Source organism: Vespa mandarinia, chromosome 10 (genome assembly GCF_050613455.1).
Source record: "Vespa mandarinia isolate Hongniang chromosome 10, ASM5061345v1, whole genome shotgun sequence".
NCBI classification, from domain to species: Eukaryota; Metazoa; Arthropoda; class Insecta; order Hymenoptera; family Vespidae; genus Vespa; species Vespa mandarinia.
Window position 1 is genome coordinate 5,001 of NC_140819.1, and position 130,000 is coordinate 135,000.

At 31.8% G+C, this 130,000-nt stretch overlaps 9 protein-coding genes, 1 long non-coding RNA gene and 1 other non-coding gene across 28 annotated transcripts; 7 read left to right on the forward strand and 4 right to left on the reverse strand.

The window, feature by feature from the left end:
* Positions 1-29,360: 29,360 nt before the first annotated feature.
* TRNAD-GUC (transfer RNA aspartic acid (anticodon GUC)) lies at positions 29,361-29,432 on the forward strand. Its single transcript has one exon. It is a non-coding gene; the product is annotated as a tRNA-Asp (tRNA).
* A 3,770-nt stretch (positions 29,433-33,202) lies between these two features.
* Positions 33,203-36,606, forward strand: LOC118444745 (calcium and integrin-binding protein 1). Its single transcript, XM_035873305.2, has 5 exons — positions 33,203-33,349; positions 33,412-33,514; positions 34,209-34,356; positions 35,576-35,706; positions 35,813-36,606. The coding sequence occupies exons 1-5, from the start codon at positions 33,258-33,260 to the stop codon at positions 35,921-35,923; spliced, it is 585 nt and encodes a 194-aa protein (XP_035729198.1). The 5' UTR covers positions 33,203-33,257; the 3' UTR covers positions 35,924-36,606.
* A 437-nt stretch (positions 36,607-37,043) lies between these two features.
* nopo (TRAF interacting protein no poles) lies at positions 37,044-40,868 on the reverse strand. Of its 3 annotated transcripts, none has more exons than XM_035873302.2 (8): positions 39,437-40,868; positions 38,986-39,072; positions 38,516-38,890; positions 38,322-38,423; positions 38,125-38,247; positions 37,826-38,063; positions 37,579-37,719; positions 37,044-37,473 (listed from the first exon to the last, which is right to left on the reverse strand). In XM_035873302.2, the coding sequence occupies exons 1-8, from the start codon at positions 39,511-39,513 to the stop codon at positions 37,285-37,287; spliced, it is 1,332 nt and encodes a 443-aa protein (XP_035729195.2). In that variant the 5' UTR covers positions 39,514-40,868; the 3' UTR covers positions 37,044-37,284. The 3 variants fall into 3 exon arrangements, with proteins under 3 accessions (XP_035729195.2, XP_035729196.2, XP_035729197.2); XM_035873303.2 differs by having other exon boundaries at positions 37,045-37,473; positions 39,310-40,868; XM_035873304.2 differs by having other exon boundaries at positions 37,047-37,473; positions 38,986-40,867.
* Positions 40,869-41,955: 1,087 nt separating this feature from the next.
* LOC118444832 (bestrophin-4) lies at positions 41,956-50,791 on the reverse strand. Of its 7 annotated transcripts, XR_014982640.1 has the most exons (14): positions 50,121-50,789; positions 47,553-47,633; positions 47,323-47,474; positions 46,973-47,243; positions 46,776-46,910; positions 46,550-46,716; positions 46,330-46,487; positions 45,703-45,933; positions 45,565-45,645; positions 45,339-45,490; positions 45,116-45,244; positions 44,044-44,937; positions 43,889-43,925; positions 41,956-42,361 (listed from the first exon to the last, which is right to left on the reverse strand). XR_014982640.1 is itself a non-coding variant. In XM_035873517.2 (13 exons), the coding sequence occupies exons 4-13, from the start codon at positions 47,149-47,151 to the stop codon at positions 44,076-44,078; spliced, it is 2,016 nt and encodes a 671-aa protein (XP_035729410.1). In that variant the 5' UTR covers positions 47,152-47,243; positions 47,323-47,474; positions 47,553-47,633; positions 50,121-50,791; the 3' UTR covers positions 43,789-44,075. The 7 variants fall into 7 exon arrangements, 5 of the variants coding, with proteins under 5 accessions (XP_035729410.1, XP_035729408.1, XP_085515861.1 ...); XR_014982639.1 differs by having other exon boundaries at positions 43,889-44,937; positions 50,121-50,788; XM_035873517.2 differs by lacking the exon at positions 41,956-42,361 and having other exon boundaries at positions 43,789-44,713; positions 44,792-44,937; positions 50,121-50,791.
* spag (RNA polymerase II-associated protein spaghetti) lies at positions 49,223-53,724 on the forward strand. 7 transcript variants are annotated; one of them, XM_085659739.1, is made up of 9 exons: positions 49,223-49,241; positions 51,439-51,592; positions 51,709-51,837; positions 51,967-52,208; positions 52,295-52,502; positions 52,571-52,816; positions 52,903-53,181; positions 53,257-53,449; positions 53,509-53,724. In XM_085659739.1, the coding sequence occupies exons 2-9, from the start codon at positions 51,449-51,451 to the stop codon at positions 53,595-53,597; spliced, it is 1,530 nt and encodes a 509-aa protein (XP_085515865.1). In that variant the 5' UTR covers positions 49,223-49,241; positions 51,439-51,448; the 3' UTR covers positions 53,598-53,724. The 7 variants fall into 7 exon arrangements, with proteins under 7 accessions (XP_085515865.1, XP_085515863.1, XP_085515864.1 ...); XM_085659737.1 differs by lacking the exon at positions 49,223-49,241 and adding an exon at positions 49,531-49,675; XM_085659738.1 differs by lacking the exon at positions 49,223-49,241 and adding an exon at positions 50,796-50,817.
* Positions 53,725-54,034: 310 nt separating this feature from the next.
* IFT54 (intraflagellar transport 54) lies at positions 54,035-57,648 on the reverse strand. Of its 2 annotated transcripts, none has more exons than XM_035873518.2 (10): positions 57,493-57,648; positions 56,482-56,618; positions 56,242-56,359; positions 56,037-56,149; positions 55,632-55,952; positions 55,019-55,554; positions 54,687-54,930; positions 54,479-54,604; positions 54,292-54,377; positions 54,035-54,218 (listed from the first exon to the last, which is right to left on the reverse strand). In XM_035873518.2, the coding sequence occupies exons 2-10, from the start codon at positions 56,614-56,616 to the stop codon at positions 54,068-54,070; spliced, it is 1,830 nt and encodes a 609-aa protein (XP_035729411.1). In that variant the 5' UTR covers positions 56,617-56,618; positions 57,493-57,648; the 3' UTR covers positions 54,035-54,067. The 2 variants fall into 2 exon arrangements, with proteins under 2 accessions (XP_035729411.1, XP_035729412.1); XM_035873519.2 differs by lacking the exon at positions 57,493-57,648 and adding an exon at positions 57,332-57,350.
* On the forward strand, positions 57,512-59,093 carry LOC118444837 (mitochondrial inner membrane protease ATP23 homolog). Its single transcript, XM_085659725.1, has 5 exons — positions 57,512-57,926; positions 58,017-58,062; positions 58,198-58,279; positions 58,407-58,631; positions 58,730-59,093. Exons 1-5 carry the CDS (start codon positions 57,638-57,640, stop codon positions 58,931-58,933), a joined length of 846 nt encoding a protein of 281 aa, XP_085515851.1. The 5' UTR covers positions 57,512-57,637; the 3' UTR covers positions 58,934-59,093.
* A 140-nt stretch (positions 59,094-59,233) lies between these two features.
* Positions 59,234-61,676, reverse strand: LOC118444840 (uncharacterized). 2 transcript variants are annotated; one of them, XR_014982637.1, is made up of 4 exons: positions 61,235-61,676; positions 60,714-60,860; positions 60,304-60,568; positions 59,234-60,021 (listed from the first exon to the last, which is right to left on the reverse strand). It is a non-coding gene; the product is annotated as an uncharacterized LOC118444840 (long non-coding RNA). The 2 variants fall into 2 exon arrangements; XR_004839067.2 differs by having other exon boundaries at positions 59,235-60,021; positions 60,714-61,676.
* A 457-nt stretch (positions 61,677-62,133) lies between these two features.
* RpS15 (ribosomal protein S15) lies at positions 62,134-63,003 on the forward strand. The gene is made up of 3 exons (XM_035873531.2): positions 62,134-62,268; positions 62,449-62,534; positions 62,618-63,003. The coding sequence occupies exons 1-3, from the start codon at positions 62,260-62,262 to the stop codon at positions 62,964-62,966; spliced, it is 444 nt and encodes a 147-aa protein (XP_035729424.1). The 5' UTR covers positions 62,134-62,259; the 3' UTR covers positions 62,967-63,003.
* Positions 63,004-66,308: 3,305 nt separating this feature from the next.
* Positions 66,309-68,630, forward strand: Rpn3 (regulatory particle non-ATPase 3). The gene is made up of 2 exons (XM_035873525.2): positions 66,309-66,430; positions 66,807-68,630. Exon 2 carries the CDS (start codon positions 66,821-66,823, stop codon positions 68,318-68,320), a length of 1,500 nt encoding a protein of 499 aa, XP_035729418.1. The 5' UTR covers positions 66,309-66,430; positions 66,807-66,820; the 3' UTR covers positions 68,321-68,630.
* A 14,589-nt stretch (positions 68,631-83,219) lies between these two features.
* Positions 83,220-110,924, forward strand: LOC118444714 (uncharacterized). Of its 2 annotated transcripts, XM_035873253.2 has the most exons (4): positions 83,220-83,615; positions 83,789-84,984; positions 94,129-94,301; positions 106,331-110,924. In XM_035873253.2, exons 2-4 carry the CDS (start codon positions 83,964-83,966, stop codon positions 106,601-106,603), a joined length of 1,467 nt encoding a protein of 488 aa, XP_035729146.1. In that variant the 5' UTR covers positions 83,220-83,615; positions 83,789-83,963; the 3' UTR covers positions 106,604-110,924. The 2 variants fall into 2 exon arrangements, with proteins under 2 accessions (XP_035729146.1, XP_035729147.1); XM_035873254.2 differs by lacking the exon at positions 106,331-110,924 and adding an exon at positions 94,524-94,904 and having other exon boundaries at positions 83,220-84,984.
* The last annotated feature ends 19,076 nt before the right edge of the window (positions 110,925-130,000 follow it).

Below are 130,000 nucleotides of genomic sequence, written 5' to 3' on the forward strand. Positions count from 1 at the left end.
TAATAATAATAATAATAATAATAATAATAATAATAATAATAATAATAATAATAATAATAATAATAATAATAATAATAATAATAATAATAATAATAATAATAATAATAATAATAATAATAATAATAATAATAATAATAATAATAATAATAATAATAATAATAATAATAATGATAATAATAATGATAATGATGATAATAATGATAATAATAATAATAATAATTATAATACTAATAATAATAACAATAATAATAATAATAATAAGAATAATAATAATAATAATAATAATAATAATAATAATAATAATAATAATAATAATAATAATAATAATAATAATAATAATAATAATAATAATAATAATAATAATAATAATAATAATAATAATAATAATAATAATAATAATAAGAAGTTCATTTTTATTTGTTATTGTATCAGTTTTCTTTTGGATTTCGAAGAGTAAAGATCGATGCAGTCTCTTTTGAAACGGATAAGTTTAAATAAATCATATTTTCTATTATCTTAGAATTATTTAAATAAGTTGAAACGTGCGTGAAGTATAGTTAACTAATATTTCAACTGTAATAAATTTATGCATATTGTTCGTAACCCTATCTGAAAGATACAGACTAATTAACTCAGATCACTTACTCTTATATAATAAAAATTTCATTAATAAATATATTACAACTCTTTACTTTTTTGTCGTTCTACTCATGACCTTCCTCTTTACTCTGTGCTTCTCGTTACTCTTTTTCTGGTCTACTCAAGATTTTACTCTTTCTCTGGTATACTCATTACTTTCGCTTATTACCTATTTCAGTCATTCCTTCATACACATTCATCATACTCCATATTATAATAATAATCACAATGTTCACTCATCCCCACTTTCGCATTCACTCTACATACATTCACGTAGTCGACCCAAAGCTTCATGTGATCGGCTGAATCCGTTGTATTCATGCTCACCTATCTTACAGACTACATACTTATCTCCTCGCAGAACACAGATCACTCTATAGAGACCTAAGTACAAAATTGCTAATTTTAAACTTGGTCTTAACTGCGTCCTTTTTATGGCCACAAGATCGTTCTCTCCATACAGATGAAAACTCGTTCTCTTTCTGGCATATGCTTATTTTCTTGTAATTTTTTTGTTGCTGTTGTTTCCTCTTCTTTGATTCTTAAAATTACTTCTATGCTCAAAAATACATGAAGATATAAATTGTCTGATTTTATTTGTGGTTTCTCATTCGTAAATAATTTCTCTGGTAATTCAAAAACGTTATCGTCAACTTCATCGTCCTTTTCTTCGTTCATATTTTGATGACCATTTTGTTCATTAGTTCCCTCCGCCTGATCAATGATCTTACCTATGATAACTTCAGCATTTGCCGTATGACTTGTCTGTTAAAATTGTATTTACAATTACATCGGTGTTCAATATATCTCGTCTATGCAATAAATCCAAAACTTCTTCTAATGAAATAAGTTCTTTTTCGCCGTATAATCCATTCTCGTATTTCGGGAAATTTTTTCTATTTGACGATTTGGATATTTCCTTCGAATAGTCTCGTCTGTAATCTCTCGACAATCGGTTATCGTGTTATTTTCGACATCGAAATCAGTAACCAAACTATCTTCTCGATGTAAATCGTCTAATTCCAAGATATAGATAAGATTTAAATTGATTATCGGCATCTTCATCATTGTGTTTTTGTTTGCTGATTCCTTTTTCTCGTCAAACATCAATGAATGATCGGACATCTCGGACTCTGATTTCTTATTATCGATATCGTCCTTGGTATCGATCGAGTTTCTGTTCGACGATTAATAGCCCACTCCTCTTCCTCTAGCTTCTATTCCTCCTTCTCCTTCTCCTATTCCTGCCCTGCTTCGATATCTTAATCTCGATAACCGTAAAAATGATAATTTTCTTCGGTTCTCTCGATCTTATCAACCTCTTCTATCTCGGCATGTTTTTTAATATTCTTCTTGACTCGACGACGTCTTTTCAATCTTTAACTAACCTCGTTGTCCTACAATTCACTCTCGAATGACATTAAAGTTCAACGAATAGATTCTGCTTACTCTTAAAACATGTATGCTGACTCTTGAAAATGCCCACATCAACGTTCTTGGTTTTAATAGTCGTTCTATACCTGTCCGAACTGTCGCTTTCGTATCAAGCATTTCTTGGCTTTTTTTCTATTCTTTTATTAACGGATCATTGCTTAGGTTTCTGTTTTCTTGCCACAAACTTATCCATAGGTCCTATAATCCGTTAACGTTGTTGTTTTTGTTGTTATTGCTGCTACTGCTGCTGCTCCTACTGCTGATACCGCCGCTGATGATAATGATGATGATGATCCTCATTTTAGAACGCTTTCAATGCACTTTTCGTCTTTGGCGCGCGAATTTCTTCATTTCCTTAAATTTTCAATCGATTATAAATTCTAATTTCCTACCGAAAACGTCTCCAGTTTTGTAATTTTCCAAATTATCACCAATAATTTTCAACAAGGTCAGCCAGTGACTTCCTTCATTCTTAAACATCTTATCTCATAGCTGTTTTCAACTTTCAATTTATAAGATATTACACCGAAAACAAATTCCATTTGATTCTCATCTTCGTTGAAATCGTAGACGTTTTTAACTTTCTCTCCTATAACCAGATCGGAAATGTACGATAAATCTACTTCGTTCGATTGTATTAGGTGGACCGGAAAGTAATGTCGTTTCTGCGCATGTCGATATTTGATTGTGATTAAAAATAAAAACTTGTTAAAAATTTATTCGTTTGAATTTAATTTAAGAAAGCTTTCCGGTCCTCCTAATACATCGATTTTAAAGACTTCTGGGATTTAAAAACTTCTTTCGCGACATCTTCTTTTGGTTGAATGTAGACGCTATCATCTTTTATCTCTTATCGAACATAATAATAAATCATTCGCAGATAATTTATTTGATACAACGTGAATAGTCATCGAAAAAGCCTTGCCACCTATATCTGCCGCGGCGCGGAATTCTCCTAGCGTCGTATTCGCACCTACACCGAATCCTTTGATTGTGACCCTTCCATCCTTGAAGGTGGTAAATGAATTCTAGTATATTGCCTCTGACTCATGATGGTGATATTATTGGCTGTGTCCACTACGGCTGTTTTGAGATGACCCGCCATACTGAAGTGTTTCCTGATCTTCGATCCTTCTGTCGTCACATGCCTCGTTGCCATATCGTAAGTTCCCCTTCCTTCAATACTGAAATGCACGATGCACACATTTGTTGGAGCGAAAACAGTGCTTCTTCTTTCGAAGAACATTCAGTGCCAACGTAATTCTCCTTACTACAATTACGTGCATCGTCGCTTTGTCTTTGTTTTCTCTACGGTCACTCTTATTCAGCCATTGGATCCTCCTCAATGCTCCCCTTCGCCGTGCTTTCGAGAGCTTAGAGCAGTGGTTCTCTTTGAATATCTTCTTCATGGCTCCGCTGTCATTTCTTTCCACAGTGTAATGCTCACAAAGGCACGAAGAAGATCTTCTGACCGAGGCACTTGAACTCGAACAAGATCTCTGAATCGCTTATTCTTCTAATTACTCACTAATTCTTCTCTTATTGAAGTTTGGTTCCCCAAAGATAACTTTCTGATGCAGATATTCGGAAAACGATTCTATCATTTTCCACTTGCGCTCTTCGAAACGCATTGCCCTGCTAACACGTCCTCGAAGTCATGGAACATCCTTCTTAGTTAGCATAGTAAATTGTCTGCCGATAATGATACGTACTCTATAATAGAGTAATACCACTCTCGAGTGCTTTTCGTTAGTTGCGATGTAATGAGTAATCGGATTTCTGCATCGGTTAGATCGAAATCGAATAGCTTGAACGTTTCTTTCCCAGATCTTATACATTGTTATTCCATCGTAACAGCTTAGCGTCCTCTTTTATTGCTTTCATCTACAGTTAGTCCTCTTGGACTAACTGTTCTATACCACGACTCATTCTTCCCACCTTCTCTAAGAGTTACATGGCTCTCGTAATTCTTTCACTTGTGATTCGGTGTCGAAACGCTGAAACGTCGCTTCATCTCTTACTGCATGTGTTACCTGTATCATTGCTCTTTCGTCGGTCTGAGCGCGATCGTTGACGCTCACCATCGCTGTTGTCTAGTCGTGAAGTTCGGATTTCTTTCCTTGCATAGGCAAATTCCATCTCCTTAGAATTTCCTTTAGCTCTTCAATCTTTAACTCTTCTCGTCAACGGTTCATCTCGCTTTTGTGATACTCGATTCATCTTCTACACTTATCACTGCGCGGCACTTTATACCGAATTTCGTACATCCGTATCTGTTTCTATTCTGAGGGACCCCAAAGTATGTAAGATATTTTTCGTAATACTACCTGAAAGATATATTGAGTTAGTAACTAAGTGATTGCGTATTTTGTCAATAGATGGTTTTAGCATATTCTTTTGTTTTATCAACATGTTTAAAGCACCTACCCTATATTATTTTCTTGTTGTTTGGACTTCCGCTTTTAATTTAGCAAAAAATTGTATCGATTAGTTATTTAGTTTCATTTTTATCCCAATTTAAAAATGGAAAACAAGACGCACATTTCAGACATATTTTATTGTATTATTTCCGAAAAAGCAAGAACGCATCGCAAGCACATAAGAAGTTATGTGCCGTATATGGGAATGAAGCCTTGAAAGAAAGGCAGTGTCAAAATTGGTTTGCCAAATTTCGTTCTGGTGATTTTTCACTGAAAAATGCGCAACTATCTGGGTTAAAGTTGATGAGACTCATATCAAGGCCATTATCGATTTAGATCGTCATAGCACAACACATGAGATTGCAGAGAAACTCAATGTATCGCATACATGCGTCCAAAAAAAATTAAAACAGCTTGTCTATGTCAAGAAACTCGATTTATGGATCCCTCATCAGTTTAAGGAAATTCATTTGACGCAACGCATTAGTATCTGCTTACATTCACCAAAAAAGGATTATGCTATCAGTTTGGTGAGATTATAAAGGAATTTTGCACTTTGAACTTTTACCAAAAAACCAGACGATTAATTCAAACGTGTACGTTCAACAGTTCACCAAATTGAGCGATACAGTTCAAGAAAAGTGGCCAGAATTGGCAAATCATAAGGGTGTTGTTTTCTAGCATGATAATGCAAAGTCCCACACATATTTGGTAATTCGTCAAAAATTATTGGAACTAGGTTAGGATGTGCTGTCATATCCATCATATAGCCCTGACCTTGCGCCTTTAGATTACCATTTATTTCGTTCCATGCAGAACTCCTTAAATGGTAAAATTTTTAATGACGCTAGTGATGTAAAATCACATTTAATTCAGTTTTTTGCTGGCAAAAATCAGAAGTTTTATGAACATGGAATTATGACACTGCCTGAAAGATGGCAAAAAGTCATCGACAAAAATGAACAATATCTAATTGAATAAAATTATATTTTTAATCAAATATTTTGAATTTTTCTTCTTATTTAAAATCCGTAATCACTTAGTTGCCAACCCAATAAATTAACTTGGATTATTTACTCTTGGTTAATCAGGATTTTATTAGTGAACATATTACAATTCTTTATTCTGTGCTTCCCTTCTAGTTACTCATTCTCTGATCTACTCAAGACTGTATTTCCGTTCTTTTTACTCACGTATACCTCATAGCCTTTTTCATCCCCACTCAGATTCATGCATACGCATTCGATAATTCTTACCACTCTTTGCCTATTTGTTACTTACTTCACTCATACTGTACTTACATGTTATTTTCATTTTCAGTATATCAGCCTTCTCTCTTCCTTCCATAAGTAAACACATCTCACAAAGAACAGACCATACTTTGTTCGACTGTCGACCAATTTGTTTCAGACATACATTAACGTTAGAATAACGCTAACTAATGCTAGAATCTTCCATCATTTTATTTACGGATCGATTTATCTTATACTCATATACATGCAGTTAACTAACTCTAGAATCTTCCATCCATTGTTTAAGGCTGTTCACCATCTTTTGTTTAAAACATACATGACTTCAGTGACAGGTATGGACAAAATATGAAGTACAAAACAACTAAGGAACCCTATCCTCATCATGCGTCTATCGTATCGGTGTATAAGCTTGTGTTGGTTATTCCTGTCTCATGCGACCATAACAGTTTCGTGTGGGTTAAAGTAAGTAGTTTAGTAGACTGTGAATTTACACTTTACAGTCTCTCATGTGTATATCTTTCTTTGAGGGTCGCATTAATTCGTGTTAAACATTTGTTTGACGATAAATGTATAGAAAATAATAAATAAAATTGACACATAAGAATAAGTATATAAATCTGCGACAAAAAATAAGAATTTTTCCTCAAAAATAATTAATGAATAATTATATATTATATTATTTTAATACAAATTAAAACATGAGTTCATTTTCACATTAGCTATGAAATAGAATTACTAACGCTTTTTCTTACGTGGTTTCTCTACTCTACACTACTTAGATTATTACTATGACACTATACTACTAATGATGATGATGATGATGATGATATTGATGATGATAATAATGATAATAATGATAATAATGATAATAATAATAATAATAATAATAATAATAATAATAATAATAATAATGATAATAATAATGATAATAATAATGATAATAATAATAATAATAATGATAATAATAATGATAATAATAATGATAATAATAATGATAATAATAATGATAATAATAATAATAATAATGATAATAATAATGATAATAATAATGATAATAATAGTGATAATAATAATGATAATAATAATGATAATAATAATGATAATAATGATAATAATAATAATAATAATAATAATAATAATAATGATAATAAAAATGTACTTACATATTATTTACATACATCTAGATATTACTTAATACATTTTATATTATAATAGTAAAGACAATTAGCTTCGACTGATCGTGAGTAAGAAACTGTGTGGAAATAGATGCATAATGACCATAAGGTAGTAAGACAAAGAAAAACGATAACGGACGAAAAAAGAAACATTTCATACTTTTCTTCATATATCGTTTGTATTAGATAGGCAATCATGTGTCGAAATTGTCTAGGACACAATTTGTTGAGAATCGCGCGTCAAACCACCACGTAAAATGATACATTTTTTCTTCTTTTATTATCAAAAAATTACCATCATGATATGTCATGATGTATATAATATAAATATTCTTCTGTTTCTTCTAATTATTATTGTTATTATTACTATATTATTATATTACATATTATTATTATAGTAATAGTACTAGTAATAGTAATAATATGAAGTGAACTTCTACAGAGATAATCACGACAAAATAGTCCTAGAAGAAAAATCTGTAGATAATATGGAAACGAACTTGCGTTTTGATCTTTATCAAAAATAATATGTAATATATATGTTCACTAATAATTAATTTTGAACAAATTTATATATTTTATATGCATTTGTCATCGAACAAAATTATGCTGCTGTTTCCTATCTAACATACCTTATTCATTAAAATCGTTCAAGAATTACGCCTATTCTCATTGATGGGGTAAATCAATCAAAAACTATTCATTTACGTAAATATTCAGTTACATAAATTCCAAATTCGTTTTCGTGGCGCAAGAATGATACAAAAATTTGAATTAGAGCCCCAAGCACTTATAAATACATTGGCCTATATCATTTGGGATACCATTGAATTTGTCGAAATATCTACTGTTGGTAAATATTTTGGTTAACTGTGGTGAACAGATTTTCGTAGATTATTTCTCTCTTGATTCTTCATCGTTCATCGCGTTGTCCTCGATGATCTGATTTCCTTCTCCACTTTCGCCCAAAAACACAAGAAGCAAATGTGTTAGTGCTCTCCAAATGACTCCTATCAAATATAATATGTATTTATATATCCATGAATAGCATACAAAGAACTACGAATTTCTATTTCCCTTTCCTAATTCATTAATGCCTTTGTGGATAATTTGAGAGAAATCTACAAACAGTCGCATCAAAACATTCGCACTCATCAGTAAGACAGCCGAGTCTCATCAATATCACTGGCTATGCCTTAATCGAAAATATCCAGCACAATCTAAAACACAACACAATTAACTACACGTCATCCTACAAGAGCATCAACAATTGTATCTTATTTCAACAAATATATTGTGATAACTTCAATTCACACAATATTTATTTATATTACGGGAACGCGGCGAGTGGTATTTTGCTAACGTTCTTCGACGGTATTTTATCCTAGTGCCGCCGCCTTTATTCGTCGTGACCAATGGGTCTATAACTCTGATAATTAGGAAGAAATGAGATTTCTAGGGGTTTCTCCATGCAAATTGACTATCATCGCCGGCCCGATACGAAATGTATATCTGAAAACGCTCTCGTAGTTGCGCTTCTCCCGACGCAACAATAATATATAAATATTTTTAAGAAAATATTCGACAAATTCTTATTTTTTATCGCAGATTTATATACTAACGCTTATATGTGAATTATATTTATTATTTTATATGCATTTACCGTGAAACAAAAGCATATCGACATCGTACTTAGCACGGATCATTGCAAAACACATGCTACCATTAAAAAAAAATATACATATAAAAGACTAAAAAATGTGAGTTCACAGCCTACTAAACTACTTATCCTAACCTACACGAAACCAATTATTATGTACGCGTAAGAAAGGACTAACCAACAAGCTTATACAGCGATACGATAGATGCATGGTGGGGAGGACAGCGTTTTCCGCTTTTATTCATATTTTGTCCATACCTGTCGCTGAAGTCACACACGCTTTGAATAAAAGATAGTAAACAGCCTTAATCCTTTGGTTGCGAGAGCCATCTGAGCAATATATACGAAGACTACCGATTTGATATGCACGCTTCTTTAAATTGTTTTATAAATAAGAAAATGTCAATTTTTCTGGAGGAAAATTTTAGCATTTATTTTTTTCAAACTTAGAAAATATATAGAAGAATACATTTGAGATATAGAGGAGTAATAAACTGAATGTGAATATTAGCGATGCAGCTACCCATGGCAGTTTTCACTTAGGTACCGAGGACAGATCGGCCCGCTATCAGCCGAAAAGTTAAAGTATATATTCATAATTATATTATCTCAGTCGTTGTTTCTACGTTATCTCTATCGTATAGTATTATCGATCGTCGATCCTTTTTATATTTTACGCCTGAATACCTTTTAGTAGTAATGTGAGGTTTGGTAGTAATATATCACGCAAGACGTAATACGGGCCTCAAAAAATGTATAACTTCACGAGGAGATACTACCTTACGAAATTCGTACCTTTCGGCCTTTATCTGGTATGTACAGTTATGTCTCAGGACTGGTACTGGCAGAATGGCGAGCAAGTAGAACAGACCGAAGTATTAACTTCTTATCTTAATCCAATTAGATTACTTTCCTATTCTTCTGTCGCAGCCTCTATTTCCAAGATGTCATGAAGGATTTTATTCTGATCGTACAAAGTTGCAATAGTACGCTAAAATTGGATTTTCCAACCTGCACATCATAACTTTGGCATGGGATTAAAGGAGAAACATTGTCGTAAAAATTGAATGTCGAAAATATCGCTCGTGCGAAGTCCATACTGAAGCGATTTTCGAAGGAAAAGGGAGAAGGTCCGCTCGTCCGATACCTGCCATTAATTGACGTAAGTAATTGATATGTATCCCGTATGTACATATATCGTTGGTTTGATGACAGATAGTTGAACAACGCTTCGTTATGTTCTATATACATAGTATATAGTAATATTCTTAAAGTAAAATGTCTATTGTACATGCTCTTTATTAGTTACAATAATATTTATATGTGAATAATAAAAGATGACTCCCTATATATCGAGCACGATATGACAAGATAAATGATAACTTAATAAAATGACTCCCTGTATAACAGACACGAGGTAATTATTATATTGTAGCTTTATTTTAATTAGTGTAAGAATGATCATAATTTTACACCCACAATATAAGGAGTAATATTTATTTTAATTATGTATATTTAACTCCTACAATATATAAAGTAATATGTATTTTAATCGTGTATATTTCGTGCCCACCGTATAGAAAGTAATATCATATGCGTATTAAGTCATGCATATTAAGTCATATATAGGGAGTCTAAAAAAATTTAAGACGCTAAACATATTTAACGAATGCTTTCTAATTCTATTGACGTACACGTGCGTCTCACCACAGTACTTTTTCTGAAGAGTCATCATTGTATAACCATTGGAAATATTTACCCTTGGGAACCTATTAGATATTAACTAACAAAACGCATAGATAAAAAAACACATAGCCACCTTTGTCTTGGTATTCTTAGTAAAGAATCTGGATTTTGATAATATATCAATTCAGCCAATAAGTAAATAACGAAAGTAGACGCCTAGGCGCGATAAGCCAAGGGTTATCTGACTTCTAGCTTTGAAATATCCATTGGCATCCTCTAATCACACAATCATTAGAACAAAGAGGCACACATGAAATGTTTAAACATTCCAATGAACTATCCCCGACCAATGGGCATTTATTCTTTCCCTTTCCATATTTCAACTCCGTTCTTTTTATTCCCTTTCCCAATCTCAATTACATAAATAGTTCTAAAGACGCCAAAAAAGCAGTCAAGTTACATCTTTCAGACTCACAACATTTAAGCTCTCAAGTCTCCTTCAAATACAGCCAGTACCTCTAACTACACATCATTATACGAAACACATAAACAATTGTAACTTATTCCATCAAATATACGGTGATAATTTCATCGCGCGCAATTAATATCGCACATTTATTTCTCAAGTCTCATAGGATCCATCAAAGAATGCGCGTTCTCCCATTAATTTGCGGGAACGCGGCGAGCAGTATTTTGCTGACGGCCTACAACGGTATCCTAGTATCGCCGCCCTTATTCATCGTGACCAGTGGGTCTGCAGCTCGGACAACAAGGACGAGACAGTGGATATTTTTCGATTGTCGCTGATCCGATATAAGACGCACATACGACGCAACATAAAAAAACAAATTCTGTAACCGAAATATTTCAATAACAATTAATAGTTTTAAGTCAAATCATCATCCTATAGGGATCAATTTTTTTAATAAGCTGAATATTTTTTTAAATCCAAATAAGCAATTTTTGAAAAATAACAATATCAAATTTTGTATCAGGTTAACTTTTTAGTGTACAAAATTTTTAGATTATAAATTCCTTATAAAGATTAAAATTACTTCTTCGACACGCAAGAAAAATACTTTCGGTACAATATGAAAGTTCAAAAACGATCATTTTCACCTCAGAATATCTTAAAAGAACATAATCTACTCATTAACGAATTTTGTTAAATAATTTTTCAAATTACATGAATAATAAAAGACGATTCCTTATATAATGGGCACAAAGTAATGTATGATAGTGTAGAGTGGCAGTGGACGTCACACTTCCCTCCTTATTAAAAAATGTACTTATATGTACATATAATACGTACATATAGTATTATAAGTCCTTGTGCTGTTACGAATTCGCCCGATTCTCCTTTATCTTCGTGCGTTGTTGTTTTTTCTGATATTATTGGCGTTTCCTCGCGTTTTGGTCCTCTCGCAATATGAAGATGTGTGAGAGAACTCCATAGAGTTATAATGAGATGTAGATACTATGGAGTGCGTATGAATTAAAGTATCAGCAATATATTTTATCACAATTATAACATATAATAACAATTCCAAGTATTCCAGCAAAATATTCCAACACTCGCTAATCCGAACGTTACGAGTGCCCCCCATAACCTTTGTCCCGTGTTGGTTGCTATTTTTTCTAACGAATCTTCATCCATTAGCTTGTACAGGAGTATTTTGCCTGGAGGAATTCGTTTTCCTCTGGCGAGAGTATCAATAATAGTTAGTTTTTCTATAGATTCTATATGTGCGTGTAACTTATCCAGATCATAATTTGAATAAATCCCGCTGATCTCCAAGTATTCCGCATTGATGTTTTTCCAGACGAGTTTTGTTAGTGGTTATATTGTTGGAGGAGGTATTGATTTTATCAATTTCGGTGTTACCCGATATCAAACATCATAAAGGTGATACATGGTGGGAAGCAACTCGTTGCGATCCTTTAATGAGGCCTCCTTTAACAAAATACGAGTTTTTGGTACCAAAATATATAATTGATTTTGATACGTTACTGGTAGTTTTGCTAACATTCGTCTATTGGTCTTATCCTTACTTCTACAAATATGCACTTGATCAGATGGATCAGCTCGACTGCAATCATTGCCATGTACCCTGGTTGCTTCATAATCACAAAAGCCATTTCGTTGAGTGCAATGATGACTAGAAAAAATGCGTTTTTAAATATTTGTCTTTGTTTTGTAATGTCGATGTAGAGTAATCAATTGAGTTTTAAGATGTCTTTCTACTAAAATAAATTTTGAGTTCATGTAAGCGAAGATATCTAAATTTTCTACGCATGTTTTTGTATTTGCCTTAAATGTTTTACCCAGAAAATTTTTCATTATGAAGAGTTTTGGATATTCTGTTCTGATAAGAGTATATCTATAAAGAATAAATTCATTAATTCGTGTCAACACAAATGTGACATCTCTTGTTGTGACTGTAAAAAATGGGTCACTTAGTTATTTCACCTGATGTTAACTTTATCGTAGGTCTCTCATATAAGACGTCGTATTCATTGAATCCACAGCTATCACTCGGAATTGTTGACCAGTAATTTTCACTTCTATCTGAATCGAGGCAGCTTTCCTCGTTTAATGGGCAAATTGTTCCTGTTTTTTAAATGGATCTGGTGTGTTTGTGTTTTTACAAGCGCATAGTAATCGCATAATATGATCTGGACTGATACTACTATATCATTCCATGTCATAAAAGGGTCACTGTATTGCGATTCTTTACATGTTCCGTCTGTTGTAACAGTGCCACTAATAGTAAGTACTTCTAATGCTCGTACTATGTTTCCTGATTCCTAATAAGTAAGCATGGAGGCCTAAGGCAATTGATGTGTGAGTGCGAACAGATATTCTTTTCGCCCGTTATTGACGATGGAAGTATGAGAATGCATACCCCACAATAAAATATTGTTTGGTCAATTTCTATGCGGCATTGTAGCACCTTTACTGCATGATACTCTGATGATTGTAACAGCTGAACGTGTATGATGTAGCTGGTAGGTTGGAGGTTTGAATTCGGTATTTCGCAGACAACTATGTCTAAAAGCGAGAACATTTAACGATGTACCAGCACAGTTATATCCGATTATTGCCACTATCACTAAGATTAATAACATGATCTTCATTTTGAACAAAATTTTCGATCTGACTTCCTGAGCATCTACGAGCTCAGGATTGTGCTGCTTACAATGTATTTATTATTATAGAATAAAAAGGTATTATAATTAATACGTAATAAAATAGAAGAATTTCTTATATAACGGACATGAGGTAATGATTAATATAATAATAAGATAATCAGCTCAATAATAAAAACGATTCACTGTATAACAGGCATGAGGATTTTATATAGTATAAATAATTAATTATGGATCGGCCGGAAGATACAACAATTTGAAGAACTAGAAAAGTTGATTACTTTAAAACTATTAACTATCCGTACTTTTTTGTAATTTCTCATACCTTTCTGATTTTGTCATTTCACAAATTTTTTAAGACAAATGCATCTCATATGAAATGAGTTCTTTCCATATTACAGTAGCATTTAGTACTTACAAATAGAATAATCGTATGAGCTTTTAACACAACAAATAGATTCATTAGACCAAAATAACAGAACTTTCAACATAAAAGAGATATATTAGAGACATAATAAAGATATCATGCAATAATTTATATTTACATTTTCCTAATCTTTTTTTTCCATCAGAAATCAACAGTAATAATTTTCTTTTTTTTTTCTTTTCTCTTTCTTTTCCAAACTCCTTACTATCACTTGTGCTTTTTCATACAGATTAACGAGTTACATACATCTAAAAAGTTAAAAAAAAACAATTTTTACGATATTTTACATGCAATTTATTTTAGTAATAAAAAATCATTAAATACGTATATATATATGTGAGTGTGTGTATATATATAACTTCAAAAATCGACAATTATCTGGAAAATATTCTTTTCGGAAATTTTCAACGATCCATTTATTTAAAAAAGAAACGCCGAAACCGATATCAGTCTCTACAAAAGAGGGTCTAGCCGACTACCACACTTTAAAATTCTCTTTTTGGGATTCTTTGAAGCCATTCTCACTCTCACAAAACAACTTAATCATCTTGGTTATCAATCAGCCATTATTATAAATATAGGAAAGAAATAAAAACATCAAAGAAGACAATGAAAAATTTCATTTCTGATCTTGAATAAACAAAATCTGATTTCCGATTAAAATTGACGAACGCAAAATAATCCTAAACAGGTTAGGTAACAAACAAAATTTCGTTAATTTAGAATGTAATAGATCGTGCGATTTAGTCTGATTAGCATAAAATGTGATTGAAATTTAAATATTTAATAGACTTGTGAATTAAGGGAAATTGAAATGAATTCAAAAAAATTGAAATGAACTGAAGCAAGATATTCTTAGATTAAAAATCAATGGAAGCAGATTAAAACTAAGATTGGAAAAATTGGATTAAGGTATTTTCCAAAATTAGTAAAAATGAGACGAAGTCGCATTTCAAACTTATAAAAACAGAGACGTTCAGAGAAGTTCAGTAATGTACTTATAATATTGAAACGAAATCACGTATTGGACTTACAAGAACTGTGACGAACTAAGTAGAACCGAAACTAAGTAAAAGCGAAGAGTAACAAAGTCAGAAGTTTCAGGACTACACCAATTGAAAATCGAACAATAATTGCCGAATGGAACTGAACGGTTGGATGAAATGCATTTTTGTGAAGATGCGATGCTCCCTTTTTTATATGGCTTTAGTTAGCGTACACAAAACGAGCAAATATTTCTCTGATTACACAAGCAAAAAGGAAATAATCATAATCTTGGCCGAAAAATAAAATCTGGCTTATCCAGATTGCTGGGAAAAAATAACAGTGCGTATAATAGTGGTGATTAAAATTATTCCATTTTCGCTTCCAAGAAAAATATCCCTATTTAAATTTACTTTACTTAAACTCACTTTAAAAAAGATATGACCAGATAAATTTTAATTCTCAAAATTTTTGCAAATGAAATATAATTATTTAGAATTCAAAATACGTAATCGGAAAAGATTAGTAAACTATCGACTAATTCGTAAATATATATATGTACAATATATCTTCTAAAATTGAATTTTACTGCACATTGCTTGTAATTGAATTCTTCTTGAAGTAGTACAGATTCTTTCAGAGCTAGAATACAGGTCCGACCCAAAGTTTTACTTGATTTTTTAACAGCAATTAGAGTTAATACAGGTTGGTTCAACAGTTTTTGGTGATTTTTTATTGTGTACCCCCTAAAGTGTACTATAGTGTTACGTCCTCCGTTACTTTTCACTCACGAACTTGATACTTTATCTTGATCTTACATTACTTTATGCCCGTTAAGATGTTCTCTTTTATTATTCATACAAATGTTATTGTAACTAATAAAACATGTATATATAATGTATAGAATGTAATTAATGTAAATAATATAAGTTTTTCTATAAAAACACCGAGTATATAAAATATAACGAGGCTTCTTTCAACTATCTACCGCCAAAAAATAAGCGTACCACCGACAGATCTACATTCTCTACGATATTCACAGATTAAAAAAGAGTTACTGCATTTGTATTATATTAGGACGCATCGATAGTGAATGAAAAGATCGAAAAAAATTCAACTAGATTAAAGTAAGTAGGCTAACATCTTGGTTTGTTCTAACTGTTCGACATTCTGCCGGTATCAGTTCCATGCCATAACTCATAGCAGGTAAAAACCGAAATTGGTACGATTCCCGTAAGGCAGAAATTTCTTGCGAAATTATGATGGAAAAAGAAGATTAGGAAAATGTAAACATAAATTATTGCATGATATCTCTATTATGTCTCTAATATATCTCTATTATGTTGGAAGTTCTCTGTTATTTTGGTCTAATGAATCTATTGTGAAAATGAGCCTAAAAAAATATTTTTAGACCCGTACTACGCGGGACGTAACATAAAATTGGTGAAAGCGGTGAGATTCGCGAAATGTCGATAGATAAAGTAAATCAATCTAAATCCGACAAAAAATGGAAACGTGTAGTATTGTTAGGCGACCAATCAATATGTAGAAGAAATCAGCCAACAATTAAAAAAGAAAGAAAAAATGATGCAGGAATAAATATTCCAACTCCGAAAGCGCTCTTGCGCTTTTGTAAATTGCGATTTTGTAACACAACATAATTTATCGAGGCGAATTTTAACGACACTGATTCTGTGAGCAGCCTAAAGAAGAAGCTGAACGCAGCAGCCGAACCACGAAACTTAATCATATGTTAGAAACTTTAACTAATTTTACTGATATTGAAGATACATTGTTAAGCTCTCTCTCAAATGTGGAGGCGAGTGATCAAAATGAGGATCAAACAACATATCTACCGCGATCTTCCACTACCCACCTTCCGCAATCGACATCAAGAATGATTCCACGATTCAATACAAATCTTCCATTCACGACAATTGGTCTTTGGACGACTTAGGAGGTTAAATTATCTAAAATCGTGTCTACAACCACTCATCAATCACTATATCATCTATAACCATTTCCGCATCCAATTATGCACTCACTTAGCAATACTGGAAAATCTTTACAATAAGCCAAACTTAATAGTAAAAAAACATTTAAAAGTGATATATGTTGCGTCGTGAAGACCGCAACTACGAGAGCATTTCCAATATGCGTCTTGCATAGGACTAGCGATGATAGTCGATTTGCATGAAGGAAGTTCCCCCGTCTCTTCCTAATCATCAAAGTTATAAGCCCATTAATCACAATGAATAAGACATACGCGATACAAGGTTAGGATACCTTTAAAGGTCGTAAGCAAAATACCGTATTCTCGGAAATTAATGAGAAAACGCGAATTCTTTTCAAGAATCCCGTGAAACTTGTGAGATAGATTCAAGATAATAAATATACTGTGAATTATAGTTATCATAGTATATTTGTCGAAGTATAATACAATTGTTGATGTGTTCTTGTATAGTGACGTGTGGTTGTATTGTGTTGGCTATTTCTGAGGAGTGATAAGCAGTAATGTAATAAGATTCGAAAATCTGGATGTTTTGAGTCTGAAGGATGTAGGTTGGTTGTTACGATTTAGTTTGGATACTTCCGTTTGAGACATGGCCAGTGATATTGGTAAGACTCGGTTGTCTTACTAGTGAGTGCAAATGCTTAGATGCGACTGTGTGTAGATTTCTCTCAAATTATCGACAAAGGAATTAATGAATTAGGAAAGGGAAATAGAAAGGGAGAAATTTAAGTAAAAAGTACTTGCAACGGTAAAACAATATTCTTATTGTTTGTGGGCGTGTCGATATAGTTTATTCGAAATGTTTAACCATGCGTGGTCTTTTGTTTTGGTGACCGTGTGAATCCATAAGTGTTGCATTGATATTTGAAGGATAGATGCCCGGCATTATCAAAGACTAGGTACTTTACTAACAATGCCTAAACTCGGACAAAAATGGCAATGTGGTTTTTATCTACTCGTTTTTTAGCGATTATCCAAGGAATTCTCAGGGGCAGATATACCCAATAGGAATATGTGGCTCTTAGAACTGTAGATACCTTACAGACAGACTCAAGCTTACCTCCAGTTATCTCACATAAACAGAGTAACATAGCTACAAAAAATCATTCGACATAATAAACGAAGAGACTATTCCGCGCTTCGAAACCCATTATTGAGCTATCGACTCCGTGGAACACAACCTCAGCAAACCTTTTCAATAGCCATAAAGTTAGTTTGCGCCATCTGCGGGTCAAGCCACCATAAATTCCGGTACTCAAAGTTAAACGAGGCAACAATCGAAGAGCGTTGCGAAATTGTTGGAGGCCTAAAACTTTGTCGGAATTGTCTTCGCGCGGACCATGACGCGAGTAAATGCAAATTTGGATAAATGCAAGCTTCCGCATCATAGGTTGCTTCATGATGAACCACATTTATAGTCACTATATCATTAAATAATACGAGTCTTCCCGCGGCCGCACATTGTTGTGGACTGCTATCAACGGCTATAGTACAGCTTAGAAAAGGAAATCTTACCTGCAATTGTCGAATCTTATTAGATACCGGATCTCAATCGCACTTCATATTGGAGATGACTAACCAGTTAAATCTTCTGCATGAACGCGTTGACATACCGGTCAGCGAAGCACACAAGAACCAGTGGGAGACATATCCTGGGCCGACATTAGAGGAAAACTCCGTTCTATTTTTTCGGGTAAAGACACCAAAATAATTATACTAAAAATGAAATCATCATACCAAAGGAGTTCGACAGGACACACATAATAATCATGCAACTCCTATGGAAAGACATAAGGGAAAACTTATCCTAGGATCCAACAAAAATACTATTGGCCTATACTAAAAATAGATGTGCAAAATTATATACAAAACTCGCAGTTGTCAAACAAAAAAACTCGTAATACTAAAAACAAATCAACTGATGACTCCTATTGACACACCAGGAAAAGCGTTCGATAAAATCTCCATAAACATAGTAAGATCTAACTCTAATATACGAATAGGAAATAATTATATATTAACAGCACAAGACTAATTGACTAATTATCCGATACTTAAACCTCATCAACAAGCTTTTTCGGAAGAAATCGTGGACGCATTTATTAAAAACAATATATATTGTCTCAATTTCTTGTCTCAATTAATAAAAGTAATAGCAAAGAAATTTAGAATAAACCAATATCAGACCAGCACATATCACCCCAATCTAATGGGTCGATTGAACGATCACACCACGTAAAATTCTTAAAGCACTTCATAACAGATAATAATGATAAGGATAACTAGAGTTATGATTAGATATCGCGATATTCTCATACAACAGGAGCGTATATGAAGGCACATTATACACATTATACGAACTAATATTCGGACAGATAGCAAGAATCCCAAACGAAAGTATTATAAATGATCTTCATAATGAACTTTACGCGCATTATTTAGGAGAGCTAAATGAACAATTAAATAAGTCTCAAGAAGCTGCACGTCAAAATTTAGACAAAGCAAAAATTAAATCCAAAATTTATTACGATAGGAAACAACGAGTCGCAAATTTCAAGGTAGGCAATTAAATATATTTCCTAAAAGATACGCATAAAGGGAAATTCGACAATCAATATTCGGATCTATATGAAATAATCACGTTATTAGGTAAAAATAATGACGGTTACCGCCACCAAATCAATAGCTGATAAAATTAGGATATAAGGGTGATCTGAAAAGTTTCCAACTTCAACATGAAGAAAGCAACATTCGTCAATAAAAGTTAGAGAATATGTTTGCGCATTTTTTGAAAGGTACTTACCAAAATTTCAGCCATTTTGGACGCGCGTTATTTGACAATCATTTGAGTGAGTCGATGTGAATGTTTTTGTAAAAATGGAAAAAATTGAATGTCGAGCTGTCATAAAATATTTGTTTTTGAAAGGCATTATACCTATGCAAATCAAAGACGAGCTGGACACTGTGTACGGGGACTCTGCACCATCATTTACCACTGTGAAATTTTGAGCAGCTGAATTTAAAAGTGGCCGTATCATCTTGGGAGATAATGAACATTCGGGACGTCCAAAAACTGCAACCACTGAAGATAACATCGCTCAAGTTCACCAAACATTGCTAAACAACCGACGAATTAAAGTAAGAGAGATAGCAGAGGCTATGAATATGTCCAAAGAACGTATTTGTCACATATTGAATTAAGATTTAGGCAAGAGAAAATTATCCGCGTGTTGGGTTCCGCGGTTGCTCATGTTAGATCAAAAATGTGTTCGAATAAACATTTTCAACCCTTTCTTGGTGCATTTTAGGCGCAATAAATCAGAGTTTTGACGCCAATTAATTACTGTAGATGAAACTTGGATACACCATTATACCCCAGAAACAAAAATACAATCAAAACAATGGACTGCGAAGAGGGAATGGGCTCCAAAAAAAGCAAAAACTGTTTTTTCGGCTGGGAAAGTGATGGCAACTGTTTATCTTAATCGATTATCTTCAAAAAGGTAAAACTATTATAGGAGCATACTATGCATCATTACTTGACAAGCTGAAGGCAAAAATTGTGGAAAAACGGCCACATTTGTAGAAAAAAAAATTTTTGTTTCATCAAGACAATGCGCCCTCTCATACCTTAGCGTTTGCCATGGCGAAAATCCACGAATTACGGTTTGAACTGCTTAGCGACCCTCCTTACTCACCAGATTTAACCCCAAGCGACTTTTTTTTATTCCCTAAGTTAAAAATTGCGCTCGGAGAACGAAGATTTTCGTCAAATGAGAAGGCTATCGTAAACAATTATTTTACAGAAGAAGACGCCGAGTACTATTTGGATGTGTTAAACATATGGGAGCATCGATGGAAGAAATGTGTAGAGTTACAAGGAGATTATGTAGAAAAATAAAAATAAATTAGAAGAAAAAATATCTTATATCTTTGTTAGGTCGGAAACTTTTCAGGCCTCCCATGTATATATATATATTGGAAAATACTTTATTCTTTTATAATTATATTACACTTCATTTTTTTTATGTTATTCGCTGTAACCTTATTTATTGTACTCTTGGGTATTAAAAAAGAATCGTTTTTGATTTTATATATATTTATTATACTCTCTTACGTTAGAACAGACACAGAATAAGTACAAGAAAAAACATCTTTGCTAAATGAAAGTAAAAGGTAATCTTAATTAAAACGTCCAATCTTAAATTTGAAGTATTTATGGTTTAATACTATATTAAACTTCATAGATGTAAATATTCGGTAAAGACGAATCTGATTGTCGAATATAATTAGTATGGTTTGAGTATTTTTAATATTTGAGTAATTTCATATTTGCATCTTACTTACTCAAAAGTATATATAAATATATGTACATTACAATTATTTATTACAATTATTTGTTATCATCTCGTATTCTTTTTTAGGAGAATTGTAATACTGCGGCACGATTAAATTGAAATTTATGTTAATTATGTCGGAAGATATAAATAATATATTGTTTCAATGTTTAAATTTTATAATATGTATTGTAAAACTGAAATGTTATATCTGTAGAATATTTTTCGCAATCCTACTTGGAAGATACAGACTAGGAAAACTCATTTGAGTTTCTTACTCTTAATTAATAAGTACTCTTAGTTAATAAGGATTTTATTAGTTAATATGTTACAATGGTATAACTTTTTACTTTTAGATCATTTTATTCAAGATATGCCTATACTCAAGACTGCCCTTTGTTGTCATTTTTTTTTCACGTCTACCCTATAGTCTTTCTTATCCTTACTTACATTCTTGTTTCTTTTTCTTTATCCTATTCGTGACTTACCTCGCTCACGCTGCACTTCCTTTTCATTCTTACTTTTAATATCTTAGCCCCCTTTCTTCTTTTTATAAACAAACCCTCTCACTTTCGTTCAATCGTTGACCGATTTATCTCATGCACATACACACACACACCAAACTAACTCTAAAACCTTCCATTCCATAGATTTATATGTGTAATCATTTTGTAAACTACCCAGAATCAATATTAGAAGACTATCACCACAAGTTATTATGTCTTGTATACGTTTATTACTTTCTTCACTCAAGTTCGATATTTTCTTCGCTGAAGGTTAAGAATGTTTAACCTAAGGACTCACTTCGAACAGGAAGTAAACCGATGCCTTTTTAACATTTCTAAATCAAACTCTCACTATCTTATTACGTCGTTGTCAACACTTTATAATTCTTTGAATCTGAGGCTATCCATACGTTTAACACTTCTGAAAACAAACAGTTAAGAAAATCTCTTTATATATCTTAGTTTATGAAAATATATTTCCACAAATTTTTCGAATCTTACGTCAGCTAGACTTTGTCTCGTAATACAATAAGTTCCTTAATTTTTGGACCATTCAGAATCGTAGGAGTAATATTATTATCCAATAAAAAGCAAATCTTTTATCCTTGGCAAATATCTTAGATAATAAGCTAGATACGTTTGAATAGGATGAAATCAGAAAGTATCAATTAAAAAAATCTGTAAAGTCAATCTGTTGTTCTATAAAATCGGCCACTAATTAATTAATAAGCCCATGATTAGTTTTTAAGTCTGTAAAGTCGGTAAGTAAGTAACTAATAAGTCCGTATTCTGTATTCTGTAAAATCAGTAATTAAGTAATAAGTACGTATTCTGCATTTATATTATATAATCAATTACAGATAATCAATTAATAAGTCTATGTTTCACATTTTATATAGCCGGTAATAAATTTATTAAAAGATTGTATCCAAAAATCAGTAAGTTTGAAATCAATTGATTGATTTGTATTTTCTCACAATTACTGGATGTTGTCCGACTAACTCATTTAGATGAGAATTCACTCTTTTAGAAAAGATAAACAACTTTAAATCTTTATTTTAACCCTTTGAGGACGAATGTCGAAAAATAGCTGTCTGTCTTTTTCCCGTTGAGGATACGTGTCAGTAAGTCTGTTCATCTTTGCGGACGCGAATTATACTGCAGCTCACGTACGTCTACCTTTCTAAGCGATAAGATAAGCAACAATACAGTATACTAAACAGTATTATATTTCCTTTGAAAAAAAATTAGGGATTTTCAGCCTTGAAATCTTATATTCTAATACTCTAATACTCTGAATATTCAAGATTTTTCTATTTGGATAAAAAAGAGAGCTGCAAGATATCGATCTGTACCCATCATTGAAAGAGGATCAAATTAATTTTTTAAGGAATCGGATTATCTAAATCTGAGTTACATTTAGGTTGCGTCTATGGTGGCATTATTCTCTGCGATAAATGTTCGAATACGAAAATGTATTTATCAATTACATGTCTGGATATTTGAAAAACAACTCTAGGATCCGTTTGACAATCGATAATGATGTGGATATCGATTGTAATTGTTAAAGTATGAGTTGCGTCTATAATATAATGTTCAATCAATATTATTTATAATGTATATAATATACAACTCACAATATCTATTGATAGAAAATTACTCTCACCTATTTGCATTATATTGAAAGAAACAGGAGTAAAATTTGGACTAGTAGATCAAAAAACAATATTATAGGCAAAAAACATTTTTATTAGAATTTCAGAGTTCAAAAAGTTAACAGATGAAATATTTCAGAAAAAATTGATTTCTAAAACACGAGCAATAATCATTTTTATTGTTGAATTTCTTGAAATGGTCAATATAAAGTAACAGACGTAAACAAATGATATTAAAAGATAAAGCATTGAAAATAATCACTATTCTTAAAAGAATAAGAGACTATTCAGAATCAATATATCCGTTTTCATAAAAAAAAGATTCCATGCTGTCTTCTACATTATCTCAAATACCTGCGTTGACAACAACATTGGTAAAACCTAAAATAATTTCGTCAAAGAAGTAGCAATCGAGATAGAAAGGCAGGGAAAACTGCTATAATAATCGCTATAAAGGAGTCTTAAAATAAATCAATTAATTATCATCAAAAATCTGCAGCTTTCAATCCCGATCAAGATTCAAACACAGAAAAAAAAACTACAAGGACGAGGTTATTTTAGAATTTTATTTAATGTTTGCCAGCACATGAATTGGCATTGTAAAAAGTCGAGATAAGTTAAAATTAGTAAGAAAAACATACACTTTGAATGAATCTATTAGCTATTCTGAAAAAAATTTCATAGCTGATGATAAATTAAATAATTCACTATATAGTAGCAAAAATCATTAAAGGGGCAAAACACTACAGGGACAAAACATCGGACTATTAAGAAAACGGAGTTGCTTATTTTGCAATGAAAAGTTATTATATCAAAAAAATGAAAAACAATGAATAAAGTGTACGTTCTGAGACTCATAGCGTCATTTGTAATTTTTGAAATAGATACCTAAATACTAATTTTTTATAATAGCTGTTAGCACCAAAAGTATACTCTTCCATTATTTTTATTTATATTCTATATTGGTGATCCCATTTAAAAAGTGGAAAGATATTTTTTTCTTTTTTTCGTAACAACCAACAAAGTAGTATTTTTAAGAAAACTAAATTATTTTTCTTCAAATATATACTTTGATAAAGCATTTCGGTTTTCTTTTTGATGTCAGAAAAAAAATTTTTTTTGAAGTGAAACTTCTTAAGGCATGGCAGTACAAAATAACGTTATGAAAAAATAAAACGTGAAGCGGAGTCATTCTTCAATATAGTGAGTAAGTTTGCTTTTACAATTTTTTTTCATACGTTTTATTACCTGTGAATTGTGGTTTTGAACGAAGGTAAAGATTAGTCCCGGTTATTCTACCCTTCATTGTCTGAGACTTATTGTCAGTAAAGCGAGTTTTCCTTCATCTCTATTATGGCAGAGAGATAATAAGTGAAGTGAGTTACGTGTTTTTCATATAAACTCTTCTTTCTGGTATACTCTGTTTAGTGACGCATTATGCATTTTCGATTTGTTCTAATTGTATTGTGTCATTTTTCATTTAATATTATATTAATTTTAAGTAATATTAATTGATAGTATTAGCAATATCGAAAAAAATAAACATAGAATGAGCAATGATACTGATTTTTCTCACGCCACATATATTTATATTTATAATAAATAAATATATATATATATAATAAATATATATATATTTATTATAACATATATATATATATATATTTATTATAACATATATATATATATTTATTATAAATATATATATATATTTAATAATATATATGTATATATATTTAGATTGGGAAAAAAAAAACGTGGTTTCGAAGGTTTACATATTCAATAATAATTATTTATATTTAATTTTCCCACGGATTATATAGCGATAAATTTTATTTATTTCTGATTACAGAGCATCTTTTTTATCTATCCATAAATAGTGCGATGAATAGAATTCGAGTCATTTTACGTACACTTTGTCTCTTTTCTGCCGCAATACCTTCTCCATCAAGTAAATGTCCAGATTTTTCACACTATAATTCCAATTCATAGAATTCTTCTTCGATCTCGTTTCTCCATAAATCTTGAATTTAGTATGTTACGGGATTCGTACGCTTCACGAATTCGAGTCTAAATATCTAATTGGTAATCCAATTAGGAGTGTATCCTTTCACAAGCAATTGTTTGAACGATGATAACATCTTTGTTTAACAGAATCTTTTTATTATTAAGTAACTGTTATAGAGTTACGGTAATCGGTTTATAAGATTCTTACAAAATTTCTTTGGATTCTTTATTTTCTCATTTAAGTTCTTTGTACTTTTTCGTATTGCGTCATTCATTCTCCTTATTTTACTTAAAATTTGCTTTTTCTTTTTTTGACGTTTCGCTCTTCTTTCTTACTTCCATTCATTTTTCTTTTTTTCCTTTTATCTTTCATAAACATCATTACTCATTTTTCTAATAATAATGAGAAGAAAATCAAACTATCGACTCGACAAATATAAAATCATTAAGATTTGATGAGAAATTTCTCGAAATATATATTCATATGATGGCATGTTCATTGAAATGAGATCACTAACGTTCGATAAGAATTATATAGTCGTAGAAAGAAGTATATATTCGATAAGAAGTATAGTAAGACTATATCGTCTTCTTTATCTCAATATGTGAGACGATCATATTTTTTTGTCCAGCAATAATCAAAAATAATTAAATTATAATCCATATTAAAAACAATAAATTATAATCCATATCAATACTAAAGTATTCCTTATAAATATGTCATACATTAACATTATTTTGTTGGAAAATTATCAAAAAATTAACATTATCTTTTATTAAATGTTTTGGAATTTTCGCATAAATTTAATACAAATAAAAACTGTCTGTATTGAAATCTTTTCCCATCGAAAAATATTCTCTTATAATACATTGCTTAACGGAAGGTACGCCATCGAATATAGAAATAGAATCGTGTAATTCTTCGTTGATATAAATCATATCAATATTGTTTGAAAATGTAAAATATCCAATATCATCTATCGGTGACAAAATACTTTTGAAACATCAATATTTCAATTGTTGCAATGACTTCTAATATACGCAAACGTTTCCATAACGCAAACCGTTAGGATTTTCTATTAAATTTATTATTAAATTGATTTTTCCATAATTAGATGGATTACAAGTAAAATTGCATACTGCATTTAATAGCAGTTTAATGTGCTAATAACGTACATTTTGCTCTTTATCGAACATTGTTTTCTCACACATTCATTGAAACTTTCAAGAAATATACAATAAGGATAGACGTTACTTGCGAAATTTTTCAATAATTACTATGATTGCCATTTTACTTCTATTCTTTGTACTGGATAGTTATAAATTAAAACTTTGTAGATTCATTTATTTAGTATCTTGAAAAATAGTAAAATGCAAATACTATTTAAAGATATTATCCAAATATGTTGATAGTGGGTGATTATGAAATAGAACGATTTATAAATATATTTATGGTAGACGATTATTAAATCATTTTTGCAATTCAGGCACGCATTTGCAAGGAAGATTGTCTCGATGTGAAAAATATATAAATCCTTTCGATGCTGTTTGTAGCGAACATAATCATATATTCGAATTATAAGAATACCGAAGAACGATATAAAGCAAATAAAATATCAGCAACATCTGCTAAAAAACGTATTTCCGCGAAAGATGCTAAATTTGGTGAATACGTTTTTGTTGCAGCCCGCGATAAATAGGAAAAGAAAACTGGATATAAGGATAAAAAAAAGAAAGGAAATAAACAAGAAAAAATTATAAATTGCGAAACAAACACGTTTAATCCTGTTTCTATTTCTTGGAGTATTAGGTTCTTTCGCAGGTGGTGTGACAAATATCGCTTCTGCAGTTAATAAAGCTAGAGCTCAAAAAAAGCAGTTGGAAGAAATGTAAAGACATAATCTTTATTCCATATTTGGAAAGACAGAGATTTTATTTGTCTCCGTACAACATAACCTAATAATGGATGAAATATGAAGAGAGAGAAAAAATTGAAATGTAAAAAAAAAAAAAAGATAAATGAACGAAAATTATTGGAAAAGAATGGGATGTTTTGGAATATTCAATTGAAACGAACATGCCGAAATATACCAAATTTTAAAAGCGTTTTCATGAGAAATGATTTATCTATATTTATAAAACTTAATAAATGCGTTAGTGTGAACTTGGATAACAATAGACCGAATTGAATAATAAATATCAAAAAGGAAGATACAGTAGAATATTCTGATCCTTCCGGTAATTTAAAATCACCCATCATTGGAATTAATAAAATATTTTAATCAAATTTATTCGATAAAGATATTATAGAATTCTTTTGTATAATTCGTAAAAATATTATAAGTATCTTATCAATCTTACGATACGAGTAATTGTGGTCTGTTATGTTCTAAGTTTCTTAAACGCAATATCTAAATGTCGTATGTCATCATGTTAACTGGCAGATCTTCAGAATTGACATCCTATTTCTTCCCACTATTGAATCTTGGGTAATGAAAATTACAAATTAGATTTAATCGATTTTCAAACATAATTCCACACCTTAATAGAACGAACAATAGATTCTATTTTGATAAAAGTAGAGAAATAATTATATCGGAAAGTTTTTAAAACTAAATTTAACAATAATACATTGAAAAGTGAAATAAGATATAAATATTTTATAGACTTCACTAAACTTAATAATATCGGTAATATATTAGAATTTTTGAAAAAAAGAGTGCTCAAAACCAGTAGATGGTACAAGTCCGATATTCCAGTGAAAATTATCAAAGTAAATATAATATTAAATCAGTGTTACTTCCGATTCCTATAGCAATGGTATAATTAAAGGTATCCTTTATGAATTTTTTTTAAACGTCGAACCAGGATATAAGATATTTGAAACGCCTCCGAACATCATGTATTGTATCTTCCGAAAATCGTCAGAATCATAAATCGATTAATCTAGCGTGTAATCACTGAAGATAGAGATTTTATAAATTTTGATGAGGAAGAAGTAACGATAAGATTGCACATGAGAAAATGTTAATTTATAATAGTATGAAAACATCTAAATCAGTGCTATCGAATAATTTTAACATTAGTCGTCAGCGATTGATTGGAATTCTTCTTCGAAGAAGAAAGTGCTGTCCAAAGAAAAAAAAAATAAAATTACAAGAAAATTTAACAGTAAAAATGCTAAAATCTTTAGGTTTAACAATAGTAAGAAAATAACAATTTAATGACAATGGTCTATTCATTGAATATCGTCGAGCCTTTAAAATACGATAACCGTACAACTAATATCGAATTTCAAGTTTACAATTACGGATCAAGTTTACAAGATACGAATACTAATACAATAACAAAATCTAATCATCTTAATATTTCAGCATTTCCTATATATCAAAGGTGAATCAGTTGACAATAAGATAAAGTCAATTTCATACGATCTCTGTCTTCCATGAAAAATAAACTCTTTTATTTGGCACCGCTTCAATGTTTAACAAGATACGATGTGGAATAAATGAAATTGAAATCGATCTTAGCAAAAATAACGATGGCATTCAAAAATCTGTCACTATCTGTCACTCGACAACAATAAAAGCAAGGAGTTGAAAAAAGCAGCACGGGATCTTGATAAGATGAATTTGGTTACCATGTTCAACTATTATATATCGATGAACATGTTAATAGAATTTTTAAAGGTTATAATAAATATGTTATATTCAATGCACGACACGAGCTCATATTAATAAGAATCAAAGATGATAAAAATACATTTTTTACAAAATCAAATAAAATTAAAGATCTGAAAATCGAATTGCTTAAAATACAATGGAAAGTGCCATATATTATGCTCAACGAATATACGAAATTACGATATTTGAGGATTTTTCAAGAAGATAAATTGATCGCGATAAATTTTTGCTCGTGAGTTTTATACAAGTATCCTCTATTTCCGGAAATACAAAATTATACTTAGACTTAAAATGTTTTTTAATATAAATTATAATAACAAGGTATTCATATCCTCGGTAGTATAGTGGTTAGTATCCCCGCCTGTCACGCGGGAGACCGGGGTTCGATTCCCCGCCGGGGAGCAGGATTATTTTTTTTCTTTTTATATTTATTTTTTATTACTTCCATATTTTTTATTTAGTTCTATTTTCTTAGATAAATACATTTATAAATTTACATAACTTCACAGCTAAATATAAATTTCAGAATATGTACATATAGCGCATAGCTGAAAAGAAATCTTGCGGGAGGAATGAGGGTCTAATTAGTCAGAATGAAAAGAAACGCTTCCTCTAATGGGTATTTTCGATTCTATCATGTTATTTACGGAGAAAGTCATACATACTAATTAGATTAGTAAACGATAGTAACGTAGGCAATAAATAAGATCTACTGAGAACAAATGAGACAGAGCAAGCGATGAATTGAACATCAAACTATTGGTGTAATCTCGAATCACAGAGAGTTAACATAACGAAAGATTAATATAACGAAACGATATTCTTGCTTTTTTTTTGTTTGTTCTCAATATAAACTTTAAATACATGAATATTATTACTATATCAGATAGTATTGTAAGAGTCGAAGAGTAGGGATTATAGGAGTGTGAAGTGCGTATGGAATAAACTTCCAGAGTACTCCTCTTAACCATGTACCGTTTCTTTATAATTCTACACAGTAGGTATATTCGTATATGTGCATATATATGTTTAGGCGTGTAAATAATTATGTACATGCATAGATATGCTTGTAATATGTGCACATATGTGAATCGAATGTATAAATCGAATATATATATATATGTCGGGTGCATGTCATAAATATATAATCTAAAGTTAATCTAATATCATTAATACAATTTTTACGATTGCTTTTCTGTACTTTACTGTGACTAGATGTAGTCAAAAATAACTATTTTTAGTACCTATATATAAATCGTAGCAATAAGTGAAGCTATAAAATCATCATAGTCTTACGTCTACAAGATAGTCTAAATTTATATTTTTGTTTCGTTCATAATCTTCTTTTATTACATTTGTGAATTATTGTAAAATACTTTTTGTACCTGGCAATTAATAAACGTATGATAAAAGAAAAAATAATTAAAGAAAAAAATAATTAGTATGTCTGCCTATCACACTATACACCAAGGTTTGATTTCCCGCCAAGGAGTTGGAAAACAATTTTTTTTCTTCTGTTTTTTTATTTTATTCACAATCATTTTTATTTTTTATAGATATAGTGATTAGTACATTATAATAATTATAATAATATAAAAGAAAAAAATTTTAATAATTTTTAATGTTACTTCTATAAAGTAAACGGACCAAAACTTATCCTAGTTTTAATTATTATAGATCCTATAGTATGAGTGCAATTCCATTATCTTAAAAAAATATAATGGTAGAATGTTGATCAATATGCTATTATTGCATCTTCTTCTATTTCCTAGGAATTCTTTGTGGTTATTGCACACGAATTTTTATACTCCGTTTTTTATTCTTTATACGCAACAGATGTATTCGGTTTTCTTGCAAACTTTAAATATACGTACACACATATAATTGTTGCATATATAACATAGTTGCAACAAAATAAAATAGAAAAGAAAACTTAGATTATGGAATAATTGTTTGATTTCAGAGTATACTTTATCAAGCAAACTGCACTGTTGTCGCTATCATTGTAACTTCACAATTTTTTAGAATTTTTAAGTAAAATTTTAACTAAATATTCTTGAAATTATGTATAATATTTAACTGTAATAATATTTATGTATAATATTTAAATGTAATAAGACTATAAAAATAGACTTATTTACTATGCGATCACGTTGAGAAATATTATTTATTTCTAAATAATGTTTCTTTATTATTTATTTAAAAAATTTCTTTTTTTTAAGAAAAATGAGAAATAGTACGATGAAAAAGTTAAAAATAAATAGTATAAGTATTGATTCTAAAGTTTTATAGAAAAGTAAAAAGAAAATGGAAAATAGAAAAACGTTATCGAGAAAATAAAAAAAAAACCAAAATTTTATACATCAAATAATAAAAGGCATTAAAATAATTAAAAAGAAAAATGAAAACTCATTATAAGCCAATAACTTATCTTTGAAACAATTGGTAAATGTGAAAACTACTCTTATTATTAAAAAGAAAAAGAAAATAAAGCACAAGACTTTCAACGACGATGATAATAACGATTGAGTTGAAGTGTTTATTTCATCACTATTCAACTTTTACGTCTATTAATGAACGAACTTTTAAATAAAATAGATTATATACGTGACCATAATCGCATAATTATAATAATTACTCTACAATATACGAAATCGTAAATAATTCAGTTATTCAAACGAATATATTTAAAGAATTTCTCGGCTGCATTTTACAAAATATATTTAAAACTTATACTGATCAATAAAACCAAAGAAATTAATAATATATATGAAGTTCATTTCAATAATAATAATCAATTGATGTTGAGTAATTCTGTATTCAATAACATTGATAATTAGGATTTGTTTAAATATAAGAACTTATTATAACATGTAAACATCAAACTTCATAAATAAAAGAGATTATGGGGAATAAAGGATATAAGTGTAATTTCGTTATCATATCAGTCACAAAACTAGTTAGTAATATCTTTTTTTTTTTAATTTATATTTCTAATATGCCAATCGAATACGTGCGCTACGATAATCTTGACGAATTCGTTGACAGATTAAAGCTCTTAATTGCGTTACGAGATGCTGGGCATATAGAACATAACAATGAAACCATTTCAATTATTGAAGAGTTTATCAAAAAAAAAAATAGTGAAAGAATGTTTCTTTTTTCTACCCAAAAATCATATTCATTTTTAAAACACATACTATCATATTTAAATAAACATTATCTTGAAACTAATCACTTAAAATTACAAAACTATTCACTTAAGGATATTCACTTAAGATTACAAAGAAATTATCATAACATTTTGCATAAGTGTTCTGTAAATTTGTAATTCTAAAATTAGTTCGGCCATTTCGTTAATATTTAACATAAAAATATTTTTAATCAGATGTACGTCATTTTGAACATTTTCAAGCGATCAGTCTGAAATTTTAAGCAGCAATTTCTACGATGATACGCAAATTGTAAAAAACTTTGTTATATTTGGTTCAATCAATTTGTTCCTATAATCTTACAAAAAAAAATGTACACCTTAAACCTAAATTTATACATTTAGATAATGTCATAATTCATGCGGAACTTCAAATAGAATTGAAAAATTGCATTTTTAACAAAAATTATAGCGAAACAATTCTGATTCACGATTGCTTAAGACACTTTCTAGTTGTCCGTCGAATTTTTATCAGATTTGCGACTAAAGAAAAATTAATTTCTGCACTCATAAGTTCACAGTTGATTATGAAACGAGGTGAACGCATCTCCCTCGAGCATTGATCGATTTTCCAATTGTCGATCGCACTTATTGATGATTTTGATAATAATGAAATTCCATGCATTCCTCGTATAATCAATTTAACCATTTATACGCTACGATGTACATTCGCTGCGATGTTATTTCATAATTAAACTTTAAAAAATTTCAAATATTTATGTATGTGTATAAGTGAATAAACTTCAAATATATAAAATAGAAAAAGGCATTCTAATTGTTTATTCACGATCGTTTTCTCTTTAATTATAAGAAAAAATATAAGCATGATATTATTTACAAGTTAATAAAATATACGTCATTTTAAATATAAAAGTGAAAGATGAAAACTTGTAATCTGATATGTTTGCGAAACGTAAAGATAAAATTATCGCATATTGATAACAGATTTTCCGAGTGCAGATTAGTTAAATGATAACTCTCTTTCACGTATATGTGATGCAAAAGCAACTGAAGTCATGGGAAACTTTCGTTCTAATCATACTCTTACGAGCGAATTAATACAAGAATACGTCGAATTATCATATTTGAGCAAATCTGAAATATATCAGTAAGTATTATTCATATACATATTTTTGGATCAATAAATAAGAACATTATTCACTTTTTTAGCATTTTCAATCTACTTAATAATTTAACACCAGGAATTTTGCACGATAATTTACATTATCGCTTTACGAAGAAGCAAATAGATGAAATATTACCTCAAGTCCGTGTAAGTAATAATAAACTGTTGACATATCTGATTTTTATTTCATCCGATTAAAGTCAATCACTAGACGTATTCATAATGTCAATTTAAAGATATAGCAAAGTTCATATTTGTCGAATAATATAGATATAGATTTCATTCAGTTAAAAAAGAATCCTATTACTTGTTACAAATAATACAGAACTATGAAAATTTATGATACCATTATTATGATATATTCGATTGCAGATATAGGTAGGAAATAACGGTTGAAAAAATAGCGGTACGTATTGTTATACGCACGCTGTTAACTCTTCTCTTACTAAAAATGATTAAGATCACTCTATAAAATTCAATTTGGATTAAGAACTCTAGGTGAACATAGTATATCTTGATATTTTCATTCAGACGTATATTCATTTATAATTCGTTTCATATTAATTTCATATAATTTTAAGAAGAAACTAATAATTTTGTTTATATATTACTTGAAATTAAAAATTTTTTGTATACAACAATTTTCCATAGATTGTATAATTTAATAGTCATATAGAGAGAGCTGTCTCATATATATCTCATATATTATTTTTATATTTTAAATATAGAATATATAATCCTATATATTAGATATAAATATAAACAAAAAAATAAAGAGAATCTGTGATAGATATGATAAATATATGAACAATGATTTAAACATTCAGTCTTATTTTTTCAGCATAGTCCTTTTCGCGATTCAATATACCGGATATTTTCGTCGGAACAAGACGAATGCTTAAGTTTCGAAGACGTTTTGGACCTTTGCTCCGCCTTTTCGGAAAATTGTCCTTTGAACGTTCGTTCAGCCTGGGCATTTCTAATATTCGGTAAGAAGGCAAGAAGACATAATGTCTTTATTCGCTTACTTTAATTTTTTTAATTTCAGCTTTAATTACTTTAAATTCCTCATCTTTTTCCGCAATTCGACTATTTGTCGAGAAATTATAAACGCGAATACTTTCGACCACTGTAATGTTAAGATGTGTATACATTTGTTGAGTATCATATCACCGTTGTATATCATCATTACATATCATCATTGCATTTGTATCTATATAAAAACGGAAAATACAACCTATCTTTTGACCGTCCACATTAATAAGCAATAGTATTACAATACGAGAATACGCAACGAGTACAACGAATGGATACGCACTTTTAAATGATTGCATACCTTAAAAGAAAAAAAAAAAAGAAAAACAGAAAAAGCCAAACTTTTTCGCAATAGATATGATCAATACAGTTCTGTCACTTATTTATATTCATTTTATTTGCATTTATGTGTTAAGCATAATCTCAACTATGCTATATTTTAATATTAATACTAAATAGACGTTTATACTAAAATAGACGCCAGTTTGAAAATAATTGTTCAATTTATATAAAATTTTACACAAAACATCTTCATGTATTGCTCAAGCTATGTATAAAGTGTTAGTTAATGAAATCAATATGGCAATTTCGTAAATTTTATTTATAATTTAAAAAAGTATTTATAAAAAGTATTTATAATTAAATTGCCATCATTTTGTAAATAACTTTCCAATTTTTTTGAGATTTTAAACCAAATTTTTTCACATCTTACAAAAATATTCTGCAGAATCGATTAGACTGTTTCATTAATGTTTAATATAAAATTGTTTATAAAATTAAATGGACGCACTTTTGAATTTTTTCAAATAATTGGTCTGAAATATTAAAAAGCAATTTTCCAACTATATGGTACACAAACTTTATATAATCAAAAAAATACATTTAGAAAACGTCACAATTTGTGCAAAACTTCAAGGATTGAAAAATTCTATTTCTTTCAAAAGTTATAGCAAGACAAGAATTTTTAGCACTAATAATTACATAAGTAACTCTTGGTACCTAAAAAAAGAAATATCTGTTCGAGAGATTTTTTGTTCACCTGCAATGATATCAATGATGAAATTATACTATAGCTATATTCATTATCTTAATCATTTAATTTCATGAAGTAGGACACATTGGCGAGTCACTGTACATTGCTTATAAACGAAAGTGTCACGCATTCGTTTTCAGACTTCGATGGCGATGATCAGCTTGCATTGGCCGATTTAATTGAAGCTATTCAAAGATTAACTGGTGTTAATGAAAATGAAGAAATCAAGAATGAAATGGATCGTGAACATGCCGAAAAAGTGGCACGTATGGTAAGTGTCGATGAATTCTTACTTAGTAATATAATGAATTTCTTAAAGTTTCGCTTTTTACGATCTTAGGATATTTTGTTTAAATTCTTATATTTTAATTTTATAGATGATATCTGAAATGGATTTCTCTGAAAATGGAAGTATTTCGCCTCAAGAATTTGAACGACTCGTTGCGAGGATGCCGGACTTTGCTCACTCTTTTCGATTTAAGTTCTAATCTTAGAAACGCTTTAAATCCACTGATTTTAAGATATCAACGTATGTGTTATTTTTATATAATAAGCTATCGCTTATATATAATACAGTTTGAACGATCGTAAATGCCAGAGAGCACCAAATCGGGTATGCAAGGAGTTTCTATTTTTCTTTCATAAGTCAATGGAAGGATTGAAGGTATTTTGTATTTCGTATATGACGTCGGATACTTTTTTAAATACGACGGCATCAACGTTGATGCGCACTGATACTTGTACTTATTTGTTTTGAAAAAGTGTAATGGATGAAGTTTTGATGAATGATCCTTATATTGATCACGATGAGCTTGTACCACCTTTTTATAAAAAAAAAAATAAACATTAGTTTGAATATAACTCGTAATGAAAAAGATTCTCTAAAAAAATGTAATAAAAATGATTAATTTTATAGTAAAATAATATTATATGAACAAATTAATACTGTGTATAAGTCGTCCACTTCTTTCATGAGTATCGGATCAATGGTAGAAATATTGTTCTGTGGAAATGCAAGAGAACGGAGTCGATCCTGAAAAGTCATTATAGAACTTGGTCGTGGAGTGTAAGATTTCTTTGAAACATTCCAATTATACGATGGTATCTTTATGAAAAATATTATAATAAATAAGAAATATGAGAAAATATGAATTATTGGAAAAGAAAAGTTTCTTAATTCGTTAAAGATTTAATTTGAAACAACCAATGACCACTAACAATAATTCGTGAAATCGTCCCATTTCTATAATTCCTGAAATAACCTCTTATATCAGTACCTTCCAAATCGTGTTTTGAAAGGAGTTGAGGTCCCATAAAACATGGTTTTAAAATTGGTGAATAGTATGTAGAGAGAGAATTTGACATGTTTAATTATATTTTTTATTTTCCTGAATATGAAAGAAGAGCTTATTTATCATTTTCATGTTACTTTTGAAATTTGACATGTAGTAGAATAATTGAATAATTATCATCTACAATGTGACAATAATTAAGTCAATATTTTCAATTTCTAAAATTAATTCTTTCTCATACAATGCATTATTATATATATTATATTTATTACTATAATAAGACTATATTAAATAGTAAATATGAATAATAACATCAAAAATATATTTATATAAGTTATCTTATTTTCAACTTCGTTAATATCAGCACCTTGAATTATAACTTTTTAACTAACTTTCAGTTGTTTTGTGACTTTTCACTAAATATAATCACATAAAATCCATCTAATCTAGAAAATAATAAAGATGGCATACTACACATATACAAACTAATACACTTGTAAATTACTATAAAATATAAATATAATCATAAAAAATAGAATATTAGATTAATTCAAGTATCATGATATATCTACAATTAAATCACTAAGTTTTTTATTGTCTCCTGTGTCAAGTTTAGGTTTCCTTGGCTTAGACAAACACTCTTTCGTTCTCTTTAATTTAGCACTTTGAATAGGACTAGGAAATTTATCATACTTTGAGTGACCCCCAAAACCATCATATGTGATTGAACCGTTTTTTACAGATTCCTATATATTACAATTTATAATAATTGATTAAAAATAATAAATTTGTAATAATTAAATACATATAAGACATAATTTCTACTAATTAAGAATTACTGTTACACTTACAACAGAATTTTGGGAAAGTCTGGGTTTTTTCGTTAAAATAGAAAACGTAGATCTGGTAGCTCGTCGTGCAGTATATTGTTCCTTTAAAGCTAATATACCATGTGATTGGACTGGAATATTAGGTGAATTTATTTTGATATCCTGTAACAATATTTTACTAATTTCTACCATGACTATAAATGATTAATAGATCATGAATAATATCATAACATTACAGAATGTGTAAAATAAAAATATATTTTGATACCTCCATTATGAAATTTGTTTTTCTTTTCAAAGAGTTTTTTGTATCATTCTTGACACCCATCTGATCAGTATATTTAACTTCTCCTTTAGATATTTTAATAGAATTCGAATAGCTCTCTTTTGTTTTCATTATATTTGATACATGTGTTTTGATATATCCATTATTTTCAATATCTTGAAGCTTATTTTGTAATACCATTTTTTCATTCTCACATGTTATTAATTCTTCTTCTAACTTTCTAAAAACGCACATATAGATTAAAATATTTATGCTAATCTAACTAATTAAATATAACATACTTTCGTTTTTCCTGCTCTTCAAGTAGATAATTACGTTCCATCGAAACTTTAGTGAGTTCCTGCTGTATGTTTTGCAATTTAGCTCTCATCTCTCTTCGTTTAGTTACACATTTAGCCATTTCTCTAAAACCAGAAAAGATTAAAAATAAAAATTTATTAATATTATAATATATTTTACAATATTTTATCTGATATACCTTTTCATTATAGATATATATGTAATAAGTGTACTAGAATCATTTGTTTTAGAAACCATATCGTCTACTTCCTCAGCAGGAGCATCCATTAAAAGTTGTATACTTAAAACACAAATGATAAATTTCGAACTTTATTAAATTTGCAAAATATTAAAATAAATATTTTTTGAGTAGAAAAAGAAAAAAAAACATACTTTTTTAAATCTTCAACTCTTTTCCTTAACCTAATGACTTCCTGATTAATAATATCCACTTCTGTGCATTGTTGTCTAAAGTACTTTATTTGCTCTTTTAATGCATGAATGGCAGTTTCTTTCTCACGTACTTCACTTTCGGCCTTTTTGACTTCACTTCTTAACCCAGAATTTTGTTTCTCCAAATTCTCATTTTTCTCAGTATAATGCTTAATATCCTTGTCTTTAAGTAAAATTTGAAATGTAAGTTTGTCAATTTTATCTTGCAAGAAAGATGTATCCTCTACAATAGTATCATTATTAGAGAAATTAAAATAGATTCTATGTATCTTATTTTGATTTGTTTTTTCTCGACACTGCGGACATGACTTTGATCTATATAAAGAAATGTACAAATATAAGGTTATTGTAAATATATTCAACAAATAATATTTAAGTATTTAAGTGATAAAAAAATTGAAAAGTACTACCTTTCTAACCACTGTATTAAACATGTAAAGTGAAAAATGTGACCACATGGTGTATAAAACACATCATCTGATGGCATTAATAAATCACTGCATATAACACAAACAATATTCATTTTAATTCCTTTGATTTAAAAAATTAATTATCTGCACACGAAGTAGACAATAATAAAAGACAATAATAAAATCAAGGGACCTTTAGTCCAAAATAGTCAGTTTTGAATGAAAATAGATAATAAAATTAATCAAATTTCATATATCTTAAACATATATCCTATTTCTACACATTTATCTACAAGTGAATTTAAATAAACATAATATATTTACGTCTCCAGTAATAAACGGTCAATTAAGCAATTCGAAAATAAATGTAACATTCTTTATCCAATGAAAGTTACTAATTTAAGATATAGATGGCAATACATACGTATAAAAGATATAGAAGGCTATTCACCTTTCGTTCGAAGTATGTACACACAAGAATGGACAAAATATGAACTCAACGCAAGCGATGAACACTATTCCCATCATTTGTCTATCGTATTAATGTTTAAGCTTGTTAGACCTTTTCACGCGTAAAATAACAATCGAATTCGTACGAATTAGATAGAATTAAATAATCTAGTAGTTTAGCTGTGAATTCACGCTTTTCAGTCTCATATTTATATTTATCTTTGATCTTTTTTCTGTTATTATAAATCATCATCATATGTATTCTAGGATGTACAATAGCTCTCAAATCTTTTGACGTTAAGTTTCATACATTACTTTGTAAACGTTTGTAAACACTGCTATTTTTCTTTGTTTTTCGGCTCAATTATTCTTTAATCCTTGTACAATACGGAGGTTTTCTTCGTTACAACTCGAAAATATCGGATTGATGTTGAAAAACCTATTTCTTTAAAATTAAAATTTCTTGTCAATCGCCGAGAAGTCATTTGACATTTTTGATTCTTGCCAATAAATAATTATTGTTGTACATATACGCTTGTAAACTTCTTTTAATATAATAAATTATGATGAAATAACATCGAAAAGAATATTCAATAGATTTTAAAGAGATTGTAATATGTATTTTAAAAGAAGGACCTAGTCAATTAGAAATTGTCTGCTGTTTTGGTATATCTCGACTGGTCAGTCGAGTTATAATCATTAATATAAAGTACAGGGAAATGATAATCATAAATCCAGTCAAGGAAAGCCTTGTAAAACAGAATTAAATAGTAAAAGCCTTGTAAAAAAGAATCAATAAGATTATCAAAAGTACTTCAGTCGCTGATCCCCGCAAGTCTGCACGTCAAATTATTAGAGAAATACAGCAAAATTATGGAATTAAAAAAATCTATCAGAGCAAAAAATAGGAAGGCTAAAATTGATTGCTAAGGACGCCAGTCCTTCATTCTATGTAGGAGATACAATTGATCGCTTTTTTATTGGGACATTTTAAGAAAATAAATAATACGTTATGTTAGAAAAGAAATGCTACAGAACTGAATATTCCAATAGGATAATGATCAAAAACATTGAGTTAAGCTAATAGAAGAATATTTTACAAAGAGGAAGATCAACATTTCGCAGTGGTTTAGTCATAGTCCAAACTTAAATTCTATAGAGTACTTGTGGGAGAAATAGGATAGACATATTAGAACACAGAATTACTTAAATCAGAATAATCTTTTTAAAGCTTTGGATAAAAATCTTTTCAAAGCGAATGGATAAAAATTCCACAGAATCAAATAGCGGAACTTATCAGATCCATGCCCAGATGTGAGACTGTATTATCGGCAAAGGAATGTACAACTAAGTATTAGTATTTCATTAACTTATAAAATAATTATGATCTATTTTCTTTATGCAATTGCAGTAAAATCGTTAAACATAGTAATATCAAAAGACTTATGACCTGCGATAAAGTAAATTTTTATTTATATAATATTCATTTAAATTGAATACGATATATTTTTATTATAAATATGAATTACTACATGTAAATTATAAATTATGATGCTTAATATATGTATAATGTAATAGCATTAATGTAATTGATGTTATGAATAAAAAACTATTTGTCAAAAGACTTTTGAGCGCTACTGTACATAATGTATATAAGTATATTCTTTTATTTTTACTTATTAATGTATTATTTTTGTTATTATATTATATATTATTATTATTATAATAGTAGTGTAATAGTAATAATATAAAATGGAGTACTCCTATAGAGAAACCATAAAAAAATAACACTGGGAATTCTTACTTCGTAAATAATGTAGAACGATACGAATTCGTATTTTATCAAAAAAATATATAATATGTAAGTATGTATTCACTAATTATTATTTTTAATCAAATAATCGATAAATGTATATACTTTCGAACAAAACTATATTGCAACTGTGTTCTATCTAGCACAGATCATTGCAAAACACACATCTACTATCAGTGGAGAGAATAAATATAAAAAATTGGATAATAACGCATTACTACATTATCAAATAAGGAAGAACTTCTACAAAATTTCGACTTTCAGTATAGGAAATATATAAAATTATTATGCATTTTTAATCGCTTATTAATTTAAAATATATAGTTTTACTGTTACGTTCCAAGGATTTTGAAAAATTAGAAAAGATTTTTTTTGCTCATCATATGCACATAAACTTTACTTTTTCCAGTTTTAAATATTGTTCCTATTATTCTACATTTAGATTTCACTCTTTTGACTTTACAAATCGATTTATTACCTATGTGAAAAACTAATTACTTATTAGTTTAAAATGTACATTATCACTTTTATATTTACTTTTATATATCGTAGTATTCTACGCATATATATTATCACTTATATATATATATATATATATATATATATATATATATAACTTATTATATATATAAAAACTTCTACATATATTTATATAAAACCGTAAAACTACGGTATATAAAAATAAATATAAAAGTGATAATGTACATTCTAAACTAATAAGCAATTAGTTTTTTGTGAACCTGTATTTTAATTAGGATTTAAATGTAATTGCAAAAAAAAATAAAAATTAGTTGATTATATTCGTTTACGTCGATAGAATAAAAAAACTGATCATCCAATCTCGAACCTACCTCATTGCTGTAGTACGAATCTAGATACTTGCCATTATACTTCATATTAATTATAAGATTTCTGCATTTCTAGTATATAATATATACAGCGAACTACACATTTTTCTAAAATTTAACAATATCTTAAAATCTTAGTTCCATTGATATAAACAAATATTTCCTTATTTTTTCCATAGAATCATCTGTTCAAAGCTTATTAAAATGCTTGAATGAATTACCGTAGCTTCTCCGTGTGAACATCCTTAAATGCATTTCATTGCGTCTGAAATGGATTAGAAAATCGGAGCATCATCAGTTTACACAACAAACAGACAATCGTCAACTTCACAGTAACAAACGTACACCGTTCAAGGATTTAAGTGAAAATTAGTAGTGAGGATATAAGGAATTTTCCCTTATACTTCAAATTTCGAAAGATGCCACGTACGAAACATTTTCTTCGCGAAAAATATCGAAAACAGCGTTTACGCGAACAATGAGTTCAGGCGTAATTCTTGACCGATTTTGATGAATAAGATTTCATTTTCAAGGTGAAAGTTTAAGCGAGAATCCGCTTTTTCGGATTTTTGAAAATTCTTTACTTTTTTGCAAAAATTATTCTCGAAAAGACACCATTCCTTGACACGATTAAAAAAAAAATAAAGCTTTTTTCAAAATTTGAAAAAGCGGAGTTCTTATTTAAAACTTCATCTTTAAAATAAAATTTTGTTCATCAAAATCGGTCAAGAATTACACTTAGATTCATAGTTCGAGTAAACCATTATAAAACCAAGGATGATGAACAATGCAAAAATGCATGCAAAAATGGTTGCATCTACTATTTATTTACTAACACTTATTATATATTAATTGTTATACATACAATAAATTATCAAATTAGAATCCATGCCTTTATTATTACATAAAAGGTTCATGAACATAATAAGAAGATAAATGCTTGAAGTTAATCAACAATGACGAAATATTCTATTGTGTTTAAAGAAACATTCAGGGGTCTAATATTTACAATATATACATAACAATTCCCAATGTTTTGAAAATAATTATAAGTATTTATTCTAAAATGCTACTATTATTCAACAAATATAGAATATATTAATCGCACAGCTTCTTCCGCCAAATAGTTATTGTTTACAATTTAAAAAATCATAAATTGAATCATATACAAATTATAGAAATAATTAATTTATAATAATACAGTCATTTTATAATAATACTGAGATGGAAACTAATAAATATATCTTTATAAATATTTAAATCTTGGCCGACAGTAAAACGATTAAATAAATTAATATGTTAAAATGTTATTACAAATTTCTAATAAATTTATAGCATCATAACATGGTTTATAGCAATATAATATCATAAATATGTGCATTAAAGATGTTATATTTTTATTACTTGATCAAATCTGTTTTGTTTTCATTATAGATATTACTATCTATGTTGATTATGATCTAGAAGCGCATTGAAATGAAATATATTATAATTTACTCCTTTATCAAAACAATAAAAGTAGAGAGAGAGAGAGAGAGAGAAAGAGAGAGAGAGAGAGAGAGAGAAAGAGAGAGAGATAGAGAGAAAGAGAGAGAGAGAGAGAGAGAGAGAGAGAGAGAAAGAGAAAGAGATAGAGAGAAAAAGAAAGAGATAGAGAGAAAGAGAGAGAGAGAGAGAGAGAAAGAGAGAGAGAGAGAGAGAGAAAGAGAGAGAGAGAGGTTGGATTAATTATAAATTATGTAACCAGTGGAAAAATAAATAAACATGATCATTTCTCTGAACTAATATTTACCATGATGTTGCAGAAAATTTGTCAAATGTATCAAATGCTATAAGAAGAGAGATTAATATTAATACTTAGCCTATTTAAATCAGTATATAAACGTCGCACAAGATAAATAATGGCGGGAAAAACCGATCAAAATTAAAATATTTTATCGTACTCACAAATATGTAGTATATATGAATTATACCGATATTTAAACTTTGGTATCCTTTTCAGATTCATCGGAAGTATCTAGCTTCTCTACCTTTTTCTCTTCAACTTTTATATTGGTTAAGTTCGGTGAACTCCTTGCTTGTGGTATGATGATTTGCAGAGAAGTTGGGACGCTGTGAATGGTCTTCCGACGAGCCAGCAACGAAGGTCGTCTCTCATCTGTTCTCCAATGAACACCCTTCTTATCGCTAGATCCGGTTGAAGAACACTGTCTTTGAAGAAGATAGTTAGAAAAGCTTTCTGATCTCTGTTCTATAGTTTCTCTGAAACGCTGTAGATCTATCGCTTCTAGTTGCGCATCTGAACATTCCGAAGTATCCGCTAAAACGAATCGTTCAAATTGTTTAACGTTCTTTAACTTATCCATTGTATTATCGTCCTGATCCTCTATGTAACGATCGTCAACGTCTTCATGAAAAAAAGCAGAGTTATCAAAGCCTTCGCGATTCTCTTGATCTTCGGCTTCGTCGGTAAATGAAATCTGTAAAGCTGGTGGGACGCATAGTATTTTAGGAGCAGTAAATGGTGCGGGCGTGTCGGGACCTCGATGACGGTTTATTCCTGATAAGTTGGTGGCACTCGGCCAAGGTTGCAGCAATATCTTGGGTGTTTTTATTGCTGCAAAGAAAGGCTTTCGATTCGACTCAATTCGTGGATTCGTATGCCTAGCAATAGCTGAAAATTTTCTCATCGCACCAGTCAAACGCCTGCGTTGTTGATCGCCTTGCTCAGCTTCGCACTGTTGTTGTTGTTGTTGCTGTTCTTGATTATCTAATTGAAGAACCGTTTCACTAGAGTTACTAACCATCGATGGAGTTGTTTGAGGTGACCCGCTAATCTGGCTGAAACAAACGAATCTAACTTAATAGAGTTCGTATATAAAATCTTTAAAGCTCGCCCATAAAAAAATATCTACATTTTAATCTTGCACTCAAGCATGCACGCATACGCACATATTAAATTAATTGAAAAAATATATATATTTGATAAATTAATTAAATTAACTAATTTCAACCTTACCGCTTTTCAGTCATTGGACTGTCAGTATGCGTTACTAAACTAGCACTCGACGTACGAGGTGTGTTTCTGGGTTCTTCCTCTTCTTCTAATATTCCTGGTAAGAACATTGTTTGCTTTTCTTCTGGCACCCTAAACAAAATTTTTTGCTGTCATGTTACAATAATTTTTTTCTCTCGTGTTCAACGTCAAAGAATAAACAATCAAGAACCAAAAGGAAACTCACGGCATATCTGCAACGCTGCCACGATAAGTCTTTCTCTTGTAAGCTGCTGCTGCTTCGGTGTAAGGTAAGATAAGATTTTCTGCATCAAAGTAAATATCTTTTACGAGAGGCGGACAGCGAGTCATCAAAGTATCCACGCCCAAATATGATACCTAAAGCAAACGCAAACACTCGCAAGTTTTCAATTAGGCAAACTATTGATGATCAAAAAACATGACAATCTTACCTTGACATGACGATCAATAAGCCAATTCAATTCGAAATCCTCGTCATCGTCGCCAAAAGGATTTATCAATTGTTCAGCTACCTGTAGTGAATTATCAAATTAGTATCTATATCATTTTATTATTCATATTGTACTTGCCTTTAATAAACCCATGAAGAAAAAAAATTGTAGAATCGTAAATAGAGGACAATATATGTCAACTTTTAGCTGAAATTGTTTTTGATTTCCCTCGATATATTGACGACCAACAAGTGCAACTGCAAAGAAACTGTACGTTGCAAGGGTCACGACCTGCGTGTAAACCAAAGGTATGGAAACCCAGTCATAACTCCATAAGAGTCCACATTTAGAGCGAAAATCATTGAATTCCTACAACGTATATATACATATATATGTATGTATGAAAAATTTGAAGGAGTTTGTATACTTATTTTGCTAAAAGAATTTATCGGGACTAGAATCAGAAATTGTTAATTGTTAATGCAATTATATGAGACATTACCAAGACAAGAAACGAAGTTGAGCCGATAAGTAATCGCAAAAGTCATTAAATCGCTCATATTTAATCTTGAGAAACAAAGTCATCGTTGATGGAGCGTGACGATCTTTGCGTTTCGACGAAACAAATACTCGATATTGACACGTAGCTACGTGTAAGGAAGATCATAAATTTAAAGAAAATTTTCCTCGGACGACAATTAGATCGCACTTGATAATTTTTAAGAAATTCGTTTCTTCCCATCAATGAAATCCAAGTAAACAAACCTCCATAATTATTTTTAAACCTTGCGCATCGGGCAACCTATGGTTTCGACGTGCTTCCTTCAACAGATTGATAAACCATGTACATGGGATCCAGTAGGTATTGAATTCGAGACTTGGTACCGATTGAAATAAATCTAATTCCAAGGAAGTCATGAAACCTGTGACATATTAATTACTGAAATAATAATAGAACGCTTTTGTAGACGATATTTTACTTTACCGGAATCTACCACGTGATCGAGAGTTGGAAACCGTCTTTTTACCGCCGAACTAATGGAACGTAGTACAAGTATTAGGGAGAGATTCAAATATCTCATAAGACCTCTCCGTAACATACGACCGTATTCATCATCTCCGCTAACATAAAGTGCCACTAGATGCATAACCCTAGAAATAAATAAAGAATTATCTTTAAAAAAAATATAATAATAAAGTTGAAAACATACTTATCCGGCCAAGGTATCGCATTATATTGTTTCCACCATCTATCAGCTACGTGGGACACGTAAAATCCTAGCACGAAGCTAAGAGGAATTAAGTTAATGAACGTATCACAATATATTACGAATTTCTCAAATTCCCTGTAAAAGAAATAGAGAATTTTATTCATTGCAAGTCGAAATCTGTCAAATTAAGCGCATACCTCTTTTGTAAATCGGTCAAAGCATGACGATAAATAGCCGAGAGTGATGCGAACATAATCACAAAGAGTACAAGTTCTCTGTAAATAAGCTTGTAGAGCGAACCCCTCCACATAAGCAGAAGTCTGGTAAATCCTCCGCTCGTGGAGCTGGCAACTTCGTATTGATAAGAGACGGTCATCTTTTATCCATTTAAAAAAATCTCGTTTTCCCTTTTGATTTCATATAGTTATTCAATCCCTTTACGTTGCGCTTAAATTTTAACTTTTCGGTCTGTGAGTCAAAATATAATTATAAGGTATAGAATAAGTAAAAAAATAATTCATAAAGAATCGATTGCACATTATCTTACATTTCGATATGCTGACATTTGCATAGTTCGAAATCCAACCATAATCGATCGTTATGATGGAGTACAGTGCACATTAATATTTTAGTGCTTAGTAAAGTAACATACAGTCCTGCCATTTCATAAATAAATTGTGACGTCAGACTACCCTTTATCTGTAAATTACAAGTGAAATAGCTCTCAGTTTCTAGGAAATAAGAGGATGAAATACGACCATCGCTCATTTTACCTACCATTTGCAAATGTATCCCATTCTTTAGAGAAAAGATATAATGTAGCTATCATGCTATGACCACAAACGGTACATACTGCACCTTTAAGGAAGAATCGGAATATAAGCTTTCTTGTCAAATATAAAATGTCCTTCGATATTATTCTATTAATTCTATTATAAGATTGCATTAAGATTTTTAAAGTTGAAACAAGTCGCACGTTCTTTCGACGAAATGAAATTAAAGCAATTCTTGTAGGTTGGCGTACACATTCGTCTTATCGTAAAATAGAATTTCGAAACTCTATTGACGTTTATACGTGTAGCTCCTTCGAGTGTTGGAACCCAAAAATATCGAATTTCTAGTCATGATACTTCAAGATCATTTCGTATCTTTTAACGATTTAAATAGCCGCGGTCATCTGATACGAACGACCATTGCCTAAAGATAATGAAACAATGAAATTTGTCGTTTCGCCGGCGATTTACAAGCAGATCTACATAGAAGCAGCTAGAAATAGTTGCGTCGCCCGAAGGGGTAAAATCGGTTAGAACCGGAAAGAACTAGGCCTAGGTCTTTGCGCCAGACGTATCTACATATATGTCTCTCTATAACGACATCATTTATCCTAAAACGTGTTGCAACTACTTATTGACAAATAAGTACTTAGAAGGTGCATATACTATCTCAAGAAACATTATAAGAATACCCAAAAGTTCATTCCACTATAGGATAACGTTATTTATTAAATAAATTTTCGTATCATTATAATAGACAAGAATTTGAAAAGTATTGATGATGAATGAATACAAGACGATGTCATATAAATATTTTCTTGAATGGCAATATTATTTGAGGTGCAAATTATGTCACGAACGAGACATCGTAGTTTCAACGCCAACGCAGAAAATGTTGGCGTGACTGGAAATCTTTTTTTTCTTTTTACAGTCGCGTCGTAAATAATATTAAATATTAGGATTCGCGCCAGTATGCACCGTCGTTGATAAATATAGCATCGCTCGTCGAAGTACCCACTGTCTAGATAAACATACAATTTATAAAAGATTTCCGGACGTGGGAGTTTTGTGGAACGTGCCGTGTCTCGTTCGACTATCGTCACTTATTTTAATCATTCTAATGATTTTTTGGAAACTTTCATGTTCCGTCCTTGAATCTGAATTATTCTGGTGCTCACTAATCTTCAGGCACAACATTAGAAAAGAATAATTTTCTCATCGAGTTGTCTTAAATATTTACTAGATATTTTAGTATTAATTTACATTTTTCTTTTAAACATTTAATTAGAATAAATTGTTATATTTCTTTCCATATATCTATATACATACGACCTATTGTCTCCGAAATTTAACTACGTTCATCGTTCAAACGACTACCGAATTTATCGTCTTGGCACAAGAGACGCTAGTAGCCACAGAAAGAGGCCTTCAAATTTCTCATGTCTACTTGTAGCCTGATGCGCTCTCTTTATTATTATTATTATTATTATTATTATTATTATTATTATTATTATTATTATATACCTAATATATCTGTAGTCCGATAATAAATAAGTATATAAGCTATATGATTAACCAGTTTTCGCATGTATTTCTGTCACCATGTTTCGCGAGTATACATACAAGTAACATAGAATGTACATACGAATTATGAGAAATTTTGAATATTCATAAAAGAGATATATAAATACACGTAAGCCTGCAAATTTAATAGTTCCGTTATCAGTCAACCGTGACGAAGACTCAGTTCCTCACGAGTTATTATCGTGTGAATGGTTTTTAAAAGATTAATATTTTTATTTTCTTGAGAAATACTGATGATGATAGTTTTAAATATTTTCCGATTAACAATCTTTTTCCTTTCTCGATCAATGTAGCATTATATTAGAAAAAGCATTAAATATCTTTAATCATCAAAAAATACAAAACTCATCGAGATGTATTCTGTTGATAGATTCATAAAAGTCAAACATCTACGAACGAGTTGCAGCATCGAAATACAAATTTTGAGATGTAAACCTTGAAATTAAATATATTTCAAATGTATATTTAAAACGACGAATTTATGTATCCTACGTTGATTTTGACACTATCGTGGGTGTAATTAAAATCTTGATATTAATATGGGTACGTGGAAAAATATTTAAATAAAAAACGCATCCTAAATTCTTTATCGATGTTTCGCGTATGTACCGAAATCGTACGTGAGATATCGATAAACAAATTTAAATGTTATTTCTCTCGTAAATTATTACTTTATTTTAGATGACGATCAAAAATAAAGAAATATCCGATTTGTCAAGAGATCACCTTTCTTCGATTTATTTTAAATAATATGCACTTTCTCGAAATCTTTATAAATGAAAAAAAATATTTTTGTTATGAAAGTGCAATGATATAAAAAAAAACATAAAAGAAAGAGAGAAAACGAATAATTCAATAGTTATTTTAATACAAGTACATTAATTTTTGTAGAGAATTGCAATACAACGTCGAGAACAATCATTAACGATCGTTAATTTTTATTCATATTGTTAAAAAGAGTCAATGTGTTTAATTATAGAATTCTTACCGTTCATACCCACGTAGCAACAAAATATGTAGACATAGAATATTTTAATTGACTCCTGTTCAGTTATGTAATTGCAAATTATTTACTTTACTATTTTCATCCAATAGCAAATTATTCTAAATTTAATATAAACTCAATCGTGAAATTGTGAAAAGATTTTATGTGAACGTTCGATTTAACGATATGTTCTATATATTTTAAATACTTTTGTTTTTAGTTCTTATGTCCAGTTCCATATTCATTATACGTATTTAACGTAGTTCAAAAGTATTACACAATCTTTTTCTTATCTAAATCACTATAATTTTTTAATCTCAATACAGGTAACAATTACATTTATAAAAACTTATACCGATCTATTATATCACTTGAAATCACTCGATTGTATATAAAAATTCTAAATTATAAACTTTAATATACAGTAAACAAATCGACATTAAATTAAAATTTTCACGAATACTAACAAACTGCAAATTAAGCATCTCGAAGAAACCTTTCTTTTCTTTGGATGCGCACCTGACACTCGTCCGTTGAGAACTGCTTCGGTAGTCAGTATCATCCCTTCGGATATGTATTAACATTGAAACTTGCTCGATGTCGATCCGATGGAAAGTATCCAAAATCTATGAGTTCGAATGTTAAGCTCATTCCGTATATTTTAAAAAACAGATTTCTTACTTCGAATTTTTATTACAAGGTACGATTTCGATACGATCCTTTGACACCTTTCAAAAGCGCGAAAATATAAACATGTTTAGTTATTTCATCGTAATAAAGATACATATTCAGGTTCATTCGAATACGATCGTTACTCAAAGTAAATTTAGAAATGTAAAAATTGTATGAGCATATATACACGTTCGTTTATCATGTAAATTTTATTTTTTTTATTAACAAATTAAACACAAATATAAGATTTGTGTACAACCCCCATTTCTAACCTCATAGATACGGTTCTGCGAACTCGATCGAACTGCCATACAACGGAAAAAACTTTAACACTACAGTATAAAGCAAGTAAAAACCTTTATCTGGTAATGCGTATAGGTTAATATAAATTGATGATTTATAAGTTTTCTGGGACTTACGAATTGGATTTCTCTCTCTCTCTTTTTCAATAGTAATAAATTAATATAATTATTGATATATATTGTACGTAAAATACATGAATTTGTATTTTATAAAAATTAAAATATTTAACTTATATAAATAAATTGAAAGATGCTATGAAAGATTTAATGTGTGAATCCTCTCTTAATGTATAAAAAAGTGAAATCAAATAAACTATATCGAAGTAATAACTATTTCTTGCTTCCAGAGCTTTAAGTATGAGCGTTGACAAGTCTGTTTTATTACAAAAACAAGTAAAAGATAATTCAGAAGATTTACAAACTGAATTTCTTGATTTGAAAAATTGGGAAAAGGAAATGAAACGCAAAGACCAGGAGCTTCTCAATCAAAACAATGACCAAGTAAATGTTGTACTTTATAAAATAAATAATTAAAATAATTAAAATAATTATTGCGAAATAATATTCATCTTTTATTTTATTTAAGCTTCATGATAATTATGATATTCGTTATATAGGTTCTACCTCCAATAAGAAGTAAAAAGAAAAAGATAGTACAAAAGCCTGCTACAAAAGAAGAAAAATGTAATACAAATATAAAACGAATTAAATCAAGTGATTATTCTGCTTGGGATAAATTTGATGTAGTAAGTCCTTTAATTTTTTCGTTTTCATGATTTTTATATATTTAGATAGCACATATTATATCACAACTAGATTTTATATAAAAAAAACTAAGAATTATTATTTTTGACGATTAAAATATTTTAATGAAGGAAAAAGCTTGTAAAGAAATAGATAAAACAGATTCATCTGAAGAATCTGAAGAAGAATTAAACGAAGATGCATTAACAACAAAGCATGATTTAGCCATAGAGCATAAACAAAAAGGCAATATATTTGTACAGCAAAAAAAGTGGGATAATGCCATTGCATGTTATAGCGAGGCAATAAAAATTTTTCCATATGATGCAGTTTTCTATGCAAATCGTGCTCTTTGTCATTTAAAAAAAGACAAGTATATCGTTTTTAATTTGTATATATTTTTGAACATTATATTATTATACATATAGTATTATAATATTATACTTTATTTTATTATAGCTTATACTCTGCAGAAGCTGATTGTTCTACAGCAATACAATTGGACTCAACATATGTAAAAGCCTATCATAGAAGAGCAATTACTAGATTAGAATTAAAACAATATAAAGAAGCCAAAGAAGATTTGGAAAAAATATTGAAATTAGAGCCTTCTAACAAGGAAGCACAAGTTAAACTTACTCAAATCAATAAAAAACTAGAAGCTAAGGTTTAATATTTATATTTATTATCTTTTTAATTGTAAATCTCATATGTATATTACCCTAACATTTTTAGCCAGTTATTATATTCGAGGAAAAAGCATTGAAAGAAACGTCAGTAGTAAAAAATATTGGTGAAAAAATGTGGAATTCTAATAATAAAATAAACAAAGAAATAAATAATAAAAAAATAGAGCAAGATGTTGTAAATAAGACAATAAAAAGCAAAACAAAATATATGCAAATTCCAAAATGGTTACCAGAAAAAGATAATGTCGAAATTGTAGAGCCTATTGTAAAACCACCTCACTTACACACAAAAGTAAGGAAATAACGTGAAATTAAAATCAATAAATTTTTAATATTTATTGCAAAAATATTAAATACTTAACTATATATTATTTATAGAGGTCAATGAAACGTATTGTAGTACAAGATGCAGAATTTGGAATTGCAATATGTAAAAACGAAGCTATCTTAATTAACAGTACAGATAATGTTCAACAAACTGAATCATCTAATATGGTTGATGATAAAATTGTTATAGAGAATAACACTTTAATTAAACTTTTGGAAGTTGAAAAAAATGTACGAGTAGATCCGCCTAAAGTCCCAAAAACAGCTGTACAATTCCTTATAGATTGGCGCAGAAATAAGTCATCAGAATATCGCTATCATTACTTAAAAGTATTCAACTAGTTTAATATCGCAATAATATATTCACCAATATCTTTTTATGAAATTAATAACTTTGTATTTCAGCAATTACCTTCAAATAGTTTGCCAAGAATATTTCAAGATTCCATGGAATCAGATATTTTCAGTGAAGTTTTAGATATTCTTAGAATTGAATTCATACCGCGAAAAGATTCAATACATCAGTATTTAAAAGACTTAAGTCAAGTAAAGAGATTCAGAGCACTTATCATGTTTATTAATAATGCTGGAAAAGATGGTATGTATGTTGTACACATTTATTTTTAACAATATTATACAAATTTATTTTTATTTTAGGAATAAAAATTCTTCTTGAATATTGTAAAAATACTGAAAACAAATCAGAAGAAAAAATAGAAGAATTATATAAAGCATACGAAATTTAAAATCAAAAGAGTTTTAGCTATAAACAAGTTCATAAATTTAATTTGGTATAAACTTTAATGTGAATATATATTTGTTACAATAGCAACACAATTAATAACATACGCTTTTATTTTATTTCTATAAATGCTATTTATTTATTCACAATTATGTTACTTTCATATTGTATTATGTGCTATATTATACTAAATCGATTCTAAGAATATTTTTTCACGTTTTTTATATTATATTTTATATTAAAAAATCATTAACGTCGTTAGGTATATTTACAAAACGTATATTTACAAAAGTACAATCTATATTTCTATTACATACATATCTTCAATATTTATCGCAGTAATGACGAAAATGTATATGTAATGTTAAAAATTTTATATATATAATATATATAAAATATATTATTATATATAATATAATTATATATATATTTATACTCCAAACATTACATAAAAATTGTTTAAAATAATACCTTTTATATGTCACCATTTAATAATCTTTGTATTTTTTGGTTATTTTTAATTATTCTTGCTTTTACTTGATAAATTTTATTTAGTTGGTCCTGAATGTTATTGTCAATTTCTTTTAATGTCATCTGCATCGGATCTATAATTTCTTGCGTACGTCTGAAAATAATAAGTAATATATAAGTAGTATATGTAATATATTTTTTATATGATGCAATTACAGGGATTGTACATTTGTTCCTTCTCCAATTGTTTGCTTAGTTGGTTATACTGACTTCTCCAATCATGTAATTCCTTCTGCATCATTTCAATATCTTCCTATATAAACAAAGTACACATAAAACGAACATATGTTCAAATATATTACATAAGTTTATTAAAGTTTATAGCTATATTCTAGCATAAAATTAAAATGATACCTGTAAGTAATCCAATAATTTTCCTAAAGGATTTGTTGCACGAGTTAACATCTGTATCGTACTGCGTAATTTATCAATTTCCTTAATCGCTGCCTCATGCTCGCGTTTTGTACCCGCCTCCCATGCCTAAATTCATAAGAACATCTATATTTCATAAAATCCTTTGTAAAGCGTGTAATTAACATAAACATAACTAAGAACATCTTACAATATCAACTTTCTTTGGTAAAACATCCACATTATCACTATTGACCAATTCTCTTTGAGTTTCCAAAATTTGTGCCACAAGATGTCCATGTTCTTGAGTTAATTCATAGTCAACTTTATAATTGCTAATATTCTCTAAAGTTGTTTCAATGCTTCCTTTGTTTTCTACAATCACCATATCTTCATTATCATTGTTTTTTATATTTGCATTTTCAATTATCACACTAATATTTCCCATAGGTGTACTAAAAACAAAATATATTATTTTCTATATAAATATTGTTTTATTAATAATATATATTTGAATGTTTGGTTAATGTATATATTTACTACCTTATTTCTTCATTAAGAATCAGGTCAGTTTTTCCTTTCATTTTAGGAGCAGCGGGTCTTGCACTACTTGGCCTAGCAGTAGGTGGACGTAATAATGTTCTTAATTTAATCATATTTTGTTCTTGTTCACTATTAAATTTATGTTTATGTAAATTTGATCCATGAATAATTGAATTGTCATGTTCTGCTTGCTGCAAATCATCACTTATATTTCCGTATGTTGATTCATATTCTGTTTCTAACTTTCCCTCATCTGTAGTCTCTATTGATTTTTTTCTTGTAGATATTGTTTCTGATATTTTTATTGATTCTTTAAACTCACTTCCTTGTTTTGATAGGACTCGTTTTGTTCTATTTGTAGATTCCTTTCTCTGAGTGTATTCATCTGATTTCTTGTCTGTATTTATATTTGTTGAAAGTTTGCTTGTCTTTATTTCTGTGGGAATCACGGAAGATATATGATCCTGTTTCTGTTTAGTTATAGCAGAAGAATGTTTTGTTTTTTGTATTACGGAAGATAGCTCATCTTCAAGTGGCTATATAAAATAATATTGTATTTATAATTTAACATTAAATATAGCACAAAATATTGGCTAGTTTAAAAAAAGATTACCTCAGCTAGTGGAATATTTACATCATTACTCTTTTCAATATTATTCTCTTGAATTTCTTGTTCTATTATATTGCTACTTTTATTGATGCTATTTTCTTGATTATTTTCTTCTTTTATTTTTGACTCAACTTTTCCTACGCTAGAAAATTTCTTTTGTAATCCAGATGCATGTGTTTCTTTTTCAGTTGATTTTCTTGTTTGCGATATCTGCCTAGATGTCTTTTTAGCAATATCATCTTTAGATGTTTTTAATTTTGTTCCTCCTTTTGACTTCTTTTGTAAACTTTTCTTATAATGTTCAATTGCTTCTGCGCTGTTTACCTAATTTAATTATATAAATATATTACTACAAAATATCATACTATAAAATTAAATCATACTTAAATATGTTTAAAAATATTTTACTTTTTTATCAAGAGCTTTTCCAATAGCTTGTAAAAGGTCATTTGTTTTAGTCGCTTCTTGTCCAGAAACTATTTTACTTGCTCTTACGGTTAGATTATTTCCAGATATTATTTCTAAAATATAATTTTATGTATAAATATAATGTTTTCAAAATATGAATAGATTTTACTGAGTTTTATAAAATAGTTTATTTCTTAGAACTTACTAACAACGTCTATAAGTTTTGTTAAATATGCTACTTTTGACTCTTTGTCTTTTATATTGTCTGAATTTAATTCTTTTTCTGTGAATAAACCTTCTAAGAAACCAGTCTCCTTTATTATCTGAAAGAAAATAATCAGTATAATTAATATAATATTTACTGACAATCAAAGAAAACATAACAAGAAAAAGACAAATTATAAAAATAAAAAAGAATTTTAATAATGATTCTAAGAATACATACAATTGATATAATATCGTGAAGAAATCTAAAGGGCGGTTTCCTCAACAATTTTTCGGTTAATGGCGGCTTTTTAAAATATTTTCCAAGTAAATCTTGCGTTTTTTTTATTACTTCTGGCTTCACGTCGTCTGCCATAGCTAAATATTGTTAAATTCATACGGAAAACTGTGAAAGTATTCAAACTATTCTGCTTAAAATCTTAATAAAACTTTTGTGGATATATAGAGTTGCTTAGCAACAACCACGTGGTTAAACGTCAAATAACTAATCTTTATGGCTTCCAAGGACTCTTGTAATTTGTTCCCGTTTATTTTTATCTTTCTTTAATATTACATATTTTTAATAGTATAGAGTTTATGAAATCATAAAATATATACAATATATGTATATTTTATATTTGTATCGAAATATATCGTAGATTTTATTGGCCAATAAATTATTATAATAATAGACAGCAATCAATAAAAAGGATCACAAATGTATATAGTTTATTTATTAAAATCCTGACATACATTTTAATAACTATCACATTTTTTGTATTATCATCATATCAAAATAAACTATGTAGTTCTTCTGGATCCGCTTTTTCATAAATTAAAAAATTTGCATGGATCATAAGTAAGCATGTAATAATAAAAGCATTCTTATGAAATATATATGTATATAATGTAATATATATGTAATATATATATATATGTATATATATATATTGTTTTATATTAAATAATTATAAAATTAATATCTATTATTAAAAATAGCATGAAATGTTGCAACGACTTACAACAATTATTAGTACTTTTACAATCGAACGTATTTCTATTACCATAGTTATGCTTCTAATTATTATTACCATATATTAAATTATTATTATTTTAATTTTTCAATATCTCATTAATAATATTCAACAAAAAGCAAATTTAAACACTTTGCTTTTTATTTCATCAAAACAAAATACGGTATATTTTATTATGTATATAATGTATGTATGCATGACATATATATAATTTATACTTCATTGGATGATGTAACTCGATCGGCTAACCTAACTCTAATAGAATTTTAAAGATTTTATGTGTACTTGTGATGTAATGATCGTTATTCAAAAGTATAAATTTTTATTATATACATTAATGATTGTCTTTATCTCTTTAGAATCATGACTGTCTTTAGTTTTAATAACGAGAAAATCAAAGAAAATTTATTAGATAATAAAGTGGATGAGCAGAAAGAAAATAAGATAAACGATAAAAATCAAAATAAAAAATTTGATAAGAATGCTTCTACGATAGACAGTTCAGTAGATGATGCGAATTGGGGTTATGATTTATATCCTGAAAGAAGGGGAAGATATAAACCTACATTTTTTAGGAAATTAATAGGCGAAGGAAAGGAAGAGATAACCAGATTAAAATGTGAAGGAAACGTGTACAAATGTATTAAAAATAGTATGTTCTTTATGTCTTATGTTATAATTTTTGCTTCTGTATTATTTATTATTTATTGTATTATTGGTTATAATATCTTATATTACTTAGGTCAATTAGTACAACTTATGATGGCAGCATTAAAAAGCTCGGGATGGTAGGTAATTTTATCAATATATATATTGAATTACTATAATTATTTTTATATTTTGACGCAATATCAAAATCTAATTTCATAATCACTGTGAAATTTAACCTAGATATTAAAGTAATGAATTGTTTCAAACTATAGTGAAATTGATATGCGTCGTCATATTTCTTGTGAAATATGTGATTATTCTGTAAAAGGTGGCTATGATGCACAACTTAATCAGGTAAATATTAAAATAATATGAACGTAAAATTCTATAATTCTAAAATAACATTTAGCTCTAAATAGGTAAATATAAAAAAAGTAGATGTGTTTTATTAATATTTTGTGACTATGCATTATAATTTTAGATTGTTGTATGCCAAAATACTGCTCACAGTGAATCAAAAGTACAAGGTGTATTAGCTCATGAAATGATACATATGTTTGATTACTGTCGTAATAAATTGGATTTTAAGAACATCGATCATTTAGCTTGCACAGAAATAAGGGCAGCCAATCTTGTACATTGTAGTTTTATGAGTGCCATGATTCAAGGAACTGCTTCTCCATTTCATATAAAAAAAACTCATCAAGTATGAATTATATAATTACATAGTATCAATAACTATTTACATCACAGACACATAATACATATATTTTATTGTGATTAATTTAATAATAACTTACGTAGGATTGTGTAAAGAATATGGCAACAGCTTCTATAATGGGAGTACGTAAAGTAACAGAACAAGAAGCTAAAATAGCAATAGAAAAAGTTTTTCCCATGTGTTATAATGATTTAGAGCCAATTGGAAGACGTATTCGTAGAAACTCTTTGGATATTAGTAGAGCATATATGGAAGCTCCACTTTATGGATATATACATGATCATTAATGGATTATCTTCAAAGAACTTATTTTAAAAGTACACATGTAAAATCAATTTAACATATAAAAAGCAACTGCCACAGTTTCTTCAATATTATTATTTCTATAAGAATATATTATATTACCAATATTGTAAATAATTATAAATATATTATGTTATTATTAAACATTTTAAATTTCAAAAATAATTTTTAACCGAAATATATTATGAAATATTATTACGGGATCATATAATATGATATAAGTATTTTAATCTTTTGAATTGAAAAAATCTTGCTAAGTCATGATAGTTAGATAAGTTGGATTAATTGTGTAATATTAATCATTTTATTTTATATATATTTTACATTACATTTCACAATTATTTTAATAAAGAAATTTTGTCATTTTTCCACATTGCTTATCAAACACAAAAAATTATCATGAATAATTTGTTATATATTAAAGAATAATTATTTTTGTCACAATGTTAAAATATTTAAATGCCAATAATGTAGAAAAGAGATAATTTGTTATTGGTTGCTTTTTAAAACGTTTTAATTTAGGTCCCCTTGAAGATTTATTTGCAGAACTAATGCACCAGACCATTCTTTAAATATATGTATCCAAAGGTATGAAAATTACATCTTCAAAACTTGCATTTATTATTCTATATACAATTTCAGCCTTTGCGAGGAAGATGTAATTTTTATGATAATTGACGATCTATTGAACAGATTAGCTGGTTGCTACTTATTTGACGTGTTTTCATTGGAATAATTATTATGGAAAAATTTTTTTTACTACAATGATAAATTATGTATTATATTGAAAATATGATGAACTTGATATCATCTTTCAGACTGTCACAAATGTAATTGTATCCATATCATTAAGTTCATATACTTTTAATCCTTTTGACTGCATATAACACCTCAAGATGCTTAATTAAAAAACTTCATTAACTAAACAAAAGATTGATGAAATGGTACACATTCTTAAATCTCCCTTTTCTCTGCAAGTATCGTACATTTTGTGCTCAATATTTTTTATAGTAATCTTTTGTATAATTTGTACAAATATTGCTCCTATCATACTTCAATATATAGATATTGCCTGCAAAAAATTAAGTGTTAAGTTCTGAAAACTAAAATTTTTGGAGAATTTGAATATAGAGAAAATTTAGAAAAACAACAATGGAATGTATTTCAATCTTATAAGAAGATAGTCCATGGCAATTTCCTGGAAGCGAGAAATATTTGGTACTGTAATTTTACTTAGTTTACAAAAGTTTTCACATGGTTTTCAATCTCTATCTTTTTGGGTATCAAATATAGAGAATTAGTTTAAAAGTTCCAAAACAAATTCATTTTGTTAGCATATTTTCAAATTATGTACTTAGTTCTTCATAGAAAATGACTTGAGTAATCAATCATTTATGTCATATTCCACACAATATTTTCCTTCCATCTTCTTTATTCGGTACGTAATATTTACAAACTCCTTCAATATATAAGCAAAAGCATTCAAGTAATTTATTTTAAGCAAGGCAAATATCGGTGATTTATTCCATTGACCTCTTCTTGTATATAATTGAGAAACATTAGCTGTTTTTGATTTTTGAGTTTCATTAATTAATATGCTTTACTAGGACAATTATGACCTAAAATATAAATGGAATAACTATATTTCATATGTATTAATAGTTGAGAAAAACAATTAAAACTTATTTATGATTAATTTATATTTGATCAGTTTTTTTGTAATGGTAGATATGTTTGCTCCTATATATATCAAGAAGTAAATACCTATCTTATAGCTTTTATTGAGATGGTATCGTTTTTATTATTTAATCCTGCTATTTAAATTAATGAGACTACTAGTTTTTCTTATTATTAGGCTGGTTATAAACTTTGTTTTTGGATATATTGCAATTTTTTTATTAAAACTGTCCGCTATTTTAATAAGAGTATCATTTTTTTAATTTCTTAGTTTTAAAAAACCTCTATGATCTATTGTAGTAAGATTGGCTATCTGTTTTCTAGATTATTACTTCATTATTGAGTCGCTAGAGTTGAAAGCTTTAAAAGATTATCTTTTTAATTAAAATAATATAATGGTAAATAAAATAATTTGTTCATCAGTAGATAATTCTACTATTCAGATGATTTTGAGAAAATCTTTGGTAACACTCCCTAGTTAATATTTTAAAACAACAAGACTATTATAGATTTACGATTTCCTAAATTTTTATGCTTTAAAAAATGTCAACTTCTACTCTTTATTAGCAGATAGTCTAGAAATCAGTTTTTTATTAAGAATATCATACATATCAATTAGTTGGTTATTTAAAATATCTAATACATCATCGGTATGCTTATTTTAAAAATTTCGTAATATATAGTGCTATCTGGCATAGTCTTGAATGGCTATAATGAATTATGATTCTGGTTGCTGGAAATGTCACACCTAAACTATTTCCATGCCTTGAGTGTATAGTAAACATCTTTTGTTGTACAAAATTTGCTTGCTTATGATCAGAGCACAAATATATTGTTAATCAATTTAGATACTATAAATATTGTTATATCTTTCAGAGAATCACTGATTTTAATTTTAATATATAAACTATTACTAACATACAAGTATGATAATATTACAAGATGGATTATAAAAACCTTTGATTTTAATAAATTATATTGTATTGAACTTGACATGTGAATAGAAGAAAAACGAATAAATGTTTATTCGTGTTTGACATAATCGCGCTCTATGAGTACTTGACTCGGTAAGAAAAGTTACAAAAACATTAACAAGATGACGCTGTAATAGAGTTTCCCTATTGGTCGTCATACTTATGATGGTTAAATAGTAATTGAAAATAAATATATTTGTTTAGTATTTACGAAGATATTTTCTTTTTATTAAGTTAACTAATAGAGAAACAAGGAATAAAAAAAATTTTCTATTAACATAGCTAGAAATAACTGGAATTAAAAAAGGATTATTTTTTGAAAAGAAATTCTTTTCTAAACATATATATATACACACGCACATATATATGTGTATAGGGTAAGAGAATCAAACCAAATCCTCTTCTTCATTTTCAAATTTGAAAATACATCGTTTTGTCCAACAACAAAAATGATTGAGGAAACTCACCAATCCAATTGTGCGAATGTAAGCCCAAACACTGATTCTACGACATCGCCATCTACGAATATTTGAATAAAAAATTAAACAATCTTTTCTGTTTTACTTACATCTTTCATCTTATATTATATATGGTTTTAACTCCTCCGGAAAAGAGTAGAGGAAGCGTTCTTTTTGAGATATTTTTTCATAAGAACAATCATGGCGGAAGTGAGTGTTTCTGTGTAAAAATCTATTAACATCTATGTCATCGTTAATATAAAATCATTTTATAATTCTTTTTATAAATCCTTTTATCATTATATATGTTGTAAAAGAAATATTGATATATGATAACATGGGTGGATTGTACATAACCAATTGTTGTAAAAAAATTTCTACATATTTTAGGCAGATGAAACCCAGAAGAAAAAGAGGACCTTCAGGAAGTTTACCTTCCGAGGAGTTGATCTTGATCAACTCCTGGATATGCCAAAGTAAGTTTTCATTATCTTATAACTTATTTATGTATTTCTCATTATAAAATTATAGTTGTTTAAATATCTTATTATTGTTTTAGTGAACAACTTATGGATTTGATGCATGCACGTGCTCGTAGACGTTTTTCTCATGGTTTGAAACGTAAATCTATGGCACTTGTCAAGAAATTGCGTAAAGCAAAGAAGGAAACACCTCCTAATGAAAAACCTGAAATTGTAAAAACACATTTGCGTAACATGATTATTGTTCCAGAAATGGTAGGTTCCATTGTAGGTGTTTATAATGGAAAAACTTTCAATCAAGTGGAAATCAAACCAGAAATGATTGGTCATTATCTTGGAGAATTCTCGGTTACTTACAAACCGGTAAAACATGGAAGGCCTGGTATTGGTGCCACTCATTCTTCAAGATTTATTCCATTAAAATAATATGTATTTTTAAGATAATAAAATATTGAAATACTTATTTAATGACTTATTTTATAGAGTAGATGCTTGAATTTTTTTAATATTTTCAATTCTGTTTTAAAATTATCATATAAATAAAGGTAATAAAATCCATTAAAGAAAAGTTACCAGGAAGGACAGAAAATTCGTTGACATCGGAAGGTAATTAAGTAAATCTAGCATTCTATTCATGAAGTTTATATGTAGATGATGTGTACAGTTTTTTTCTATTCATAAAGTTTATATGTAGATGATACAACAATGATGTACAACAGTGATGTACGATGCAACAAATGATTTATACTATATTTCAGTGATGATAATCGAAGAAAGATAGTGAGAGTAAAAATAAATTACATATATAGTATCGGTACACAACCATTATAAAAAAATATTTTTGAAAAAATAGATTCAAATGCGACAGATTCTACACAGAAATAATTATTTCTAAATATATATTTATATGTGTTATGCACACATTATAATGAACGATAAATGAAAAATAATATGCAAGTTGAGTATTGGTCATGAGTATTAGTCAATAGTCTCACAGTATCCACGAAATTATTGATATAATAACACGAAAAGAAATTATGAATTAATGGATTAAGTTTCTTATACATTAGCAGAATTGAATACAAAAGAAACCTAAATTTATTAAATCAGCATATAAAAATAAATATAAAATATCAATATAATATAGTAATATTTTATAAATTATTTTATAAATACACATATTACAATATTTACTGTAATTACAATATATTACTGTTTTGTTATTTTAGATTCTATAAAAAATTTGAATTCTCAGATATAATCGAATGGATTCATTGTACCTACATTGCAATTTTTACAATAACACATCTTTTACTGAGACAAAAAACCGTGTCTATATGTGTTTGTTAATACACTAATTGGAGTGTTGATACTTTATTATGCTGATGGATCAACATGTTGGTTTGCGTGCATTTATCGGAGAAATGTCAATAACATCATATTGATGTCACGTGCAAAACTATCGGACAAATGTCAGTGATACCACCTTGGTGTCGCGGACAAAGTTATCGGACAAATGCCGTTAGCATATTGTTTATATCGAGTATAAGACAACAATTAGTTATAGGCTACATTCAATCATATTATTATATTTTTTAGTTTCTAATTTATTAATATAATAAAATAAATGAAACTGAACTCTCTAGAACCCCCTAGCAAAGAAAGAAGAAGAAACGATATGCAAAGTGAAGCGTCGACAATTTATCCGATGTTCCAATTGAATTTAAGAATTCTAAAAAAAAAAAAAAAAAAAGAAAAAAAAACTTGATATATTCAGAAGAAAAATTAAGTAATGAAGAATTGAAAAAGAATAATAACAAATTCGAAGGAGTCTAACTTATTTCTCATACATACATAAAAAGTAGAAGATACTGCAGATTTATTTATTGGAAACGATTTATTTGAATTTATTAGCACGAAAAGAAATAAATACTACGTATAAAATTCCGATAGGAACAAGCAATATAAAAAAGTGCTAAATTTTTTGATGTTACTGTACGCAAATTTGAAAAATAATTCGCTTTCTCAATTTTTATGAGAATAATTAAAAAAAACAAGGATAAACGATTATTAGTCCAGAAATTCAAATAAATATTATCATTTATACATTTTTCTGATAACAGCAATATGTCTGACAATGCTAAACGAGTAGTACAAATCTTCAAAGTACAATTAATGACAGATCATTTTTCAAAAAAGTTTCGAAAAATTTTTAATCCTGAGCAAAATATTTTCATCGATGAAGATACGATATCATAGCGTGGACGACTAAATTTTAAAGTTTATAACCATTCAAAAATGACTAATCTTTATTCGAATGCTATGATTCTACGGGATATATTTCGTGCTTTAAAATATATTCAGGTGCTGGCCAGATCTTAAGTAACATTAAAATACGGTAATAGAATTATTAAGACATTCTGTGAGAAAGTGGCATCATCTTTACTTGGACAATTATTTTAACAAGGTAGAAATCGTAACGAAGTTATTTAAAAATAAAATTTGGGTCTGTGGAACGATTATGTAACAAAATCGTTCCGCAGACCAAAATGCCAAATTGGTTGATGCTCGAAGAATTTGTAGAAAAACCAATTGTAGAATTAAAAAACTTAGATATCTAATGGATTACAATCAATATATGAAAGGATCGAGCTAATTAGTATCTGAGTTATTATTTTATATACAGAAGAATTATAAAATAGTCAAAGAAAGTAACATTATATCTCTTCAATAATGTTTTATTTAAAGCATTTAAAGTATATGAATATTTCAATATAAATTCTAAAAGTCTGCACTTTTATGAATTTTCATTGAAGTTATGTTTTACACTGAAGCTTAGTTAACAGATAATTTACCAAATATGGAAGAGAATATTGAAGTTTCTATAACATCACGATTGAATTGAGGCTTTTCGGACATCTAAAATATTACGAATTAATACAAATTTTACAGACTGATAAACGTAAAAGAAGATACCGTATGTGTTCTACAAAGAAAATAAAAAAAAAACAATAAATTTGATATGTAAATCTTAAGTGATGTGTAAGTTCCAACATCTTAGATTGTTTTACTTAAAAAAAAAACTATTGAGAAAAGTAATAAAAATATATCTATTATAATAAAAAAGTTTACATTTATTTACATATATCTTCGGAATTTCGCATAAATAGGATGACAGGATCAAGAGTTATTGAAACATTCATATTTTACTACGATATATTCTAATTATAATATGAACAATTGCTCGAAATGTACCGGTGATAGACAGTAAGATCTATGTTGACATACCGATGGCAGACGAAAGATTTTCTATTACACGTGTGGAAATCAGTGCTAGTAAAAAAATTATATAAATTTTATAATAAAAATATTTCCTTTTAGTTTTATTAATTCTATTAATTGATATAAAATTTTAAATATGATTTTTTCATAATTTATTTGTTTTTTTTTTTTATTATTATAAATAATATAATACATTTTTAAAAATTGCTGTTTCCGTTCTGGTTGCGTTTTGTTAGCGACTTTTATACCTGTGCTTTGAAAGTTATTTTACGATCAACTATTCAGCAGGACGGTCGGAATAATTAATAAAAACGTGTCAACAATATCGTGATGCTTGCAACGTTTATGAAGACGCGCATCAACATTTTTTGGTCCTTTGAACCGAGTAAAGTTCTTAAAGCGCAAGTAAAGAAACTTGTTCTGTCTAACATGTGCAGACAAATTCTTGGACAAACTTTTGATTATTTGCATCATTACCAGAGGTCTCTGTATGTAACATGCATGTTCCGCTGCCGTGTGAATAATCCATGAAATGTAGCAAAGCAGTGAATTGACATATTGCAAATCGTTTTGTGGGAGGTTAGAGGATCTTTTCGTTCTAATTAAAGGTAATAAAGAAATATATATTAAATAAAAATATTAAAAGAGAGGGGAAATTAACTGTTATAACAAACTTTGTTTTGTATAAATAAAAGAATAATTGCATGAAAGTATTTATCGATAAATAGTTTGGTTAGTATGAACATTATATTTTTAAGTAAATATAATATTAAATAAAAACATTAAATTAATCATTATTTAATAGTGAATTTAAGTAATTACCATGTTTCTCTTTATTGAAACTAATAGCATAATATAAATAGTTATAAATAATATCGCACACATCTTTCTTTGTTAGTACAATTTATTTAAACGAATAATATAAATAATTTCTTTTGATTTATTTTATGTACGATATTTATTTTCATTGACTTTTGGACATAGGTATTAAAACCAAAATGGGTGTGCTTGGAAGAAATACAGAAGCAATGGAAGTAGAAGTTGCAACCACTGATACTCAAAATGGAGAAGGCGATTCAGGAGATAAAAAGGATAGTGATCTTCTTACTATTCATGATATTCGAGAGCATACACGTCAAATTGAAAAAGCTGTACAAAATAAGGAACCACGTTTTATTTTGCGTGCTTTACGTACTTTACCTAACACTCGTCGTAAATTAAATCCTATTGTATTGAGAGGGGTTATTGGTGGATTTTATACAAAGTCTGCAGCAGAACGCGAAGCACTTTTAGCTTGGGTAGACGAACCAATGGAAGTAGATGAGACTCAAGCAGCTATTCAAAGGTTTAAAAGTTCTACTGCTACTTTGCTGCCTGAAATCGATGCTTATATTCACCTACTCGTACTTGTGAGATTAATAGATACTAGAAAGTATGACGATGCAGTACAGTGTTCCGAAGCACTTATGCAAAAGATCGTAATGCAAAACCGAAGGACTATAGATTTAATAGCTGCTAAGTGTTATTTCTATCATTCACGTGCTTATGAATTAACTAATCAACTCTTTAAAATAAGAGGTTTTCTACATCTCCGATTACGTACAGCTACTTTGCGCAATGATTTTGAAGGCCAAGCTGTCCTTATTAATTGTTTATTACGGAATTATCTTCATTATAATTTGTATGATCAAGCAGATAAGCTTGTACTTAAATCAACTTTTCCTGAATCTGCAAGTAATAATGAATGGGCACGATTCTTATATTATTTGGGTAGAATTAAAGCCGCAAGATTGGAATATTCTGCAGCTCATAAATATCTAGTTCAAGCAATGCGTAAAGCACCACAGACTACTGCAATTGGTTTTAGGCAAACCGTGCAAAAGTTGGCAGTTACTGTAGAGCTTTTATTGGGAGATATACCTGAGAGACAAATATTTCGGCAAGCTGCTTTGCGTCGTGCTTTGGCTCCATATTTTCAATTGACACAAGCCGTTCGTTTAGGAAATTTACAAAGATTTGGAGAGGTATTAGAAAATTTTGGACCACAATTTAGAACAGATCATACTTTCACGTTGATCTTAAGATTGAGGCATAATGTTATTAAAACTGCTATTCGTTCGATTGGACTTTCATATTCACGAATTTCACCGGCCGATATCGCACGCAAACTTGGTTTGGATTCTGGCGTTGATGCTGAATTTATAGTAGCAAAAGCTATACGCGATGGAGTAATAGAAGCTACATTGGATCCCGAAAATGGTTATATGCGTAGTAAAGAGACTACTGATATTTATTGTACTAGAGAACCATTATTAGCATTTCATCAAAGAATAACATTTTGTTTAGACTTACATAATCAAAGTGTCAAAGCTATGCGTTATCCACCCAAATCTTATGGAAAGGATCTTGAATCTGCGGAAGAAAGAAGAGAAAGAGAACAACAAGATTTAGAATTAGCGAAAGAAATGGCAGAAGAAGACGATGATGGATTTCCTTGAATTTATTCATCATTATTAATAAATGCTTTCATTGTATCGTTCAATCAATTTGGTATATAAAACAATTTATAGTTGTGTTATAATAGCTTAATATATGGTATACAATTACATTAGACTATCATGAAATGTAATTATTTTCATATGTTAGTCTTTATTTCTCTCGTCATATGTCCTATAATTAGATCATTTTTATCACTTGTGTAACTTATTAAATCACAAGTTTAAGTTAAATAAAAGATCAAGAAATTATGAAATAAAAACATAGGAGAAATTCATCATCAATATTTGAGCATGATAAATTAATATTCATAGCATAATTATATAAAGTGTACGACACAATGTAATCTTATTTCAAAATATATTGTTTATTAACAAAGGTTTTATTATATTTCATAACACGTTTTTCATTAATGAATTAAATATTTTTTTCTAAAATCAAGGATTTAGTTTATAATCGTTAAATATTTATCGTATAATTTAGTAAAAAAAATTCGAATATTTAATTTATTTTTTCAATACATTTGATTATAACAGATAGAAATTAAGATCAAATAATCATAAAGAAATAAATCAAAAGAAATATTCGTACATAAGAGAATACAATATAAAAGTAAACAAGGTCAATCTTTGATAGTTTATTTCAAGTTGTGCTTACTATCAATTGGCTGGCCATGTGTCGTGTAGTAAGTTGTCGAGTAAATATCGTATTAGCTATGTTAGTTACGAAAGAGTATAAATTTGTTTGGATTTATTAGAATAAATTTAGAAATCGGATTTTTTTTTTTTTTTATTGAAAATTGATTATTTTTCATCTATCATATATTGATTACTATTAATAGCATTTTTTACTGAGTAATTTATATTGCTTATGATATGTAAATTTTTCATATTATTTTAATACGATATACGCGCTACTAAACTAATCGCTATGTTTACTTTTTATCTTATTTCAATATTTTTAACAATTTTATAGCTTCGAATACGCGTTTAATATTTAATTTTGATATATTATTAATACAATTCTTTATAGTTTAGTTTCGATAAGCTTTATATATCTGGTCGATGATATAGGAAGCGACATTAGCCAGCTGAGCAAAATTTCGTCGATAATCAATCCAAGCAATTAAGAAAATTTTTATGAAATATTACATAGATGTTTTATAATAGTTTTTTACTATAGTTTTTAATTAAAAAAACTATTAGAATATATATTACGTATTCTTTGAAATATTTTTTTATTTCTTTTACCAACAGTAAAAATATTAAAGTAAAACGAAAGAAAAATTTGATACGAAAATTGTGTATAGATGGCATGTCTTGTGCTTGTTCATTTATTGCAATGTTTTAATTTTTATATTGTGCAGTACAAAACTTTAGGAATGAGATGTAACTTTAAAGATATATAGTTAATCTTTTGCTCCGAACAATGTATACATACACTTTCGAAAAATGGGTACTCAGATACTAAGAGCGAATATATATATACATATATATGTGTGTCCATACCGTATACGTATAAAATTATATTTTATTTCACACTCAATACAGGATGCATCGGAAAGCTTATTATTAAATTATATAATATTTTGTAATTTATCAGAAAAAACTTTAATATTTTAACATCTTATTATCTTTGAACATTTTTATAATTTTATCACTTTGTAACTAAAGATGTATTACATATAATTAAAAATATTATATTTCTCAGAAAAATTAATGTAAAATTAATAAGAAATATAATATTTCTAATTAATATAAATTATGTTATTTTATTAATTAATCGAGCATCAATCGAAGCTTTCCGGTCATGGAAAACATGAGTGTACTGGAGCGCAAGGACTAAGAAAAATCGATTAATACCGATCGGAAAGGTGAACAACAAACAATTTAACAAGAAAATTAGACGCATATTTTCGTATGTCGAGTTTAGTGAAGTTTTCGATGATTGATGAAGTATCTGTTAAGAATGTCTCAATCGATGATCAGGTTCTACCGTGCTTCATTATAAACAGCTACAGTGAGTCGACTCAACTCGGTTTTATCTCGAATCTAGAGGGTTAGCCTTGTTAGCAAGCTGAACTATGGACTATTACATTTATCGAAGTCAATCCACCGAAATCGAAAAGTGACGTACGGGCAGGCAGTGATGGATATTTTCGAAGGAAGGACCTCACACTGTCGTAGATCGACTCGAAATCTTGTCTGGTACCGATCGCGAAGAGATAAAAGAGGTATGATATTTAATTAGGTGCCTTATTAAAAACGAATATCAATGTCATGATAATGTTTCGAAGTTATTTAATCTTTAATTATGTAAGTCTGATTTAATTATGTAAGTTAGAGAGTAAGTATTTACATCTTAAATCCTTAAAATTTTCGAATGAGAACTAAGTTATTAATGGATATATTACTTGTTCCTAGTATCAATTAAAATTAGTGAAAAGAGGATTACAAAACATACTTTTAAATGACTTTTTTTAAGAAAGTGTATAGTTTTATTTATTTACCTCAAAAATATAATTTTGTATTTTAACGATACTAACAAGATCGTTTAACTATTCATATATTTGTTATTTATAGATATTTATGTGAAAAAATAAAAGAAAAATGGCGGTTCGTCGAAGAATCAGTCATATGATCACGCGAGCTCGTGAATCCAGAATAAGGTATGTCAGAGGGCAAGGTGGGGATCTAAGAGAAGACTCGCCAGAGGATTGTGGAGGGGATAGAAGCGGGACCGAGATAAAGTCAGAATTATGATAGTCTCCGTTTAAGACAATTAAGGTAGAACCGGTTCACAACACGTGTTACAAGAGAGGCCCTCCCCGTATCTCCTCTTTGGGCTCATAACCTGGCGTCATGTCTTCTAACTAGGCCCCGCTTAAGCTACCCTCGACGATGGTAAAAATATTGACTCGCACAACGAGTCTTTGTAAGTGGATTGTAAGGACATTGTCTTTGCCAGACGTACGTTTTATCATGGTTTAAGTTTTGTCCGGTTTTCCTTGTATTCTATCACCTAGCCATGTAGACAATATTTTATCGTTTGAGTTTTGCACGAGATGAGAAGATAGAGACGATGCCAGTTCGTCGATGTCATTTGTTACGGTCGTATCAGATTGTGGTGTATGCGCGACACGTATGCATATATGTATATATGTATTTTAACTACATATACGCTCTCACAGAAGACGCTCATAGCTTTGCCTAAAAGTCACTGTCTATCGGTGATGCACCTTTTTTCCAGGTCTCTTTCTCTTTTTTAGGGATGACCGATACAGAACAGTGCTTAGTTGCAACGAGTCTGTACACACAAGTACATCATTATTATTAGATTTTAGCTGAAGGATTCTCAACCGATGAATATTCTTTGATGAGAACCACTATTTCATTGAGATTTCTATTAATCACTTCGATTGTATGGTTTTATTATCCGAGATTTCGTTATGACTACTTGTAATCACATTTATACACAGTGTGTTGGATTTAAAGGTATACATTGGGTTGTCCGGAAAGTTCATGCCGATTTGTGGTAGGTAACGTAATGACAAAATCGGCACGAACTTTCCGGACAACCTAATATTTGACGTTCAATTGTCTTATTTTATTGTTCTTATTATTATTATTATAAAGTAAATATTATAAAATATATGATTCATATCCTAATGGAAATAATACAGTGATAGTGTAGATACATCTCATATCGTGCGAGGCAAGGAAAGTTTAGAAAAAGTCAAAATATTTCTACCAGAGTAGCGCTTAGTTTCCAACGATGATTCATTATTTTTCTTTCATATTATACTCTTCTGGAATTTTTCTCGTCACGTATTTAGTATATAATCGTCCAATTTTTTGAGATTATTGCTACTATCAAAATATTTCGATGTTATCAAAACTTTGCTTTATTTTTTACTTCATTGTATACCTACCTATTATTCGTTATTACATATTTATACCTACAAAAAATTGGATTTCTCAGTTCTGTTGTAAAAACAGTAGACAAAACGGCAGGACGTTTTGACATCTTAATTTATAAGTAAGTACTTATTTACGTTTCATTGTCCGACAGGTGAACAGCTAAGACAAATCGTTCGGTTACGCCATCAAGCATTAAATTCATTTATCCTTTTATTCTCCGATCTTATCGATGGTTTCTCGATGGTGGCACGTCGTAATCAAAATCTGGATTCGACAAACAGAGTTTTATAGTCTTGCGAGTACTTAAAACTTGATCACAATTTCTCTGACATGTAAATGACATGTTCTTGTGTCAAATATAATCAAATATGTTCAATAATTATGAAGTAAATATCTATGAAAATAAGAGAACGTAAATAAGTAATAATATATTTAATAAATAAATAAGTAATAATATATAAATAACACATTCATAGGTATTAGTCATTCAAATTGTATAAAATATTTCGTTAGATAATAATTTTTAATAATGTTTTTATATTATAACAGAATAAATATAACAATAATTAAACGTAACGGATAATGATTACAATTGTTTAAGAACAACAGGTTCATATTCATAGATAAATGAAATTACATTAATAATTTAGATGTTCCCCATTTTCTTTTCAAATTCAATTGTTTCATAAACCTTAAATTTTTTATGTTAGGACAGTAGGGTTTACGTAGGCGTTTCCAACACGTAATATCTAAGAGCTTACGACGATTAGGTATCTATTTATTTTTTTTTTATGCTTTTTCTTTTCTTTTTTCTTTTCTTCGGCACGCGAAGACGTAAGGTACGTAATAACAAAGAGAATCATCGAGATAGGAACGAACGAATATAGTTAGCTTTCACGATGAACGTTGAAACTCGTGGCAACGCCATCAATGGTACATCTACTGGCTATTTCGCTTCTCCATTGCAGGTAATTCACTCTAGCACGCATATCTCGGTTCTGAGTTAGCCAAGAGGTCGACTTTAGTTCTATGCTTTTTCTTGGATCATCAGGGATCATCCACATCCGTAGACGTTGAATTCTCCTTTTGAATTCTCTTCTTGAATTCTCTTCTTGAATTTTCTCTTACCGTTACAGAAAGAAAGAGAAAGAGAAAGAGAAAGAGAAAGAGAAAGAGAAAGAGAAAGAGAAAGAGAGAGAGAGAGAGAGAGAGAGAGAGAGAAAGTAATTTTATAGAAGCAAAATACAGCACGTAAGAAAGACATAAAATTGAATGAGATCTCGTATCAATTGTATAAGCAATACCGAAATACTTTGATCGTTACGAGAAAGTCATTCTATTCGAAATCTTGGAATCGGTGTAATACTGAGATGCTGTACATACTGCTTGAAATTATTCTTCTCAGTGATTTACATTTATCTTCTATCTCGTTATATAAAGGTAGGGCATTTATGCATATAAAAATATTTAAATAGTTACGTTTTCTTTTTTCTTCTTTATAAATGAACAAGAAAAAGATTCTTTTAAGAACAAGAAATAATTGACTTTTCTGTTACTATACTTATCGTTTGTGATACTAGAATTTTTCTTTGGAAATTATATATTAATTATACATTTAAATATCCCACCCTGTATATGTAGGTATGTAAGTGATTTTTGTGAGAGTTGATTTTTGAGAATATTTATTTGACATTAAATTAATGTCTTTCTCTTTCTCCCTTCTTCTCTCTCTCTCTCTCTCACTTCTTTTCTTTCACTCTCTTTCTCTCTCTCTTTCTCTCTCTTTCTCTATCTTTCTCTCTCTAAAGTCTATTTCTCGATAAATTATCATAACGATGTAATGATAATAATAACGTCACGTTTGTTTTCCTCAGAGCTCACGGTTGTCCTTTCAAAGGGGGATAAGTAGAGCCTCTTCATCGACCTCTAATTTATCATCGCCCCCGAAACGTTTAGCTAAATTGTGCGGCCCATAAAACACGCGTTTTTCCCAAGCGTCGAGTGCTACAGGCGTATAATTAATAGCACACGTTACGAAGAACTTTTATCGGTTCTTGACGGCCGCGTTTACGACATAAAAAAACAATCTTGTAAATCTTTCGAATAGATTTTATTTCAGTCAATTCTTTTTTTCTTTTTCATATAGTTATTATAAGAAATGAAATATCTTTACCAGAATAATTTAAAAGAAAAAAGGAAAAAAAAGCAAATAAATTTTTTCTTTTTTTAAACAATTTTTATTGATTATGTAACTTTGTAAAAGAGAATTTCACAAATAAGGGTCAAATCAGTGCTATTTAAATGTAATAAAAAGCGAAGAACAATGATGGCAAAAGAAGAAATGAAGGTAAACGTAGATTTGCTGGCCCGCCCTATTTGCTTCGGACTATTGGAAGATGTGGGAGCAGTTTGTTTAGACGTAGGTATGGACAACCTATAATTATCGCAGGAAGAATGGAAGGCAGGATCGAATATATATCATGGAAAAGAAAACGAAATCGGACAAAACAATGTGTACCATCGTCTATAGTCCTTAATTTCTCAAGCGGTTGTGGTATCAGTTCGAAGACATTTCGTGCCAAAAGCTTTGTTAATGTTACAGAATAATATTGTATAGATATATACTTATGTATATTTATTTTTTATTAACAATCTAGATTTTTTAATGTGTATTTTGAATAAACGAAAGTATTAGGTACATATTCTTTAAAGATTAAACAAAATTTGCTATCATTAATTATGATGTATGAAAATATATCATGCAACTATTAGAAGTTTATGTAGAATGCTAGTTGTTTTTTTCATTTTTTAAGTTGCGAAATAATAGTACCATCTATGTAGATAATATCAGTGCGTTCATAGACTACATGTCTATATATAGACAAATTCGCGTTTGAGCGAACTAAATTCGCAGACTCAGCAAATTCTGCTTTCGGCTACTTTGTAGTTTTGCCTACCTGGAGTTTACGAAACGATCGGACTATTCATTAATGGCCTGCTATTAGAGACTCGTGTATGATTACGTGCCATTCCTTTTAATAGCCGGTTCTACGGCTCACTTTTATTTCGATCTAATCTTCTTCCTTTCTGGATGCTCGAGGATCCTGACGTTTAGAGCCTCTATTAACTCTCGTCTTCGTCCTTCGTCAAAAGGTTTCATGACAGCTCGTGAGTTACGTTTAACGATACTCTCTCGTGATTGATTTGAAAGTATTTTTTAACAAGAATATATCCTTCTGGATGATCACGTGATACTTTCTCGCTTGTCTAAAATGTCGAATTCCAAATTATTATACAGATATATTTAGATTTATTTTAATTTTTATAAAAATTGTTTGCAGTTGATTACAAGAATTCAAAAATATTTTTAATTTGAAGCTTCACGTTTTTTCATACAGTGAATTCAAACCGGTTTTCGAAGTTTTACTTTTAACGTATTTTATATACGAATAAGTTAAATGTAGATATTTACTTGCGAATTTTTATGGCGAATATCTCGTAGAACTTTCTTCTTCTTCTTCTTCATTTCTAGAAACGTAAGAAGATTTAGGATAGAAGCTGCGTCCCTGGCAATCGATGAAACTGCGTGCCGTTCGTAATCCGGAGTAACTATTAATTTATTCCCTACCGACAGAATCCTAAGTATGGTGTAAACGTGCTCCGAGTTATAAGGTCCGCTATGTACGAGGGGCGATCGGCCGATACGATAGCGAAAGAAAGAAAGAAAGAAAGAAAGAAAGAAAGAGACAGAGAGAGAGGGAGAGGAAGAGAGAAAGAAAGAGAGAAGGAGACAGAGAGAACGAAGCACCGCGAGTGGCAAAATGAAAGAGAGAAAGATCGAAAGAGAAAAAGCGAATAGTCGATGGTTGAGCGATGGATGGTAAGACAAAAAGAGCAAAAGAAAGAGAGAGAGGGATGGAGAGAGAGAGAGAGAGAGAGAGAGAGAGAGATGAAGTGAGGGGAATAAGGGACAAGTAGTGGAGGTACATCGAGTAGTGTGTTGTATACGTTGATTGCAGGGTACTGCACGGTGTTTGCTTTATAAATCGTGCCCTGATCCATGAGAATGAGACAAGAAGATGAGGGAAATGAAGAAGGAGGAGGAGTTGGTAAAGGAAGAGAGAAAAGAGAGAAAAGAGAGAAGGAGAGAGAGAGAGAGCGAGGGAGGGATGGGGTAGAAAAATTCGTATCTGATTCTAAGAAGCAAGCTGCTCTCCTTGTCGTTGTATTCTCTTCATATTATTCTTTTTGGGCTATTAAATAAGAAGGAACTCAACGATACCTTATTTGTCTTGATACGATTAAAAATAGGTAAGTACCTATACTTCTCAAATTTCGCGGCAACTCGGATATCATGAAATTTAATGCCATAATTCGAAAACGCGCGGACAACGCGAGAAAATTTCAAAGATCGCAATAAATAATCTATAAAAGTTTTCGTCATCTCGATCGTTATTTAGGTGGACTCGAGATCGACTTTTAGACCGTAGGGAAGAATATATTCGATAAAATTTAAAGTCAGTGGATGTGGCATGAAAGGTAGATATATATCTATTTCCAATGGTCGAAGATATAAAATTGATACTACCTCATAAAGATATCATTTTCCTTAGAGTCATATGCTCGATTGCTTGACTTTACGAGGTGATTTGCGTATGCGAATCAAATTTTATCGGTCTATCTAGCGTCAGTGTAGGTCTTTCTTGGTTGACTGCCACTGGTCCTCGTGGTACCGCCCCCTTGTTTGAGAAATCAAGAGACGAGGCATGCCTCTACAACATGCTTCTATCTCTCTCTCTCTCTCTCTCTCTCTCTTTCTCTCTCTCTGTCTTTCTTTCTCTTACTTCATCTCACGTCTCACGTTGAGGCAGCTTCTTCTTTTCCTTCTTCAACCTCACTCATCTTTTCTTTTTCGTTTACCTTTACGAAGCTCCAGAGAAGCTGATCGAGCCGATCCGTTCGAGCCCTTTTCTGTCTGTCTGTCTTTCTCTTTCTCTCTCTCTCTTTCTCATTTCTTCCCCTTCTTGTTTTCTCTTCTCGTCCCTTCGATGGAAGGTGGTGCTGGTTCACGAAGTGGCTAGTAGTTAGCACTCCATTACACATGGTTACCTGTCATCAGAGCACGGGAGCCACGCGATTTGCTCCCCGAGCTCGAGTTCTGGGCCCCATGGGTATTCATGGCGCGTAAGTAACGCGTTTCGCGAACACCATGACCCCGAAGTAGATAGGTATATACGAAAACGGCAGACGTGACCATCGAAGCGCCGATCGATTATAATCGCTCGTGAATATCATCTTGCTTTTCTCGAGATTATAAAGGAGAGAGAAAGAGAGAGAGAGAGAGATAGAGAAAGAGAGAGAGAAAGAGAGAGAGAGAGAAAGAGAGAGAGAGAGAGAAAGTGAGAGAGAGAGAGAGAGAGAGAGAGAGAGATTGTAAGGGAGCCATCGAGAGGTACGTGATTTCTTGTCTGACGATATCAGATTTTTTTATCGTAGTTGAACGATTACGTAAAGTGGAATGATCTTGAGAATGAGCGAGGAAAATCTTGAGATAAGTGAACTTTCTTATTTTGCATTTTTTTATTTCTTATTTTTTCAATCAATATTATAGTCCAGGACTGACATCGGACTTTGTAAATAAAAAACTACGGACAGTTATATAGAGCAGACTATATAATTATTCATGGTAGTAAATAATATAATCTTCATAGTGTTTCTTATGAAATACAAGTTATATTAATCGATTGTTAAATTTCCTTTTGTAGTTGAACAAACGTTTACAAATACTTATGTAACTATTCAGTGTCTTCATAATAAAAAAACGAATTTTATAATATTTATAAAAAACATTTTAGTTATTTGAGTAAACGCATTAGTTTTTGTTAATTTTTCATATACATCCTTTTTCGTACATATGTAGATACAATATGTGTATATCAATTAGTTATTTTTTCTGGCGATAATCATATATTAAAATTTCAGCCCAATGACCTTAGTTAGAAAGGTCTCTGACCGATGGCAGAAGACGGCGATGATGATCGACGGTTTCACGATCGCTCGCCCACCTCGAGCTTCCGTCTTCTTCCTGAGTTGCCGCGGCAACCCATCATCGTCATCCACGATCGGTATTCCTTCATGGAAAAAAATTTGAGTGCGAACACAGCCGATCAATTTGCCCTAAAGAGCCGTTAATTTTCGGTCGATGCACTTTTATTCTTGGTTACTCGTTTGAAAATCATATTGACGATTTGTGAGAGAGTGAGTGTGAGAAAGAAGGAGATAGAAAGAAAGATGAGAAAAAGATCAGAGAGAGAGAGAGAGAGAGAAAGAGAGAGGGAGAAAGATCGGAGGAGGTCCTTGGCTGTATAAGGCAGGGGCTGGTCCTCTTTAATGAGCCATAATGGTCCAGCAAGTATGCGTAATCGTCGATGATGGCCAGGAGCACGATCGGTTCGCATTTTCCTTTAGGCACCTCCTGTTTCGTATATGTATTCCTTGTAAGTAGGTAGGTACTTATATATAAAGATACAGGTATAAATACACTTATAAAGATATACCTGCGGGTCTGTGTAAGAGTATAAATATTTTCAAGTAATTTTAAGAAATTAATCGTGCTTGCTGAGGTTCGACACTTTTCATTTTAAATTCTCAAGAGGCTCAATTTTTCGAAAAGATTTTTCTCTATCCCCTCTCAGTTCACATTTGAGAGAAAGGGAGAGAGAGAGAGAGAGAGAGAGAGAAAAAGAGAGAGAGAAAGAGAGAGAAAGAAAGAGAGAGAGAGAGAGAGAGACAGTGTGTAAAATGAATGCTCTTGCGACGATCACGAAGCGCCTCCTCGTTTGTCCTGAGCTCGTTTAAACTTTACGTACCGCGTGCAAATCCGTGCCACGAGCTCGTTTATGTTGGCCCTTCCTTCACCCCTCTTTCTCTTTCTCTTTACCTGACCGTCGGTGTTCGGTTTAGCGAATCAATTTAATCGGGCCGTTGGTCGTTCCAAGAAAATCATCGCCGGTGACCGGTTATTTAAGATACGGAGATCGCGAATAGTCAGTGGTTCTCATCTTCTAATTTCTTAAATTTAATCTTTCTTGTTAACTTTCAGATAGGCATCTTAAAAAATTAAAGATTATATATATATGTATATATATATATATATATATATATATATATATATATATATATATGCAGAATCAAAGGTAATTGCTATTTAATAATATCTTTATCTTATTTTATTTTTTTCTTATTTGTTTAAATATTTTCTCTTTTATTTTTTATTTTTATATTATTACATATATTTCTATTCAATTCTATGCTATCACCATTATACATTTTGGATGTCAAAAGATCCTTGCAAGTGTTCGTAACCGTTTATAATTTTTTTTGTTCAAATGTATAGCTAGGTATATCCCACTAGAAACGAAGAAAAGAAGGAGAAAAAGATGAAAGGACCGTCCAGTTTTCTTCGACACTAGGCTTTGATCCTCTCTCAACGGGACACCAAAATAGTCTTGTGCTTCCATTATATCGGCATTACGAACTTATTATAATTGTAACGCCGTAATCGATACGCACCGTGGCGAACTCTCCCTGCATTCATAGTGAGAACAATATATGGATATATATATGTTACCTATAGTAAGAAAGGGGAGTTTCGAGAGTACAAAAACCTTTCTCGTTTTTCGAGTCACAACGATTGTTCCTTGATTGGCGAATAAACGGGCTGATTAAGTGTCACGTAATTCGATCTATGCTCTGGAGAACACTTTTCAATTTGTCGCGGTATTATAATCGAATGCTAAAAAAACTATAGATATGCTTTCTATAAGACCTTATCTACCATTTTGAATTTAATTGAACGTTAGTTATAGTTGTATAGTTTTCACTTTTCTTTTTTTCGAATTTATGTTCTTGTTTTCTGATATCTATTGTTTATGAAAAAAGTATATTTACAAGTATATTTACGAAAGATAGTACATGACATTATTTTGTAACTAATTATTATTATTTCTTAATGATAGAATATGATAAAAATCTTAGGGTTAATGTAAAGTATGACCGTCAATGTTAAGATAATTAATGTTATTATAATAATGTTAGTGTAAAAAATGTTATTATGATAATATCAGGAAATATTTATACAAGTAGGTATATAAGAAAATTGAAAGTGTTATGTGCGAAGCGAAAGAAGAATTGGTATGGGAAGTAAAATTTTCAAGAAAACGTCAGAAAGAATCACCCATCGCTTTTAATCGTCATACCGTCGCGACTTAAAATCGGCATGTGGCGCAAACAAACGGTCTCGTTTATCCATGCTTCGAACGTGAACATACTTTCTCGATCGATCAGAAATCCTTTCCTAAAAAAGTGTCGAAAAATGTACGACTGTGGTTGAACAATGCATCCCCCTATTTCAATTTCAATGGGCTTTCTGTTGAAACTTTTTTATGTTCGAACTTAACGACATTATTCAGAAAAAATGATTGCCAGTCGATTAGTCACGCGAAACGTTCGTTTGAAATGGTGTTGAGAAATGATGAGAGTAGGATTAGTTCTTTCGATAACATATAAAATACACGATTTCTTTTATTCTTCGACCGTTTATGCGAAAAGTGGCGAAGTCAAATGTGATCTCGAATAAAACGAAACTGTACAGGAAACGTTTTTGAGATGCATTGAAAAACAAGGAAGGGGAGAGAGAGAGAGAGAGAGAGAGAGAGAGAGAGAGAGAGAGAGAGAGAGAGAAAGAGAGAGAGAGAGCGAGACTGATAGATAGAAAGACGGAGAGATAGAGCAAGAAGCAGACTGAAGAAGAGAAAGAGACAAGATACGAGAAGAAGCAAAGGAAGAAGCCGTTAAAAGAAGAAAATAAAAGAAGAGAAGAGAGAATGAAACGGGCGTGCTCGCTGCTTGCGCATTGGTGCAGCGTCGCGCGCGATGTGTACACAGTCGCCATGTTGAACATCCCCTCTTCGCATATACACGTGGCCGAGGGCACCTACACACCTGCTCTCTCACTCGTTCGAGAGAGACGGTGCTGATGCCGGCGAGGCAGCCTCCTCGGTAGGGCGAGAAAGCAAACTTCAGCAGCTCCGCCATGTGGGCTGGTTTCTTGCATGGAAAGGGTAGGGCTCGTTCGCGTGCGAACGAGAGAAGGGAGAGAGAAGCCGAGCCTCCATCAAGTCCAAATGAAGGCCGCGACACCTACGGGGAATCAGATTAAGAATAACGTCATATGTTTTACGTGTGTATCATGAAATCGAGTATGCTGCTGAAAGTAGATATCAGCTTTTGAGTGAATTAATATTTTTTTAAATTTCTTTTAGTGCAATCTACCTATATGATAATGTGATAAGAAATATATTTTAGATCATAATCAAGTATATGCACTAATATCTATATGTTATATGTTTAATTGAAAAAAATACTGTTCTATCCTTTACTCTATTTCATTGAAAACAAATCTCGTTTTGATGAAATATAAGTATTAATTTCAAAAATTTTATTACTTATAAGTAATATTGGTAATCCGTCAGTTTTTTTTACTTGTGATAATTAATACGAGTCTTACAAGATAATATTAAATGTAGCTATGTGTTTAATTGATGGTTATCTATGTATCGTTCTAATGCGAGCATCCGTTCTGTCGTAACGCCTTTTTATTAATTTGAACTTTTGAAAGCTTACATTGGCAAGACACATGTGTAATATGTACATATACCTAGACATAGTTACTCAAGTCGATTTCTAAGATATTACTGTGGGTTCGATAGATATTGTGACAGAACAAGCGACGGTACAGACGTCTTAATTATATAATTGCGTCGATCGAATTACGGGCTTCGTATCGTTCCACTGTTACGTTCTTGATAATTACCTCCGATTTGCTTCGAGCACTGATCTGTTCGCCAATTAAGTATAGGTATATCTACTATAGATATGGTATACCTGCTCGATCTGGAATTTCAGCAGCAGTAAATGCTTTTAAATGTGCGAGATAAGTAATTCTAAAATAAAAAAAAAAAGATAAAAGAAAAAAAATAAAAAGAAAAAAGAAAATAACAATCATTTTTTCAGAGACAAGTAATTCGTAAAGGCCAATTTACAATATGTTTGAGTATTAATAAGCCATCAAACGACGGCCTGTTTCGATCAGTTTTGTAATGTGAAAATTTGATATAATTTAAGCCTTACGCAAGTAACACGATTCATTAGCCACTTATTGAAACTTCAGTAAAAGACCTTTATGAAATTACGCTTTGCAAAAGGATTTCGTAAGTGGTCGCCCTCGAAATTTTTTTATACAAATCCTTGGACAGCTCTAGTGTATTTTGAAGTATTCAGGATGCGATTCTTAAGTACTTCCCAAAGGAATTCGGCTTAAACGTATCTTCTTATTACATTCTCTGCAGGTAGTATAAAAGAAAAGGGAAATCAAGAGAAAAGGATGAAAAGGATGGAAAGAGATAGAGAGAAAAACGTGCGATATCGTTGTTGAGAAAAAAAGACGAATAGGAAAAAAGAATAAAGAAATGGAAGCCAACTGTAAAAGAAGAGAAAGCATAGAATAAGGGTAAGAGAGAGAGAGAGACAAAGAGAAAGAGAGAGAGAGAGACAGAGAGAGAGAGAGAGAGAAGGAGGCAGACGTATTAATTAAACGGCTCATTTTCATCGTAGGACAAAAACGCGAGTTTAACGCCCATCGTCGACTAAATGCGTTGCCCTACTCGTCACAGCATCCACGTAGCGGGCGAGAAATCGAGGTAACTTTAGTCCTAACATTGAAGAACGGACCAATCACATTATAGTAGGGATACGCCTCAACATCGGTCTCGGTACCACGTAGTAACGCCCATTCGTGGTCGTTGCTCTCCCCCACTAAGTCTTGGAGTCAGGAACAAGTGAAAAAGTGGGGATACGCGTTAACTCGCTTCTCGTTCCCCCACCACCGAGCGGGAGCGCCTCGTTTAGCCTGTAATTTGCTCAAACACTAGCAAGCTCTCGTGCCAGAAGCATCATCCGTCAGAGAGTGCGTAGAGAAAGAAAGAGAGAAAGAGAGTAGTAACGATAGTTTACACGCGACTTTCAAACAAATAAAATGTTGACGTCCTCGTCGAGACCTATCAAGTGATCGTTCTATTAATAATAATAAAAGCTCGACGAGGACAACGAGTTGGCGCGCTCGTGCGCGCCCCAATCGTGACAGTGTGTAGTGACAGACCTCGATCGTTTAGTGTGTCGTGGCGTGGTTAAACGATAAAAGAAGAAAAAAACGGAAGAAAAAAGGAAGGAGGACGCGACTTTTATGTGATTACGATTTCAGTGTGCGACGAGCAGTGTATGGACGATGTGTTCCGGAGATGATTGGGAAATTTTGAAGGTGAGCCGTTAGGCCTCGAGGCAAGACCTGTATAGGATTTTACTAAAGAGAGAATTCATTCCGAATTTCATTTTCTTTCTCTTTCTCTTTTACTCTTTCTTCCTCCCTCCCCCCCCCCCTCTCTCTCTCTCTATCTATCTCTCTATCTCTCTATCTCTCTATCTATCTCTCAGTTTCCGTTTCGCGAGTGCTTACGAGTCTCGGACGAGGTTCGATCACGCGCGTTTCGAATCGAAGGGATGCAGCGAATCTGATTTCGACGATCTACTTGGAGCGAGCAGGAGATAGTTTTCATTAGGTCGTTGCCAAAGTGGGGAATCCTTCGGTGAGGCGTACGATAATCGTACGATGATGCCGCTCGCGCCGACGCCAATCGTCCCGGTGCCCTCGAAGCCAAAGATCGGCTTCAGCATCGACTCGATCGTCGGTGGCGGAGGTGGTGGAGGTGGCGGTGGTGCCGGTACTGGCGGCGGTGCTGGTGTACAGGCTGGCCGAGTCATCGAGGATCGAATCACTGGGAAAGATCGTTTGGAACCTCGAGTCGAGATTGAGCGAGATGACGGTAGTCCGATGGAGCTCGTCGATGCTTCCTCATCGCCAAAGTCACGTCGTATCGCAGCGAGATCACCCGGTGCTCATTCCGAAGGTTCTGATCGACCTGTCTCTCGTAGTTCCTCCGTCGAATCGTACACGAATAATTCGCGAAGGACACCGTCTCATGCGACCACCGGCAATAATAATAATCATCACCATCATCATCACCACCATCATCATGCGAATCATCACGGACATCACCATCATCATCATCATCACCATCTTGGCGGCAGCAATCAGTTGGATTTTGGTAAGAGTACCGTTCTCAGTCACAGCGGTGGCTCCACTCCGAACGACAGTCCGAGTCCACCTCATAGGATAGCCGGACACGGTGATTCACCTGTAGGATCTCATCCTCAACCACCTCCTGGTGTTGTGAGGCCAAGTCCAAACTACCTAGCACCACCGCCCGGTGCCGTTACGGCTGCAGCAGCCGTCGCAGCCGAACAGCTAAAATCTCTTTATGGTATACCACCTGGACACGGACCGACGGCACCTCAGACCGGTCAGAACGAATATCATACGCAACAACTCGCGCTCGCTGCCAATCTTGCTGCCGCTCAGCACTTCCAAGCGGCAAATCTCGCGGTTGCTCTTCAAGCGCATCACGGTGCTTCTCCGCATGCACCACCTCATGGACCATATACGCACGGTGCCGCACCAGCTGGTCCACATCCTCCGCCTCATACTCATCAACCAGCGAGAGACAGTTATCCTCTTTATCCGTGGCTACTCTCCAGGCATGGCAGGATCTTCCCTCACAGATTTGCAGCTGGTAAGTTATCTTCTCTCTTATTATCTCGTTTCCAAATGAAATCAATGACGCTTCTTGATACACAATAAGGATATATAAATATAATCGAGCAACGCTCCGAGCAATTACGTAAACGTTACGTCACTTAGATTTTGTAATGTGCTATTTTCTTGTTAAGCTTCTTATCAGACTCTTATCGCTTTCACACTCTTCCTAGTTGGTATAAACAAAATGAGTAAACGAGCGGACAAATCAGTCATTTTATTTTTCTAAGTCAAGTATTCTTTTCATTTCTCATTGACATTTGATCCAACGATCTCTGACTTTTTTCCCTTATACCCCTTTAAATAGCACCTTGTTGCGTATACATATATCGTGAGAATCCAATTTACGGCTATCGATGTTAGGTCGATGATAATGGCATCCTGCTTTCCGAACTCTTCTTACGAGGTCAGTTTTTAATGAAAGGAACACGGAGATAAGCTAGAGAGTACGAAGAAAGAAAATGAGAGAGAGGGAGAGAGAGAGAAAGAAAGAAAGAAAGAAAGAAAGAGAGAGAGAGAGAGAGAGAGAAAGAGAGAGAAAGAGAGGGAGAGAGAGGAAAGAAAGAGAGGGAGAGTGAGAGAGAAGAAAGAACGTCTCTGACAGGTAGAAAAGGCAATTACCATAAATTTACCGCGATCGGCGCTTATACGGAATGAGGCGTGCCACCCGGTAGAGGAATATATATCTACTTGAAGAGGACACGAAACTTGTTCCGTCGTAAAAAAATTGTTCGACGCCATCTTTGTCTTCGCGATCTCGCGTTCGTCCCGCGCCGCGCTACAAATGGTTTTTAATTCTTGGAATTGAAGGGCGACGGATCTAATTTCTTCGTCCTTTTAGATCGTGCAAATATAGACTTTCAGGAAACTATGTAACGAGAAGGAGTAGATCGGTCGCAATAATTTTTTTTATTTTTTTATTTTTTCATTTTATTTATTTTTTTTTTTTTATATGCATCGTACGTTTTCTTCGAGAGATGTTCGTTAATTTACAAGGAAAGTATATTTAGATTAATAACATGGTTGTTGCATATAATTGATGTCTTGAGAATTCATTGGCCTTTTTTTTTTAATGCGGCCTCGAATAGATAAATTATAGTGGAGGTCGTTGTTAATTAGTGTTTCGAATTTCAGTGTGTTAAGACGTTATGTTGTGAATGATAGCCATAGAAGTTTTTTTTCAATGTTCCCATAAAGAGTGTTATCGAGACGGTGTTCGTCAATTGCAGCGTTAATTAGATTAACGTTTAGAATAACATTCATTGATGTGTTTACATCTAATTTCAAGATAAGATTTTGATAAACTCAGCGGGTCTTTAAGAAATTGTCAGAAGACCTAATAAACAATAATCTCATATTTAAAATTGTATCGAATAGAAAAATTGTATATGAATCTATGTACATATAATTAATACAAATTGTTGTCTATAATAATAATAATAATAATAATAATAATAATAATAATAATAATAATAATAATAATAATAATAATAATAATAATAATAATAATAATAATAATAATAATAATAATAATAATAATAATAATAATAATAATAATAATAATAATAATAATAATAATAATAATAATATTTTGTTGAATAGTTTGCTCTAAATCTTTCAACAACATGAACGACACTATCTACGAATAGATTCGGTCAGTAGCACAAATCTATTCCATCCGTCTAATGGGGGTAGTTAGGAAATGATACTAGAATCCTTGTTGATGTTTTACGAATATAGTAAACCTAAAAAAAAAAGGAAAAGAGAGTTAAAAAAAAAAGAAATAGAAACTATGCAATTCCATCGATGTTCGATCGACAACACCAAGAAAGTCGCCTGGTGGAGTACAATGTCGAGTTAATCGCTATTATTAAAGCGTCATTTTATCCCCGTGACACTCTCACCGCAGGGTGTCTACGTTCGAGAATAGGAGCCAGCTCGTGGTCCTTCCTTTTCTTTTTTTTTTACGGTAGTTCCCCGTAGTTGATTTCGCGCTTGTTCGAGTTCTTCGCTATATAGTTGAGTTTCTTTTCTTCATCTATTGTATAGAATCTCCTAATCTCTTCTCTGTATTGCTCCCTTACAAGGATTATTGTTTATTTTTTTTGTCTTACAAATCTCTTCGATAGTAGCAACGAATCAGAAAGCTTTCATCCTCACTTCGCTTCGTGAAATCGAGTTAGTTTCTTCGATAAATTCTCCAACGAAATTGCCAGTAGCGATCAACATTGCTGAGTTTAGTGAACTTGTCACGTCGCTGGCATGGGAGTGGATTTCTCTCGTGGCGAAGACTCAAGAGCAAGAAAATCGCGGACTCTGTGTTCTCACAGGTGTCTAGGGAACGTTCGATCACAGCAAAAATACGTCCCGCGGCGTTCCGGAATTGTTTTTCCAAAGACGTTTACAAGCGAGATGCATTCCGCACTCTACTATGTTCTGTATCTCTTTCTTTTCGATTCGATTATCTTGGCAGTCGTTTGTGTCCTCGTGTAAATATAGAAATAAATCTTCAATCTTTCATATTTAATTAAAATCTAGAAATTTAAAACAAAATTATTTTAGTCATGTGATCAAACAGACAGTACAATACGATAAAGAATCACTATAATTCTGTCGTATAGAATAATATTATGAAAATTGAAAGCTCATTTATTAGATAATTTACGTTAGATTATTGTCAATTATAGAATAGAATTGAATCGAGAGATAGTGAATGTCTATGTTACTCAATGTACTAAATTCAAAGAAATTGAATCGTGTAAATATACTCTCGTGCACTCTCTCTCTCTCTCTCTCTCTCTCTCTCTCTCTCTCTCTTTCTCTTTCTCTCTGTCTCTTTTTCTCTCTTTCTCTCTTTCTCTCTTTCTCTCTCTCTCTCTCTCTTTCTCTCTCTGACTCATTTTTTTATGCCTAATGTCAAGTTAACGACGTAATGTTTATCCGCATACGTTCTCGGGAAAATAAACATAACATATATATATATATATATATATATATATATATATATATATATTCGAATGACGGTACGATCGAATGAATTTACTTGTTTAGTCGCTCGACGTTGCGAAAGGTCGCTGGCTACTCGTCTTGATTATCGTTGTCGTTGTTGTCGCATAACTTAAGCTTGTCATTCTAAAACGTTTATGCAATGATATCCGTGTACTGTTTCTATCTTCGAAACGTGCTCATTATTGTCGTTTTGTTTATGATTCGTTTGAGATAACGTTCGGACGTGCCGAGAGATTGGCTTTTGTTGTGACGAGAAAGAGAGAAAGAGAGAGAAAAAGAGAGAGACTAAACGTTCTCGAGACGTATTGTTATATCTATAAATCGATCGAGGATAGCCGATGAATTGAGCAAGTGATACTTTATTTATTCTTATCTACATATCTTTACAATTATGATAATGATTTATCCTTTCGGTTTATTTTGATGCTAATTAAGTGGACACGTAACTCGTTTTAATCGGAAGAGTCTAACGATATCGAATCGAAAGTTTATTGAGAAATGATGAAAGATTGATCGTGCGTCATTAATTAGCCATATGGCTGAAGAAAGATGGCTGTCCTTCGAGATTATCGCAGTTCACTGTGTGAACAAAACTTTTGGAAATTTCTTTTTTTATTAAATAGATAAGTATCCGTGTATAGCGAAAGAAATATCAACGAGCTTGTAATTAAATTTTAATCGTTCATTACTGGCTCTTATCATAGTCAAGCGACCACGAGCAAACGTAAGTTGGAAAGTAACCAACCGGTTTGGATAATTGAACGCGGCGAATTGTTAATGCACCGACGTCGTAGCCTTTATTATTCTCCAGCTCTTCGAGATAAATGTCCATACGAGTTTATTAGAATGCTCTAATAAGAACGAATTAATTCGCAAGGAAAAATTAATTATCGCGCAGATCGTAGTAACCGATAATCGGCCTGGAACGATTAATCATAGCTTTCTCGTTGACTTTAACGTGATATCAACCAGCGGAACCGTCGCGTCGTCGCCACGTTCGTTCATAGCGATTTTCCGCTATAGAAGAAAACGGGGCGGGGTATATATAGTTGTGTGTGTATGTGTGTGCACGCGCGCTTGTGTGTGTAAAATACCGTTATATATGCAACGAATGTTCCTCTTATCGCTCACAATGCGTGCATCGTTTTCTTATTCATATCCTTGTCAACGTAAAATTTGTCATGTTAATGAACGAACCCTCTATGCACATATATATATGCACATATATATACATTTATATATATATATATTTTTATATATATATATTTACTTATATATATACATAAACGAAAGTTATTCGAATCCAAAGCAAAGTTAGATTGGAAGAACGTCAAACAAACTTCGATATTTTTTACGGAAATGAATTCGAATTATTTAATGTTTGAAATCATTAGATATACGTTAACATACCAACCCCTATTATATCATTCGTTTTGCACGATCACCGACGTCGCACGCTTGGCAACAATTAAAAACACATTAGATCCGCAGAACAGGCAATGTATAGGTTTCTTCCTTTTTCCATGCTAAAGAAATCGCCGGTAGAATGCGAGAGGCGCGAGGCGCAGGAGCCGAGGATGCCGAGAGTGAAGAGAGATAGATAGATAGACAGAGAGAAAGAGAGAGAGAGAGAGAGAGAGAGAGAAAGGAGGAGGGTAGGAGAGGAGTATAATTTGATACGTTTACCATTTAGTCTTATTTTTGAGTAATTTCGAGTCGCTCAGGGCGTCTCAGCTGCGATGCCGCAACGTAAGCTCGATGTAATTATAGCCTTGGAAACTTTTTTCCTTTCTTTCTTTCTCTCCTTTCGATTTTCTTTTCCTTTATTTCTCTCTCTTTCTCTGTCTCTCTCTCTCTCTCTCTCTCTTCCTTCTTCTTCTTCTTCTACTTCTTCTTCTTCTCTCCTTCGTCTTCCTTTACGTCGAACGGAACGAACGAGCCTTAGGCAATGTCTAGGAGATCAGCATAGAGAAACGAGTGAGACAAGAAGAGAGAGAGAAAGAGGGAGAGAGAGAGAGAGAGAGAGAGGGAGCGATTCAACGGTCGATATCGCTTCAATCTTTTGCGAGAAGATCGAGAGAATCATGCTGCATCCCTTCTTTCACCCATCCTAATCCTTCTTCATCTACGAATGATTCCAACAACCCGAAAGGATTCTTTATCTCTTCTATTTTATTTTATATTTATTCTTATAGTGTTTTTTTTTTGAGTTTTCGTACTATAACGATATATTTTATACTTGATATTATATTATATATTCTACTTGATATTAAGTATGTAATAATAGATAATAAATGAACATTAATTAAATAAATTTTAGAAAAATGAAAAGTATTTTTTGTAGTTCATCGTTTACATGGATTGAATCAACTGTGTTGATAGGAGCAACATCGAATTAAAATTTTCTGAATATTTAAATGATAACTCGAGTCGTTGATCGATTAATCGTGAATATTCTTGTGACGCTTCCATAACGTTGTTTCTTGCGAACAGTTTGCAATTTTGTAATTCGTACTTTTGTACGATCGTTTTTTAATTGTCAGCGTCTCATTAGTCGTATAATTGCGATTGTTTCGTGACATTTATTATCAGCATGGCAGATGTCTTGCATTGAGAATCATATTTGCGTGCAATTAACGGCGAGTCTGCTGCATCTAATATATATTATCTGTCCGATCCAACACGCGCAGTAAGCGATTTTCGAATAGAGATGTCTATTTTATCGTTGACAAGAATTAACTCATTTGAATGAAATTTCATTTATTTATTTATTTATTGTAGGAACAATTTCATATTAAATTGTAATTTCATGTGAATATGATTCAAATGAATCTTTTCAAAATTATAAGAAATGTAGAATGAATATATATATAAGAAAGAATTTGTAATATATATATATATATTAATTATACATTACATGTACATGTATAATAGTATTATCTTTATTTGTACGTTTATATGTATATGTATGTATCTGATATTGAAATATATATATGTACTATATTTAAATAAATAAATAAATGAATATATATATAAATAATATAAATAATATAAATAATATATATATATATATATATGTATGTATATTATTTATAGTGAACAGAGAATAATTAAGATTTTGAAAAAGTCACAACTATTCAATCTAAAGTATATAATATCTTACAACTTTGTCTCGTCATTTCGAGCAAATGAGTTACTCGCAAATTGTATGTATATAAGTACAACTTCTCCGTAGAATTTACTCTGGTAGAAGGTGATACGGCTCGATTACGTTATGCCAAGTTGGTTGCATTACTATCGGAAAGCACGTCGAATGCCTGCGCGTCTACATTGTGCTTGCATAATATGAATTAGCATGTCATCGTGCATCGATCGATCGTACGTATCTTTGAACGCGTTAATAGCGTGCTTTGGTAGATATTGTTTCCGTTAAGGTAGACCAGGTGAATCAGAAACGGATAAAGTTCCTATCTAATAAAAAGATACGAAGAGAACGAAGATGATGAGACTACTTCTGTACAGAAATAAAATATATAGAAATAAAATATATCAAATTACAGAAATGAAATAAAATATATATATGTTTAGATAGATATTTATTGAAAATATTTTATATATTTAGTAATGATTATATTACATTCTCGATTAAAATAGATTATTATTAAAAATTCTTATATTTTACTTAGGAAAGATAAATGGAAACAATATGATTAATACTCATTTAATAACCTAGCGAAGAGGCTGAATGTATGTAAGTATTGTATTTACCCACTCTTTCCGTCGCATCTAGTCCAGTTTGATTGCCGATAGGTGAATTAAAAATACAGATGTCGTGTCTGAAGCGTTCTTCAGATTTATTAGGACAAATAGTTCGTATAATAAGTGTCTCTATGATTAGAATAACGAGTGTTCCGTATACGTGAATGATTAGTCCGTATGAGTTAATCAAGTCAAAAATAATATATATTAAGTGTTGTCTGAATAAGGGATGTTTTCTAAGTGTTGAATAGTACGACAGTTGTCTGAGTGTTCCTTTAACAAATTACAAATGCCCTTTGAATGTAAATGAGCAAGGAAAGATATGTAATACAGATACTTATTTAGATAATCTTATATAAGTCTTATCAACAAGGTCTCATTGGATCGATATCTGATAAAGGTGGACAACAGATAGGATACAAAAGTCCCTAATAGTTATGATATTTATAGATACATTTATTGGAACAATCGAAATGTTCAAGTGTTTTTATAGAAAAAAATTCTACAAATAATTTCAATCGAAGTATGAATCAGTAGACCAAGCATCAATTAGAACTTGAAAATGAATAGCTAACGGAAAAGGGATTTGGATCTTGGAGAACATCATCGAACGACTACTTTTCGTAAAATTTCTTCGATAGGATATGCATATATGGTTTTCGATCGATCTAAGGGTGGACGGTCTGGTCTCACATTTTATGTACCTATACATTTAGAGCCATATGCCGAGTATATACCTACCTACGGGTCGAAGCAACGAGAGAAGGTGTAGCGATTTATCGTGCTGCTTTTCCGGTAAAGTATCTCGGGCTACTTCCGGCAGACGTAGGTATCGGACGATCGACATGGCTCTTTCGAGGTGGAATACTCAATTACCTGAGCGAGTTCCTAGTAGATACTCCTCTATACTATTATAGGTATACTAACTATATGAGTTAGGTTGTATTATGTAGCTACTTACATACGTAGGATTATGCGTGGCCAAGCACGCTCGCGTTTCGTGACTTACGTCGAGGTGACGAGAGAAAGATGAGGAAGGAAAGTGGGGGTAGCTACTACTAACGAGAATAGAATCGATGATGACAACGTTTAGTAATTAATTAATTAATCTTTGTCCCTCTTTTTCTTTCTTAAAAAATTAGTTAAATATATTTATTACCTAGTAACATTTCTTATTACCTAGTAACATAACTTTTAATTATTCAGATGATTGATAAATAATAACATTTATATTAATTTCAACCGTTTCTCAAATTCATTAGTTTATAACTCTTCTATAGATTGTATAATAATATCACTAATGTAAGTAGTTATTGCTGTTACCAGGCGTAGTCCAATGTTAATTAAGAATGTAAATTATCTACCGAACAACCCTCCTATCGTGCATGTGTTTATGGCACTCGCTATATCTTTTCTTACGTATTATCGCGATATAATTATAGTTTCTTTCGTATAGCGTTAATTAATCACTATGAGATCATTATTTTTGGCAGTAACGAACGTAGATAGGTAAAAATTGTAGAACGAAAAAGTTGATGAAAATTACATTTTTCCTAAAAATGTCTTCAATAAATATTGTAATTTATGGAATTGTTAGATAGATCTATCGATTGTTTTTCTTTCTTTTGGTTTACCAAATACTTATTATATAAGCTCTAATCAATTTTCATTCATATATCTAATCTTTTTATGTGATATTTTTTCGATCGATTTAATTAATTTTCATTGTGAATCATTGAATTATAAAATTCAAGATCATCTAAAAATCCTTATTTCATTCACATTTAAGATTCATTATTATTCTAACATTGCGTGATATAAATATATATATATATACATTTACACATCTATTTACATATTTATCTTGTTTTTATTTGAGTTATCAGTCTGATATTGTAAGAATAATAGATATACATTTGTGCAATTCACGGAGATGTATAATCATAGCATAAGTTTGATTCATAATACATTCTTTTTTGCGTCCGTTGTATTTTACTGCATTGATTAATTAAGTAATTAACGCACATGATTGTTTGTTTTTATTATTTATTATTATTATCATTATTATTATTATTATTGTTATTATTATTATTATTATTATTATTATTATTATTATTATTATTATTATTATTATTATAATTATTATTACTATTATTATTATTATTATTATTATTATTATTATTATTATTATTATTAATATTATTATTATTATTATTATTATTAATATTATTATTATTATTATTATTATTATTATTATTATTATTATTATTATTATTACATTTTCCTGGTCCGATTTGTTAGAGAAAATATATCATTATTGATACAAAGATAACGAATTTTTTATCTTCACTAGGTCCCGACATACCTGGCTTCCTTCTGCAACCCTTCAGAAAACCGAAAAGAATAAGGACTGCGTTTAGTCCGAGTCAACTGTTAAAGCTGGAACACGCCTTCGAGAAAAATCATTATGTTGTCGGGGCGGAAAGAAAGCAGCTAGCGCAGGCGCTATCGTTAACTGAAACGCAGGTAAGAAAGAGAAAATTGATTGATATGAGATAAGACAAAGTTTGAAAAATGTTTTTCGAACATTTATCTTTAGTAACGATCGTATTCATTGATGAACGATCATCGTTATTACTGTAATCAAATATTTTATTGAGTTCAAACTAATCATAGCATATTATTTGAAAGAAAGAAGTATAATAACCAGGTTGATCGTTAGAAAAGTTTAATGACAATTTAAAATAGGAGAAAGCAGAAAAAGAAAGAAAAGAGATATCGACTTCGCTTAACAAGGCCAATGGATGTGCAAATTCACGAAGAGTTAAATGGTGGTAGTGTTCGAGGGGAGAACGAATGAATTGTCCAAAGAAAACACGTTGTGGAGAGTCGTCGAAAGGGCGCGAGAGTCATGCTTTCTGTATTCTATGGGCGTAACGCTCCCCCGAAACAAGGGGTGGAGAGTCTTATAAAGAAAGAGATAGATATAAAGGAGAGAAAGAACGAGAGGGAGAAAGAGAAAAGTAGGAGGGGTGTCGAAGGGGAAGGAGAAAGGTGGCTAGATAGTGAATTAAGCTGGGGAAGCGCTCAGCGTCGACGCCATTTTGGAAGGAACTCGTACGCATTGTGGGGAACAAACTCTCTCTGTCTTTGTCTCTCTATCTCTCTTTGTCTTTCTCTCTCTCTCTCTCTCTTTTTACTTATTACATTTTGTTTTTGTAGTAAAACTTTCAATAAAAGTATTCACTATTTTTATTTTGATCGAATTTTTTTTATATGTTTAGAATTATTGCAATCAATATTATTGTGTGACAATGACTATTTTATGTCGCAGATAGGTACTTATATGTGCAAATATAGATACATATAGAAAACAACATAAAAGTATTTATTCGATATTTTCTAATGAATTTAAAAACAAAAAAAGAAAATTCATGACGCGGTTGACAAGAAAGTTACGTGTATTTGTTTAATTTAATCTCAGTATCGTTATGGAATTTGTTAAATATTAAAGGGATTGAATTAATTTTCTGCAATGTATTATTTTTTTCATAATGAACAATTGATCGATTTGATCTAATTAGATAGAGAAAAAACATTTTTTCGATTGGGTATCCAAACAGATTATTAATTCGAGTGAATTCGTTCACGTTTCTCTTATCTGTAAAGAACTCTTGCGAGAGAAGAAACGAGATTCGATGTAGTTCACATACGGCAAAAGCGCCTACGTGATCACGATTCGGCGAGTTGATTCGCGGTCATAATGTATTCCCAGGTAATTGCTGGGTTAATCGTACGTAATTAGTGCTCTAATGAGGAGCACCGGGTCGCGTGTAACGCGCGTCTTTCTTATGAATCTTAACTAGGGTGAAACGTTCCGTTTCTCTGCGTGTTCGGAGAGGGCTCTGTAAGAGCCTCCGGATATAATGTGACTGCTAATTGCGTGCCGCTCCAAGTATGTAGTATATATGTACATACGTACATTGCTGATTGCCTTCCGGATCGAAGAAGACAACGTTGCTGTTGGCTGTCGTTTCTTTCACGTAAATTCGCTCGTAAAGTATCGCGCTACCCTTGGCTACTACTCGACTACCGAGAGAGTTCTAGCAAACAAAGGAATTCATGATTATCCTTCGAAAGAATTTCTACATCGCATTTCTTTATTGTTATTTACAGTCTTCTATCTCGATTAGCTTCCGAAGTAGGCATTAGATAGATAAATAGATAAATAGATAGATAGATGTATAGATAAATAGATAGGTATGTTCATGTTATGTCGTAATACGTGACGAGATAATATATTGTAATGGATGATAATACAAGAGAGTGTGAAGGTGATTTGTAATTATAATAAGAAACGGGAAAGTCAATGATCGAGTCAGTTAGATAATCGGATTAATAGCGATCTTCGATCTTACAAGGTGTGGTTTTAGATTCTGAAGGATACAACGATAGGTACTACATAAGTACGAAGAAATGTGAAAGCCGTCGTTGAATAGAGAATATCATTTAAAAAAGTACACAGTTTTACGATAGGTATCATGCAGCGACGGAAGGTATAACGACAAGTCCAGTTCGAACTATCAAATCGGAGAAAAAAAAGAGCAACTTGGGGAAAACAAAATAGGATATAACGATAGTAAAACTATGAGCTACGAGTATTTATAGGTAATTTAATGCGGGATATCGGGAATATTACAGGAATAATGACGTTAATTATATGCGAGTCGATCGATGGAGTTAATTCTAATGATTTATCAGCTTCGAATAGAGGAACGAGTCATTACGGTTGTCGGTGTTCCGCCACTTCTAGAGTAATACGCTCTCGTGAGGAAACTTGCGGTCTTATTTACGTACGCGGGACATAAATTATTAATGGACCTCTCCATTAAGCCGAATAATTTAGCTGACCAAATGCACGGCTTACGATCTAATCACTTGCTCCCCCTCCTCTTTCTATCTCTTTTTATTTTTCTTTTTCTTTTTCTCTCACTCTTTCTCTCTTTTTCATTTTTTTCTCTCGTACAAGATTGCAAGCTGCGTGCAAAAATACAAAGATTCAAGATTTTACGGTTTTCCTTTGTCGAGTTAAAAATATTTCGTTTGAATGCCGTTCGTACATTTATTTATTAATTTATTTCTTTTTATTTTTTTACTTTTATATTTTCCTCATAATACGATACGCATGATAACTTTAATTTTATGATAATTAAGAAACATAATCGATTCTGAGCGCGGAAGTAAAGTCAAATGTAATAAAATGCGAGAAAACAATTTCTAAAAGCCGTTTATTTCTTGCTAGCGATCTACCGAAGATCGTTCTCGGTTATTTTGCTTTGTTTTTTCTATATTTTTTTATTGTTTCTTTTATTTTTTTTCAAAAACTAAAAATTTATTCCGGATATATGAATTTATTTACTAAATTGGCAACGCCGCAACAGTCATCGGATGACCGACGAGCCTTACTCGCGAATGCTTTATTTTTAGTCCAGCGACGTCACGGCTCATTATGCATAGAGAATCCGTACGCGGCCTGCATAATATGTAAACTTCTTTCCATTACCGTCCACGGCAACGTAATACGCACGGAGAAAAAGTCTAGCGCGATTGGCCGAGAATAAAATAGTGCCATGTCGGGAGAGCTACGATATCGTCTCTCCCTCCCCTCCCTCTCTCTCTCTTTTCTTCCTTCCTTTCTTTTTCTCTCACGGAAGAGTCGATGGAAATCGTGTACTTCGGAGAAGAGAACGGTATCGAGCGTACCAATCACTTGAACGTTATCGTTACAAACGGAAGTTTACTTTGTAAAAAAACAAAAAAAAGTCATTTATATTTCTTAATTTTTCGTTTTTTTAAAAAATTTTTTTCCCGTTTCTTCTTTACAAATCCATTAAAGAATTTTCTTTTTCTCTTTCTTTTTTTGGCAAGTAATATTTTCTCTACCAATGTATTAAAACCTTTCTTCTCTTCGGTACTAATCGCAAGCAATTTTCTCGAACATCGAGTAAAACGATCGTTCGATCGTAAGGAAGATCGTTTGCAAATGCAACGATCGTAATGAGAGGAGAACGAACGGGAGAGTTTTCTTATCGCACAGTGGTAAGTATTAAAGTGAAATTAAATTCGCGATATCCCGAGGAAGGTTATCACCTGTATTTCTCTCTCGCGTGTGCTTAAGAGTCTCGTTTGTGGAAGCGAACAATGGTACATTAAAATCGGATAATTTAAAATCCCATTAAAGTCTTACTCCTCACACCGTCGATCTTTCGTCGCGCAAACACGAATAGCGTTTTTGCTTTACGCTTAGCTACAAGTTCCTCGTTAATATCGTATTATTGTAACGTTCATCGTCCTTATCGTCTTCCACGAACGAGAGTACGCATATTTATGAATCGAGATTAACCGGGATCTCTTTACTCAAAAGATTTCTCATATACCTACATGACTTTCTCTTCTTTTAGTTAATTTTACGAGTTTGCGCGACATTGTCCAATTGTTGATCTCTCGTGATACGTTTTCAACCTTTGTTAATAATTATTCACCATCATGTTTTTTTTTAAGATATATATATATATTTTTTGACGAATGTCGACAGATGAGATTACATCATTTCAATTGAATCGCTTTTAACAAATTCGAAGATCTTTATTTCTGTTTCCTTATGCGAACAGTTTCGATCATTTGAATTCAATTTTTCCAAATTGAGTGCGCAAATAATATTCAAATAATCAACATTTCGATTAATCTTCTCAAAATTTGATTTTGTAAAAGCATATAAGTTAGAAATATCTAGATATTTACATTTGCATATATTTCATTAGAAAAGCATTAGTATTTCAGTAGTTCAGTTATTTCTAAATATACCAATGAAACATGATACTGTCATGTCGATCGTCATAAGAAGTAGACAGAAGCGAGATAGAAATGTGTATGTGCGTGTGTACGTGAGAGAGAGAGAGATAGATAGATAGATAGATAGAGAGAGAGAGAGAGAGAGAGAGATAGATAGATAGAGAGAGAGAGAGAGAGAGAGAGAGAGAAAATGCGAAAAGCGTCATTTTATCGAAGCGTGTCGTTTTAGGACCAGCCACCCCAACGTGTACGCACGCTGTAGGCGATTGAAAAATAATATCGTCGAGTTTATTTAGCCGGGAGGGTTGACGGGGTAGGAAAGAGAGTTGAAGCTCAACGACTATGACGACGATGGTTCGACTACGCGCACAGAGGATTAAAAAATAATGTTTCGAGCGTGATCGTCGAAACCGATGGGGAGATTATTGGACCGCCTCAAATCTACGCGATTGGTCGCCACTGTCCAGCTGTGGATTTTATTCGACGGGGTTCGACTCGGCTGTGCGTGCCGAAAGAGACATCGATCGAAAAAATATCTCTTCTCGTTTGTTTATTCGTCGGTATTTCGTTTAACGCACGCTGTGTTCTTTCAACGTTTCGATCGATACAACGAAAGCAAGAGAAAAAGAAAAAGAAAGAAAGAGAGAGAGAGAGAGAGAGAGAGAGAGAGACAGACAGACAGACAGACAGACAGACAGCCAGATAGACAGACAAACAGACAGACAAACAAATAGACAGACAGACGGAAATAGAGAGAGAGAGATAGAAAGAGAGTTCAAAATTACTTAAAATAGTGATTATTTAATCTTTTTGTAATCAGTTTTAATGTTTCCAAGAATCATTACATTAATCAAAACAATTAATTAATGATTTTGATAGAAATTAGTAAGTACCTATATTTAAGTTTGTCGAGATTATTTTCTCACAGTTATTTTTATTCTCAATCTCTTAGTTGTCATTTTCTAAAATGCATATTTTATCCTGTTATTGTAATAATTCTTTCAACCTTTATTCGTATATTTTATATAACAACTTATATAATAATTACATTCGAAATAATAATTTAAAAAAGCTTTTCCTTGAAATATTTAGCTATGTTTATTCTAACGTTTCTGAGATAAATTTTGAAAAAAATATAAAAAAAATTTAAATCACTTTACGATTAGTAGATATTTGAAACGTAGACATTTCTTGTATAGTAAGTAGATCAATTTGTCTGTTATAGAACGAATGTCGAATGTCGTGCTTGCCGATTAAGTTACTTTCTAGTAATACATTTTATAAGAACGTTGATTTATCAATCGAAATATATAGTTTTGATAATACGATGATGAAACAACTTTTCAAAGTGATATTACAGAGGGAATGGAATTACAAAACTTATGTACACATATATTGTATGTATATACATATGCATATACATATATCCATTTCGACTTTTTAAAAAAAAGGAAAGAAGGCTTGGAAACAAATTAAAATCGAATATTTGAACGATAAATCTAAGATTATAAGAAAAATTATCGCATAAAAGATATTGGGATTCATCTCAAACAAATTCGAATAAGTATATAGATATATATGCAGATACATACATATATATATATATATATATATATATATATATATATTATATATCTACATAAGTACAAAACAACTAACATATAGATATTGCATGGCATTAGAGTACGCAAACGTTGCTGGCGCAATATTAATTTCCATTAACAAATATCCAATTTCTCGTGGTAAGGAAAGGACTCATCAGGAGGATATTTCTTAGCTCGTATGTAGATACATAGATATATAACTATGTAATTAAGCAACGAAAGGTTTTCTCGTATTGGCAACTCTGCTTTTGGTCGTTTTGAATCGAGAAATCGGACATTACAGATTTTCTTGTCGTATTAAATTATCCGCTGAAACTCTAGGATTTAAAAAGATAAATGAGTCGTGCAGAAGTTAAATACGCATTTTATGCGAATGCCCGGAGGTGTCTGTTCTTATTACAGAAATGGGCGAGTACACTCGTATAACTTTTTGACGAAGTTGGATGATTACATTTTCGTCGTTAATATTACGTTGAAAGAATATTTTGTATTTTCCTGGTTTACCTAAATCGATACTGTTATGCGATCGATAGAAATATATGAATAATTTAACTTTGTGTGGAATAAATAATATTGTATTTATATTGTATGTATTTATATAATATATGAATTTTTCTTTCATATAGAACATATAATTACAAATTTTGAAAAAATATACATATAAATATTTAGTAGACACGTGTAAAGTTTAATATAAAAAATATGATAATGAATTTTCTTGTATCTTGTATTTACAAAAAGTTATGCGATAGATAGCGGATGAACATATTGATTTATGCAAAATTGTTCTGACAGTGAACGCGTTAAATAACGTAAGCGATTAGTATTGAAATATTTTCACGAACAAAAGAGAATGATAACGAGGAAGACAGAGAGAGAGAGAGAGAGAGAGAGAGAGAGAGAGAGAGAGAGAGAGAGAGAGAGAGAGAAAAGAGAAACATAGAGAAATGCAATGCAAAGTCCGTCTCTTGTTATCCATTTGCGTTAACCTTGAAAATGCTTGCAACGCGTTTCTGATTAGCGGACGTGCTCGTCGTGTCGCGTAATTAGAATATCAATTAATAATCCGGATTAATTGAGCTCTTCATTATCCATGCATACCAAAGTGATATCCTGAAGCTCGAGCACGCTTTCATTATTCTCGCTTATGCGAGCTATTTCGAAATAGGGAAAAGAGTGATGGAGGTTAAGAATATCAGACGGAATGATTAAGAATAACTAAGAAATCAAAATAAGTTTTTTTATATCTGTCAAAGTTACAGATTTGTTGGATTTTATTCGAAAAAGTCGATTTATTTTCTAATTGAAATAAATGTCAAAATGTTGAAATATAGCGTGAAAACTTAAAAACTTTATTTAGGAAATTCAGCAGATTTTATAAGCACAATATATAAATACATATATTTCCTTGTTAATTGCGAAATATATATTTTAATTATCTATATATTATTACTATAATTATCTTATATCTATTTTATTAATATTTATTACATTTATTATATTATATTACATTAATTATCTATATATATAAATTCAGCTTGATCTCATTATCAGTTATTATACAAATATTACAGGTATAAGTATTACGTGTAGTATTATGTATAATTGTTATCGTGTAGGTACTTACGTATTAGTTCGAATGACTCCGTAAAAGGATATAAATAAGAAGATTTTTTGTTAAATTTACTGACATCATCATCTCTCTCTCTCTCTCTCTCTCTCTCTCTCTCTCTCTTTCTGTCTCTTTCTCTCTTTCTTTGTCTCTCTTTCTCTCTTTTTTACTTGGTCGATGTATATCAGCAAATACAAATACGAATAGGAATTAAAAGATATCTTCAAACTATTTTTAGCAAATTACAACTTAACAAATTATACTTTTTTAACAGGTACCATGTTCTTCTTATTTTTCGAATTGAAACATATTTATATCTTCGAGTAACAGTTAAATAAAATCAACTTGTAATTAGAGAGTACAAAAACGGTTATGTACAGAACGCAATCTTCTTCTTTCGCCGATAATTAATACCAACCAATATCCACGTAAAAGGACAATGATCACACGAAAGGATACTCTCTTGAAAATGTAACATCAGTGCAACGGAATTCAGGAAGATTCATCGAAGATCGTCCGTACCAGGGTGTACCATTTTCCAAGAAATCAGTGAATAGATCGTTCGAGCGGCGTGGCATCTTAAAGAGGGTATCATTCATCGATACGGAACCAATTACAGGCAATACCATCTCTGTCGATCGGCCAAGATCGAAATTAAAGTCGTTGAAGGAAAAAGATAGAGAAATAAGAGATGAAAAAAGGAAGATATAAAAAGAAAAAGAAAAAAAGAAGAAAAAAGAAGAAGAAGAAAAAAATCTTAGTCCTGCGCATGTGGAGATTGCAGAGGAGGCTGAAAGGACGTCGGCTATCTATCTGGGCTCGCAAGATTGCAAGTTGGAAACGCTCACGCGCACTGTGTGTCTGTTGATCGTTCGGACGAGATAACGAGTACGTAGGTACGTTACATAGAAAGAGAGAGAAAGAGAGAGAGAGAGAGAAAGAGAGAGAGCGAGAGAGCGAGAGAGAGAGAGAGAGAAAGAGAGGAAGAGAGAGAGAGAGACCAGGCAAGTTAACCGGCGTTACCTCGGACTTTTAGTTGAACAGGGTAACAGCCGGACTTAAGCACCGAGAGAGCTTACCTACCTTCCTCGGTGAGTTTGCGCGAAGCCACGTAATTGAGGCTGTTTCTGGAACGCGCCTAAGTGACAGGTGAACACCTTATATGCGAGTCACATCGCCAGTGACAGTCGTACGCGCCTTTCTAAAAACATACATATACACATACACCGACAGACAAACAAACGTAGTACGAACTCTTCTTATCCTTCTTCTTCTTCTTCTTTTAATAGTCCCTTCGTTTTCTTCTTCTTCTTCTTATTCTTATTCTTCTTTAACTTCTTTTTATTTTTCTAATATATTGTTGTATGTGCACAGGTGCGTGCAGATAGATTTTATTTTTCTTCTCTTTTCCTTTAGTATCATCTTTTGTTATTTGTATTTTGAATCTGTGTAGTGTGTGTTTATTTAACACGAAGGATATTTTTTAAACCGAAATTACTTACGTGTTTAATAGAGTTTTTATGGGTGATTTATAGGTGTCATTGATTATTAGTTAAGTTCTTCTATGTAATTTTTTTGAAAAATTGTATTTTCGTTCTGATAGAAAATTAATCAAAATGAATTAATGATAGTTATTCCGATTGAAATATCATAAATAATATTTTAAATATTATATTTTATTCAAATTAAAATAATATAAATCAAATAAAAATATCAGATCTAAGTCATATTGTTCGTTTTAGAAGAAAGACTTATACAATTCTAAAGATCCTTACGATTACTTTTTCCAAGTCACTTTATATTCCTGATAGATGGTATTAGAGTAGTTAGAATGTTGTTAAAATTGATGGAATCTGAGGAAGTCGATGGAAAGAAGTAGGTATAAAGAGCGGATCAGGAAGGGATGAGAGAGTCGGGGTTGAAACTAAGCGTAAATCCGAAATCCAATGGGATGGGGTGAGTACTTTAGAAAGTTAGGGGAAGAACGGATGAAGGGAAGGGAGTGAAGTTGTCTATATTCTGGGAGATGGTCCGGGACTTTGTGGAAGGGGATGCTCATAGTATTCGCGTGCGTGAGAGATCTACCAATCGGGTCGTAGTTTCACGTTCGTTGCCGTGGTAACCAACGGAGAAAGAGCAAATGAGAGAGACAGAAAGAAAAAGAGAGAAAGAGAGAGAGAGAGAGAGAGAGAGAGAGAGAGAGAGAGAGAAAGAGGGAAGGAACATGCGATAGGGGTAACTCGATTAAGCTTGGAACGACGCTCCCAAAGGGAATGGCTACGAGAAGGAAAGAGGAAGCTTGTAAAGGAAAGAGAGAGAGAGAGAAGAGAGAGAGAAAGAAAACTATATCGTGCTCGCTAGAAGGGGTTGCTCTCTATTTGCCCTCTTAATCACCCGTTAAGTGCCACGACCCCAAAGAGTCTCCCTACGGGCATAAAACTTGTGATTCGGTGAGTGCTGCTTTCGGACATTGCAAAATCGTCCGATTTCAACGATTTCACGATTTTAACGAATTTTATGTGAAACTTATGTGACATCGGAGACACAGTAAAAGTTGCAATTACTTCATTGCATTTTGATACGTTGAATATCTTTGTTTTTGTTGGATGATAATTCTTTCTTTGATGCGTAGAATCGTCACTGATAAACAAGACCGAAAGTATTTTGTAAATAGTTACACCCTACGAGAGAGATTTCCGTTCATATACTATTCTGATTTTGATCCTAAATGCTGAGTCTAATCTGGGTCTCGTCAAAACTACGTTGTGTTGGACGTGGGACGAGATCCGGTCGATCATTCACTCTGTCTCTCGCTCTCTCTTTCTCTTTCTCTCTCTCTTTTTCTATTCTTTTTCTATTCTTTTTTTCCTCTTGGAACTCGAGCACAATGTCGATTTTCCAGCTTGATAACTTCAAAATGGCACTCTATCTACAGCCCTTTCTCTCGCCATGAAATACGACGATGGTGCAGTCAATTCAAGGACAATAGTGTCCTCTGCCTTTCTCGTTCCATAAAGAGAGCATGTGTACGAAAGTTATCCCTTCTTTTGCTTTCATTTTTGTTCTTTCTCTCTCTTTCATCCCCTCCCTCTAGTTCGACGATCGAAGGGGTTCCATGTTAGCACAGCACACGAGCTATTGTAACCGGATAACTGCGTTTAAGGGTGGCTGCTTGATACATCGACTCGTTCCTACTAAGAGGAATAGGGGTTGGTTCCATAACTAGTTGCCACTTAATTTGCCAAACTACGGGACTACGATCCCGAGGGTGAAAGTTTCATGTCTCCTTTTCAAGCGGATTGGTCCAATGAGCTTGATCGTCTGTATCGTTGACTATCCATCGGTGTAACGACGGTCGAATGATGGGGTAGCTAGGGTGTAAAGGGATATGCTGGAGATTTACACACGGAATTGCATCCGAGTGAATTCATGAAAATTACAGTATAGTATATGTATAGGTTATTTTAGTATGGGTCGACAAATTTAGAGGGCGTTTAATATTAGAAAACTGTAAGGAAATATTCCCCTTTGTCATATTCTTTTCGTCGATCGGATCTTTGCTTCCTTCGTAATGAAAGAGTTCGCGGAATGGAAAGACGGAAGGATCAGGGCTTAGTATGGATGGTCATTGTTTACACAAAAGAATGCTGCAAACAAATTATATATTTTCGTTTTACTTATTTTAATTAAGAACATTTAATTTTTAAGAAGAAATGTGCTGATTCTCGCATTACGATATTAGGGAATTGTTATCCTTTGCTCTCGCTGACGATTTCAAACTGACTTTATTCGATTGTTTAATCGTTTCTCCTCTATAATAGCTATTATTCTTCGTTAGATTTTGAATTGATCTAAACAAGATTAATTCTTTAAAGAGCAAAGTACACGATCGAACGTATGAAAGACAAAGACAAAAAGAATAAATTAAATATCTGTATATAAGACGAGGACAAAAAGCGTATAAAGTAATCTTGCTATTCCTACCGAATACAAATTATTAAATATTGAAAGTATATAATTGAAATATAAATGAACTAATCTGTAATATCGTTCAACAAAAATAACGATTTAAGTCATTCTAAATATAGGGTTATCTGTATATTTGAAAACTGATAATTAATAATTGATGAGAAAAGTTTTAATGGAACTAAGGGAAAGTAATATGAAGTGATTATATATAACGTAGAAACAAGTAATTTCTTAACACTTAATGATAAAAATGATTTCAGTTGAAATTTAATTAAGTTTATTCATCCTAGGATATCTTTTAAAGTTTCTAATGACTCATGAATGTCTATCACTAAATAGAATTTTAACTCATTTTTTCTTCATTTTTTTTAATCAGCTTATAAATTAATTAATAAAAGAACAAATATATGATACATAATTACCGTAAACTTTGATTTTTTTAAACACATTACTATTAAATGAAATGATTTCAACTGAAATAAATTAATTTAATAAAATCATTATCTTTTTTGTTTCAGGTGAAGGTATGGTTCCAAAATCGGCGAACGAAACATAAGAGAATGCAGCAAGAGGAGGAAGCAAAGGCGCAACAGCAGTCTGGTGGTGGTGGAGGTGGGGGTGGTGGTGGTGGTGGTGGTGGTGGTAACGCAAATAACAACAGTAATAATAAGAACACCCATCACGTCAGCAAATGGCAACAAGAGACGGGCGATTATCATCACGAAGATGAAGAGGAAGAAGAGCAAATTGATCCCGAGGCTGAGGAGTGTTCAAGCGATTCTGAAGCGTAGCTAGACGTTCTCTGCCTGGACTAAGTTTCCAGGAGTACAATGTTTTGCTAGAAAAAACGAAATATTTCGTTTTAGGAATTTTGTTCTTAACAAAATTCCTAAACGAATTCTTCATGAAGAAGAATATGGCTGTTCGTTCGTCATACTAAGGAATGATAACGGGTCAAAGATTTTCATGATATCTTGATGAATCGATTAATTGACTTTGATGATTTTTGCTAAGAAAAAGAAGAAGATTAGACATTTACGATCGTATTATGTAGAGGAGTAGAAAGACACGCGACTTCTCGCAAGATGGAAAAAGATGAGGAATGCCAGAAGAGAAGAGGGTTGAAATGGGCTGAGTCGGAAGTCAACTAATGGAGGTATTGTTCGCGATGGTCGCCGAGATTAAATGGAGATACTTCCGCCGCCGGAAGAAACGGACTGGACAAACGAATGAGGAAATCACAAGAGATCGAACATCTTTTGTCCGTTGAAAAATCTTTCTAAGGGTTGCTGCGGAGTAATCGTGGAAATTGAAATCGATTTTCTCATGATCGTTCATTCTATTTTTTGATTCACTTGTACTCTTTTCTTTTGTTTTTTTCTTTTTCCTTTTTTTCTTCAGAATATTTTCTTTCGAACACGTTAAACTGAGGGAACAAAAGTAGGAAATAAATAAGTTCCCGTAAGTTAAAAATTTCGCTTTTTTCTGAGATAAACAAGTTTTCGTAAGTTAAACATTTTCTGATATACGCATTGTATTTTCATAATGGTTATATTAATGTCAAGATGGTTAGAATCCTTCGATCATCAGTAGCCCATAGTCGTCTTGCCATAATTAATGCGCCATAAAGACGAGACGAGACGAAACGTCGCAAGTGTGTGTAAATAGAAAGGTGTAAAAGACAATTTTTCGATAACGATCGATCTCGTCCGATCGATCGAAATTATGTGTATATAGACGAATACAAGGACGATAAAGCTAGTGCCAAACGTCGTAATACTTAAGAAGAGAGAGAAAGAGAGAGAGACAGTGTAAACTAAAAAAAACACACAAGACGTATTCAAAAAGTCGTATCTTAGGTCGTTGTTCTATGAACGAGCAGTATTCCTTTCGTCAATCGATGTATCGAAAATATACCGGCGATTTAAATTATTATGGACGATACTTATAAAACTATATTTTGCATCACGACTTTCGGCAAAAGTTTTTCGTTATATTGGATTCTTTAGTTAAAATTAATAAAGGATCTTGTAGTGCGAAAAGTGTACTCGTTCGAGTTTCGTATTCTGAACAATAAAAGAGAGAGAGAGAGAGAGAGAGAGAGAGAGAGAGAGAGAAAGAGAGAGAGAGAGAGAGAGAGAAAGAGAGAGAGAGAAATAGAAAAAAATTAGAAATTTTGATCTCAATGAAAAATTGAATGTAAATAGTTGAAATATTGTTTCAAACACAGAAGACATTCGTCGTTTCATGAAATATAAAGAAAAACAAATTAAACTGTAAGAAACGATTTAAAGAAAAAAAAACAAATGAATCTTCCGCTTTGAAATTCGAAGAAAAACAAAAAATAAAAAGAAAAGAATAATTCGTTTTTCGCCGACGGTCGTGTAGTAAAATATGTCCCATACTAAATGTAAATAATCTTGTAAATAAGAAATTGTGATTTTATTTGTCGTACGAAGACATAGAATTGTACGATCGTCCCGAAGATTCAGTTCGTGCTTTAACGATATAGCGAAATAAATTATATCGACGCAATCAACGATAACGATATATTGTCGTTTTATTTCTCCCGAATAAGATAAGAATGAAATTTCTATTTATAACATATTTACGTTTATTCGTTGCTATTCGTATCTTTAGATGACGTAAAAACTTTCGAAAATCGTGCCAATGCGATTGATCGCGCGATAAATCTAACAGAGTTACGATAGGTTCTCTCGATTTATTAAAGAATATCGATGAGAAAGTTAAAATGGTAGTAGAACGGAATTGTAATATATACCGTTGAAACAATGCCGGCCGATCCATGGCGATAGAAGAGAATCGACTTTAAGTAATTGGGCCTCTCCGTGGCTTCGTTCGAACGGTTTATTCATCGAAAGATCGATAAATCGTCTTTCTCGACGTAAAACATCTTGCTCTCGACGCGATAGCGATTACGATCTTTCTCTTCACCCCACCCCCTATGTCCCTTTCGCTCCCTCCTCGATCACCTCCAACCCCCGACTCCTCGTGGAGCAATTTCGCGATGATGAAAACGGTGCTTTTAAACTCATGATATTAATGCAATGATCATCCTTGATTACCGCTTTATAACTATGCAACGTGTCCGACAAATTGCCAACGCGAAAATGATCGTGTATGCCCTCTCCTTTTCGGAAGTTCTTTCTACGCGAAGATAAGAAACGATTCTTCCACGTAATCGCTTTATAATCGCCGCTTCCAAAATGAATAATTATGGCACATGGAAGTTCTCCACCGTAATTAAGCGTTCGTGTGCATATAACGGGGTTGCTTACCTATATATGCATGCGTGCTTGGGATCGAAAGGATGTAAATATTATTCTTTCAAAAGATTTTCAAGGAAAGGATGTGATTTTTATCGGAGTTTAATTTCAGACAAAGAAAAGGAAAGAAAAAAAGAGATGGAAGGAGAAAAAGAAAGAAAAAGAGAGTGAAAGAGAGAGAATCGTAAGTTCTCGATCCTTCTCAACATCGTCAGATCATTATTTCGAGTAGATATCCTGCCTATAATACGTCACATTTCTGGGCATTTACATAGAGAAACTCGCGTAACGAGTCGACAGTGAAATCGTTTCGTTTGAAATTAAAAGGTTTGTCGAGGATGTAGAGAAAGGAAGAGGGAAAGAGAGAAAGAGAGAAAAAGAAAAAGAGAAAAAGAGATAAAAAGAAAGGGAAAGAAAGAGAGAGAGAGAGAGAGAGAAAAAGAGAATCGGCTAGTAGAGGCACGCGATGTATTTTGGGCCCGACCTTTTTTCGACGCATAATTATTCAAAAACGAAAAGGGGACCGGATCGATCGATACACCCACGAGGAATTTCGAAAGATAAACGAGATATCGAAATCATGTGACAATTACATATTAAAGCATGTTAATATCAGAATAACGAAGGTGATCGTAGATCAAACGTTTGCATTTTAAGCATCGATTTTAATAATAAATAAGTTATAATAAACCTATCCTCTCTCTCTTTCTTTCTTTTTCTTTCGACGATCGACTCATTTAAACTCTTTCTAACTTCCGCGATGATCGTCTTCCCAAACGAGACTCATTTACATTTGGTAGGCGTGCCACTGTTAATCGCTTATTACTCACTCAACTGGTAATTAGCGCGAAGGAGCGCCGTTCCAGATTCATTTATCTCGTTCTCCGTCGGTCGCCACGATGTTTTAGAAGATTGTTTCGACGTTCGATCTATAATTATATCGCATTTATCATTCGAGCAAGTTTGTTTATCCGTATTACCAGAAACAGAAAGAGAAAAAGAAAGAGAGAGAGAGAGAGAGAGAGAGAGAGATAGAGATAGATAGAGAGAGAGAGAGAGAGAGAGAGAGAGAGAGAGAGAGTGAGAGAGGCAAACAGAACGACGGACAGAATATTATTCGCCCGATTATATCAATTACATAAAATTCGTTAGATTCTTTCATAGTTTTTCATTTGACGAGTTTATATAATTTTAAATATTAATCGATTTCATTTTATTATCGAGAGGTATGTTCATTATTTATAATATCCGTTATAAATAATAAACATATGTACCAAATCTAAATTGTATTTTATTTAGATTATTGATCATTATATATATGAATTATTAATTATTATCGTCCTATAATTGATCGTAGTGAGCCGATAAAGTTAATTATTTATTTCGAACTAGATGATAATAAATAAAAAATAGACATTAACAAATTGTCTGATGGAAGTCGACAGTTTATGGAATTCTACGCCACTGTTTCGTTCGGGAGCACGTTTTGGTTCTTGGAGTTCTTGCTGTTCTCTTTCTTTTGCTTTGGCTTTGCAGGTAAGTGGTATGGCAAGGAAGTTGAGTGAGTGAAAAAGACAGACAGAGAAAGAGAGAGAGAAAGAGAGAGAGGGAGAGAGAGAGAGAAAGGAAGAGAGAGAGAGAAAGAGAAAAAGAGAGGAGAGAGAAAGAGTAGAAATATCTTGGGGGTGGGGGTCGTTCAAGGGACTGGAGTTCAGAACTGCTAATTATGTAAATTGCCAGTGTTGCAAATTACCCTCACAGTTTGCGTTCATTCTACACACAATCCACATGGTCCCTGCACATCTCACACACTTCGCACGGAATCCATCCACTTTCAGATACTGTTACTTCCTTTGAGAGAAAGAGAGAGAGAGAGAGAGAGAGAGAGAGAGAGAGAGAGAGAGGGAAAGAGAGAGAAAGAGTAAGGAGAAGATATAAGAGTGCGAGGAGGACGTAACGACACCTCTGCCCTACGGAACGCTCTGCCTTCTTTCCTCCTACCTCCTTCTTGCTCCTTCATTCATCATAACCAGTACTCAACGAGTATATTGTTGGTTACGAGTGTCCACGAAGATAGTCGATGTGTTCAACGTCACGAAAACCAGTCTATCGATGCTGCAAATTGCTCCTACGAAAGGTGACTAGTCTCTTCTCTTATATTTTTTTTTTATTTTTCCCTTTCTTTTTTACTTTTTGGTTTATTTTTTTTTCTTTAAAAAATAATTGGTTCATAAAACCATTTTCATAACATTTGACGATCTAAACGTATGGAACTGTTTATCTCTATAAAAGTAATTCATTGAAAAAATATAATAGGTAAGGTCGCTATTAAAAACATAATAACACAGAGAATGAATCTTTCTTTCTGTTGTCCTTTTCTTTTCTTGTTTCCAGACCCTTGTTGATAATATCAGTGCTTAGACCTTTTAAAAGTCATTTTGAAGGAACCGTAGACATCTTACGTTTTGGTTCAGTCCAGGATTATATTTCATATATTTAGACGCTTGTAAGTAAACCTTTATTATTATATAATGTAATTATTACCAGTATTTATTTTAGTATGAAAGTTAGAGCAAAAGAAAGAGAGAGAGAGAGAGAGAATTAATCAATATAATAATTTTTTCTTTCTATTAAACATATACGTATCTACGTATCTGATTTTTATGCTCATTATTTTACGTCTTACCTACGTTGTATTTTATCCCATACTTATCCTTTTTATTCGGCAGATTTGTAAACGATCGAGATAATATAGCTTGTACGATTTTAAGGTTCCCCAAAGATAAGAAGAAATTCATTGCTTTCTTTCGTGTTAACCGGCAACGCGTAAAAATGCGATCTTTCGCTTTTCCTTTTTGTCCGTTTAGCATCCGACCGGCTTGTAACTGGTTATAGAGGAGATAACCTCTGTAAGCTCGTTTTCCGTGGTTCCCTGCTTCGTTCGGCCTGTGCAACATATTCGGTAGGTCCGTAATGACTCGCTAACGCGATAACGATGATAACCTCGAATGATGACGTTCAACGATCCAATATTCATTAAATTACTTTTTTTCTCTTTCTCTCCTTCTCTCTCTCTCTCTCTCTCTCTCTCTTTGTGTGTCTTTTTTTTGCTTGTTTTTTTATAATATAGCTTTCGAGTATTTTAAGTGTTGAAAGAAAAAAGCGCGTAAAATAAGGTCATCGATAACGACTGGATAAGAGTTTTATGAAGAATCGAGAATAATAATATTGTATTTAATATCTTAAAGAGAAGAAGATTTTTGTATTACTTTGATTGACTTTATGAATAATACAATCACATACGCACATATAAATATAATAAGTATTTTATGATTATTTTGATTTACCGTTATATGATTATGTGTTTAATGATATTTTTTTTTTTGTGTATTTTCTGTCAACAATATATGACTCATTTAATTTTACGTAGATAATAGTGGAAATAAAGAATATTAATTTTTCGAACAATGATATGAGATACATAACGTAAAGAAAAACTTGTAGATCATATTTATTGTTTTATGTTTGGATTATTTATAAACAGAGACTGTTTCGTTGTTTCGTGCGAATTAAGAGAAAGTTCATACTTTCATTATCGCAAAGGTTAAGTAAAATTCACATTATACATTTAACGACATGATATGGCGTTACCGAGTGTGGTATGCAAATTAAACAAGATAAATGGATAGAGTAAGATGAAAGAAAAGAGTTTCCAATGTACAAAGAGTCATAATCTTCTTCAAATAATTTTCCAATTGAATTTCAAAATTTCTAATACATTTTTATTTTTCTCTTATTTCTATATTACGTAAATAATTAAACCTAACAAGAATTTAAAATAAATTATATATTTCCTGGGATACATCATACTTGTTATATTATATGTTATACCAATTTTTGTAAAAAAGTGAATTGAAAGAGTTAAGATGATTAGCTACGGTGATTTGATGAGCATAACCAAGGATTAAGGAAGATGTTTCAGTATCGATATCGCAGCGGGTGACCGATGTGATACGTGTGACCAATGAAATAACCCGTGAACACGAACAAATCGTTTAATCCAAGTTGAGCCACGGTGGAAAATAATGATGACCATAAACTGTCGGAGAAACGAAAGAAAGCGAGATCATGAAGAAGAAAAAGAAGAAGGAGATGAAGAAGAAGACGAAGAAGACGACGACGAAGAAGAAGAAGACGAAGAAGAAGATGAAGATGAAGAAGAAGAAGACGAAGAAGAAGAAGAAGAAGAAGAAGAAGGGGAGAGCGAAAGTACCTGCACAGCCAACCGAATAGAGGGCTTGACAGGCGAAATGGGCCTCGAGTTCCAGGCCATGTATACCTGGTCCTCTCTCTTTCTCTTTCTTCTTCCGTTCTTTCTTCATTCTCTCTCTCTCTCTCTCTCTCTCTCTCTCTTTCTCTCTTTCACTTTTTCTATTTCTCTCCTCACCGTTCTCGGATGCCACAAGCTTGAGATCCCAGATGGAGGATCCGGTTCCAGGAACTGAGCGTGTAAAACACCGGTTAAAGCCGTGCTTTCCAAGCCGGAATCGATGGGAAAACAATGGCCAGACAGATCTTAAAGTGTCTGACAAATGTTCCACGCGTGTCGCTGCCCTGACCGAAGAGACTCACGTAAATGAACTCAGTGAAGGGAAATGTAGCCAAAAGCCACGTGAAAAGATTCCTTAAACTTTCCTTATCTTCTTTTCTTCATTTTATTTTTCGTTGTATATTTATTTTAAACGTTTACTCAAGTGGAAGAACACTTATTTAGATACTTAATGAAATGTACTTTCGTGTAAGAAAATAATAGTTTAGATTTGCTTTTATTTTTCTTCGAGTTACTCGATACCCTTCTTTGCATTCCGAACAACTCCAAGGATTTTCGATTTCTTCACGCTAATAAGTCAGTGGGATGTTGGTAGGGTGGGTGTCCCTTTGCCGTAGCGATGTTTGCATTTGAATAACAAGCGCCCGACACGACCTTTTTCACGTGAATGTGTGGCACGAAATAAATCCACAAGTATGTGTATTTGTGTGTGTCTACGTACGTATGTATGTACTTATTTACGTACCTATGTATGTATCAACATAGATGAGAGTAATGTATCTACGAATGATGAAACGCATCGGTCCATCCGATTGGACCACCGACGGGTGCAACTAACGAAGCTCGTAAAATCCAAATTAAAGTTGGACGATACGTCACGATCGATTGTCTCTTATTTTTTTTTCTTTCTCTTTTTGAGCTTGATGATCGTAAAAGGTCGAGCGATGTAATGTGATCGTTTTGTAACAAGAATATCAAAAGTGGAAATATTATTTTTAAATCTATTGTATAAGTTAAAATGTAAGTTTACATTTTTAATTTAATTTTACATCTACGTATTATGTAATACATATTTTGGTATTTTTTATTCTTTTTTATACACTCGCTTATCTTTTTAAATATTATACATTAATATTCTTAAAAATTATCAAGAAAACGGATTAAATAATAATTTAAAATTAATTTTATAAATCTTTCAAAGTACTATATAGTCTTATGTTTTAATATATGTAAACCATACACTGTTAGAATATTTCCAGTTTTGATCTTACTTTTATAAAAACAAATCGTTCTATCTTTAAAAAAAAAAAGAATATATATAATTCTTTTTACAGAATAAGGAAAGAATTTTAAAAAATACTTACATCCATTTGTTCTATTTTGTTAATGTAATTATTTAAACCGATAATAATGATAAACATTGATAATCCACGTATGTATAGACGAACATAGTTTATATTATCATTTATTTTCTTTGGTATTATTTGGAGATTTGATTATACCAGTTCGCGGGGCCAGCCCAGTCGAAAGTTAGCGTAGAAGCTACATTTACTTTAGTCGAAGGAACGAAAGTTACTTCGGTTTGCCGACGGGGATAGGGGAGGAACTCTCTTCGAATAAAGTGGAATTGGCTTAATGAATACTCGTCTCTCGTAACTACACTTCGACTTTGCGACTTCGACGGAGCCTTTGCCTTTTTTTTATGACTCTTTTATATTGTACTAGAATGCATAAGTAATTATTCCGATAAAAATGAGGAAATCAAAAATTTTCTTATATCTTTCTTTTTCGAATTTTTTCGTGAAACCGTGAAATATTCATTTTTCGTATAAACACTATTGAGAATTTTCTAATGTAAAGGATTTTACTTGTTTATATCTTATTTATTTATTCGAATATATAGATAGAATATATATATATATATATATATATATATATATATATATATATATATAGTATGACTGAATATATATTAGTTTAATAGGTAAGGATGAAACATGTTTAATTATTTACGATATTTTTTAAGAACGAACAAAATATTCGATGGATCAATTTCAAATTTTCAAGTGGCCAATTCGTTTCCTCATCTCTTGAGAAGTAAAAGTTAGAGTTTCTCGGTAGTTCGACGAAAGGAAGGTGTCCAGCAATTTTCTTCTCCCGAATCGTGAGGGATTCCTCTCTCTCTCTCTCTTTCTCTCTCTCTTTCGAGTTAAGGGAGAGAGAAAAGGTAATCGAAGAAATGGAATTACACGCTAGAAATCATTCGATCGTAGGAACGTAACGTCGATAGGTCGAATCGAAGACGGGAGGTCGACCTACCAGTCTGTTTCTTAGAGTACATGAAAGGGTTGCGAGAAGGAGAATAAGATAGAGAAGAAGAAAGAAAGAGACAGATAGATAGAGAGACAGAGAGAGAAACAGAAAGAGAAAGAAAAAAAAAAGAAAAAGAGGGTGAGTTGACTACAGCATGTGCATGGTGTGTAACATCTAATAACCGAGTATCATCCGACTCAGGAAGGATTTCTACGATTCTAGATCGCGATTCCTCGATCTCTGTCTAATGTGGGCCAGCCACGCGAACCTATCATAACCTGGGCCAACGTCGGCCACGTAACTACATGTTTGTCCAGTTAACTTCTTCCCCGAGCCTCCACCCTTTCGAGCGAATCCCCACGATTTCCCTTGGATTTGCATTTCTACGAGTACCTCTGCTTCGAGTACGAGTAATGGCCGAGAAGTCTCATCGTATTCGAATAGGTACGAATGTGCACGAAAAGTTAGCTCGATTTCGATTCCGTTCGAGGATCCTTGGGCGGTCCGAGTATTATTCAGATTCGTCTTTGGCTATACCTTTAATTACGAGATTTGCTTTCTCGGATTTCTCATTACGATAAAGTCGTATTGTCGAGTATAGAGAGAAAGACAGATAGAAAGAATGACAAAAAAATAGAAGGAAAAAGAGAGAGAGAGAGAGAGAGAGAGAGAGAGAGAGAGAAAGAATACGGTAATCTTTACCTCTCACAGCATTTTATATAAGTGTGTGTAAGGATCGGTCCAATCAAGATCCTTCTGGAGAACCTGCGGACTGCAGCAGAAGATAATTCTTCCGGATCGGTGGACCTTGTACACATGACTCTCCTGCTTGGACATTCTACACGGTATTTCGAGCGGCGTGCGAGAAGGAGTTTAAGTGTGTGCATACACACTTCCCTTCTCTTTATTTTTATTTCTTTCTTTCTCTCTCTCTCTCTCCCTCTCTCTCTCTTCCTTTCTTTCTTTCCTTTCTCTTGGCAACACCCCCGACAATATTGTAAACAAAATGGTACCACTATTTCATTGGTAACCCGACACCCTCGTTCTGAACCCACACGCATCGCTTTCGCCCGCCTCCTCATTCTCTCTCTCTCTCTCTCCCTCTCTCTTTTTGTTTTTCTCTTTCTTTTTACTTTCCTCTACTCTCTTCTACTCAACTCAACCTAACTCAACTCAACTCAATTCAACTCAATTCAACTCAACTCAGCTCTTCTCTTCTCTCCTTCCCCATTCATTTGTACTCACTTTTCTCTTTGTTTCCTTCTCTTACTCCCTATATACTACTCTGTTCTCGAAGCACTCAGCGTAGCCTCGTTTCTCTTTTGCTAACTAGAGGTCGAACCAACTCGATTTATTTCTATACTTAACTTCCTTCGATTACCGATTATTTATTTTATCGTATACAATTTGTTAAGTAAGTATCAAACTCGTATTCTATTCGTTTAAGACGAGTTTTTAAAATGTTTATATTATCTTTAGAAAAATCTTAATAAGATGGCATTATAAAGATAAGTAGATTTAATATAATTTTAATGAACACGATATAATATATATATGTATAGAAAAGAAGTCCTCGTTAAAAGGGGCGAACGAAGTTATTAGTTTAATTATTAACGTTTACAAAGGATAGCTTTACCAAGACACATAACTAATCTTTGAATTAGACTTTTTTTTTTCTTAACTTTTTTTCTATTCTTTCTCTTTCTGTCTTTTTTCTTTTTTTCAGGTAGCACGGTCAAGCGTGTTCGCCGTCCGACTTCGTAATTTTTCTTACGTCGAGATTGCGCCGAGTAATGTTTTCTCTCCTCTTACTATTCTCTTTTTTTTATTTTCTTCTTCGAACGTCAAGAGGCGAATGACGAATAATCGAGGTGAATAGCTTCCAGGACGCACAAAGAATATTAAATTAAGAGCCGCCTCTAAAGACTGGTCACGACGAAGAGAGTCGAATTGCGCGCGCATTGAAGAGAAAGAGAGAGAGAGAGAGAAAGAAGGAGAGAGATCAATTTATAATAAGAATCTCGTTCGAGGATAATCACAATTTTACTGACGTTTAACGTATGTATCTACATTACGAACACTGTAGATAACGATGGAAACGAATCAATTGTTTATAATAATCGAATAAAACAATTATGAAATAAATATAGTTACCATGAAAAACAATAAAGAAAATATGTCGAAATAATTGATATAGATGTACAAATAAATTATTATGAATTAAAGAAATATTAAATGTTGAAAATGAATAAAGGAAACGCAGGCTATTAATTTTAGTTGATATAACAACATTAAGAAATGTTGAAATCTCTAATAGTAATTTCCATCCGGACGATTAACAACAAATGAATATATATATATATATATTTATTTATTTATTTATTTATATAAATATGTACATGTTTATATACATATATATATGTATATATATGTACACATACATATATACATATATACATATATGCATATATATAAACATAAATCGGGATATAAAAAGTAGCTCGTAAATTTTCCGAGCGTTAAGGCGTTTCTATAATCTCGATAACCATCTTACGATCGTGCCTTTCACAAGATTGAAAGTTTTATTATTCGGACGTATGTCCATGTGTGTGTATACGTGTATGTGTACACATACGGTTGAATTAAAATTCGTTTAACCGGTACGATTTGCGAGGCACGACATTGCCATTGATCATCCCTACATCGGGGTCCTCTTATATGGAAAAGTAATTATTTGATTTATCACCTTTGTATCTTAAACATTACGCCTTAATTATGATATTGGCTGAAAGTAAAGCGAATCGTCGCGCGAGCGGCTCGCCGGTAATCCGCGCTTGTCAGCCGCAAATTAACTTTTATCGATCGTTACAGAGAGTCGCTAAGAGAGAGTCTTGCTCGATTAGCGAACTCACCTTGGACCGTGGTGTGGATGTAGGTTTTTTTCGTTTTCTTCTTTCCTTTTTTCTTTTTTTTTTTATCATTTATTTTATCATTGATGATTGAATCCTATCGATCTTCGATGACGATCATTCGAAATAATTACTTCATCAATGATATCAATGGATTTTATTACTGATCTATGTGTCCATGGCAATTCTACTTGTATATCCTTGAACGATTTTTCTTCGTCAAAATCGAACGTCACCTGAGTCCCGGGTGTTTAATATTCAATTTTGTAGACAAGGAAGATTTAAAATGTCAAAAGTATACTTTCTGCTAACGGTAAGGTCTTAAGTAAAAAGTATGACAATAAATTTTCTTATATCTTTTTATTTGTCTAGAAAAAATAAAAAAAGATATTAGACAAATGTATCAATTTGACTAAAATTGTTTCATATAAGAAAGAACAAACAAAGAAGAAAAAGGAAAAAGATTACAAGGACCGTACAAACGCATGGAATTTTATTATGTATAAAATTATAGATTACTTTAGAATCACCCTGTACATAGATGGAAGATTTCCGTAGGAATCGTCCAAGCTCTGGACAAGCGGATGGATTCACGTGGGTGTAGTCATATATATATGTACGTGCGTTTACCAGCCTCTCCGCTGTCCTAGAAGATATACTCGCCACCATTAACATTATTATGTGCGCCCGTGCTCGTCAGTGGGGATAAGTGAACGCGGCTGGCTTATTAAATTGCTGGTGTAACATTACGATTTACAGGGCAATAAGAGAGTTATCCAAGCAGCGCGCTTCGTGAGTGAGCTCGTAACGTGGCGTTAACGTAGCGTGCTTGTTCTCTTCTCCCACTCTAACCAATTTAATACCAGAAGGAGCGAGCTAAGGTAGCACTGAATTCTACTGCTGTTCGATTCGTTGATACAAGGATTACGTTATTACATTTTACACCGATCTAAAGGAAGTCCTTGAGAGAAATTCTTGGCAGTTAAATAAAAATTACAGTCAGTTAAGAAAATCACAACAAAGATATACATATTTTGGTGTCTTTATAGATGATAATTTTATAATTTTTTACTTTATAGATATTATGTCTGTTCATTACAGCGTTGCTATATTAAGGGGTGAGATTCAATTTTTACATTTATGAGATTTTTCAATGACTCGATATTTTATCAATTATAATGTTAATTTTAAACTTGTTGGGAATTTATTAGCTTGGAAAAATATTTTAATTTGATGTTTACATTTCCTATTATAATTAGATGTTCGCATATAATACTAGAAACAATGGCAGTTCGATGAGTTCGCCTACTTGTTATCCGGAGCCCACTTGTCGTTTCTCCAACTCATTAACGTCATACGATGACGGTAATCAAGACTCGAAGATGAATGTATTAAAATCAACGTTTACCATGAGTATTTGCGTGACGCAAATCGTTAGATACTATGTTCCGTACATCGAAAAATGATTTGCAGAGTGAGGATGCAACGTACTTCCACTTTTTCTTTTTGTCTTTTTTCTTTCTTTCTTTCTTTCTTTTTTCAACATGTCAGATACATTCTGAAGATTCGTCGTCACACGACCGGTAGTAATTTCATCGGTAATAATATCAGGTAATATAGCAACCGGTAGTTTCGATATATTCACTCCTTGTCTATGTAAGATCCGAGGAAAACACGTTCACATCGTAACTTGTTTGAATATTTTTCTTACATAGAGCTTTATAATTTCCGTGGCTGAACGCTAACTTACAAGACAGATGTAGATAAGTCTTTTAACGTTACTATGCTTGAGACAAGAAGTTAGAATATCTATCGATCATTCTCTCCTTTCTGACATAAATGTCGAAAACGTCGTTATTCGGAAATGTTAAATAATCGAATAATTAAAGCTCGCTATATTTTTCGTTCTTTATACCGTTCTTTATATTTATATATCTTTTCATTTACATGTTATCGTACTTAATTTGAATTGTAATTGATATTATTAATAAACATTCCATTTGTTTATTTATTAGTTTAAGTCGTTTTAGTCGAACGTGACGTGACTCCTTTGAAATGCCATGCGAAGGAAACAAGGCGACGAGGCCATAAAAAAGCATGCTGCTTGAGGGAAGGAGCAGGTTAAGAAAGAGAAGGAGGAGGAAGAGGAGGAGGAAGAGGAGGAGGAGAAGAAGAAAAAGGAGGAGGAGAAAGAGGAGGAGGAGAAGGAGGAGAAGGAGGAGGAGGTGGGAACCGCAGTGACCGCGAGTGCTTGTCTAAAAGGAGTCCTAGGCGGGTTATCGCTCGGTAGAGCTTGAACAACGTTGCAATTATCAGCCATTCCTCGCAAATAGCTGATGGTTAGTGATAATTATCTGCCAAGAACGCCACGCCATCGAGGCAGCATCGTGTACGGTTGATCTATATACCGGGTGATCCGATCGACGGATTATTCTTTTCAATACGGATCATCGATTTAGAACGTCACTTTCGTATACTAGAACGATCGAGTTATTGTTAAATCGTACATCCGTATTTTATATCTTGTCTTATAGCAATTTATCAATAATTATATGAAAAATGATACTTTTCTATTGGAGATTCATCGATAGAAAAATACGCACGTCATTAGTTTTTTTCTTTCACTAAAGTGTAACATAGTGATTACGGGATAATTAGTAATTGAATAATTATTTCCGTTATGTCGTAATTGTCATGTTTTTAAATCGAAAAAAAAGTATCGTAAGATTTCGATCACAGGTAAGATACGTACCTATAAGTAAGTACGTTCGATGGGCGTTCTGTCTTAACTTGTTGTACGGTTAAGTTAAAAACGTTTGGCGATATTTAGCTCGACGAAGAAAGCGAGACTCCCATAAAGGACGCATATCTTGGTAATTACATGTTCGCGTTAACAGTCGCTCCGAGAGAGAAACGAGAGACGAGAAATGTTCTTTCCATCGTTCTGAGACCTACATTTTGTATGTATGTACATATGTACGTACCTACTCGTAGAATGTTTCATCTCGCGTTTCTTTATTTTCTTTTTTCTTTTTCTCTTTCTTTTTTATTTCGAAATCGATTCGTGTTAACATTTTGACAGGAAATTTAAGGCGTGCACAAGTTTCGATTAACATTCTAACTTCTTGGTTTAATCGAACGGAACGTTAATCATGATAGAAAGGGAGAGAGAAAGACAGAAAGAGAGAGAGAGAGAGAGAGAGAAACAGAGAGAGAGAGATAGAGAGAAACAGAGAGAGAGAGAGAGAGAGAGAAACAGAGAGAGAGAGAGAGAGAGAAACAGAGAGAGAGAGAGAGAGAGAGAGAGAGAGAAGGACGAGCTTTATCAATTTCGCGATCTTTGAATCAAATGATAGCGCAAGATACGTGGAACGATCGTATTCCATGTGGATAATTACATGCTAGTATTCTTTACGAAGCAAAGTAGTCAGTCAAGGTTAAAAAGAGCTAATTTCGCATTTACCGGAGGCTTGGCGAAGAGCAACGAAGTAGCGCGCAGCAGCCTATAATCCTTCGTTTTCTACGAGACTTCGTAAAGTGAGATTGGGTAAACGATGTAGAAGGAGTCCGTTTGCCCTGTTTCTTTTCCCAAGAAGCGAACGTGAAGTTAACTGAGAAGTCTCGTATTTGTCTCGTATACTTTTTCTTCTTACAAGAAAAGAAAGAGAGAGAGAGAAAGAGAGAGAGAGAGAAAGAGAGAAAGAGAGAGAGAGAGAGAGAAAGAGAGAGAAAGAGAGAAAGAGAGAAAGAGAGAGAGAGAGAGAGTGACGTTTCGAGTATAGAAGTATCATAAAAACGAACGTCTTTGCTCTCGATCGTCGATCGTTTCCGTACGGGTTCAGAATGATCTGAGATTTAAAGCAGGACACCCGGTCGTTGCCACGGCAAATAAACGACGAATATGTGCAGGCAACAGTGTGTTAAGTACTGGCATTAGGGTAATAAGCGTGCAAAGAGAGTTCCCTGACTATCGAGTTGGAGAGTCGAGTCAAGCAGGAGAGTAGTTGTATCGACAGAACTAGGTGCGGGTTTCCTCTCCTTCGGGGAGGAGATCTCTCCCTCTCTCGTTCTCTCTTTCTTTCTCTTTTTTTCTCTATCTTTCTCTTTCTCTTTCATTCTTATTCTTGTTCGTTCGTTCGCCCGTTCGTTCGTTCGTTCGTTCGTTCGTTCGTTCGTTCGTTTCCTTTCGTTTTATCTTCCCTTTCTCTCTTTCCCTCCTGCTTGATCTCACGGTCAACGATATTCTTCTGGTCCGTTCGATCATTCTCTCTCCGCATCGATCTCTCCCTGCTTGCCTTCTCGCGAATAACAGGATGCGTGCTATGCACGATCCTCGTGATCTCCTCGCATAGAAGACTTCGCGCTGTGCTTGCCGACTTTTCTCGATCGAACGCTACGATTATCCCTGGTCGAGTGATCTTTTTGTTTCAATGACGGAGATTGTTTTGGAATTTTATTTCTTTCTGTATCTTTATCTCGTACTTTTTAATTAGCTAAATAGCTAGTTTCAAGATAAGTTTCTTTGATTCAATTCAGATTTTTTATTTTTTTAATATTAGTCGAGAGAATTTTTATTTTTACATCGATCGATATTGCTCAAACATTTCATAGTTTTTTCATCATCATTTTTCAACAATAAATTACTTTAAGTAAAATACATAAAAACAAAATGTTATTGAATGATATCGTTATAACGATCAGTGATTTTTCATAATATTTAATGTGTTAATGAAACATCGATGGGGATGAAACAAGCTCGACGACTCGTAACGAATACGAAATAGTAAGCAGGTTGAGATTCGCGCCGTTGATCTACGTGTGGGTGCAGCCCTAAGGTCGTGGTCGTACGTTGAGAACTAAGAGAAAGAAGAGAGAAAGAGAAAGAGAAAGAGGAAAAACGAAGAGAGAGAGAGAGAGAGAGAGAGAGATTGAGAGAAGAGAAGAGAAGAGAAGAGAGATAGGTCCAATGGCCTTGGTCCGTGCTGGAGGCGAAGATACCATCTGACCGACCAAATTGTTTTGGATTGTTGGTTAATTGGGTGCTCGTTTGAGTCCAGTAGAAGAGACGACGACGAGGACGAAGAAGAAGGTGCCGGCGAAGGATATAAATGGAAAATAAAAAATAAGAATGGGAATATCGATATGATTCCATTTGCGAGTCTCCTCTAACAATCTCTTGATAACAGTTAAATCATTATTATGTCCTAGTAATTAGAATTATCTTTATTATCTAATTTGGATTCATTAATGATATACATAATTCGTTACAAGAGATTGAAAAGTTTATTAAAATTACAATTTTCTTTTTAATTTCGAAATATTAGATAATAATCTTCACACTTTGCTCGTAACTTATTGTTAGATTATTTGTTAAAATACAATTATTTGACATTTATATATGTATATATATATATGTATACATATATATATATATATATATATATATATATATGTATATGTATATAAAGGTCTGTGATAAACTTTGAGAAAAATTATAAATGTTGTGTAGAAAAAGGGATTAATTTTTTCTATAGGAAAAGTATTTATCGATCATGATATATGTATAGAAATGCAATAAACATCATAAGCCGACCATGTAGGAAATTTCCATGAAAATGAAAAATCACGAGAAAGACGAGAATGCTATTCGTTACAAGCTGAATAAACGAAGCAAGCTTTCTCTTTTTCTCTTTCTCTCCTCTCTCTGTCTCTCTATTTGCTTTTCGACCTACGTGCATGACGTGTGTTTCAACGGGACGTCGATATTTTAGACGCGCGTCATGAACATGACGACGACGGCCGTCCGATCTTTTTTCTTTGTCTATTCATTTTTTTTCTATTTCGTTCCCTTCTTTTTTTCATTCGGGGATTTTCAGGCAGGATTCGGTAGTGCGCACGATTAATCTCACGATTCGAATGAAAAGTTCGCGCGTTCTCATATCGAGCAGTCTTCAAAAGATTTTGTTTATTCGATTTTTAACGATGCAATTTTTTTCTAGAGAAAAATACACTAACAAAGGTTAGCCAATTAATTCGTAAACTAATTTATTTCTTTTTTATAATATATATATATATATATATATATATATATGTATATGTATATATATATATACATTTTTTGCTATACTATATATTAATATATACACATATTAATTATTACATAACAAATAAGTATAAATATATAATATATATTTTTGTATATATGAAAACAAAAGCATTATATTTCTTTATTTAAAATTTAGTGTAGTAGTATAATAAAATATTTAATTTTTTATAACATTATGCAAATTTGATGTCATCAAGTTATATATATTTATTATATTAATTATTAGTTCATATTCAATAGTTGATATAAATATAATTGTTTTCTTATTATGCATACGATAAAAATGTCGTTATAAAGAATTAAATATCAAAAATTCTATTTAGAACATTAAACTCGAGCCAGTCAAAAGAAACAAAATAAATTTTCAACAGTTTCTTTTCTATTAAATATAATTACAAATATCTAAAATGAAATTCTCACGATAGCAGAAGGCCGCAACTTAGTTCATTCGTTAAATGTTGAAAAATGACAGTTTTGATGGACGGATGGTTCGTGCTTTGGATATTAGGTGATGAGAAAATATATACACAGATATCTACATAGACAATATATGTAGTATATAAGTATAAGCGAAACATCAGCGATCCTTAAAAATCGTAGGTTAATCGTGGTAGGCGTTGCGTAAAAGGATCCACGATTTCAATCTATCGGCGATCTATCGTGATTTTGAAAAATCCCAGGAGCCGACCGTGCCGCTCGGCACGAATCGAGGCAATTAACGTGCCACGTAAAAAGTCTGCTGGAATTAAACGACCGAACGCAGTCGGTGAGCGAACGCGTTTGATCGACAACGCGGAAGATCACGATAAGTTTTTCTCTCTCTTTCTCTCTCTTTCTGTCTCTTTCTTTCCCTCTCTCCCTCTTTCTCTCTTTCTCTTTCTCTTTTGAAGGCGTTTATCCGGACGTTAAAGAGCGTGGAGGATGTTAAGAGCGATGCTGAGAAATATTTTTCAAGGTCAGCCGGTGAGCATTCAAACGCATTACGCGTACTCGTACAAGTATTAGTGCCTGAAGCTCGTAATTAAGGCGTCGTCCCTTCGAAAAGTCGCTTTAACATCTTCTCTCTCTTTCTCTTTCTCTCTCTCTCTCTCTCTCTCTCTCTCTCTCTCTCTTTCTGTCTCTCTTTTTCTCTCTCTGTAGATCGTAGAAGATCGTATCTAACGTACGTGGCGGGCGTGGGAGATGGCACGTGACCTTACTGGGTGCATGCAAATATCGTACGTCGAGTCTTGTTGTCGGTGAAGAAGCATTTTCATTTCGTACATACATACAATACATTTGAGAAGGGTTTGTCTCGCGTCATTGAGCACGTGCACACACACACACACACACTCACATAGAGAATTTCTTTACTCGTCATGTATTATTTCGCGGTAGGTAGCTGCTTCCGAACAAAAAGTTGGCTGCAATCAATTCATTACACTATATCCATTTAGGTAATTATCATTATTCGAATGAATCGACGGTTGATTTATTAATGGATCGATTATCAGTCTAGGTAATATTCATTGGTTAATCAATTTTTACTGTTAACTTTTTTTTTATTGATTTTATAAGTGTATTGCTTTTTTTAATCGCTTCGTGTTTTTATAATTCTTTTTTTATTAGTGTTAATATTTTATTCATCTATTCAGATATTTTATTTACTTATGGTTATTATAATGATAATTAATATTCTATTAATATTCTAATAATCCTTATTAGAATAATAACGTTCGAAATGATATAGTATTGCGTTTATTTTAATATATATATATATATATATCATATCTGTATATATTTATTAATTATTTGAAAATGTTTATATTTCCAATTTTTTTTTGTATTTTTCTTACAGATCGTATATATTGCACCTATGTATATATAATATTTAATCGCACGCATTATCAAGGAACACGATATAACTCATAATATTTCTCCTTTAATCTCATTCGGTCTATTATTGATTGTTGCACGCACGTCATATTAGCTGGCTTCGTGCAATGTTATCGCGAAATGATAATCTCCTTGCCATTATCTCCGTCCATTGATCATTCCGAATGCAAGAGCAGTCGTGTTTGACACGCGTGCCTTTGGGGGACAATAAAAAAGAGAAGAATTTAAACGATCGATCGTCGTTTATTCAGTGACACTACTTCTTTTCTCATGCAAATGATAACTTTTTGTTTGTTGATTCAAAGTACAATGATCATTTTGTTATTATTTTTTATAGAAATTAAAAAGAAATTATTATACTAGATATATTTAGTAAGTAAATATTAAAATGGAAATAAAATAGCAAAATTACATTACTATAATTTTTTTTACCAAATTTGATGAGATACTAAATTATTGAACATTCAAAGACTGATGAAACAGAATATAAGCAACATTTATGAATTTTTAATGTCAAGGACAAAAGACGAAATGATCGATGTCTGACACATTTAAATCTTTCTCATCTTGCTCTCAGTTTCATTCTTATGTTCTGGACACCTTGTATACGTAAATATATCTCTTACGAAGGTATCTTAGTTTTCCTTGGTTGGGAAGTACTCTTCTCTTCGTCAGCTAACTGCAGCCGTCAGTGATAATGTTGATGAATCGTCTTGCTTACACCCGCCTGAGTATCAGAATTCACACGATGTATATATGCTAGAAGTATTAGTGTTAGTATTAGTAATAGTAATAGTAGTAGTAGTAGTAGTGGTAGTAACAACCTTGCTAATGCTTGCTTGAGACTGCGATCACACTCTTGGTATAACATTTACGTTTCCTTCTCTCTCTCCTTCTCATTTTTTTTTGCTCTCTATAAACGTGGTTACTTGTTTTTTTTTTATGAAAAACCAAAGAAACATTTTTTATTATACAGGAATTTTGTTAAATGTTTAATTTTAAATTACACGCATTCAACATGTATCGAGTATAAAGTAGAATAATTACAATGATTTAACAATATCGCAGAAACAATCTTCTACGATACTAAACGATCTTACACGATATCGACTATACGATCTTACACGATCAAAACTATAGAACATTATGAGGAATAATATCGTCGAAGAGAGACTCGACAAGAAAGTCCAGATCGAACTTCCGGCCGAACGCGAGGACCGATCAACTCGTTGAGAACGTGAAGAGAATTAACGTGTTGAAGTCACGAAGAGGAGCGAGAGAGTAGAGGAAAAGAAAAAGACGAATAGATAAATACGAATATTTAGCTAGACAAAGAGTGAAGATAGAGTGAGATAGAGAACGAAAGGAGAAGAAAGAGAGAGAGAGAGAGAGAGAGAGAGAGAGAGAGAGAGAGAGAAAGAGAGTAGAAGAAGAAAGGAGGAGGTGGAGGAGGAGGACGAGGAAGAGGAGGAAATGGTCGTTGGTAAATTACACGACGTTACTGGGAAATTGATCGTCTAATTATGCTCAAGTACTTGTGAGCTAAACAAGCAATTTGCTGGCCTCGGCACTCTTCGATTAGAATTCAGTTGATACGATGGTTCAGTCAATTTCGTCCGGCCGTGGCCACGCACGTGGTCTTTACACGGCCGATAATGACAGCCGGTGCCAAAAACCAACTCTTACATATTAATAGCCCGATTAGATTAATAAAACTCGAACTTGAACGTTGTCGACGTTGCGTTGTCGTCATCTCTCTCTCTCTCTCTCTCTCCCTCTCTCCCTCCCTCCCGCTCACTCTTTCTTTCTTTCTTTCTCTCTCTCTTCCTCTCTCACCGATGCTCGGGCATGCGCGCGTGCGTGCACATCAAGCGCATCTCATAAATAAAACATTCCCTTTCGTGGTGAGCATCTCGTACTCGAGTAGTCGACGTCCGTATTAAATCGTAGTCCGAACATCGTTTACTCGTATACACGAGCACGAGCAAGTTAATGATAAGCACGATAATCGCGAAAAATTCACTAAATTCCTTCCACATTATTTCTTGAATAGTTTTCTCATTTTGTCCAAGTGTTTTAATGACGTGACATTGACTAAAAGATTTCTAATATTAGTAAACTTGGTAGATATTATAAGAGTAGATAGGTTCATCCTACTACCTATGTAATACTCGGAAATATTCGACGTGAGATGAAAATATAAGATATCACACATACTCTAAGTATTTCTTTTACGAATGTTTTTTATAAGTATATTCATATATGTGTATTTTTGTTTTGTTTTATTAAATGTTACTACTACTTATAAATATGTACACGAGATAGATAAAAAATATGAAAGCATTGGATTTAATATATTCTACATTAATGAAATGTCTATGTATGGGATCATTCTTATCTATTATGTTTCTCACACATGCTTTATACTTATTATAAATATTCATTATATTTGTCTGCATGTAGATGTATACTTTTTATTTAAAAATCAATTTGATGTCGTTGAGATACATCTAAATAGATCGTAAAGAAATGCGTTTATCTATGTATGCACGTAGAAATTAACGACGTGAGATGAAAATATAAAAGCGTTAGATCTAACATATCCTAAACTAATATTGTACATCTATTTGTGACCTATGAAATCATACTTATATAGTATGTCTATCACATATTGGTACCCACCTATCTAGCTACACCTATTATAAATATTTATTATAACTGCATATATATATATATATAGACATAGACCTAACTACATGTATAAATGGACATAGATCTCTTTTTACTTAAAAATTAAACTTATCATAATTAGATAGATCTGAGCAAGTCGTACATAAGTATTTGTATAGCTGCGTGGAAATTTTCAACATGAGATGAAAATACAATGATGTTGGACGATACGTGTTTGAAACAACGTCGACGAATGCCGCGCGTGGGAAGGTAAATGTACGAAGTGTAGTATCCTAAGTACATGAGGTCTCGTGGTTTAGATCTCGATTAGGTTGGTATAGTATATCCACGCGCAACGCGCGCACACGGACGCCTCCGCGGGTAGCTTTTCGCATCTACAAGATGCTCGAGGCCCGATAGAGTCGTCATGTGCCTCCTCGTAATCAGGGGCTCTCAATTGTTGGAGCATGCAAGGATTATTCGTCTTCGCAGGACTGAAACTCTTCCTTTTTTCTGAGTACATACTTCGAGAGAAGATTTTACGACGATAGAGAAGGAGACTTTACGATCATAAGAAGGGAGAAAACTTTTTAGTGAGATGAATGAGAGAAGATTAATGTTGATTGACATTCTTAATGGATTGATGATAATAAATAGTGAACATTATCATGTGACATAGATACATTTATGAAGGAATA

What these genes read in the sequence shown, in the direction of transcription:
- LOC118444714 (XM_035873253.2), top strand. Translation starts at nt 83,964, where the DNA reads ATGATGCCGCTCGCGCCGACGCCAATCGTCCCGGTGCCCTCGAAGCCA. An exon ending in CCCTCACAGATTTGCAGCTG is followed by an intron (nt 84,985 to 94,128) that starts GTAAGTTATCTT and finishes TATCTTCACTAG; the next exon opens with GTCCCGACATACCTGGCTTC. An exon ending in TATCGTTAACTGAAACGCAG is followed by an intron (nt 94,302 to 106,330) that starts GTAAGAAAGAGA and finishes TTTTTGTTTCAG; the next exon opens with GTGAAGGTATGGTTCCAAAA.
- nopo (XM_035873302.2), bottom strand. Translation starts at nt 39,513, where the DNA reads ATGATGGGAATAGTGTTCATCGCTTGCGTTGAGTTCATATTTTGTCCA. An exon ending in TTAATACAGTGGTTAGAAAG is followed by an intron (nt 38,891 to 38,985) that starts GTAGTACTTTTC and finishes TTCTTTATATAG; the next exon opens with ATCAAAGTCATGTCCGCAGT. An exon ending in TATATATCTATAATGAAAAG is followed by an intron (nt 38,248 to 38,321) that starts GTATATCAGATA and finishes TTCTGGTTTTAG; the next exon opens with AGAAATGGCTAAATGTGTAA.
- IFT54 (XM_035873518.2), bottom strand. Translation starts at nt 56,616, where the DNA reads ATGGCAGACGACGTGAAGCCAGAAGTAATAAAAAAAACGCAAGATTTA. An exon ending in GAAAAGCTCTTGATAAAAAA is followed by an intron (nt 55,953 to 56,036) that starts GTAAAATATTTT and finishes TAATTAAATTAG; the next exon opens with GTAAACAGCGCAGAAGCAAT. An exon ending in TAAATATTCCACTAGCTGAG is followed by an intron (nt 55,555 to 55,631) that starts GTAATCTTTTTT and finishes TATTTTATATAG; the next exon opens with CCACTTGAAGATGAGCTATC.
- LOC118444745 (XM_035873305.2), top strand. Translation starts at nt 33,258, where the DNA reads ATGGGAAACTTTCGTTCTAATCATACTCTTACGAGCGAATTAATACAA. An exon ending in AGCAAATCTGAAATATATCA is followed by an intron (nt 33,350 to 33,411) that starts GTAAGTATTATT and finishes TCACTTTTTTAG; the next exon opens with CATTTTCAATCTACTTAATA. An exon ending in CCGAAAAAGTGGCACGTATG is followed by an intron (nt 35,707 to 35,812) that starts GTAAGTGTCGAT and finishes TTAATTTTATAG; the next exon opens with ATGATATCTGAAATGGATTT.
- spag (XM_035873520.2), top strand. An exon ending in ATAAAAAACTAGAAGCTAAG is followed by an intron (nt 52,503 to 52,570) that starts GTTTAATATTTA and finishes TAACATTTTTAG; the next exon opens with CCAGTTATTATATTCGAGGA. An exon ending in CACCTCACTTACACACAAAA is followed by an intron (nt 52,817 to 52,902) that starts GTAAGGAAATAA and finishes TATTATTTATAG; the next exon opens with AGGTCAATGAAACGTATTGT.
- LOC118444837 (XM_085659725.1), top strand. Translation starts at nt 57,638, where the DNA reads ATGACTGTCTTTAGTTTTAATAACGAGAAAATCAAAGAAAATTTATTA. An exon ending in ATGATGCACAACTTAATCAG is followed by an intron (nt 58,280 to 58,406) that starts GTAAATATTAAA and finishes TTATAATTTTAG; the next exon opens with ATTGTTGTATGCCAAAATAC. An exon ending in ATATAAAAAAAACTCATCAA is followed by an intron (nt 58,632 to 58,729) that starts GTATGAATTATA and finishes TAACTTACGTAG; the next exon opens with GATTGTGTAAAGAATATGGC.
- RpS15 (XM_035873531.2), top strand. An exon ending in CAACTCCTGGATATGCCAAA is followed by an intron (nt 62,535 to 62,617) that starts GTAAGTTTTCAT and finishes TTATTGTTTTAG; the next exon opens with TGAACAACTTATGGATTTGA.
- Rpn3 (XM_035873525.2), top strand. Translation starts at nt 66,821, where the DNA reads ATGGGTGTGCTTGGAAGAAATACAGAAGCAATGGAAGTAGAAGTTGCA.
- LOC118444832 (XM_035873515.2), bottom strand. Translation starts at nt 47,151, where the DNA reads ATGACCGTCTCTTATCAATACGAAGTTGCCAGCTCCACGAGCGGAGGA. An exon ending in CGATCACGTGGTAGATTCCG is followed by an intron (nt 46,488 to 46,549) that starts GTAAAGTAAAAT and finishes AATATGTCACAG; the next exon opens with GTTTCATGACTTCCTTGGAA. An exon ending in TCTTCATGGGTTTATTAAAG is followed by an intron (nt 45,646 to 45,702) that starts GCAAGTACAATA and finishes AATTCACTACAG; the next exon opens with GTAGCTGAACAATTGATAAA.